The sequence below is a fragment of the Rhea americana genome, unplaced genomic scaffold (genome assembly GCF_003343005.1).
Source record: "Rhea americana isolate MKP2758 unplaced genomic scaffold, rheAme1 scaffold_227, whole genome shotgun sequence".
Lineage (NCBI taxonomy): Eukaryota > Metazoa > Chordata > Aves > Rheiformes > Rheidae > Rhea > Rhea americana.
Genome location: NW_028186343.1, coordinates 1,244,019 through 1,366,237, shown reverse-complemented (window position 1 = coordinate 1,366,237; position 122,219 = coordinate 1,244,019). Strand labels below are relative to the sequence as shown.

Genomic DNA, 122,219 nt, shown 5'->3' with positions numbered 1-122,219 from the left:
GAGGAGCCGGTTTGTCCGGGCGGCTTACTGCAGCGAGCAGCCGGCCCCCGGCCCAGCAAAACACGAGGGGCTTGGGGCTCTCGGGGTTCACCCGAAATCCTCGGCTCCGGCTCGCGCAGAGCTTCCCCGGGGCGTGCGGCGGGCACCCAGGCAGCCGGAGACCACCGAAACGAGCCCGGAGGCGCCAGGGCCCTGGGAGGCCCTGGGGAACGGCAGCGGGGTTCCCACTGAGCTCTCACGGAGAGAGCAGAGCCGCTCGGCTGCCCGCAGCGGCATCGAACGTGTTACAAAACACTCTCTGAAGGGAAGAGCTGATAAAGGTCTAAATAAACCTTCTGGCATCCTTTACTCTTGTGCCCATTATGCTTTCCCGAGCCGTCTGCCATACTCGGCAGTCAGGTCTAACATTACAACCGCCCTGGTTTCAGACAGAGGGATGGGTCTGGTGTTGGGTTTCTGCAGAAGAAGGTTAAACTGTCATCAGATTCTTAATGAGCCCTGAGATTTCTCGTTAAGCCCCCGCGGTTAATGGGAAATGATATCATCGGTGGGGGAGGGAGTCTTTCTCTTTTCCACCACYGCCACTCTGACTGCTGTTTGATGAAGAATAAAACCCAGCTGGAAAACGAGGGGATGGTGAGGTTAAAGCAACATAGTAGGGGAAGGAGAGGAAACGACTACAGACAGGTGGGCACAGAGGAGACCGGGGCGCCGCGGGGCTGAGAGCGCGCTGACCCGACAGCTCTGAGCAGGGGCGACGCCGGGAGGCAGCCTGGGAACGGAGCCGAGGGGGAAACTCGGCCTTTGCGCGGCAGCAACGTTAATAAATGGGTTTGTTGCTACAAGCTTTTGGTGGGAGGTGGGACAGATGTGAGAGCTCTAGCAGGTGAGACTAGCCAAGGTTATGGGCAAAGAAGGTTTTTTATCAGGGCCAGGAGCTCTGCAAAGTGCTGCCTGTATTCATGTGGCTATTTCAGTCCAAAGGTCCTGTGGCTCTTTACCCTTCATCTCAGCTGCCAGCAAAAGGGGAGCTGCAACCAACTCAAAGAAAGGAGAATGCCTAAGTGAGAGATATCCTGCTCCCCTGCATAGGAGACTAGAGATCTCCTATGTTCTTTCACTGTATGCAGGCAAGGGCTGAGTGTGAAGCTGAATTCAAGCACYGTGACTCCTGTGCCCTACCTTGCTTGAACCAAGGCTGGAGATGAACATTTGGAGACTCTYTGCTGGAAAGAAGTCATACTGGATCTCAGTCTAACTAGCTCCACAGAGATGAGAATCCAAAGTGATCAACCCCACTCGCTCCCTGTGCAGGACTATGTCCAAATCAGACTGCATGAAATGTAAAGAAATGTCATCAGTTTACCATTTTTCTTCTTTTCCCTTGTTTGCCAGCCAAAATTAGAGAGATCTACTTCTCCAGGTTTCTGCCTAAGGATTCATGGAGGGGGAAAATGATGAAATCCATCGAGTAGCTCACCATCTAGCACTGGAAGAGGCCAGACAAATCTCAGTGACACTTCCAGTTCCCAGGCCACTTTCTACCCATGATCTCACTCCCTTTGGAGTTCAAGCCAAGCTGACTTCATGCATCACAGTGCACCCAGGGGCAGCTTTTGTCTTTATTACAGTCCTTGCCACATTTTATGGGCTTTGGGAATTATTTCACTTTACATAAGCCTAGTTGCATAGCTGAGTTCTCAGTGCACATTTTTGTAGTGATACAGACATGGTTTCATTTTAAAATCATGGACTCCAACTAAAAGCCTCAGAAAAGCAAACCCAGACTCTTAGTCTCAGCTAATTAAGTCCCATCATTATCTCTCCTTAAGTCAGCCTCAGGAGGAACTGAAACATGATGGTACCAGGGCAACTCTCTCTTCCATGCAGTTTCACATACCAGTTCTGCATCTGCAGGCTTAGCTATAGTAATGTGCTGCACTCAAAACTCTTGCAATTCACAAACCAGTTCAGAAGAAAATGCYCCTGAAAATGAAGAGCTAGTGCATATTGGGCACTTGCTGCTGTGGATTCATTTAGCTTTGATTAAAAAAATACCAATTTCCTGAAAGAGCATGTTTTTATGGATACACAGTGTTAGACCATTACTGGGCTCTCCTATTTTTCTCTGTTTTTGTTTCTTCTGTTTCTGGGTGTCATTTTAAGAAACATGTCAGTATCTTTTTTGGTTTGCAAGTAAGCTTAACCCTGCGACAGAAACTCAACAGCTTCCTGTCTCAGTTTCTGCAAACCTAAACAGCAAAGAGTTAGAAAACAAAGAAAAAAACTCGAGGCACATGAGCATGAGGATAAATGGGTTTTTGCAGAGTTCATCTCTTYTGTTTGTAGTAAATTGTTGTGTGTAATTCATGCTTCCTGTCTATAAATGCCAGAGGAACTCGAAGGCATGGAATTCTCCATTCTAATTTAGTAAAGACAAAAACAACCCCTCTTGAGCCCATCTGGAACTTGTTTTTATCATAAATGTTTTGAGCACAATAACAAGTTCAAGATCTAACTGCCCTCACTAATCTGTTACAAGAATAGGCATTGTCTAGAGGCAGCAGCTCCCATTTTGCCCAGCACAGCATGGCCCRGGATCGCAGGGTGAAAGGAGCTGTGAGCCAGGTCAGCACTGGCCTTTGGAAGCACTCGGCACCCTCTGCCAGGGATGCTCACACCCCTCAGCAGCTGATGGGGCACGAAACCAGCCCCTGGACGCACACTGGAGGAGTGTCCAGCTGGTGACATGTGCTTTCTGCTTTTAAGACCATTGGTATTTTGTAAATCTGTCCAATGACCTTTTGTAGCATGTCCTACTTGAAGACATACATGTACCTCCCTCTAGCTAGGGTACATGGCCCACGAGGGGAAGGAGTTCATTCCCTAGCCCCCTAACCCCAAGCATCTTGCATAGAGGCCTGTTCCATCCCACCCACAACAGCAAAGCCCCAATTCTTTTCTTAATTTGAAAAAAAAAAAAATTGCCTTCCTTACAGCCCCCTGTCAGCCCCCACTGTAGGATGTGAGACTGCGTGAGCTCTGCACAGGATCCGACCCATCCCAGTGCTCCCCAGGACATGGCAGCCCTGAGATCACTGCTGGCCCCGATGTATCAGAGGTCCCTGTATGAYTACAGACGTGGAGACACTAGAAACACATTTGGAAAGAGCAGCATGTTGCTCCCCCATAGGTACATCTCAACAGCCAGAGGACTCTTACTATAAAGGTTGTTTCAGCTCTCCCAGACTCAGTCGTGGTGTGATGGACCACTTCCACCAAGAGCTCCACACTCACCACAAAATAGTCACTAAGTGTTTCTGTTTCAGCTTTGGAAACACAACACCATGAGCTCTCTGTGCACAGATAAGCTCTGTAATCATAACTGATTTAAGCTCTTAAAATATTTACTTTTCAATGTTTAATGGCCACATACGAATTCTTTCTCCTTCATTAAAGGATTTTCTATCAGTTAGCTCTGCAGTTTGGTGGGTGAAGTCAGGGAAAAGTCAATCAAATAGATCTGGATGGGTTTTTTTATTTGTTTGTTTTTTAGAAAGAAGCTAAGAATTATGCTCAGAGCTCAGCCCTCAAAGGCCATACAGTTTGTGCAGCATGAATTGAAGCTTACATAGTTTTATATTTCTTATACCTTGTAGTCCAAAAATATAGTTCATACAACTTTACTTTTGACATATCATGAGAAAGAAGATTTCACCTAAATCTCCTTGATCAGAGCCCAATGACATTTTGAAATAAAGCACCTCTTCCAAAACAGCTTCTGATCATGAGTTGAAGACATCAAGCAAGAGAACCTCTGTCTCTTTGCATGGTTATTTTTTCCAGTGCTTAATCATGCATGTTAAATTCTACTGCCATGTGATCTGTCCTCTGCACCACAGGTCAGCRGAGAATATTCTTCAAGGGCCTTCATTTTGTAACATCCATTTCATAACCATTGTGGTCAAATCAACAACTGACAAGCAGTGCTTGTTTCTTATAAAAAGAGGTCTATGTTCAGCTGCACAATAGCACACAAACAACTGAGCCTGTTGTCAGCTACTGAAGACCCCTGCAAGGACCAAGAATGGGTATCTGTACTTTGGTTTTTACCAGGGCAGGACTATTTGTCCTAATCTAAGTCTCTGCCTTGGAACAACTGTTATGAAAAGGTCTACTTAAAATGAGTTTTAAATATGAAATCAGGATGGGTTAGACACTGACACCTCTGCATATATTTTTCTCTCCTCTGTCAGAAACATTCAGGAACATTTACTGCCACTGGCAGAACGTAAACACTCTTCACTTGCAATCAGGAACAGAAATTTTGTTCATCCAAGCAGTCGTTCTCTCTGGCCTTCAGTTTAAACTACACTTCTGCAACAGTGTACAGTACAAGAGATGAAGAAAAGGGAATAGCTCAACCATTCCGTGACCTACAGTTCACAGTGGTCTAAGAAAACGAGATTTCAATTATTTTTAATATTCTGGGCTTTCTATATTTTCCCAGAGAACCTCCATTCCTTATCAGTGGGACAGAAATGTAGAGTGCTGATTCAACAGACAGAAGATAGTGTCATTCCTCTGATGTCCAAAAATCCTAGCTGGCAAGTGAAAGCAGCTACATTCCCTTGGCAGTATCACCCCTCATGTCCTCAGAGGACTCAGCTCCCAAGCAATATTTCATGCATCTCTTTTCCATGGTCTGGAAACATCCCAATTACTTTGTGTGGTAGCAGAAGCTCTGTCAGTATTGGGTCCCTGCCCTGAGAAACCTCTGCAACGGAACCCACTTCCTGAAGTTCTTACACAGTGTCTTGAACTTACATAAACTGTGGATTTTTTCTAATGAACATTACTGGGCTGCTGAAAGTCAGAATAATGGTGTCACAGCGGGGCTCTCATTTCCTACGAAGAAAATCCCATTTAACGACTAAGTTCCATAAACATTGCTTGCACCATAAGAACAGCAGACTTGCTGGCTGTTTCATGAGAAAGCTGCTTGTTTGTGGATGGTCCTATTTGTCTGCTTCTGCAGTCTGCGTGAGTTCTGCAAGAGTAAGGACAAATAGGCAAAGATAATTTGTGTTTCACTCTGATGGGCTCTTACAGGAAAAAGAGAATGCCTTACAGAAATCACCAGGCTAGGGCTCGGGAGATAGCCAAGAACCAGTCGGAGAGCAGCTCTGAATCTCTCCTGTGATTTACAGCCCAGCGTTCTTAGGGAGAGTTCATCCTGCAGACCCAAGCCACAGAGATGGAAATGGAGCCTCTTTTCTCTTCTTGCAGTGTACCTGCAGTTGGTCCAGGGGATCCTGAGATGAAAACACTCTAAAATGTAGGAACCTTTCAGTGCATGGCAGATCAAAGAGCATGTGTTGTCTTTCCTACTGGCAGAATTACCACTTACTCCTGCAGTCAGWTAATTACAGGCACAGAGACTGCCATCACATCCTCCAGAAAACTAGGTGATTTGATGATGACAAGTTTGAGTTCAATGAAAAAGTATTTGAGGGAAGAGAGTGGAAGGTCCCCAAAGTGGTCATGCTGGATCTCTGCCCATTTAATGTTAAGGCTTCCAAACCCAGGAATCAGAGCAACTGCAATGAGATGGTTATGCCCTGGTGATAGGCTCTGCAGCTGGAGATTTCCCCTCACTTACACAACCTGTGACTCTGAAACTGTGAGGACTTTTCCTAAGGACTGAACACTGGGAATGCTGTTAAAAAAAAAAAAAGTGCAGCAAGAAGACAGTTAGAAACACAAGCAATGTGAATATCTGTCAGCAACAAAGCATGATTCATAAGAGAAAAAGATCTATCCATCCACTCATCAATGCTGTTATCAGAAAAGACAGAGAACAACATCAAGTGACTCCTAAYTCTGGCCAGTCTAGTCTGTGCACACACAGACGTAGCCACAGCTGATTTATGCCCTTTCTGGAGCARCGAGGACTGTGAACAGCCTGTGACACAATCCACAGTATCTCACTGCCCACCAGCGAGATTTCCTCTATCTTCTGGAGCTCACTTTGCAGTCTCCTCTCTCAGCAGAGACTGCCACAGACAGTTGCTTCACTTCATTGCCCAGCTTCCCAGATCTCTGTTTTAACCCCCACATTAAAGCATGAGGGAAACAAAGATGTCAGGAACAACAGTGCCACCCGCCTGCCAAAGAGAGTTCAACCCTTTGGCCCCTCCAGGCATGTCTGAAAGAGCTGGAGATGCCTCTCACAGTGTCTGAAGAAGAATGAGTTTTGGAGAGGCAGGAGGTGGTTCTCCACAGTTCAGGGAAGGTAAAGGTGAAATCAGCAGCAGCCTGAGGAAGGCCCTTTGGAAAGCTCAGCAGAAGCTGTAAACACATCTACTGATAGCATCTGCCCCTGTGCATCAGTGTCCAGTGCCCCTAGGATTGTCTTTGGACCGTAACCCATATTACCTTCATCTTCTGTTAAATAGAAGAATGTGCATGTTTGTCTTGGAAAAACAAGGCAAAGCAATGGTCCAAGCAGGCAGTACTTGACCTGGTCATTGTAGAAATACATATTTCTATGTTTGATCATCAACAGAAATGAGAAAGATGCATTAGATTCATGATGTACAGGCCCATGGAATGGATTGGACCAACTGCCTGGGTGAGCTGCACTCCGTTGCCTCTTATCCAGCAGCTGATGTGCTTCGACAGGTTGGTTTCCATCTAAGGAGCTAGAAATGGAATAATCCTCATCTATCCCAAAGGTGTCCATGACACATCATAGTGACTAAACAGCCAGGGACACTCGACCTGCTAGCCACAGGCTGAAACTCCTGTATGCCATCACCCGTGGGGAGGAAGACTTGCACTTGGTTGCCCTTGCTGCCAGCAGGCAGCAGTCCCTGTTTATATGATGCTAGGAAAATGGAGAAAGCTCTTGCCTAACACAGAATATATGTTTTGCTTCCTGGAAAAGATCTACTCCAAACTAGTTCCATTCAGAATAGGCAGTAGGAAGATACTTTTTCAATGTCTTACAGTTTTTGATATATGGTGCCTAGGATAGGTATCCGTGGTTGTTTTAACTTTTACAGCTAGGTACTCTATTTTCTCAGTTATCTGCTTTTCTAAGTTATCATTTGGGAACTTGTTGGAAGTAGTCCCCTGATCGCTGCCATACATCACAGGCAGCACACCAAAGCTGGTGCTTTGGATTCAGAGCCTAACACAGAAACTTTGTACTTCTCCTGCCGCTTAGTGGCTGCAGCTCATGCAGCACTCTCGAAACACCTCCTCCTTACACATACACACACATTTCCAGGTGAGAGAGTCCTGTGATGCTGAACAGGTTTGTGTTTCTGCTCAGGCGTAATAAAACTTGACTAGAACAGAGGGGCATTTTAACAAAAAAAAAAAAAAAAAGAGAGAGAGAGAGAGAAAGAAAGAAAGCTTATACTTACTTTGAATACTTTGAAATCTGTCACAAATTGCACTCTGCAGGATTAAAAAATGTTAAAATATCATCATTACACTGAAAGGCCAGATATTACCTGAAAGAGCAACTCTGTTTTTACTGCCTGTAATGATATTCCTCTATCCCCCTGGGCCTCATCCCTAGCATTCAGCGGTGTGCACCACTTCTCGCTGCCAGGGATGCCTTTTACAGAAAGAAGCAGCCTACCCATCGCCACTTCTGTAGCGATGAGCAGCTGTCACTTCACCAAACACGCTGTGTAAGGCTTACCAGCTACTCTATCCTGATTAAATGATGATAGTTAAAATGAAAGAGTGTAAAATTTGCACCCTCGTCAAAGATAAGCCAAAAGACACAGATGAAAGGTCGCTGAAGAACCCATTACTGCAGTGGAATGAAACCTTTTCTACTCATTAGAATTTATCTGGAGCCTCTCAGGGCAGTTTCTACTGCATAAAGCTGTTTAATTTTTAACCAGGATTTTGAAACAGAGCAGAGTTTCAAGAAAATTGGCTGTGAACTGCCACAGTGTGACATTAATCCACTGCATGAAGGCTCTTCCAGCAGGCCTCTACAGGCAAAGATAATGGAGCTCAGTTGATCCCTTGATCAGTACTTTCCAGAGTACAGAAACATTTATAGTTGTTGGTAGCACCGGCTTCAGAAAGCAGCTCCTTCTGAGGCTGTAGAGGGAACGATGCTCAAGACAGGCACCGGGTAGGGTAACACTCTGCATGAGGCTGTTTTGACCAGATACTCACTCTTCCCCCAGCAGCCCACCTTCCCATACACACCTCTACACATTAAATGCAGATGCGCTTTAGAAACAAGAAGGTCACACTGCTTGGGTAAAAGCAAAGCCCTCTGCGTCCTGTGGAATTAAAGCCAGAGATGATCATTCAGGGACAAAACAGAGGCCTGTAAGCGGCGCTGGTTGTTCTGTGCCAACGGAGGGGAGAGGGAACAGGATTGCAGTCTTCTGTGTATCACCTTGCCAGCCCAGTTGAGTTGCCTACATGTTACCACGACATGGACAGGGACACAGTGAATAGGTCTGGCATAATGGGCGTTTTGGGCTCACTCCCGTGACTGACAGGGCAGAGGGAAATAATCTGTTTTGTCTTTCAGATCCTAGGTTGAGTTCCCAGACAAAAGGAGTCAGAAAAAGCTTTGGTTTCTTTCTGCTTCRATTGCATTCAATCAGATAAACACTACTGGGGAACAGGGCCAGACACTTTGAGAGGGAATTTACTGCTGTCTGCTACACTGCCCTTCAGGAGGATTTAGGCAACTCTGGATATTGCAGAACCATTTCCCTAAACTGTCATGTACTTAAAACAAAACTGAACTGCCTCTTGCTAATGATCATGAAGCCCTGTTTTGAGAATGTAAATCACTTGGCAGGACACCTGCCAAGTCAAGTGTTTTATCATAACGTAATGGGTGACTAAATGCACATTCCAGTCCTGGAGATTTAAATAATCCTTTAGAGCACTGCTGAAAGTACCAGAGACCTTAGCAAACAGATGAAGACCTACCTAAGGAGATGAACAAGCTACAGAGACTGGTAAAAACCATCTATTTTACTATTATTATTGATGGATAAAATTCTTATTTTAATTTTTAGCAGGTTGTGTGAGTATTAGAAGGTACTTACAGAATTAATTGTCCAAGTCATCAGAGTCCCTGGGATAAAGCAGACAGACTGACGGCTCTCCTAGCAGCTCAATGCCACCACAGTGGCTGGGACAGTAGTGCAGAGTATTAGGGAAGTTTTGGGAAGGTAACACTGTAAATACAGCATGGCTCTAAGCACAGAACTGTTTGGCAGCTGAAGGCAGAAGCAAAGCACCTTCGCTGAGCCCAGAACCACGAAGGAGCTCTGCGATACAGGAGCTGATCGGAGATGTACTCTATAATGAAAGCAGGGAAATGAGCAGGAGTAGGGTTACATCCTAGCTACTGCGATTAGAAGAGAAGCAATGTGCCTGCTATTGCAGAAATCTCTTAGCTGCACACTTGGGGCAACTGTGARTAACAGAGGTCTCAGGAGCACAAGCCTTAGCTCAGTTCTGATTCGTGAGACAGTAAGTGGTGCAGACAGGGGAAGTGGAAGCGAGTGAAACGTAACTGCTTCTAATGGGRACAGCAAAGGGCTCACCTTCTTGCTGCATGGTGGGAGCAGCCTGGCTTCATCTCTGTCCTAGGAAAACATCTTGTCTCAGGCTGTCATAGAAGTTATTTACAAGAAAAGTCCTTGAGGAAACAAAAAATCTTGAGATTATTTGAATTGCTGATTCTAAATCTATTGAAAGAGCWGGGAAACCCTTCTATATTTTGATAGATGGCTATGTAAGAGAAAAATGAGCAAGTAGAGCACAGAGGACTCCCTGGCTTTGAGCTGTCTGTCTTCTTCCCAGGATCAATAGTAGCATTCATGTAGCAAGACAAAATCCAGCCTGAGGTGCCTTGCACTGCTGAGCAGTGGCTCCTCGTACCCCATTGCCCCCGTGGGAGGGTTTTGCAAACAGGGGACTGTTAAGAGCTGTCCTGGGCCTGGACTACCCTTAACACTGTGCAGGAAGTGTCAGGCTAAGACCTGGCTACAGGCAGCCTGGGGGTCCCCAGTGAGCTCAGGGTGGGCTTGAGACATGGGCCAGAGCTCCCAGCCCAGGGAGAGCAGCAGGGCAGAGCTCGCCAGTCACAGCATCTCACATGCASAAGGGGAAAGCAAAGGCACAGGCACAAAACAGGCATGAGTTGACAGGGCCTGGGGGTGACACAGAGACCAGCCAGTGGCACAGTGTGGCAGCCTCAAGGAATGGGTGTTCACCAAGAGTGGGATGCAAACCCCCAGCTGCGCTTCTCTAGGGAAGCAGCAGGTCGGTCTGGAGGCAGAGCCAGACACCCTGCAAAGTGTCGAGGTGACAGTGGCAAGAACGACCTGAGATTTACAAACTTGACAGAGGGGAAAGATCAGCAACACTGTGTTTCGGCAGTTTCCATGCAGTCCCTGACTCTGCACAGTCAGCCCCAGGGTTGTTCTGCAGTGGGACCCACATTTACGCCTGGTACAGTCAGGGCATCGTAGTGCAAGGTGGGGAAGATGTGCGCTTTTCGCTCGCAGACCTGCAGGTGAGCTCTCAGCTTTCAAGCTGCGTCAGCCAGACAATATTCTGGCTGAATAAGAAATTACAAACTGATAAGCACAAGAACTTGCGGGAACAACRGTGTAATGAGAAAGTTCAACAGAGAGGCATTGTTTGCTCTGTATGAAATGTGAAGCAGCATAAGAAAGGGTCTCTACTTTAAACTGAAACGAAAGGACAAAGTAAGTAAAATTTCAAGGAGGAGGTAGAAGAAACAGCATGCTGATGAATCAGAAGCACACAGGATACATATAGCCATGAGAAAATCCCCAGTACTACAGGGAAGCTCTGTCTGCTAGAGCTTAGACAAAAATGAGACAGAAGACATAAAACTTAGGAATGCTTCCTGAATATATCATCATGGGAATCCAGATTTTTGAAATGAACTGAATTAATTGAAGCAATAATACAAGCCTGTACCAGTATTTATTGTTGTTGAGCACTTTTTTAAGCACACATTATTAAATGAAGGACATTGGAGGCCTCAGTCCAAAAGCTATTCCAAATTCTTTGTGAATTGCAATGAATTAAAAATACTATTTTGCAGTAGAGGGGGCCATAARGTTTAAAAATTTGTACTTTTTTTCCATCTTTTTTTCTGTCCTCCCATTTTATGAAGATGTTTGTAGCCTCTTCTAATTTTCACTTCACAYCACTCAAAGTGTGAATGGGCCAAATTCCTGCTGGGCTACTTTATTCTTTGCAAAAAAGCCATCCATTTCTGTCCATCTTCTTCAGCTTCAGAGCAAGATCCTGATCCTGACAATATGTGCCGCTGGGATTGGAGGCACTTTCCAGTATGGTTACAACATCTCCATCATCAATGCTCCGACTTCAGTAAGTACTGCTAGTCTGAGAGCTTCCCCCCGAGACAGGAGCCAAGCTTCCTGCCGGCAGACCCCTAGTGCCTTCAGTCAGGCCGTGAAAAATGGCCTATCACCAAATGTACAGTCTGCTAAAACTAAGGATGAAAAAGAATGGATATGCTGTTCCCTCGGGATAATTCATAGCTTATTTACAGGACCATGGTGTCACCAGCCACCCTTAAGGAATGTCATTTGTCAAAGATGTCACTCGAAAGCCTTGTTTCAATTATTTTAGCAAATATAATTCTAAAAATTTCCAACTTACATAGTCTAAAATGGCGTTTTGCCCCTGAATTCGAAGTTGGACCCATGCAATACATTTTTTAAAAATCCAAGATAGGTAATTAATATATAAACCAGTTTCAGCTTATCAACAGCTAAAGTTTTACTCCCTTAGTGCCTGTTAAAAACATTTCTGAGAACGGAGGTCATTTTCAGCCAAAGGTTTGGAGCCATGGACACAGAATAAATGRATCTCTTAAGAAAAATCCTTTACGTTTCTCAGTGTCCTTAACCTCTACGTTGCAGTTAAGCAGCACTGTCCTTCCCTTGCAGTACATTCAGAGGTTTATGAACGAAACGTGGCTGGAGCGCACAGGCGTTCCCCTTGAGAGCAACRTGATCCTGCTTCTGTGGTCTTTCACTGTCTCCGCGTACCCTCTAGGAGGACTCACTGGGGCTATTGTGGCTGGTCCCATGGCAATCATGTTGGGAAGGTAATACAGCACTGAATTTTGTTTAATGCTTTGTAGCTTCCATTAATCCATGTGGAATTAAGAGCCCTACAGCCAAATATCCACTGTAGTTAAAATCATGAGAAGACTTTTTCCACCACAGATCAGTCTGCCATTAACATTCCGAGCTGGCAGGGAGACACTACCTTGTACGGCAGTATTTCATGTCTCAAAACCCAGCCTGGAACAGCTCTTGCCTCTTGCTGTCATGGGACACATGAAAACTTTTTGATGGAAGTTTCATAAGGCTTTTCCTATTACATGAAACATACCTCTTTCAACAAATTGGTGCTTTTAGACAAAAACACATMTGACTTACTGAAAGAATACCCATCCTATTTAAGAAGGAAACGTGTAAGTGCAAGAGCAATGAACCTGGGTAGGGACCCTGTGATGCCTTCAGTGTGTCGAAAGCTGACCCTGCAGGGATCCCCTTGATCATGCTGGTAGTCGGATGTGGCCCTGTGTGAGCCATGCAGATTAKCTGCCAGTGTTGATTCCTGGTTTTGTAACAAGTCACCAAGTCTGTTCAATGTGCCATGTGCACAAGGTCATCTCAAGTAGCCTTTGGGGTAACCAGGACATTCTGCTGTAGAGCTGAGCAGCCCACCTTGAGCTTTCAGGCAYGTGAAGTTGGATCTGCCACGTGAAATATTTTATCTAATAATTAAACCTCACTCATATCTGACCTCACAGTTGTGTCTATTCTCTCTGAAGGAAGATGTCTCTGCTGTTGAACAATGTGTTTGTGATCATAGCTGCAGTCCTGTCAGGATTCAGTCGAATGGCAAAATCCTTTGAAATGATTATGCTCAGCAGATTCTTTACTGGCCTGAATGCAGGTATGGAAATGTGAGAAACACAACAGAACAAATGTGAGAGGAGTATCAGCTAGAAGAGATTTAAGTAGGAATCATCTAAGCCATTAAAATAATTCATTCAATAATTCAAGTTGCATATACAGATTTTATTTTTTGCTTCTAAGGATCTTTTTAAGCGTACACAAGAAATTGTGCCTGTGTAATACACATGTGAACATCTGTGTGCAGTATGCATGCTGGGAGGGGAGTTCTGGTAGAAACTGGGCTGACAGTTGATTTCTCTCTGCTTGTAAGAATGTTATCAGCCACTTACCAGGGTGAGCACCAACATTAAACTTTTCATAGAAGTTCATCCCAGGGAATGACTGACACAAGTGACTTAAAATATGATTTTCCCCTCAAAACGGGGGACTAGAGTGAGGCATTATGTTTATTCCTGAAGAGACCATGATAGGCCCAGCCAGGTTTCAGTTTTCTTACCTATTTCTTCTTATAACTATCAAAATCTATGTGTAGCAGCTTATGCAATGAATAAGAGGAAAATGAAATGTTTGGGTAAATCCTAAGCACTGACACATCAGTCATCRTGTTGCCTACAGTAGACAAAAGAGTCCAGCTGTTGACCTCGAGAGGTGGTTGGCTGCACTTGTCCCCATCTCCTCTGTCTCCAAGCTGAGGTCAGCGTTTGTCTGCCTTGCCCAGGTGTAAGCATGAACATTCAGCCCATGTATCTGGCAGAAAGTGCCCCAAAGAAGCTCAGAGGAGCTGTGGCCTTGACCTCTGCATCGTTTACAGCCCTGGGGCTGGTGCTGGGGCAGGTTGTTGGACTCAGGTAATGTACAGCTACAAGCCCAGTTTATACTCATTAAATATCTTCTCCTTTTTATGCTTTACCACCCCTCTCTTTTCTTTCTTTTCCAGTGCCCCCACACAGCAGAGGATGCTGGGCTCTTGCCATACTGTAAAATGTATTGTGCAAGTTTATATATATTTTTTTTCTGCAGGGAGCTACTAGGAGAGGAAAAGAGCTGGCCGCTCCTTTTAGCTAGCAATGTGGTGCCTGCCCTGATCCAGCTCATGGCTCTGCCTTGGGTCCCTGAAAGTCCCAGATATCTCTTAATTGACCGAGGAGACAAAGAATCCTGCATCTCTGGTGAGTCCAGGGTAACTCTCAGCCTCTCACTAAGAGCATGAGATCCATTGGCTGGGCAGATAAACAGCAAGAAGTTGGACTGCATAGTCTTAATATACAGTCCAGTTTGTCTAGCTCACAGCAATTTGAAACACAGGCTTCTTTCCAGCACAGATACTCTGTTTGGTAACTCTACTGACCTCAGATGAGCATAAAAGCTTTAAGTCAATACCATGCCTATCACACTGGTCTCATGATATGGCCGAATATCTGGATGATGTTTTTCTAAACCAGAGGACCATATTTGACCTGCACAAAACATGTAGTGCAGGCAATGTCTATAATTGTTTCTACTGCTGTACCCTTATCTCTGCCCRGGTGGTGGTTGGGTATGTATTTGTATAAACAACTACAGTAATTCCAAATGCTGATGGCTTGCCTTTGTGCAGACTTGGGCTCATATCTTTTGAGAACGGTGCCACAATTTTTGTATGTAAGAAGGGTCACATCAAGTTGCAATTGCTTCCTCCTTCCAAACTAAACATGTTATAATCTTACGCATTTTTTTAATGTATTAAGAAAACTGAAAGGCATTTTCTTACAAAAGACTTTTTCCTACAAAGGCAGAGTCAAAAGGTGGAACTTGTGTTCACAATGGAGTATATGTCTTGTAACTATGAAGTGAAATAAATGCTAGYTGAAGAGCTCATGACCAAATCTGAAGCCAGTTCATATTAAGGGATTTGCTTAGATTTGTAGCACACAAATCCCCATATACAGAGACAATAGAATTAGTTTCTAGGAAACATGTGCTATGTACCAAGAACATTTAATTCCCTTAATTTCCCAGGAAAGTTACTTGAGAAGCAAGTCAGAAGCATGGCTGCTGAAATGACAGTGGTTGGAAATACTTCCTTGTCAAACAACAGCGAAGGATTTGCAGTCCCTTTTCMCCAAAATTCTTCAAGTGGCTGCAGCACAACTTGCCCTCTCCATGTATGAACAGAGACTGCTCCACAGCTTTCCGCAGCCACCGCTTGCTGCTTGATCCCTCACCCTGCAGAGGGAGGCAAAAGGAAGATAAAGTGCTTTGAGCTCAGGGGAAAAGAGGTTCCTTTTGTCCTTGCAGCACTGCAGAAGCTCAGAGGCCACTGTGACCTGAACGCAGAGCTGGAAGAGATGCTAGCTGAACAGGCTGCCACTGAAGGTCAGAGAGCGAAAAAGCCTTGGGAGCTGTTCCAGAACCCAGCTGTGCGGTGGCAGCTGATGAGTATCATCGTGCTGAGCAGTGCCATGCAGCTCTGTGGGAATGATTCGGTAAGCAGTGTTGCAGCCACGGCAACCAGCAGCAGCTGTATCAGGAGACATGGGTGCAAGCTCCCAGGTTTAAATTTCCTTCTGCAGCAGAAAGCAAGTTGGCCTGCACTGCCTGCAGAGATCTGCTTGCTGAAGGAGATATGAACAGAGTGATGAAGCAGTCACTTTTCCCAGTAGGAGAAGTTAAATTGGAACATGTAAAATGGTGGCATAAAGAGAGAGCTGAGAACAAATACTAGATCTGTGCTACACTGCCTATTTAGTACACAGAATAAATCCCTTTGGCATCCAGCCCTAGATGAAGTGAGGAAGGTTGGATGGAAAAGCCAATAAATGWTGGAAAACAAGATAAAATCTATGTACACCAACAGTCTTCTGAGAGATCGGGAGACAACAGTCTTTCATTATTGATGAGAGTCTCCTATTCTTACAAGTGCTTCTTCTTGTATCTAGTATACTGGGCATCATGGAAAAGGCCTTTTTTTTCCCTAGGGACCAGTCTGTATTTAGTACCCTTCTAATTGTCCTGCAATATAAAATTCATGCGGGTGTTTGCTTTGCAGACCACCTACTTTGAGAGACTCTTTCATCAGCATCTGAGAGCAATTCTCAGACATTTGGTTTCCAAAGTCCATCTGTGCATTATGGAAACATTCAGAGAGATGCTGTCAAAACTGCCCATATGACATTGGTCATTTCCTGCATGGTCTTCAGGAAAAGCAGTGGGTTGTGTTTTCAGGTATCTTCCCTTACAGTTCTCTCCTCTSTTTTCTCCTCAGATGTATTTTTATGCAGCTTATGTGTTCCAAGAGGCTGGAATTCCACAGGAAAAAATCCCCTATGTTGTAATCGGCACGGGAAGCTGCGAACTGATCACATCCGTTACTTGTGTGAGACTCTTAAAGCCTCCGTAGGCTCTGTCAACCGTCAGGAAGCTGTTAATAACAAATTTCAGATTTACATTGCCCTTCATCCCAAAGCAGCAGTTTATACCCAGCAGTCAGGTAGTCCCTCAGCGTTCATGTCCACATAGGTTAATGTGGAGGTCGTTTGTAAGATATTGTATCTTCATAACCATCTGGAAACTGCTGTTTGAAAGGGTTTAAATGCTTAGCTTTTTGTCCATGCACATTGCCATTTGCCTATATCCTCAACCTTTAAGATGAAACTCTACAATTATAATTTAAAACAGACATTTGCCAAAGTAACCAGAGTGATTATTTATCATCATAATTGTGGGCACAACTCAGAGGCTGGTGAAGAGAACAGTAGCAGAGGGACTTGCACTCAGGCTTGCCAGGGGAGGTCTGTCCAGTTGCCTCCCCCACGACAGAGGCTGACTTTTGTCTCGCAAGCTGTGCCTGGCAGTCTGTGGCCCTGCAGTCTTTCCTAAGCATCCTGAGGGATGCTACACTCTCCAGACCCTGTCTCTTTATGATGAGTTACAGCAATGAGYAAGGACCTCAGCAGCCCCAAGGCACGCTCGATCCAGCCATACTGGACTTTCAGCTTTAGTTGATTTCCTTTTCTCTAAAATAGACATTAGAGAAGTAAACTTAACACAGGTCTGGAGAAACAAACTTTTCAGCTCCTTAGCTTGCCACTTCTCAGCACCAAATTTCCTTAGACTTTTAGTCTTGATTAAAACAAACAAACAAACACACACAGAATAGCTGCTACGTGAATCTCTCTTGGGCCGACCAAGGACCCAGCTYGAGAAGCAGAGGAATTGTCTGCAGAAAATGTAACCCTTTTGCTTCATGTCACTATAGGTAGTGCCAGTTTAGCCTCAGCTGGGACACTCTCATCTCCCCTGAACACCAGCTTGCCTGGCTCTCTGCCTGACATACCTGCTGGGCAGCCAATCTCTTTTTGCTAAGAAGTGCATCCTTGAAGCAGCTATAGAGCAAGTTGTAGAGCAAGCTAGGCACTGAGATCTGAAATGGGACAGAGGAAGCAGGTGGGAAGCATAAACAGCCATTAAATATTTTGTGTTGCTTTGCTGTGTTGCTTTGTGCAGAACATGATCATAGACTATGCTGGTCGGAGGCCGCTGCTGCTGGGGGGGTACAGCTTCATGGCAGGATGGGCCGTTGTCTTCATGGTCGCTCTAAGCCAGCAGGTATCAAACTTCACTTAGTTATTGAGGGGAAAAGGAGTCTGGACTTTGCATCTTGTATGACTGGGGTGTTGAGTGATGGCAAATACTGCAAGTGTCTCAACTGATCTTCCCTTGTTCTCTGTGGCTGTAGACTCAGGTTAGCTGGATGCCCTATCTCAGCATGGTCTGCATTTTTGCCTACATCCTGAGCTTTGGAATTGGACCAGGTCAGTTCCCAGCATGTCTTCCCTGRCCTTTTGGGTACTGCTGGGGTTTGGAGATGTGTATGGGCAGCTTATGGACACTGGCAAGCTCTCTTTAGCCACAGCACACCCAAATAAATCAGGTTTCTGCCAGTGATTTTCAGCAGTTTCCCAGGGGTTTGCATGCCCCTGTAAGGGAGAATTGTACARGGACAGTCTGTGCTGTTCTTTCTGTCTTTTCTTCTTACAAGTCATCTTGGGATGGCATTTTGCAGGTGATGTTTGAAAGGAAACTTGAAAGTAAATCATCAGTCCTGAATGTAATTCTTGTCTTGAAGAGACAGCAAGTTTTTGATGTCATACCCGGTTCACTAGGGCTGGACACCAGTACTTCTAGTGCATCATTTCAGTCCTAAAGGTTGATAACTCTGTCATTAGATTTTTTTTTTTTTGCATACACCATGTCTATTTGTTAGCTTATTAACATGCATTTTCTTGGCAGAATCCATTAGTTTCTGTGACTGTGTGCAGATACACAGGTTTTGTGTGTGTGTGTGTGTGTGTGTGTGTGTACATGCACGCACGTGTTTACTCGGTATGTGTGTAGATGTGAGGCTCTGTTCATCTACATCAGTTTGAAGTAAGGGCAGGTAAGAGAGTAACCAAACTGCAAGTGTCAGATACTGTATGGGTTGGAAATAATTTCTAGACCCAATTTCTACAGCAATGTACGGCTGAATTAATTGTAAGCTATTCTCCCAATCTGATTCTAGTGAGAATAATGTGGATTACAAAACCTTTCCCAGAAGTTCATTCTAATAGGAGAGCCAGCTCCTAAACTTAACTTAAAATTTCCCCACTGCAGTTAAGCTCTGTTACCACTTGTTTTGGCACTGTTGACTAGTGAGACTARCTTACCGAAAATTGGTCCCTGTTCTCATGTTTCATGTTGGTTTTGCTTGTTAGTACTTGTTCTCTTGCTTTAAATATTACATCAACGATATTTTTAATTTTCTTGCCACTTCTTTTSCAGCTGGTGTAACCGGAGTTCTGCCCACAGAAGTTTTTGATCAAATGTCCCGGCCAGCTGCTTACATGATTTGTGGCTCTCTGCTCTGGTTCAATCTGTTCCTGGTCGGAACAGCCTTTCCATTCATCGTGGTGGGTTCTCAAGGAAATRCAGGCACCTGCAGTTCTTGAGCATTTTCTGTGAGAGAGACTATGACACTGCCAAAGAGATGAGACAGGGCCTGGAAACATCACAAGTTGCAGGTGCACAGTAAGATAGCACTGCCATGAAAATTGCCTTTATGAGGAAAGTGGACARGAACTCCTCTAAACCCAACTTCCCATGTGTTCTCTACAGTGATTTCTGATGTGAGTCTGGAATCAGATTAATTTGGGGCTCTTATGGCCAATATTCCTTCTCTGTCCTCAATTGAGAATGGCTGGGACCAGAGTTGTGACATAATTCCTCTTGGTCAGACTCTRGCTCTCTTCCCTAAGGTGTTTCCTGTGGTGAAAGGAAGCAGAACTCCACAATATGCCCCTGTCTTATCCCTCACAGTGAGTCCCCTTTCTGTACAATTATGTAGAGAGAAAGATAGGAACGGGTATTTTGAGATTCTTTCTTTCTTTGTCAAAAGACAAGTTATGCTGGAGAATTGCTGCATCCAGGCTTGTGAGGCCCACACCAGTGAGCATAGAAGTACTCCCCGGGTGAATTTAGTCCATGCAGGAAAGGGGTTTAGTRGCCTGACATTTTGCAGAATGTCTCCAACACTGTCTTGTTTTTCTTCCCCCTCAGAAGAGTCTAGCACATTTCTGCTACGTCCCATTCTTTGTGGTCTGCATCTGCACTGCTCTCTACGTTGGGTTCTTCCTTCCTGAGACAAAGGGAAAATCCTTCCTGGAAATCTCGGAGGAGTTCAAGAAAYGGAACTTCAAAACTCAAACCCATACATTTTTTTATAAAGGCCCTGAGGAGATCAAATCCACCGTGTTGTAGYAGAATACCTGTGAAGAGGAAGAAAGGAGGGTGGTATCCGGAGTGAGTTTAGCAGTGGTTATATTTTCTCTCACGGGCACAAAGAGATGAGTAGGATTAATRAGAATATATTACTTCTAAGTTGTTATATATATTACTCTATATAGTAATATATGTAGTAATATATAGAATACACATATTCTATTTATGTGTCTATAATATATATTACTATATAGTAATATATAGAATACATTACTCTGGCTTCACATTACATGTTTACTTGATTTGTTGAACTTTTCCCAAGCCCCTMCCTGTTCCTCCTGCCTGCCTGAAAGGCTAACACTGACTTGTCCATCCTTTGCCAGCTCCTGGGGATATTTTCAGTGACTTGCTTCCTGACAAATCATTTGGAAGTTTCTTCTAAAAAACAGGTCATGTGYGACACAATGGTCCATTTGAAATAATTTCAAACAGGCAAATCAGGCTACCAGAGAAACACCTGGCGGCAGCATGATACAGACAGGCATGGAAGATGATCATTTTCCACCAAGACATCAGTAGAAGGTATTATAAATGCTTGTGAGCCACTTTTTCATCTGCTGACTTCTGTTACATTTCATAAAGCATTTATTTTCTTGCTACACAGGCTGAGAATTTTCCCACTGCTCAAAAGCAGGATTCAGTGAATTGAAATGTGAAGTGTCTGCCGCTTACCAATCTTGAAAGGCTATGCTGCTGAGTAGCTAAATTCTGATTTAAGATCCTAGATTTAGACATCCAAATTTGAAATTTGCTCCCAAATGCTTAGTTTTTAAGAAGGGCCTTAATTTTAAAAAACTACATGAAAAATCCCTCTTCTCACTCTCAAATTAAAAAGTTGTTATGGATAAATGCATGCAGTCACTATAGGATCCACAGTTAGCAGCCTAAATTTATCAGCCTGTCAGGAGGTCACAGCCCACCAGATCTTTGCACATACAGAACTTTGTGCTGTCACAGTTGTGTTGCTGCTTATGGAAAAGAGATTTGTGATATATTTCAATGGATAAATCCCAACAAAAGTTTAACAATCTGTTTTCAGTTTTTAGAACTAAGTAACATATATATATATATATTAGAATCCTTATTAAAGAGTGACAGACTGATGCCTTCTTGTCTTATCTTTAAATAACATCGTGTATTGCTTTAGCAAATTTCTTCTATATTACTCCTCCATCCAAACAGTAATTCCCACCTCAGAAATCTTTCTTTCTTTGCCCTAAATCTGGACTCTCAAACACTAAAATTAATACGWTTAAGTTGTGTTTTCAGACACCAGATGAAATTCTCAGTAGCTTGTCTCAGTGCTCCTGTTGTTTCTGTTAACAAGTGATTTCAAATAAACTCCTACTTGTTGAGCAATATTGAGYAGTTAATTATTTTCAGCTATAAAAACATGTGACAGAAGGATTAGGAAGAAAAGCTTTTAGTACTTGCTAAGTGGCTTATTATACAACTGACTTTTGGGCATTGTTTTTGGGACTATTTATTCCGGACTGGTTTTCTTCATGGCTTGTTTGTTGCCACCTAGCGCTATGTTGTAAAGCACTCGTAATCCTCTAGTCCTGTTTGTACGGCTTTCATGGACACTGCTGATATATTCTGTAGGGACTGACACCCATGGTGGACCTGGGCTCTGCTAAGGCTAGATGTACAGGGAGGAAGGCTACCAAAAGCCAGTCACGGCTTCTGATCCTCTATCACCTTCACCCTGCRCAAGTGAGGCTGGAACAGGCAGCTTCATCTTACATCACGGACAGAAGGACCTTCAAGGGGCTGTAGCTGAAACTAGCTGCTTTCTGTCCATCTAACTTCTAGCTGCCCCCTGCGCCCTTCTCTACCCCCAACCATCCTGGCACACAAAAGAGCCAGCAGCAGCAGACCACTGTTCATCATTGTTAATTTACAAATTGTCCCAGTTTCAGGTCATTTTCCAGTGACAATCTTTGGCTCTAGGTAAGCTGCACAAAGTGGACTTGTTCGACCAAAGGACTGCTCTTGCAGTCTGTGAGGCTGCCACTGAAATGACCCAAAGTCAGGCTACTTGGCCCATACCACTGAAGCACTGCTCGAGTCCCCCACTGTGACAGGTTCCTTAAAACAGTTTCTACTTTGAAGGCTGAAGTAATGCTGTCTTTCTATCTTCTGTTATCTCTAATGTATCCATCAGGCTGTTGCACACTGATCCATGCCTCAAAAAGCTAAGGAAATGCTTATACTGTATCTTAGGGACATACAAATACACCTGCAGGCAGGCAGCAGATGAGTGTGAACCCACAGCTCTCCTTCCCCCAGGCTGTTTCAGCTAATTACTTAGTGCTTTTGGTGCCAATTTTTACCATTTCATTGCTCCGGGCTATTTGAGGAGAGTGAGGGCTCACAGGGACAGCACACTGCTCCAATTTCAAAAGAATATTTTTTCTGAATGCTGCATGGTTTTCAGCGTGGCTCCTCGTTCCTGCAGTTATGAGTGTGGTCCAACTTTGAATCATTAACTTGTGAGTGCCAAGGTACCAATGCATTGGAATTCCAGATCTGCAGTCTAGGACACGCATGGGCTCCTCCTTCACCTGCCACCGCTGTCTCCTATCTATAACATGGAGCAGAGAACAAAGACACAAAAGCATTTGCTGTGGATTTCTCTTCTTAAGGTGTTTTAAAAGGCTTTTCACAGTAGTTCCTAGGCACGGAATTTCAAATGCTGTGGTCAGAGGTATTCCAAGTAAATCTGTTTTCCTTAAAGTACATAAAGTGTAAACAGCAACGTTCCCAGAAGCATGTCTTGCTGACTGCGTACCAAAACAGTGTATGTCCTTATGCCAGCAGCTTATTTTAGATGTGCAGATTTAGATCACAGTAGAAAGTGCCTCTCTGCAACATGTTCCCAGTTGTCTCCAAAGAGCATATTGCAAAAGATCCAGGTGTGATACCGATTCTTTTTAGCCAATCTAGTACAGAACATTTAATGTTGCCTTTCAGAGACACTGGGCTGACCTGTGAAGTTTCCTSCAGTTTCTTCTCATAACCATAACCAAGACATGTCTTTTCTTTTGATTTTGTTGGTACAAAACTCACAGCACTGCTGAAGGATGTAGCAAAGAAGAACATGGTACACTGGCAAAATAAGTAGTTAAATAAATTTCTTTCTGTATATTTTTAAGTAAATATTTTTTTAAATACAATAATTTTGAATAAAATGAACATAAAGATAACATTTCCAGATTGTATTACTGTCATGCTGTGCATGAGTGGAGAGGCAGATCAGTTTCTCAGAAGAAGAGTCTGCACAAGAACTAGCTTTCACTACTTAAGGTATATAACATAGGAAAAAGAAATCTGAACTTTTGTAAATTTGTGATTGGTGCTATTTTAGAAGCTGTTCACATGCATACATGGGCCACTGTAGGCATCTTTGCTCTTGGACAACTTTGAGACTTTGAGACTACACAATCAAGAGCAAGGCTCCATGGAGCTGGGAACTGTAGAAACACTTGGAGAGAGCAGTAAGGGGCAGATGGAAAGAATAAAACATAGGGCAAAGCAAAAAGTGCCAGTCCCATCACAAGGGTACCAAAAGTATTCTGTAGCTCCTTTGGYGAGGATGGGAGACAGAAGTGAATCGATGAAGACAAGGCAGTAGAGAAGATTCAGGATAGGAAGCAGGGTTGAAGAGATTGTCTGGGTAGAGGGAGAGGGCTGGCACAAGCTGCCAGACAGCACAGAGAAAAGTCAACTGAAGTGGGGAGAAGTTCTCAAACATTCAGAGATCCTTATCTTGGCCGCCTCTGTGGCTGCTCCTGGGAGTCATCATTTTTGTACTTTTCCCAGGGTCCCGGAAGGATGCAGACCTGCTGCAGCTGGCAGCATGAAACTTGCCTGTTCAGAAATCATACACATGTTCAATTCACTTTCTGAGTATCAGACCTGTCCTGCAACTGCATATGTGTCAGAAAACACTAATTCCAGCTTCCAGCATTTTCTCTATGGCCTGAAATCGAGTGTCTTTGGGACTGATTAAACAGAGACAGTGGTTACATTTTAATTGATCTAACCAGTTATATTTTAATTGAAGCATTTAACAAGCTGGTTAATTGTTACAGAATTAAAATATCTTCATAACCCCCCCCCCCCAAAAAAAAAAGTCACTTCTTTATGTCAGTTCTCTTACCATATGAACTATTAGGCACAAAAACAAAAAGAAAGGTGATTTTCAGAGACTCATAGTTCGTATTATTATTTACCAGTCCCTTAAACTAACTACCTAACTTGCACAAGCCACCTCTCACTTCCAGCACAGCTCACCCAATAGCTCAATCCCAGTCTCACCAGCTGGGATTATTCCAGACACTGAAGATGCACAGAATCTAGCCTGGTGAACTACCAAGTACAGCTGCTCACTCAGAGAGCTACTTGTCCCTTAAACTACTTGCCCAACTTGTAAAAGCCTCTTAACAGAAACACCCTGGTGACTGCCAGACAGAGGCCATTTTGAGAATTCTGGATAAAAGTAAAGATACAATTTATTTATTTTACAATCAGGGTGTAACAATGACACTCATCTTCCCCAGCGCCTATCCTATATTATAGGGATGCAGACGTGAGCTTTCAGGCAATGGCCATTACACTTGAAGTGTCCCCTGACCCCRTAACGCGAGAGCCGAATGCACGGGCTCAGCCAGCATTCGCCAGCTTTCTAAGGAAGTTTCAGGCTTCAGAAGGCTTCAGATTTAGGGAGGCAAGAAAGAAGCCAGGAGCCTCCGTGCAGGCAGACCTGAGCACACCAGCTTCTGTGACAAACAAGTTGTGAAATTTTCTTAATGTGGTCATTTATGGTCTTACATCCACAGAGCTTTAGAATAGAGGTCTTCTCACCTTTGAAGCACAGTTTTATTTACTGCTCCATTCTACAACATTTCCATGAATAGTCAGTGTATATTAAATACATTTCTTTGATTTATGTTTAAGGGGAATATCTAATTTTTCTTTTAGTTACAGCCATTTCCTCTGGTGAGCTACTCAGTTGCCAGTTTTTCCTGTTTACCACACAGCCATCTCCCTTTCAGCTATTTCAAGAATACCAGGATATTGTGTGAACAGAATAGCAGTTCTCCAGAAAGAAGTAAGTCTGTAATAACAGTATTTTTTAAGTTGAAGAACATTTCATCATCTCTTGCCTCTCTTATGCTCAGTTTTAGCCATGGGAGCATTTACTGTATTGAGACTCAAAGTTTAACAGTCAGGTACTTTTTTTTTTTTTTTTAATGTGATGACTGATTACCAACTCATGTCGTCTAAGCCAGATCACACTAGTATGCACCAGGCCTTGGACTTCGGYTTCCATCGGGGCCCTTTTTATTGTCCTTTCCTCATTTTCTGCAGCTCTTACTGTCTGTTGGCTGTCTCTAACAACTTCTCTTCCCCAGTGACCTGGCATAAATGTACAACCAACCAAAATCACCCGCAGTTTCATCAGTAACCAACATAATAATGACAAACCGAACAGCAAGAACCTCATGACAAACCAATGAGAGTGTGAACACTGAGAGAAAATAAAATGACGTGTTGAAATATTATCTCAGGCCCCTGTTTCTCTATATATAGAGTGACTTTTTCCAAAGTATCCAAAGAAAGCGTCATGAAAGACCTAGCCTGCAAGCTGAGACGCCTGCCTTTCCGTGCAAGCTGGTATWCATTTCTCTTTTTTCTCCCCCAAATAGAGTTTTTGCAGTACATATTTTTTCTCTTTTCTGATATTCTAAAAGATCTGTTGCATAAATTTGGTAGACAAGGAAAAATCAATCATCTGAATTAAATGTCATTARTAATAATAATAAGAGGTCAAATAGTAAGAGGTGTAAGAAAGATATCAAATATTTCACAGAGAATTATTTTTACAAAGCAGTGAAAATGGACTGAAGGCCACTTTTATATTTAATTTTTGATACACGACGGAGGAAGACAAATCATGGGAGGTCAGAGCAGAGCAAAAAAAAAGGGGGGGTTGCATGATTTGCTAAATGGAGGAAAAGCTAAAAAATAAATTAAAATTAAAAAATTTAGAGGAGTTATGAAGTAGCTGAAAGATGTAAACACCAAAAGATGAAAAATAAGCTTTTCTGCCTAGGGAAGTATAGGGAAAGATACCCAGAAAGAATAAAACAAAGATTTTTTAAAACAAATTTTAAAATGAATATTAAGCAAAAAAATCTTCCTGAATTTAAAATCTATTAGACTGGAAAAGTCACCCAAGAGGTGCAAAAGAAAAATCAATGACAGTATCATAGTAGAGAGTCGTACAGTATAGTACAGATATTCTAGTACAGGGTAAGAAATTTGCTGCAGGTACAAAATAAATTTTGTATTTAGATCGAGGCTTACTCATCTAGTTGCTGATGCTAAGTTTCCTGCTGAAGTGTGCCATCTTTTGTAGCGTAAAGGATAGCAGGGGATAGCTAACAGTAGAGACTGWAAATCTCATTTCTTCCTAGTGCTTTGATGAACAGGAGCTAATCATCATTTACTATATGAATGTACCAAATACCAAATTCATTCAGAGATGACTCTTTTGAGATCAGCAATGTTACAACATGGATGAATTTGGTGCCCATTCAGTTTTCAAACAATAGCATTCATCTGATTAGAAACCAGCTTGTAAATATTTGCCAGTCATTGCTCAGCATTGCTTTGGACAATGTTCTAAAGATAAAAGTGCAGCATCCTGTCATCATTGCAGGATGGAGTATCACTAGGACACTGAGCAACAAGCAARGAGCCCTGGCAATGGGAGGGATGCAGTGTAAATGTCTGGCAGAACTATATTTGGGGTATTTTTTAGTCTCCTGTGAGACACAGCTTCTAAGAAAGGGCGAATGAACTATGAAACCAGGAATGCCCTTCAAATCCCAAATGTTTACCTAGTCTCAGCCAAGTCACAGTGCAAAATACACAGTTAAGTGAGACAACAAATGGGCAAGAAGGAGGAGAAGGATAAACAGATGGGAAAGGCACACATGATGCTTGCACAYTGCACCATGCTCCCAGGGCTAGTGACCTGGTATAGCACATGTTAAGGTGCCCAAAGCCAAAGAAAGAAGCACTGCAGTGTATCACTGGGCTCTGGGAGACAGCAACAAGYTTTGTCTCTCCACTAATCTATTTCTGTTCTGCGCTTTAGCAGCTGCACCTCATGCACTGGCTCCTCAGTCCTGGATGATGCAGATGTGTGGTGTTGCTCAAGTGGTAAGAGCTCCCGCAGGAAAAACAGGACAGTTTGGGACATATTTGAATATCTGCCCTAYCTCTATTTGCTGTTGTTTCTTTCTGACAGAAAATGAGCTACAACCTCTTCCTCCTGGCTTTTGTCCTGGGCATTGGTGGAACTTTCCAATATGGGTTACAGATCTCCATTATCAATTCTCCTGCTGAGGTAAGCGTGGACAGCTCAGAAAACAAGYTCCCAGCATGGATTTCAATGTCTTCCCATATCTCTGCTTCTATTTATACTCAGAAAGCTTTTGGCTTCTGCTCTCAGTACTAACTCTTTGTGCTTTCTTGGTTCTCAGAGTCACTCCTATCACTTTGTGTTTCATTAGTTTTTAACTTCTCTCTGCCTGGTGTCATGAAATTGGGAAAGGGGAGAATGAGGATTATCTAGAAAGTCAGTTACTTTCCCATTACTAAGCTATATTGTTGGCAAGACATCCTCCTCTTTTCCAAACTCAGGGAATCCTTCATACCATGTCCTTGGCTACACACTCTAGGTCTGAGTGACTATCTGCAAGGCAAGAAAGGGCAGCAGTGGGCTACTGCCCTAAAGCTGAGGGCAGCACTGATACCCACAAGAGGAAAAGGAAAATTAAGGGATGTGCCTGCCATTACAGTGGTGACCTGGTGCCACGGACATTAGTGAGCTTATCACAGCTTTTGGGACTGTCATCAAGAATGAGGAGCCCGTGATGTTATGAACAGTAGGTCAGACAGACCCCAGAAYGGTCCACATCAAGGGGCAAATCCTGACCTCACAAAAATCAACTGAAGTTCTGCCCAGGGAAGCCTGCATTTCACCCAAGGCATCAGACAGGATGCAGCAGGTGGGCAAGATAGATGGACAAGTGGGAATGGAGGGGAAGATCAGGTAGCAAAACAATCAGGGTTTCATAGATAAACAGAAGATCAAGTTGCCACTCACTTAATGACACTCAAAATTGATATTTAATATTGACATTTACTGCGGTCTACTGTATCTTGTTATTAAAACATTGACTCCAGGAATGCAAGTGGCAAAATTTCTTTTGATTTCACTGGAGCTAAGATTTCAACGATGGTGTGGATAGAAATGTATTAAATAGGACAAGTAAGTAAGTAAGAAAAGTYTTAAAAGAGTGTAATTATGAGAAAATATGTTGACTGAGTCCATTGGTTTCTGTTTTTCTTTCAAAGTACATCAAAAGTTTCATCCATGAGACCTGGCTGAAAAGATATGGCTCTTCTCCCAGTGAAAAGATAATTACTTTGATGTGGTCCTTTATTGTGTCCGTTCACAGCATCGGTGGGCTTCTGGGATCCATGTTTGCTGGATATTTGTTAATCAGATTTGGAAGGTAGGAATACCCATCACATTAGTCCTTCTGCACCTCCAAAAACAAGTGACCTGTGCCTTGGGAGAAACACTGGTTGTAAAGTCAGTAACCCAGAGCTGCTTCAGGTGAAAGATGAAGAAACAGAAGACTGGCAAAGATCAGAAAGAAAATCATACCCTGATCCTTGTAAATTCCAAAGGGAATACAGTCCAGAGAAACAATTTGATGATTAYATGCATTTTAAAGTGAATTTCACAGACAACAGTTTCCCAAGCTTGTACTTCAGTGTAGTTAACGGTTCCAATAGAGCACATGCGAGTGGTACTGGAGGCATCAAAAGCTCCAACTAGCTTTTCAGTTCACAGCAGACTTTCCCCATTCCCGTTCCCCCTCTGTTTCACTGTGGCTGAACCAAGAACCTGGCACAGACTTCAACTATTGTACGATTCGTGCCTTTTCTGTCAGGAAGTCAATGACACACGGACCGTGTTTACGCTCACATTAATYTAACACGAACTACAGGAAGAAGGCTATGCTGCTCACCAATATCCCTGCTCTGTTGAGCGCAGCTCTGATGGGACTCAGCCGACTGTCCGGATCCTTTGAGATGATCATCATTGGAAGAATGTTTTCTGGAGTCTGCGGAGGTAAATTTGTATACCCCTATATAGTATTATATCCTTGGGAGAGTAGTGACCGAGGTTCATGAGGATTTAACAGACTGAATATATGGATCACAGATTTTTACTAAATCCTGCAGAATGCCTGAAATGTATTGCTGAATGCATTTATAACTAAATGAGAAAACATAAGTATACTTAAATTAATCATGTACGACATCTCCATTTCTTTTTCTTAATCTTTACATACAATTTATACAGAAAGCATTTCCAACTTGTGAAAATTTGAAAACATTCAATTTACAGGGAGTATGCTCACTCAATAGAAAGCTACTTTTGTTGTTTCTGCTGCTGCTGCTCTGACCGATATTACCTTCTTTACAACACACAGGGAATGATTTTCAAACTAAGCAGTTCTAATTTCCTTTCCTCAAAAGGTTATATCCTGACAGCATTTTTGATCTCTGAGCCATTGGCTCAACAAAAACAAAACCAAAAACATTAAGATTTTTTGTGAGGTTAAAAATTGATTAATTCACTGAATGAACAGAATATATAGTGTGACTGTGTTAACTTCGTGTCAAGTACAAAATAGAGCACACAGGATCCTGAGTATAGACTAAAATTTAAAATTTGAGATTTAAGAAAGCAATAGCAATCCTGTATAAGTGGGTATAGATTTTATTTTAAAGAGATGGCCAGCCTGGTGAAGGATAGATTTGCCAGGGGAACATGCTTCACGTCAGACAGCCAAATAATCAGCACTGTTGAAAAAGTACCTTATAGCCTAACCTATATGTTTTGCCCATAATGGTCTCATCCAAAACACTAGCCATGCCTCTTTCTTTCAACCAACATCTGAAGGAACCGCTGCACAGGAGATGGGACCAGCTTTGCCCACATGGACTTGATGGGAGTTAGAACCGCCCTGTCTAATGCTCATTTGTCACTGCAGGTTTAGCTTTAAGTATCCACATCATGTACGCTGGGGAATGTGCCCCACAGAAGCTGCGCGGGGTGATTGCCACAACAGCTTCCACTGCCATCGCCTTTGGAAAGTTTGTAGGATTTACTCTGGGTCTCAGGTAAGAGGTCTGAGACCTAAGTTCTCCTCTTATTAACATACACACCTATGTCAATTCAAGCCTATGGATAGGCAACTCAGCAGCGTTTTTCAGACACGTTTTCAGAGTTCTCTACCACGCAGACTGAATCAGCTAAACCTAAATTCTTGGCTTAGCTGAACGAGAGACAGAAATTATATGAAATCTTTAGTCCTGAAGACCTGTAATCGCTTCCTAGAAAAGGTAGAACAAAATAAAGATAATGAAAATCTTTTCACTAGATTCAATGGGTTTGAAGTCAATCAGCTTTTGTAAGAACTGAATTTTGCTTTTTACTTTTTAGAGGAAATGGAGAATGTCAAATTTATCCAAACTTTCTTGAAAACACAAACTCGCATGCTCACTCATTAAACACACAGGCAAACACAACACCATCTGGTGGATTAATTCCCCTCAGCATACGCTCCTTCTGCCTGCCCTGTGCCAAAGCTCCCCCACTCTACGGTCCCTTCTTTTCCCAGGGGACATTTCATTCCTGCTACAGCGTACATAAAGTTGCAACAGACCTAGCAGCTGCTATTCAGGTCAGTGAGTGCTAGGCTGCTCACCCCTGGATCCTGTGCTCGTTGTAACTTGAGAAGTTTTGGATCAGAAGCAGACATATCAGCCACTTCGGGTTCTTTCTTTAGCACTAGTGTCATGACACTTGTTGTTCTCTGTTGGGCCTTTAGTTATTACTGGAGGATGGAATTAGCTTGCTACATCACAGTGATCTGCACTCATCACTGAGCAGCAGGTGAATACGGTATAAATTCTGTGTTACAGACAACAGCACTCTTTGCTTGTTTTAGCCTCCCTTTGAGATTTTCAACTTCCTGGGCTGAGAAATGCCRGAGACTCACAGGTGACAGCTGCCAGGACACATGCAGCAGGGCTGAAGGACCACCTTGTGTTTGTATGTCCTCACACAGCCAGCGCTTATGGTTTGTCAGCTTCTCCTATCTGCTGGTTTTGTTTCAGAGAAGTTCTTGGAGTAGACGCTCTCTGGCCTATTCTCATGGCAGCCAACGTGGTCCCTGCCCTCATTCAGCTTCTCACCCTCCCGTTCTTCCCAGACTCCCCTCGCTACCTGCTCATTGACAAAAAGGACAAAGAAGGGTGCATCAAAGGTAAGGAAATGGGCCACATAGCWCTCATTTCAGCAGAAACTGGAAAATACAAAGCCCTGCATAAGCCCAGAAGAGATGTACGGTTAGGAAATCCTGGTCTTTTAGCTCTGAACCACCTTCAGCTTTAATTAGAGAAGGCCTCTTCTGTTTCAATATTCATGTTCCTTTGGCACTAGTCTTTCCCTTATCTTCTGCCAGGATCATCTAGGGGACATGATCACGCAGAGCTTGCATTTTTCCTCAGTACAGTTTCTGCCTCGAGCAACTAGGGCATGGATGCAGTATATTCTGCTGTTGSTAAGAAAGGGATGCTCTTTAGGGCCATGCCATATCTGTAAGCATTCCAGTTCTTCAGTAATTCTAATGGCAACCMGTAATATAAACAGAGAAATAGCTCTTGTGGCTTTTTCAAGTATAAAGAGAGAGAACTTTCTGGAAGCAGACCTACTTTTTATTGTAGGAAACACTTTTCCCTGTTTGTATTTTGGCGTGCACACTAGTACTACACCTTTAGCAGCAGAGGACTCGAGGAAGCATTATTAAGAATTTAGATTGGATTTTCATTGAAACACCACAAGGCGCTATTGGCCAATGGTGACGTTGTGATTAAGATTTATGGATACAAATAGACAGGAATGAAGAGGACCAGAGGTCTACATTGAAGCTTATGTTGAACCTCTTGGGAGGAAAAAGGAAGGAGTCTGGACCTCGAATGAGACACATACTCAAGGCAGGAGGTCATCCTCTGAACTAGTGTCTGGGCTAGTATGCTTGGGCTAGAGATCATCTCTCCCTCCCCAACCCCTCTCTCTCTCCTTCAGCTGTGAAGCAGCTCTGGGGAGATGGTGACCATACAGCTGAAATGGATGACATGATGGCAGAGCAAAAAGCCATCAATGGGAAGAAAGCTAAGAGCGTTTGTGATCTTTTTCGGGACAAATCTGTCCGCTGGCAGCTCATCACTCTCTTCCTTATCTGCTCATGTATGCAGTTAATTGGAGTCAACGTGGTACGTGCACGATTTTTCTCTGCTTTCTAGACTGCTTACAGTTTCTTGGCAAAAAGTAAGCTCTGCAATCTCTGTAAAGAACAGCGGAACCTCCTCTGAGACTCCAAACTCCAAAATGCACTGTTTGAGATCAGCTGGCATTTCACTGCAAACTCAGCTACGTTTGCTGTGTATACTGACAGTGCATTTCCATACTCTTACTGCTTTGATTTCTCTAAATATTCTTTAACTTTGCATTTTCTCAGTTTACATTGCCTGGTCTGAAGAGAATTAAAACATCCTAGGAATGCATTTGTCAGTTACTGATATATGATCTCTAGTATACCTTTTTCTCTGGAAAAAACTCCATATATATGTATGTAGACAAACAGTTTGAGCATTGGAATAGTTATTGTATAAAATGAGCTTACACTAAAAGCATAAAAGTTTAAAATTCCAAATTATTGTTACCAATTCAGAAAGATTTGAAGATCTATAAAACTTCTTTCTACCCCTGCTGGTGCAGGAGTATTATGTCAAGAAGGACAAGTAGAAATTTAGCATATTCACAGTGGCATTTCTTATGCTTTAGGAGTACTTATGCCTGGAAAAATAAAGACTATCAAAATCACTGTAAAATTTTAAAGATGATGTAGAAAGATTATTTAAATCATTTGCTTAATAAGTGCTGTCTTATCTCCCTATGCTACTCATCCTAAACAAATATATGAGATGCTAAAACATGTGAAAGAGCATCAGATAAATTTRTAACCTGTAACATAACTCAGAGACTAGTGCTAAAAAAAGGGGGGGCTGTATTTGTTACTGAGCTAAAGAGAAAGCTGCTGGAAAAAGCTCTTTGCATAACTGAGCTTCATGAAGACATTGAGGATTAGCTACTGAGATCAAGGAGATTTTCTCTTTTGTTAAGGCTTCATTAATTATATTCTGGCAACAGAGGGCAAAGCTAGTGTAAAAATGACTACATGAGTGCAACCTTCACACATTCCTGTTCTTTCCAGGTTTACTTTTATGCATACGATGTCTTCATAAAGGCTGGAATCCCCCCAGCTGAAACCCRCTATGTCTCCCTGGGAGTTGGGATCACAGAGATCTTCACCACAGTTCTCTGTGTAAGTGGCTTTTCAGCAGAACTCCTCTCAGCCATAATGCAGGTTTCATCTCAGTCTGTAAAAACTACTGCAAATCAAGCGTCAGGAATCAAACTTATACAACAAAATCACAGCAGTACTTTGCACTGCTCACACAAAAATGTCTCCAGGCACTTTGCAAACATGAGCATTTGTATCCAGTTTATAAAACAGGAAAGCTTTTCCCCCAAAGTCATGCAGCAAATTAATGACACAGCCTGAGACACCCTTGGGAGTCCCCATTCCCTTCTGCACAAACGACAGTGCCCATGTCTGCTTGGCTGTAGGACTCACAGCTGTAGGATTCATGCCAATTAAGAGTGCAAGCACTTCCACCTTGCTCTTCTCCCTCTCCCCGGGCTCCTGACTATTCCTTGCCTACAGAGAGCCATCTCAGGGTGCTTCTGCCCGGGCAGGGCTCCCTGCAGCCCTGCACCTCCCAGCCTCCCTGCAGCTCGTGGCCCTGCTCTGCCTCCCGGATGCCTTTGCTCTCCCTTCCAGCATTATCCCTCCCATGCCCCCAGCTCTCCAGAGATCCCTCTGGTGACAGTAGCTATGGGAGTAGCTCACCAGCATCTTTACGGCCTGTCCTTTGGGGCTGACAGCATGTCCTCCTGGTTTCAGGGTTTCCTAATTGAGCGTGCAGGGAGGAAGATGCTGCTATGGAAAAGCTACGCTGTTATGTCCTTGGCTTTAGGGCTCCTCACTGTCACGCTTTCACTACAGGTAAGACCCCACTTACGCACTTGAGCAGAGTGGCATATCTTTGTGTTTTATTGCATGGCTGATACCACTTCTGTTGCCCCCCTCTCCATATCACCTTTTAGCTGCAACAGAAGTTTTATTTGGCAGGAGTTTGTTTCCAGCCATACACATGCAGATTAAAGCCAAAAGCTTTATATAGCCATGATCATAAGRCCTTATCACCTTGTGAAGCTTTTGGAAATTGATGATACAGATGTATGTTTAGCATTTAAATATTTAGGAGTGATGAAGACTGACCCTCTTTCTAATCAAACTGAATGAGTAACTTTTTAATTTCTGTTTTTATTTGCTTGTGGTTTTCCACCACAGGATTCTTTCTCCTGGGTACCATACTGTTCTGTTGCACTCATCTTCATCTTCATCATGAGCTTTGGCATTGGGCCAGGTTGGTATTTTATACTGGAATGGTTTCATACATCCCTTCCTTCTTCGCAGCAGCTTTTAGGAAAGATCCCAGGCACAGTCATTCCATAGTCAGTGCAAATCCATACTCCTGTATCAGTATGGGGTAGATGTTCCTATTCGTAGACTACCCTAGACTATGGTAGGAAGTAAAACTCCACTTCACATGCATTCCTACATGCCTTCATCCCTCAAACCCAAGCATCACCTCAAACATTTCCAGGGCCGCTAAAACCATCAGCTTTCAAAGAAATATAACACATTCAGTTATAGAAGCATCTTGCAAAATTTCTACATTTTCATTTTTTCTCCACATTTTTTTTCAGCTGGAGTGATGTGCCCCTTGCCCACAGAAATATTTATTCAGTCATACAGACCAGCTGCTTATGTTTTAAATGGTGTTACAAACTGGATCCAACTTTTCTTCCTTGGACTTGTGTTCCCTTTTATTGCGGTAAGCAAAGCAGGGTGTTTTGTTTCAGTCTGGGGAGGGGGTAAGCCCATCTTGAACCCAGAGCCTGCCTCTTTCTCTGTTTCAGCACTTTCTGCAAATTAACTGCACCCAGTTCTGATGCCTTTCCTTCTCTTTACCTAGATTTCTAGCCAAAATGTAGCAAAAACACAAAATGCCACCAACTCTGCACACATTTAGAGAGTGACTGGCAAACACAAAAAGGGTGACTTGAGCTCCAACACACGTAGAAGTCATTTGAACCTCATGAGGGGTTCCCTTCTCTTCTCTCCCTATGTTGTATGTGCATCATTTAGGGATAATGTGAAAAACAGACAAGTCTATACTTCTTCCAGATATCTTACTCAGCTCTAGTAAGCAGCAGGGAAAATTAAGCTCTTTCAGTTTTGGGACTGTGCGAGGGGCAGAGTTAACACACAACATCCCTTCCCCATTCCAGCTTTGACTGAGAAGGACAGAGCAGACAGAGAGAGCAACAGAAACGTAACTCAGAACTTCCCAGAATAGCCAAACACTGACATTCAGTTCTGCTGAGCACACAGATTTCTTGACTAAAACAAGAAAGGAGAATTAGCCCAGTTTAACATTCAGTGCCATTCCCTAGGTGTATCAAGCAAGATTTACATCAGTTGAGTCCTTGGCCAGGTGTTTTAGTAAATACAAAACCAGAAACTTCATATCATAGGAAAAGAAAGAGATGCAGAACAATTTATATGATTTTTTTTTTCTTTCTGTGTCTTCTCCCATAGGAAGGTCTTGGTAGTTTCTCTTTCATCATTTTCTTTGCATACTGTCTATCCATGGCTATCTTTGTCTTCCTGGTGATGCCAGAGACCAAAGGAAAGACTATGCTGGAGATTATGGAGGAGTTCAACCGCCTGAACTACCGTGGAAAGAAGAGGCAGACAGTTCTACAGCAGAATGACAGCTCTGTGATGATCTCTACAAGACTTTAATAACGAACCCTCTGCTCTTGGACTGATACTTTTTTCTTCTATTATGGTAATGCCCAGAAGCCTCATTAAGCAAAAGAGATTCTGTTGGTCCACACATGGCAAAAATACATATTAAAAAAATATTGACTGCTGTGCAGGGCACAGGATGAACTTGGTATCTCTCTCCAACTTCTGAAATTTGAGCCAAGTGAAATCCCTTGCAGAAAAGAAATGATAAACCATGTACAAGATCTTTACCAGCCTCTGCAACTTAGCAGCTGTGTAKACGGAAAATACAGGATATGCTGTTGTTATCAAAGCCAGGACTCTGAAATAATTGGAGAAAGGAGCGTGTAAGGTACAGATATTCAGCCTACTTCTGAAAAGGGGAGAAAAGGAAGACAGAACTTTCATGCTGAAATGACTTGCTGTTATTAATAGGTCAATACTGCTGAGCTTTCCAAGAGAAAGGGCTTCAGTCCAGATGAAAAGAACTGTTTGCTATTTACTCAGGTGCAAGAAGAGCATTGTGCCCGTCAGCAGACATAATTAGTATGCAGTTTTCCCCCCCTCTTTCTATTAGACTTGTGGGCAAGCATGTGGTRTTGGGGAAAGTAGAACTTTCTTAGGTTGCTTGTGATCAAATTTCTGTGAGCTGTAGTGTGGTCTTATCAGGTTGGCATCATTCATCTTTTTGGGGGTGGAAGTCATTGCTAGATCTGAAGAAAAACGATGTAAAGGAGGTATAAAGACCTGGTAGAAAGGAGACATGTAAAGGAGACACTGACAGAAAAGCATCCAAGCACAGTCTGCTGCTTCTAGCCAAATCTCTTGCTTGGTAATCAGGTACATTGCCTAGATTTTTGAGATTCCTYCATTTGGTTAAACAGGGACATGGCAGCACTGAAAGAAAGCATAGCAATGGGGACTGCGTAGCAATATAGAGCTGCGGAAAAGCACAAGTGGGCTAATCCATGGCACATAGTTTCTCCTTCATCATTAATATGACTATGTAGCGTATTTTCTACTATTTGCTATTTGATGTGGGAGAGAAGGAACACCGGGTTTCTGTGGCATTTGGTTCCCCAGACCCACTGGTATTGATGAGACAAAGAAAACTGGTGCCTCTCCTGGGAAATGCAGTCTGTACGCCTGAGTGTTTGCTTGCCCCTCTGGTTTTCCAAATACATGTTTTCGGAGCCTCACATTTTTGTATATATTGCTATACAGTGTGACACTATTTATTGTCATGTTTTGCAATTTACTAAAAAGAAATAAAAAAGCAGTGACTAGGAAAACACATACCATTGATCATGCCTGGGTTTGATACCACTGATCAAAGAACAAGGGATGGAGAAGAGCCCAGTTTCTGGGAGCGTATTGCCAGGCCAAGGAATCCTGCATCTGTCTTGTTCTAGAAATGAGACCTCAGCAACAGACCATTTATTTGAATTAAACGTAGCAGTACGCAGCATAGAGAACTACTCAGCAGAATTAGACACAGGATGGGAAAAAGAAAGAGAGAAATGAGGAGTGTCAGAGATAAGGAATAGAGGACTCTCAGAACTGAAACAGAGGAAGCAACAATTGCAGTAGGAGTAAGGAATGATCTGCTTAACATGGAAGGAGGTGAAAGGATGAAGTTGAATAGGAAGCTCAGAGAAGGGGAGAGGAAGCGCAGGGGACCACGAAGAGGAACAGTAGAAGTAAGTTTGTCTTCTGGCTCTTATGATGCTGGGAACAAAAGTGACTACTGTATCTTCCCTGATGGTGAAGACAACAGGCAGCTTGAGAGGAGTGAGAGCCTGTTTGATAGGTACAATGGCTCTGTTGAGGAAGGCCACTGTTCCTGGTATTAGCTCTTGGCACTGCTACAAACATTGTTAGAGGATGGTGTAAAGATAAAAGAGCAGRAGCCTTAGAGCTGCCAAAGAAACTGCCACTCAACATTCAGAACCTAGAGTTCCTACTGAGGAATTTTTGTGTCCTAAAAGATGCTAAAACACTAAGAATAAACCTTATTTTCTATCAGAGATCAGTGTCTGTCTTTCTAATGCAGTATCATTCCTTGCTGGCTTCCATGAAATGATGCATCAATTTTTATGCTGACTCACATCCGTATGTATGTCTTTCTACAGTGTGATCTTGCTGGGCATGCCTGACTTCCTGCCTTCTCCCCTCCTATAAGTAAACATTGCCTGCAAGAGGGGAAATGTGATAAATTATTAACACTACCACAAACTAGAATGGATTTGGAATACAAGTTAAATAATGATTTGTGAATCTGCAGTGCATCCATTTGCTGTCCCTGATTATACAAGAGCAACACATGGCATCTTCGAAAACATAACGTCTCAATGCTGAGGGCATCAGGTGAGCTATGTATTGGGTCTAGAATAAGTACATTTCTTACAGTGTTCAGACCCTAAGTGGGAAGACTCCTTCTTTCCTTTTCCTTAGGAAAATAATTGAGAACTCTATTAGGCACTTAAGTTCTTGGTTTTTTCATATAAACATTAAAAGCACTGAATAGAAGTTTGGGGAAAGACACAAATGGGAGAGTTGCATGAGTATTTTGAGAGGAAGACAGAGAACAGAACAATGAGGAGCAGGGCTCTAAAATCTGGTCACAGACAGCACGTTTAAACCCCCCTCCAGAAAGATCCAGTCATGTGTGAGCCTCCTTCCAGCAGCCAAACTTCCCATCCTCAACTCAAAGAGCAAATTCCCCTTCCTCCTCTGGTTTATGCAGGCTCACTGGGACCCAGCCCATGGCCACACTCCAAGGTGCCTAAGCCATGCTGTCTGGGCCAACCCCAAAATAGTTTGTTACTAGTCTCACAGAACCCCTTTGAGAGGGAAACGAAATAAAAGAAGATCTGAAAGGGACAGTACAGCATGGAAAGGTCTGGAAGCTGAGATATGACATTCATATTTGATATAGAAATCAAAAAAGTCAAGGGGAAAGTAAATATAAAATGGAGGAAACAGTAGAAGAAGGGGACAATGGTTTCAAAAGCAGCTTTTCATGTGTCCTGACAGAAAATACACTGCATGTTCAAGTATCCCCTTAGAAGTACTTTTTGTCACAGGAGTTAGGGACAATAAAAGTTTAAAACAGTTGAAAAAGGAACTAGATAAATTCATAGAAGGAGTATACATATGGACGTTACCCTGGCCAACAAAGTCCCAGAACTGGGCATCACTGGAGCCTGAGGGAACATACAGGTGAAAGAACTGCTTTCACACTCACCTAGCTGTTATGCTTTTGCCTACAGCAGCTATTCGGGCCTGCTAGATCTGGGATACTCTGTTGGACAGAGCTCTGGCCTGATCCTCCCAACTGAGCCTGGCAGATGAGATCGGCATCCCCTCCAGGGCAGGAGTAAGAGAGGCCAGAGGACAGCAGTACAATCTGGCCGCACTTGTCTGCATTACAGCAAAATCTTTATCTGAGGGGGTATCAGTGGCCAGTGTTGAAGCAATTAGAGACTGGGGCAGAATTTGTAAGAAGCAAGAGAAAATCTAAATAAGGACAGGGAAAATCTAAATAAGGACTACTCTGCAGTAGTACAGAAAGGTGGATCTGGGGGTATTTTAGAAGAGGAAGCGAGAACATTTGAGGAGATGTGCTGAGAGAGGAAGCAATGAAATACACCACTACAGCTGATGCRGAGGTGATGAGGATTTCAGGGAAGATTAAAATACAATAGGTGGAAGGAAGAAAAATTCACCTTTAATATTTGACTGTCCTGCTGCACAACAACATAGCCAGGCAGGGAGTTTGGAGAAAGAGTATTACCGGGACATCCGAGAGGAGAAAGGTCGAGGTGTGACTCAGCACGCTCCCTCCAGCCTGGAAGGGACAGAGCTCAAGGGAGAGCATTGTTTGTGCTGGGTCCACAGCCACTGCCACATGACAAGCGAACACCAGCATGGTATTCCCGAGTACTGCCAGGGAGCTCCTGAGCCAAGCTTGGGCTGACTTCAGAGCTGTAACCCCACCTTCCTACTTCCCCTTCCAGCACTAAACCTAGACAGCTAAATACTTGCAGTATAAAGTGAAATGCCTTGTATCTAATGTAGTACGGAACGTTATATGGCAAAAACATTTCTAAGAAGTAAATATGTAAAATAAAGAAGCCTGAAGGCAGCAAAAATTAATGTACATCCTCTGTACCTAATCAGGTCTTTAGTCGATTCAAAATCAAATTTTAAAGGTGAAAAAAACTTAAACCTCAAGCCAGAATAGAATGAGTTCTCCCCACTGGTGTACACTAGACCATCCCCACTATTATAAATGAGAACAGTGAGGCTTCGGAGCAGTTTAGTAAATAGTGTGACCCCCTATAAAGAACGGAGCATTGCCAAGGACTAGGGTTCCTTCCCCGTGCCAACAGCTCATGTTCTGCAACTTGGGAAATGGATCACATCATTCCAAGCAAAATGAAAATCTTATAGCATTAAATAAACAGGCATTAAAGCGCAACTACGTATTAAGTAGTTTAACTTTGTAGTTGGCTGGACAGGAGGAAAACACCTTCAGCCCAAGATGTTTGTCAGAGAGGTGAAGAACAAGCCTGCTGCCTCAAAGGAAAGACGATGATACCATCTGACTCTCCACTCCTGCTTCTCAGGGTAGGAGCGAACAGTGCAGGGCTTCCTCAGAGACCCCTTCTCCTAAATAAAGATCGACAGATTCTGGTCTGTTGTAAACTTGAATACACAATGCACTCCAAAAATAAGAGAAAATAATCACTATCTGATCATCCAAATATATCCCTGTAACAAGAACTCATACATTTTAGCAGTGCAAATAAGTGCGAACACTCCAGACACACAAAGGATAAACATTTACTAATGTTGTAATAGGCTTGGCAGATCTGGGCCTTAAAATAATTAAACCATCGAGAAAAAACCCTGGTCAGTGCTGGACGAGGACATAATTCACGAAAAGCCAAGTAGTTAGAATTTAACTTCTGTGCTATGATCCCAGCTTCTTATAATCAAAGCTTAAAAAACTGATCATTCACCTGATAGACTTGACAAGGGCTCTCAGAGCAGGCGAGCTTTCAAGAGGAAATGGCTGGTTTCCTCTCAGACGTGGTGAGTATCCATCTTCTTATCTTCTAGCCCTAGTCACTAACAGCAGCATAGGGCACTTAGTCCTCTTYAAAGATTACAGTAAGGGAATCGAGCAGTCTTTCTTTTATCCAGAACGAACAAAAGAGCACCTGCTGGGGACAACATTCATTCAGCAATAAGAGGGGAAAGGCTGRATGAAAAGTGAGCTTATCCCATTCTGGGGACTGGCACAAATGCAGTAAAGAAAAACATGAGAATCGTGTGTGGTGAGATGCCTCTACACCAGCCTGAAAGGACAGACTGACTTCACGCTATCTCTATAAAATGTATCAGAAATACAAAAGAGTGGGAAATGCTTAAGAGGGAACTTAGGAAACCAGGAAAGAAAAGGCATTTTGAGCAGGACAGCGAAAACAATAGCATGAGAAAGATTTAAAAAAAAAAAAAAACTCCCATCCTACAGCCCTGCACTCTCAAGGATATTTGAGGATACTCTTCTCTTTAGCGTATAACTTGACTAAATGCCTGAAAACATACGTGCTTGTGAAGAGTGCTCTATAATTCAGCATACATCATGGGAGTACAGGTGGTCTTCTTTCCAAACAGGAGTCATTTAAACAGGGGTTCTGAATGTACAGTTTCCTGTGCAGATAATAATAGTGAGCCTAAAAAAAAATAATGGTTTTAAGCGGACAGACTTGTTTAATCTCTGAAGACTGGTGAACAAAGTCTCTGAAGAGACAAGATTGAAAGGAAGAAGGGATTCAAGAAAGCCATAGTTTCTTACTAGCACAAAAGCAAACACAAATTATCTGAAAAAGATTTTTATAGTTCTTTTAACTTCTATGGCAAAAGTAACAGAATTAGAGGCTGAATCCTCCCAGTCTGTCAATAACAAGAGGAAGAACACTAAAAACCTACAGATCTGCATCACAACAATTTCCCAGGCAATTTTCCTTAACCACAGAAGTGTAAAGACTTCTGTGTCTCTTTCATTCATTCATACGAGTGTTCTCATATATTAACTTGTTTCTGAAAGCCATGCTACTATCACGAACTGATAGGATGTGTTTCATCACCTTTGGCAGGTTCAATACCGGAAGCTATTACTAATGATTTTGGTGCTAGGAATTGGAGGAACCCACCTATCTGGTTTTCAAATGTCTGTGATGAATTACGCTTCCCCGGTAAGCAAAGCCTTCATAAAATCCTATCTGTAACTGGTCTTCGTGGGACTAGGTCCAACACTTTGAAGACGCTCTAAAAAATCTGTCAGGTGTTACTATGTGAGTTTATTCCCAAATCTTTTCAATCCTATACTGTCCAGTGTCAAAGGGAATCTGTATGAACGTTGGAGCTGTACTCCAAAGACAATATTCCCACAGAGTATCAGAAAGGCTGAGAAAAATGGAAAACCAGTAGTACTCCTATTGTGATCTACAGATGAATGCAGGGACTACAGAAGTCTCGGCTGTCCTTTAAACTATGTTTTTTCTTTTATAAAAAATCTCTAACTTTTTTTGTTAGAGAAGAATGTCTTGTCAAGCAGTTCTGGCAATGTGTGACAACAACATATTGAAGCACACTCCTTAAAGATTATACCATGGAGAAAAAGGTTAAAAACTAGTTGACTGAATCTCAAGCTTCAGTTCAGCCTTTTTCCTCTTTATTTCCGCTACCTGCACTCAAAAACACTTGCACTTCACAAGAATCTATACAATCTAACATTTTGGTGTGAGGTAGCCAGGATTCAACAGATTAAACAATATAATTAATTTTTGCAAGAGCATCTTACGCTGTTTAAGCTGTATGAGAGAAGTTTGGTGACCTAATCTTAACTTCACCTATCTCCACTCAAAAGAAAAGAAACAATAAAAATAAAATAAAATAAAATAATGTATTAATTCTGCTAAATTAATACTATATCTTGTCAAGACTGAGGTACAAACGCAGAGTTCACTGAGAATGTTTGCAATGTTGCGTTTCCTGTTTCCACACGCAATACATTTAGTTGTACACAGCAGTAACAAAAGTGGCAATTGTTTTCCGCTTTATCACCTAAGTAGAGCATACGTAACGCCTTCCCCTCCCTAACAGATTCCACCACTCACCCTACTAGTGACCAGTAGTTGCTCAAAACTGATCTGCTGACATATTAAGTGGTAATAAGCTACATTTTGTGGAATTTGTGGCTAATATCAATCTATCTAATTTGCTAACAAGAGTTCCATAGTCGTGTTTTCAGTAATGATTATTGTTCTCACTTTTTGTTGTAAACATAATGAAGAATTGTTGTGAATAGTGCCTCAGAGTAATGAAAATCTCCTTTTCTGTCCCAGTACATACAAAAGTTTATCAATGAAACCTGGCTGGAGAGATATGGTTCTGTGCTGCACCAGAAGACACTCACATTACTGTGGTCCTTCATTGTGTCTATGTACTGTATAGGTGGAATGATAGGGTGTCTGTGTAGTGGGTACCTGACTGCAAAATATGGAAAGTAAGTATATTTCCCAACAGGTCACTAACCAAGGATGGAACAAGGGAAGCAAWTAAATAAGTTTTGTTTGTCTAGTAGAAGGGATATGCGAATTCTCATTGTCCCCTACTGGTGCAGAATTAATTCTGCTCAGAAAGTGTAATTACATCCAGGTCCATTAGAGAGACCAGAATACGCATGTTTTTGATTCCCTCTTCATAATTTTTGATGCCACCCTATTTTTATACTTTTGCTGTACTTTTAGTTAAGAACCAATCTCTGAAGTTTCTTTATTAGGCAATAGTGCAGCACTGTAGCCATGCAGAAGGTGATAAATATCAATTAAATTTTGCAAGTTCAGTCCTCCGTGGGGACGGTCAGAGTTGCAGTGAAGTTAAGCCCCTCAGGCCCCACTCAGAACCCTTTCTTTGAGGGTGACAATAACAGAACAAATCCAGAACTCTCTAGATTGAGGTGGGCAGTGAACCTAGTTCTCAGTACAGCCATATTTCCCTTGTTCCAGGGACATGTAACATGTACTGTGCTTGGGATGGGAACATGGACTACAAGAAAGACATGAAAAAGATCATTCCTTATTCTGCAAGAATTTCTTTCAGCATTATGGTGTGCTCACAGGGGCTTAGTACAGAAAAAAGGAGCCTAGTTTTCACCTTTCTAATCTTCTGGAAAAGCATCATGACTTTTCACAATCAGAAAACGTTGCCCTATATGCAGTGAATTTAAAGATGGCCATGGCTTGGCCTCTAAATCCAGAGGAGAACAGGCAGATGTTAGATAGAAAGTAAAACCTGAATCATACCCGTATGTTTCCATATGTTGTAGGAAAAAATGTCTGCTGTTCAATGATCTGGTCCTCATAGTAGCCACACTGCACACTGGTTTCAGTAAGACAGCCAAATCTTTTGAGATGATCCTGATCGGGCGCTTCCTCGAGGGCATCTGTGCTGGTAGGACTTCCTGCTACTCCATGTTAATGTGACTTCTTTGGGGTGGATACAGAAATCTTCCTGCTGGGAGTACCCAGGCATGCAGAGTAACCCCATGGAGAAGGAACAGATTGGGAAAAGGTAAGATCATGCCTCACTTTGAGGCAACCGGCCACATAATCCATCGCATGATCTAGTTTGTCCCCTGGGCAGGGACAGTATAATAATAAGCTATCCTTTGCCTTCACTAGGTCTTGCTGAGAGAGATATTTGATGAATTAGCTAAACATATTGCTTGCAGTAAGGCATTCATTTTCAACCTACTTATTTTGGAGGATACATAGCAAACAGTTCAGAGGAAACGGGAGAAGCTACCTTTGGCTGAAGGTGAAATTAAAAGGGGACCCTCTCCCTTGCTTTCTATAGCTTAATGCCCTCCTATGTCTTCTTCCCTTTCAAGGAATACATATGAATGCCCATGTGCAGTATGCAGGAGAGATCTCACCTAAGAAGTTGCGTGGATTTGTAAATGTGACCTCCTCTGTGTTTCTTGCACTAGGAAAAACTGTAGCAAGAATTCTTGGATTGCGGTACTTATATTGCTCCTTCTCACCCGATTTTCTATATAGCTGTCTTCTTTATACTTCTGTGAGAAAAGGGCTGTCCTCCTCATCCTAGAGGTGGAGCAAGGAGACAGACACACTAAGGCTGGGATTTTTACCTTGCTTAACCTCATCTCAAAAAGGAAAGCATCTGCCCCATGCCAGCCACAGAAGTTCTGCTGTTAGTCATAGACCCTTCTCTCGAGAAGGGATGAATCCACCTTTGGAGGTACCCGTCTGCTGAAGTTAGTAATAAATAATTTTATGTAAACATTCTTAGTAAGCCTTTGGGATCTGTTATTGATGATAATTTCTTGATCGCCTCATGCAGAATTGTCTTGCTGATTCAGAGAGCTGCTATGGGACTACACAAACTCCCACGATTTTTAGTAAACTTTCAAATTATGAGAAAAATCTCAGTCGTGCAGTAAAACTAGGGTATTGGCCTATTTCCTCTCCATAGTTAAAAACTTTCTATCTCAGTTCATCCTTTCCAGGTCTATATATGTACTGTTTTTATTTAACTAGACTGAAATCCCCCCCCMAAAAAATTCCCCAAAACTAGTTACAGAATATAATTGTATTGGACTGTAAATACACTCTTATGTCCTTTTCATAGAGATCTTTTAGGAACTGAAGACTTGTGGAATGTGCTATTGTCCTTCTCTGGATTGGTGGCATTGATTCAGCTGCTCTTTTTGCCGTTCTTTCCTGAGTCCCCTCCCTATCTTCTGCTGCAAAAAGGAGACAAGAATGGCTGCTTGAAAGGTAAAATAAGACTTTAGATTCTTGATTTGTTATACTATACTCTGGGAAATTGAACTTAATAGAGAGAATTATGTTTTTTGGTCAGCTAAAATTACAGCAAGTTGAAAACCATTTTCCAGGGCAGTCTCAGCTTGTCCCAGCAAGTGATGTTCTAGTTCTTTTCTCAGTAACGCATGGACTGAATTGCAAAAGATTAATAAGCCATTAAAAGTTAAAAAACACATAACTATGAGTGGATCAGATGATGGAGGAGCATGTTTCATTCTGTCTCRTCTGTAGCCATGAAGCAGCTGTGGGGAGAAGGGAATTACCACACAGAGTTTGATGACATGTTGAAGGAAAGAGCTGCAACAAAAGGCACCAAAATCATGAATGTCCTAGAGGTGCTGAAAGAACCATCCGTGCGTCAGCAGCTGAGCATCGTGCTCTTCCTTTTACTGAGTCTGCAGCTTTGTGGCTTGAGTGCAGTTGAGTATACCTCATTTCTATGCTTAGATCTGCTTAGATCTAGTAACCAAAGGGCCATAATTCCAATTTGCCACTTTCCTCTGGACCTATATTATTCCTTCTCACACAAAACTCACTGTCTGTGAAGCTCAGTGGTAACACCATTAGTAGTCTTCACACCTTTAAGGGAACTTCTGGGCTGGGAAAACAAGAGATACAACACACTGGATGTGTACGTTCCTGCAAGGGTGCTGTTGCTTTCACTCCAGTGGTGGTATTTCTAAATACTGTGTAGGAGAGATCTCTTTATCTCCTCTCCTCAGTCTCCACTTTCTTTGACTTCTATATCCCAGAAGCAGAATGCCAGCTATTGCCATCCAACCTTCATTCCATTTGAAATCAAAGATTTACCTGTTAAGCCATTTCTTTCTGGTGCCTACTGCATTCAAGGTAATAGTGTCCAATATAGCCTAGGTAATATGTATTCCTCTAAATGTCATTTTGTCAGTCGCCTGTGAGCTTATCTCCATAAACCTTGGTTAAGCTTGCAACTCTGCAGGAGCTTACACTCTTCACACTTCCCAGGAACACAGTCAGTGAAGGCAGCTCTGTACGCTGCTATGACAGCGAAATGGTGCCCACTCCATCAGAGGCTTTGTGAACGAGCAGCTTTTGCTTAGTTACTGTAAAAAAGGCTAGAGAATTAACTGCTTGGATAATTGTGCACATTAGTAGCAGATACTGACGAGTTCTCCTTTTTCTTCACTCCCTTTCTTGTCCTTTCCCTATTCCTCTTTGCCATAACTAGATCTSTCTCTCAGGTCCTACTGGCAATATGCTCCTTTCAACTCCTTTCTGTTCCCAGATTTTCAAACCCCTTTTTGTCATCCCAATTAGCCTTTCATTTTTTCACATCTTGAGCAGGTATGCCACCTCCACTAGCTCTAAGTTATGCTGGATAAGCACAAATCACATCTATTGACTATGCTTCATTTTCAAAATGTCTCTTATTTCACAGATCACCTTCTACACCTCTGAAATTTTTCGGACAGCTAACCTTCAGGAAAGCATAATCCCATAYGTATCTCTAGGAGTTGCGATCTCCGAGCTCTTCTCTATCATCTTCTGTGTAAGTCAGACCTTGTCAGGGCTTTAAGGGTTAAAGTAAATGTGATTTGAATTATTCTTTCTTAAAAGAAATGAATATTCTCCATGTGAACCAAAGAGTATTTTCTGTGGCACTGCACAAATCTGTAAAGTGGTTTTTATACTATTCCAATTTTCCTTCTACCTTTTAGAGCTTCACTCTCCACCATTTCTTATAAAAATCTCTCATTTATGCAACTATAAATTCAACGTCATTCAAACATATAGACACAAATATATATCTGTGTAGTTGTTCATAAACATATATATACACACAAATATATGTAAGTATACCTATGTATACCTATGTATATATATGTGTGTGTGTGTGTGTATGTATATATATATTTATGAATGGAATTATACTTCTGTTGATTACAATATTTATGAACAAGTAGCTGCAATGCTTGGGAATAACGGTACTTAATAGTATTAGAGAGGCTGATTGCAAGGAACTCCATATAATAACTGATTTGAGACCAACACTTTATTTGTGYTCTCTAAAGTAAAAAGAACTAAAGAAGAGGCTGATTTGTTGGAAGGCTGACAGCTGGACCTCACCATGCTCCTAGTACTATGCAAATGTTTTCTATTCCTCAGAGCTCCATTATAGATCGTTTTGGACGGCGGATTCTCCTTTGGGGTGGTTATTTGCTGATGGCACTGATACTGGTGTTCTTGGAAACAAGTCTTCTACTGAGTGTAAGCAAATATATCTTTGGGGGTGGCCCTGCATCATAAATCCTTGTGCAGGACAGCAGAATGTCAGCCTTAGCCTTAGACCTTCCACAACTGCAGGCCTGAATGTCTTGTGAATACAAACTCACAACCCTCTCTGTAAGGCCTTTTTCCGTTCTTTGCCCATCCTGCACTTCACCTTTCTTTATCAGGCTTTTAAATAGTCAGTGAAAAATATTTTGTAAAACCATTGGTCTGGCATAGTCTTCCTCAAGCTCTCTGCTTACTTGTCTGACGTCTTCAAACCACACTTGTGTCTTGTTTTACTGTCCTTAAAATCCTTAGATGAGCATCCTTGCTGTCATATTTCCTGTTTACTATCTCATGTCTCCTCCAGTAGGAACCGTGTGCATCGCCCCTTCCCACAACCACCAGTTTCCTCCCTGTCCCAGCCTTTGATACAAGCAATCCAACTGCACACACACACTGTGCATCACAGCTTCCATAGAGCCAGTGATTTATCTTCTATTGCAATCTTTGTCTCAGCYCATAAACTTCTAACTTCTTTCTGTTCCACAGACGTTCTCTGATTCACAAGGGTTTTAAATTTTTCTCTGAAGTTGTCTAATTGAATAATGTAATTAGATTAAATCAGAAACAATTTCCCCCATGCTGTAATTAGCTTGCAGTTTGTTTATCAGACCCAGGTGAAGTTCAGCTGACCTCTGTATATATGACACCGCAGCCAGTTCTGAGCCTGCTTTTGGCCTTCTGCTGTGTACAGTACCGAGAAGTAAATGCTTCTAGTACTTTCATAAATATTGCTTCTCTTATATATTTCGATCAGCTATGGTACCACTATTAAGTTAATTATCGTACTCCTCCCTCCTTTTGCCTTTGTCTAGGATCAGTTCTTTTGGATGCGTTACTGCAGTGTTATTCTCATCTTCTTATTCATCATTGCCTATGGAATAGGACCAGGCAAGTAAAACAACATAAGCAGCAACAGGAAACATTTGGACTATACAGGATAAGCACAGGCGGTGGATGTATGGAAAMATTATTTGACTATATGCGCATATATTGTGATAAATCAGCAGCATAGCTTTGACTGAAATTGAAGCAACCCCAATTATGAAGAGAAACAATTTTTATAAGAAATAACTTCAAACAATTCAGACCGTGATATATCAAGACTGTATTTTGGAGAACACAAGTGTTGTCTGTGAGCACAGACTCAACTGGCCTATCTCCGTCTTTGCCCAAGGGCAGAGATAGCCTCCTAAAACACTGGAGCTTTCTCAATTCACCTATAAAGTTCAGTTCCACTGAAGAATGATATCTGATTGCATGCACAGCTCTGTCTCTTTGCATTGCTTTGTCCTTTCTCTTCTTCTTTTAATGTCACTCTGAATTACATATGGTGGTAATGCCAGAACCAAACTTACGCTCACTATTATGATTTCTCTCGAGATCAGTATTTTACTCTGCTTTTAGTTATTACACTCTCTAACATTAAAAATGTGGCTGTTATTATTGTAAGGGCTTTTATATGAGGACTGTGAACGTCTTGAAAACCTAATAGAATTTCCATGGTACCTGCAGCCAGTCACCTCCTATGGACAACAGAGAGAAACAGACCCTTCAGGCATGATTCATCTCCATATTTTAACTATATATGTTCTACAGCTATATTTTAACTATACATCTTAGGTAACTGCACTTCAGGGATGTCTATCTTTCTCCATGGACCATAGGAGAAATCTGGTAGGCTAATTCAGATGGAGGTGGCTGTGCTGCCGAAAGTTAAATAAAATTAATCCTACCTATTCTGACTTACTGGGGCTATGTTTGACCAATGACATCTGTTTGCTCTTTCACTTTGAGGAAAATGGTTAACTAGAACTCCCCAGGAGACTGCAAAATGCACAACAATGTTTTTTATTATTTTTTATGTTTTTTCTTCAGCTGGAGCCTTCGTAGCTGTCATGAATGAAATCTTCACCCTCTCAGCAAGGTCCTCTGCTTTTGTAATTGGTGGGATCGTCATATGGCTAGGACTCACTTTCACTGGAATGATTTTCCCCTTCGCTGTCGTACGTAATTTGATTCAGATCTTCTCTTTTACTGTCTCAGTTTAAACTGTTTTCTTAAGCTGGCCTAGACAGAAAGATGCAGTGCCTGGTATATTATCAATGCTGTAAATCCCTTATTGCTTCTGGCACATAAAGGACATCTAACTAAAACACTTCCTTAGTCCTCAGACATCCTCTGCTGTCTCATGAGTAGATTGAAAAGATAAATAAATGTTCCTTCTGTAAAATCATCTTGTTCCTCATTTCATAGGGACAACTCAACAACAATCAAGAATCTACAGGGGCAAGTGTCATTAGGGAAATTACTCATCATATTCTATTTTTCTCTACAGATGGCTCTTGGTCCTTTTTGCTTCCTCATCTTTATTGGTGTCCTGATCATTTCATCGATTCTCATATATCTGTTCCTCCCAGAAACAAAAGGAAAGTCAATCATAGAAATCACAGAAGAATTCAAAACATACCATTTTAAGAAGAAACATCATCAGATCGTGGAGAAGAATGCTACTAGGGAAAATATATTATGCACCAAGCTCTGATGGGCCTCCATAGGCAAATTCCACTGACAAAAAGCTCTGTCTCAAGATCAGACTGAAGACTAAACCTTAACATAGACTCTTCTCAATAAAATATAATTCAAAAAGTAATCAACAGCTTGTCATTAATTCAAGTAGTCCTATTTTATACTTCTCTTCGTTTTTTATTTTCACAGGTTCCTTCCTAGAACACCTCTGTAGCAGGAGGACATTAGTAATTACAGACACTTCTCAGAACTGGCATGTAGAAACATCTTCAGGGACAACACATCAATTTTATACTATGTTGTTTTCCTTTGCAGTCATTTTAAAAGAGAAACATTTGACTCTGTGTTTAGTATTTTGTAACAAAACTCTGCTTACGTTTAAGAGCAAGATGAAATGTAAACATAACTCTTGCAAACAATTTTCTTGTCATCTCTTTTTGAAATCACACTGTAGCAGATCTAGAATTGATTATTAAYATTGCAAATGAACAAATGTCATGTACAAAAACACAGAAAACTCAATCTTGTTCTATTTGCTTGAGCTGACATCACGGAGCTGCATTTCCTGATTGTATCAGCAATGACTGTGCGGGGTCAGCCCCGACCCCTGGGCAGTTAGTAGGGATGAACTCTCATCTGCAACCTCTGGAGCAAACTGGCTGCATTCTCCAGGCATATCAGCCAGAGCAAAATCTGGAGCAAATTTCTGTAGTATGCACTATCCCCTCTTCACAGAGAGCACTGTTTAGCCACAAAGGTGAACAAGCACATAGGCCATGCTGACAGAGGCCTGGAGTGAGACAGGGAGTCTCGCTGAGAAAGCAGACACTGCAAAAACTCAGCTTACTTTATAAATAATTAACTGCTCAAGACAAGGAGCAGAAGTTGTGATAGCAAAATGTCTGTTAGCTGTGTACTGCATTAGGACACATTATAATCTACTAGAATACATCAGCATGTAGTACTACACTTTACCACTGCTACGCTCCACAGCATCCATGTACTACTGCTACCCAAGAGCTGTTAATTTTGCTGTCCACTGCAACATCTAATCTCTTCACTCTCCAAACTCTTCTGCCTACTTATATGACTGCCATTTCTTTTTCCGTTTTCTGCCACAGTTACAGATGACACCCTGTTTGGCAGGACCATAAGGCCTACCTCTCCGCAATTTAACTACATTGATATCACTGGGCTGCAGCTCTGAATCAGTATTGAGTTTGAGGGAGCTTTCTTTCCTATTAAAATTTTCCAAATAAATATGTATTTTAAAACATGATATAAAAAGATCAAAATTATCCTCCATTTTTCTGACAAAACTTGAAATTAGATTTTTGCATTTCTGTTGCAACAACTAAGCACCACATAAACTCTTCCACTTAGGTGAAAGAATAGTTAAGTTCACAAGATTTCTGGGAAGCTACTCCTTGAAGAGAAAGCATCTCCAGAACACAATAAAATTGCTCTTACAAACAGACCAAGTCTGTTATCTAAAATCTTCTCCGATGAATGAGAGAATTACATTTCATTTGGTCAGAGACTAGAACATCAGTAACCGAGCTGATAAAGCATATATGTGTTTTTAAATTGCTCAAATGTTAAGTCTTTTAATCAGTTTTAACGGTATAATGTACCTGTTACTTCTAAAGGAATAGTCTATAGAAGGTGTTCTGATACTAAAGCACCAGTGTATGTTCCAGCAACTACAACCTGGTTTAGATTTTATATTAAGTTGGTTTTCACCCCCTGTATCAAAATACAGCGCACTTATACTACAGAATCTTCCCATTCAGAGGGTCCTCTCCTGTTGGGTCACTGAAATATTTAATCCATCAATTCCAAGTTTTGTCCAGCTACTGCCAACTACAAACCATCACTCAACRGATACAAAACGAAAAAAACATTAACCTCAGTCTTGGAGTCAGATGATTACTTAAGCAGTACCATGCAGAAGAGGCATGACAGAAAATACTTCCTAAGTCTCACAGAGCTCTGCCTGCCTGGGAACAGCCACCCTTTYGACAAAGATGGAAAAGCTCCTCTCAGAACTGGTGAGTACTACAGCTGGCAGGATCTCCTGGTAGTATTAAGCTGTCAGAAGCTCTGTAGAAAAAACTGGGAGGTTGTCTTTACAGTCTATTGCAATTACCATTCATAAAGAAAATACAATCTATATATGCCACGCTATTTTCAAATTAATAGTGCAGATAATGGATGTTCTCCAAACATCTTTCAAGTTTTTTTAGTGTAAAATTTAGAGGTATCACTTAAAATGACAAAAAAATCAAAAGACACAAAATGAACTTTCTGAGTTAAAGGAAACTTTGAAGGAAGTTCCAGCTGGGTGAAGAAACTGATTTAAAAAAAAAAAAAAAAGGCAAATAAGCCTTTTGGTATTTAAATAGTGAGGAAGTTTCATACCATTCTCTTCCTCTTCTCACACTTTCCCACATACATCTGTGATACTATTTAACTTTCCCAGTTAGTAGCCTAAAAATGACAAGAAATTATGTATTTGAAAATGAAGCTTTTGTTGATTAATTAATAAAGAGGAAAAATAAAATAGATAATCCAGAATCTTTAGCCAACAGATCTTTCTTGTGTTGACACTTTGCATGTTCTGCTAAGTTTTTTTTTAAAGCATTAATGAACAAAGTGATAGCCTAGAAATACAGAGAACATGGGACTATGATATTATCAGGTTCTTTCATGATGAGCTTGTTCTGTTCTTTGCAGATTCRGTACCAGAGACTGTTTGTAATGCCCTCTGTGTTGGAATTGGTCRATCCCTCACAACTAGCTTTCAAATTTCTAGGATCAACTACTTGTCCATGGAAAGAAAAGCTTTAAGGAGATGCAGTATCTTCAGAGATCATTGCTAGTGGAGTCAAAATGTAAACTGTGCTTCTCAAAATAATTTACTAAATGAGCATTTCCATTGACTTTTCATTCCCAGCTTCTTCCACACCCTTTCTGTGCCGAAGAAAACAGTAAGAGCTAGACTGCGGCTGCCTTTGCGTGAGCATGCCCAGCTAACAAACACAACAACCCCTCCACTTAAAAGATGTTAACATGAGCAGTCAAAATTTTTTCATTCTCCAAACAGTGATGAGCAAGGCCTATCAAGACCTGTCTAGAAATCCCATAGGGGCATGCATAGATGGAGGGATGAATGGATGGAACAGACTCTAGGCTCTGATTCTACCTGCAATGATAGTCAAAAAAGGTGCTTCTAGAAGTTTCAGACGGCTCCCAGTTCACTGTATCACAAGTCTTGGTACACTGCAGCATGGGCATTCATAGGGGTGAAATAGAGAGCTTCCTCCTTCAGAGAACATCTTGGCAGGAATTCACTGTGGCTACAGAACTGGAGGAACAAGATTATTCTTGGTCTTTTCAACTACAGAATCAATCAACTTTGTACAGGATTTTATCTAACTTAAACACTTTCTCCCCTTGCCTTTCTCTAGTGAGGAACAGCTCTGAGCAATACATTGCTTTCACAAGTATTGTCTTTTTCCTTCTTAGCATATTAGAAAATTTATCAGAGAAACTTGGCAGGAACGATACAGTTCTGCCCTGCAGCCCGAGACCCTCAAAGTGCTGTGATCATCCACAGTCTCTGTCTACAACACAGCAGGATTGTTGGGGTGTCTCGGGAGTGGATTTCTAACTACAAAATATGGAAAGTGTATATACTTGAAAATGATTTGCTTATTCCTGTAGGAGAAACATTTGCTAGTAATTTGAATAACAAGTGCACTTTGTGAACATGTCAGTATCTGCCTTACTAATACAAAGCTCAGTAAGCCTGATTTATTTATGTGCATTTTCCTGGTGAAGGGAAGATGTGTATTTTATATAGACAGAAACTGAGCTTTCACCTTGACCCATACCCAGCTAACACACTGGCACCCTCCAATGGCCAGTATCCCTGATGACAGTGAAATCTGAGGCTCCACACTGGTCCATGAGGATGCATAAAATTACATATGCAAACAGGTTGCAGCACTTAGTATGTATACTGCATTACTTCCAAATGAGCTTTAATTAGACCATCTATACAATATTCACAAATAGGTAAGTGAGCATTATTACTTGTCTCCTATTGCATGAATGGGAAAATGAGGCTCAGAAGGAACCAAATAACCTTCCAAAAGCACCAGAGAGAGCGAGTGTTAGTTTAGGGTTAAACATCATTATCTTCTGGGTTTTCTTATGGCTCAGGGCTCTATCAGCACTTCCTATAACACCTCGCTAAACTGACTCCTCTCAAAAGCTTGGTCTCAGTGTGCTCACCTTTGGAGAACTGCCAAGCCCTCTCAGCTGCCAGAAATGCACTCAGCATGCAAGTGTACTCTGCTGTCATGTATGTAACTCTTGGGTGGCAAACACTCTTTCAGCAGATGCTGTTGCACCTACCTTCCCTCTAACTTACTTCTCCCCTCTCACTCTTCCTGGCCTTGGTTGCCTCTTTTGCCTTAATTCATTGGTGCTTCATACCTTTTTGCATTTGTGCACTTCATATTTTGCTTCTTGTAACTTTGTTTTATATTTTCAGCTGTGATTCTACTTGTGCTTACATTGTTCCATGCAGGTTCTCCATCTGACCTTCCCATACCAGAGTACTTAAATCTCCAACTCTATTTCTACTCCAACACATCCTTCCTCAGTTAATTTTCCCCGATTTTCCTAACTCTTTAGCATCTCCCTAACTCTATCTCCCCACCACCCACACTGCTAACCAACACCAGATAGAGCCTGAAGTTAGATTTGTTGTGTCCCTCTCTTATAAATACAGTGATCACTCATCTCCCTAAACCACAGCTGTCCCTATAATCTGATGGACACACATGCTAGAAGCTTCATAGTAAAGTGAAGTGTTTCATTACATCGTTATGCCAAAATCCTGTGGGCCCCAGTACAAAATATTCTCCCTCTAAAGGGAGAGTTAGCATTGGCTAAGATTTCTTTCTAAATCAGTATTGAAAAAGCACCTAAATGCAGAGTGTGCAGCACTAGGTGATGTTTAGGTGATAAAATAKAAAAATAGAAACATGATGCTTTTATTAAAGATCTCATTGTAGTTCTCACGACAGTACAGATTTTTGGTCTCTGACCTCATGCCCAATTTGGRCCCAAGAGTAAGCAAGCCTTATAACTAGCCTAAGGGAATAGAGCACTTCTGGGCTGGATGACATGGTAATCCTAGAAATACAGCACAGAGTTACCAGGGAAGATATTTGCAAATGGAGTAAAAAAGCATTTTGTATTGATTACTATTTCCATTGAAGTTTCTTGTGCACCATTACAGAAAGAAGCACCTACTATATAACAATCTTATCATAGTAGTTGCATTTCTCTTGGGCTTCTGTAAGCTGTTCAAATCCTTTGATATGATTACAATTAGACACCTTCTCTGTGGCATCAGCGCAGGTGGGACCTCACACAACTCAAGGATGATGGTCTGCTCACAAAATATGATGCTGCTAGCATGCACACTAGGGGACCAGGTTGACCATTTTACTTTTTTTTTTTTGCTTATAATTTCTAGTGAACTCCTGGGAACTGATTCGTTGTGGCTGCTGTTGTTGGCCTGTGTTGGCACTGCAGCACTGATTCAGCTGGTCACTCTGCCATCCTTTGTTTTTGTTTTAGCTCAGTTAGAGTCAGATAGGACAGTATTGATACAAGTGACACCAGCTGTGACTACCACAATTCAGATGTCTGCAAAGGAAGCCATATGTCTCAAAAAAATCCTCTAAAAAATTACCTATTCAGTAGCTACGACAGCTAGGTTGTAGAGCAACAGTGGAAAACCTAGCCAATAGCTAGTGACATTGAGACATAAGACTGAGCTTTCCATGGGTCCCTGATGGTCTAGACAGGAGAGGGCCTATATTAAGGAGTTCTCTTCTGTGAGTTACAGGTGGCCATTGGAGACTTCACAACCCTCAAATGTGCAGATGTTATGTAACATAATTTTAAATAAGCTAATTTGGGTACCACAACCATCTAACTGGAACAGCAGAAAGCCTTCCATGAGCTATCTTACCTTGTCAGCAAACTGAGTAAATTAGATCAATCTTCAGTTTACTTTCTTTCCAGTAAATCCATCAGGATACAGAGGGTGTATGCAATTCTAGCTGAATACATACATGCACACAAATAAAAAGCCATTTAAATAACCAAGATGCTTTACAATCAGTGTAAAGAGCTGCCAGAGATTGTCATCCTAGGTTCTAGATTCAGATTCAAGGAAGACACTTCTAAGGTGCTGCAACAAGGACCATGTGATTAGACACTGAAAGAAAGAGCAGAGCATTCTCTGCTCTCAGGTACCAATGTTTTGACAATGGCACAGGGTTAAGTATTAAATACTAACTGTTAAGTGTTAAATACTAATGACTATGAGATAGGGCATGATTTTCTACAAGACTATGAATACAGTTTTCATGCATATAAACTTACATCACTGGTATTCTCACCCCATACTCACTAATAATCACCATGCGTGAAACCTTAGGGGTCTAATTAATTAGCAATCTAAATAAATGTACAGCTACCAACAGGATGATTACTGAATTATATCAAGCCTTCCTATTTGTTCTGTACATCCATGAATAAATTGTGGGGTGAGAGAGATCATCAGGTAGAACTGGATGATCTGCAAAAAGAAAAAGCAGCAATGAAAAACATCAAAATCTTGAGTGCTGGAAGCGATGAAAGACCAAACTCTCCTCTGGCCGCTGTACATTTTGATTATTGTTACCGTAACTCTGCAATTCTCTAGTATTATCGCAGTTGAGTATCTTCCCCCCTCATGCCTTAAAGCAACTCCTGCATATCAATGAGAAAATTCTGCAGTTTAAGCTTGTAGCCACAGAAAAAGAAGTTTTATGTTGGTGGGAGTAAAGTAGTCCTGAAATTTATTCCAGGACATCAACTGGCTTCCGCCTGGCTTTGGATGTTTTCTTCCCTCCATCTACCTCTCTTTAGGTGGAAAATGAGCATTCACTATCCACCTACCCAAAAGAGAAAGAAGYAGCTTCACTGAGCTAGCAATATGCTATATAAATGCAATGTATTATTTAAGAAAAGGAATTATGCACATTTATTCTGCAATAATGCTGGGGGCAGACCGTTGGGTGCCAACACAGTGCTATGTCAGATTTAGAAGCATTAATCTTGGATTCCTCTGTCTCTCTGTTATGAAATCCAGGCAAGCTCACTCTGATTTAACTCCAGAGTCTCCTGCAGGAAGTCACTCCATCATGAGTAGCCTTGCTAGGCACCTTCACTAATTTACTGCTTCAGAAACCTTCCATCTCAAGCATTCATTCTCCTAGATTCCACAAATCCTATGTGCCAAACCTGAGGAGGTCTTTCCCAAGCCTGTTCTTCCAAATGCTTGCTATTACTGCATCTATTGCAGTTAATGATAAACCAGATAGTATACAATTAACTCCGCAATATTAATGTTTGCTTGTTGCTTTAACCTCATGCCAAGGTCTCCTTATTTCTCCTACTTCTGCAAGCAACTTCTTAAATCATTTTTAACTTTTCACCCTGCCTATATTTTTCTCAAAAGGAGAGAGACTAAGTGACTAAAGTAGGCTTTCTTCTTTCAACTTTCTCCTCTCTGTACTATTGCTTCAGATTCACTGCTGTGACTGTCACCTCCAAAAAGTTGGCAATTTAAGTTATTTATTTCAGTACAAACCCACACTTCAGAGCCAAAATCACTGTTAAGAGCCTGCAGTTGCCAGCCAACAAAACAGAGTACTAGAACTGGCATCATAACTATCACGGCTGGAACAGCTGTAGCAACAGTGAAAAGAGACAAAAAAGCTTCATATGAATTCCCTCATCTTCCCCAGGGAATTCATCCATCCATCATTAAGATCCCTATTTCACTTCTGTAGGTCCAACATCACCTATTGGTTTTCCTGCACCACAGCAGACTTGAAACAGATGATGATCAGGATTGACACTTTCTAGTTACAGCAGCTTCTTTATGTCAAATGCATGTGAAAAGCTTTAAAAAGACACGTTCCACTCCTAACCCATTCTTGAAATGAAGTATACTCTCAACAACCGGCAACAAGAACAGGTCACTGATGCAAAATTACCTCATTTGCTTGCCTCCAGGTCCTTATGTTAAATGTGATGTCACACATGCAATCTGTTGCTTTCAGTGACAGTTTCTTCTCCTGTTGTGTTTTCTAGGTCTATGCTGCGCACAGCTGAGTTTGGAGAAGGTCTTATTCCATATATATCCCTAGAGGTTGGCCTCTGCGAATTCTTCTCCACTTTAGTCTGTGTAAGCTGTACTGTATCAGTTTGTTACCTGAGCTGTAGCCATGTCTACAGTGAAGCGTGTGTTTTTCCTGCTCTCCCAGACCTTTACTATTGAGTGGTTTGGCAGGAAAACACTGTTATGGAAGGGCTACGCTAAGATGGCTTTTGTGCTTGCTGTCCTCATAGTCACTCTCTCCCTTCAGGTAAGCAAGAGGTTTTTTAAGTATTTCGTTCCCGTTGTTTCTCACCTGAAGTCTCGCAGGTTTCATATCACAGGGACAAAACAAACTGGATTTAACTGCCAAAAAGCAAAAATATTGTCATCATTGTAGCAAACCGTCGAGTCTCTCACCTTGGCCCCAGCAAGCCTCATGTGCCAACGCAGACTATTGTCGGACTGACGCTCAGGATYCTCTCCCAAAGGTCCTACTTTATTCTCTCCCTAAGTCATCACTTCCACTTTGCTAGAACTTCTTCTACAGAAGCTAAGCTGTCCTGCTAATGCCCTGGTCGCACACCATAGCCTTCTCCCAAATGCTTTTGCAAAGGTCTTTGCTTTATGTTAGATGCTCTGATACTCTTGAAGATTTACTTAGATACAGAACAGTTTCTCTTGCATTCCAGACCACAAACTCTGTCCAGAAACAAGTCTCCAACCTCTCTGCAGTGTTTCGTATCTACATCCAGCTGTAGAAACTCTCCTGCTTCCCCCACATGGACAAATATCTGTGACTGATCTGTGGTCTCTCAAATTTCAACATTTGCAACCTGAGATTTTGAGGATGATTCCAGACGCCACATGACAATGTACTTAACTACACACACTCTTTCTTCTGTATTGTAGTGGTTACATTACTAGTTCATGAAATCATGTTCAAGATGCTAAAAAGGGTGAATCAAACCAAAATAGGCTTATTTCTCTTTCTATGGTTTATTTCCAGGAAAACCTTGGCTCTTTCTTCTTATCTTTATGGGCATCCTCATCAGCTCAGGGATTTTCATCTATCTCTTCCTTCCCAAAACGAAAGGGAAGTCAGTTATGGAACTAACAGAAGACTGCAAGCTTACACTTTAGGAAGAGACTGAATTCTGTTATAATAAATACTTTTCTTGAGTAACACATCATCTACATCAGCTTCTAGCTGGTTACCAGAAGGGCCCTTTGTTAATTAAGCTCACAGAGAACTCTGACACTTGCAGACTCCAAAACAAAACAAAGGCAAATTATTCATTTTTAACTAGTGGAAAGGATATGAATGTTCATTCATAGACAAAACTGGCATCTTCTTGAATGGAGGCCACCTTCATATCCCCTCAAAAACTTAACAGCAATCAATAACCAACAAGCCATCATGATGAACAATATGTGCTCTGCTRAATTTTAGATTTAGGCCCCAAAAAACTGCAGATGGCTTCAGTCATCCACAATCAGATCTGCAGTCTAGATCTCTTTAAATGTACTTTCAAATTATTTTATAATCATGACATATAGCCAATTTCTATTCCTTTTACTGCCCCTGTTTTAATAACCCTTATTTATGTGGTTTCCACTTAGGCAGACCCTTGCCTCTGTAATTATACTGCATTTTTAGTATTTCTTGTCCACGTCTGAGCAAATTGCTGTGAGAATTAGCATGTCATCACTCTGGTAGTGCACTGAGATTATGTAAGTAAGATGAGAGGATGAGAGTAGCAATAGAGTCCAAAAAAAAAAAGAGAAAGAAAATATATTAAAAAAAAAAAAAAAAAAAAAAAAAAAAAAAAAAAAAAAAAAAAAAAAGATTTATTTTGAATGGAAAAAAGAAAAACAGGTCTGATTATTTAAGGGAAAGTAGAAATAAGGAACAAATTGAGTGTCTCATTTTTGCCAGTCAGTTAGCTTTGCATTCTGGAAGCAACAGAGGTGTTTTCCTTGCATCACGAGGTATATGATTTGTTACAGTCTCAGTTACTTATTTGGTGTTCTTAACTTTTAACCTATTTCCTACCATTACGAACTGTGCCAGGAATTGGGGAAATGCTCAGCGCAACATAATCACCACACTAAAGAGAACATATTGAGGGAGCAAGAGGCAGGAAATGGCAGAATGTTGTGCCCATTTATCAGTTCTTTAAAATTTGCTGATTTCTATTTACTAATAATTCCTTTACAAGAACTGCAATACGGGCAAGCTATAGGGAAGTATGAATACAGAGGACTACAGCAGAGTCCAAAAAAGGTGATATATGATGGCTGGCTTTTGAATCAGTGCACAGGTCAGAAGAAAAAGCCATGAGCCAGCTCTCACTGCACCTGAATGTTTAGAGAGAAAGGAACAGTGAAAGTCTCTGAGCAAAATTTCTCCTAAAATTGCTGATAAGGTGAAACAGTRCCACGCTATACTGTCAACTGCAGCTCAGAATCACACAAGAAAGCCCCCAAAATACATCAGAAATTACACTGAAAGCTGGTGGAATTTGTGTTATTTGAGACCCTCAGCAATTATTTTGCAAGGAGTGCAACAATCATTATCACACAAAAATCCCCTAAACTCATACATTTAAAAAAATCATTATATAATACGAAAGAAACATTAAAATTTTAAACCGATAGAAGAATGAGCTAATAGCTACACAACCTGAACTTTTGTATAGCCAAAATGTTATAATTGTTTGTGTTTAAGAGAAAACAGAAAAATGCTGAATCACTCCAAAAGCCATTGCAAGCCAGAAAAAACAGCATTTGCTATGCTGTTATATAGGCAATAGTTGGCATTATGCAAGTAGCCAAGGTTTTGTTATTAACAAAATATTTCTCCTCATTTCTTTAGACTCAAAGTATTTGCAATAAACCCCTCTGTAAATAATTGCATTATATGTTTCATTGACTGAAAGTACAAGTCCCAAGGGTGAGCCTGGCCATGTACTGAGGATTCCAGTACATCCCCACTCCAAGCCTTGGAGGTGGGGAAAAATCTCTTGGCCTACGAACATCCCACTGATGCCCAGACATGAAATACTCCTCTCTAGTACCTACCTGACACATAAACGCGGAACAGCTGAATTAAATTGGAAATTTTCTACTTGTACTTCAAGCCCAACAGAACTGTGGGCCTGTTTTTCAGATAAATGGTATTTACTGTACCAGCCAATCTAAAACACAATACATTTTTACTTCATAATAAACACCAGTGTCTAAACCTGATGACAGGTGCTTTTTCCTCTGTGGAGATTGCAGTAGAGATACTGCTCAGCTGATATCAGAGAAGTATTTTACTGTAGCTGGAAAACTGATTTTTTGCCTTAACTATTCTCTCTCCTTTCCCTTTCCAAATCCTGACTACTCCATAGATGCAATCTTCCTCTGCTTTGAAACCTCTCTGTTTGCAGACTGGACTAGATGCAATAATTCCCTAAATATTTAATCCAGCAGTGTTAACTTTGTCCAGTTGCAGTAAACATAAGTCAGTGAAGACAAAATAGTAAAAATTTAACTCTCATCCCTGGAGCTAGCTGCCCATTGCCACACCAGCAGGTAGGAGACAGAGACACAGAAACCTGTGATGACAACGACACATCACGCGCTGGAAAATCAGCCCCTTAGCCAGAGATGGCCAGCTTCCTCGCAGACCTGGTAAGTACCTGGCGGGTTATTACAGCGGTGGTATTTCTGCACACCAGCAGTGCTTCAAAGAAAACAAAATCAGTATCTTAGTAAAAATAACAAGCTTCCTATTCACTAAAAGCCCCTCAGAGTGATCCTGCACACTGTTTTGAGGTATTACAAATGCCTCTCATTCATTTTTGTCATATTTTTACCAATACTTCAACATTTCTGAAATGTTTTCCTTTACAGAAAAACATAGATTTGCTTGGCTTATCTGCTGTAAAAATAGTTTTGTTAAATATTTCAATAATTATTTAGTGCCAGAGATGCTAGGCAGAGAAGGCAAGGAACAGGGCTGGCCACTAGGAGCCGTGGCATCTTGAGAGGGATGTTTGTGGTGCCTGCAGCACCTAGGTCCTTGCTATGGCTGAGGTCAGCTGAGACTCTGAGCTCAATGCAGAGGTGCTGCCTTACACGTGAGCAAGACACCTCCTGTTAGGACAGCATCTCTTTGAGAAAATGCATCTCCCTGCTTTTCCTGAGCATACTTAATCTCTAATCTAGGGAAGAGGAATATGGCAAGGCACCTTTGAAAAGCTGCTAATTCTTTCATTCATTCACATTATATTCAGTGTGTCTTGCTGAAAAGGCTGCTGTAGTGTAGTAAGGCTTAAGAACAGTTTTAGCTTTTTTGGATCTGTAATCAAYCAGAAAAAAATCACAGTGTGTGATGCCTACTCTCAAAGTTCCCAAGAGATTAAGATGTCATGTTGCTTGAGACAGACAGGAGAGGCAAAAGTTCAGAACTGCCTATGGCAATAAAAGGCAGATCTGTCAGAAAAGACACCTTTCTGCTACAGCAGAAATGGAGCAAAACTGGTGCAGAATGGAGCTTCCGTCCCAGAACTGTTCTGTTTACTGTTCCCTCCTTTCCATCTAGGTAAAAAACACAGACTTCTAAGGGCTACCACATGACAGCAAGCCAAGGGGGAAAATATGCTTCAGGTTTCAGATTTCTTTTTGAATTTTCAGTTGTTATGAGCAATTTCCAGAGGCTTTGCCACAAAACTTTAGTTGACAGATCACTGCTACTACTCAAGGCAATGATGGGTAGCCAGCACAGCACTGCTCTTTCAGTTAAGACAGGAAAAGTCTTCCAGATACAGATGGCCTGGTCACTATTTTTGCCACAGGTCTGAGTTGCAGATAGCATGGCCACTACGCAGATCACAGAAAGGAAAGTAAGATCTCCCTCTCCAAAACACTCTCACATGTATTGGTCCCGGAGTGCATAATGATCTTCACTTTACTACTCTGCCGACTGATGGCCAAAAAGGGGAGGGAAATGTAACCGTTTCCAAATAGAAGCTTGCATTTCCTTGAGCTGCAGGTAGGGAAATTGCAGGAGGATGTACTCCTCACACTGTGGCAAGCAGAGGGAACACACCTATCCGAAAATTACTTGAACAAATGAGATGTGTCTGGAGAGTGCAAGACACATTTAAGGAAAGCCTGATGTGGCTGCAAGCTTCAAGAGATTTTGTTCTACCTCTGCAGGTACAGTACCAGGGWCTCTTTCAAATGATCCCTGTCCTGGGGATTGGTGGAACATTCCAAATAGGCTTTCAAATTTCTACAGTCACCTACATGTCTCAGGTAGGCAAAGACTCACATGGCACATTGGTTATGAGTGGCACTGAGCCTACATCCTTGCTTGAGGATGCTCCTCTCTGGCAGTTGGCAAAGGTTTAATCACGGTACTCTCCTCTTATGATTCTTTCCCCTTATGACAGTGTGGAAAATAGAAGAGAAGAGAAAGACCTGCAACTTAATGTTTACAGAACTGTTCCTCAGAAAGATAATGACTGAGGTAGAATCTGTCTCCCCTGAAATAAGATGACATTACATGTCATCTTCTACTTCAGTGGTATCATTTAATAGTCTTGTAGTCTACCTATCTCCACATAAGGTAGACAAATAAAACAAGCTAGGCAAACCAAGCTCTATGAAAATGTATATTTCCCCCCAATCACAGATAAAAATCCTAATATATTTCGACTGAAGAAGCTGGGGTTTTGTGAGAAGACACTGTTATTAAGTAGAAATCCCACTATGGCAAGAGTGATATTTTCAGTCTCCAGAGCATTAAGTTCTGAGCAAGGAAGTATCCAGGGACTGACACTGAACAGCCACTGTGTAATCTGGCATTATTGGCATGTTTCCAAGAGAAAAATTTCAGAGAGAATAAACAAAACACATTTGTGGAACTCCATAGGGAAGTTCGTGCTGTTCTTCACTACTTCCATAAGTCCATAGTTCAATTTCTCATATTTAAAGAACAATAAAACAAAGAATGAACTGCTTTTAATGGCAAAATGAAAATGCTACATTCTATTACACTATGTTTATGAACAAATGCTCACTTCTAGTTTCTTTCTAAAGTAGTAACTTTGGCTGAAGTAATGAAACTATGTTCTAAATATAATAAAATGCATGCACTGGAGTCACAGTTATTCTTAATAAAGATTCTTTCCTCTTTCTCAGCATGTTAAGGCTTTCATTAATGAAACTTGGTTGGAGCGATATGGCTACCCCATCCATCGGGATAACCTTTTGTTTCTGTGGTCTTTTATTGTGTCCATCAATGGTATAGGAGGTCTCCTGGGTTCTTCAGGAAGTAGATACTTGACTGTCAAATATGGCAAGTATGTATGTTTAAAGACAATGTGTCAATCAAATCTTGACTTAAGGAAATGACTGTTGAGATTTTTGAATGTGAGGCAGACTTTTAGGATTCCAAAATATAAACCGTATAGCTCTGTGAAAGTACTGATCAGTCTTCAGCCAGATATGACATACTAAGAAATGAGAAAATAGCCACCTTTATAATAAAGAAATATGGTACTACTTCCTTCAGACCATCTCACTTCTCTTCTATGAGAGCTTACACCTATATAGTGTAGAAAGCAAATAACAGTACCTACGTCCACAGCTTGGTCATGGCTGTAATATAGCCAGCTCAACAGCGGTGTTAACAGATTTTGATGCGTCTTCCTCTTGTCCTGTGGCACTGGCTAATCAGTTGTGCTGCCAGCCTGTCATACTAGGTGCGGTTACTGAGGTTGGGCTACTATCAGAGAGGAGGAAAGGCAGCCTTCTGGCTGGAGACAGAATGGGTTCTTCGGAGGTGCTACTCACAATTTAGCAGCACTGAGAAGTTTCTAAGCACTAAATCAATGTGCTACATGCACAGATTTTCAAGTGCAGAAAAGCTTGAAGCCTTTTCTCATCTACAGAGCCCAGAAGTGTTCCCAAACTCCCAGGTCTAGCCGTGTGCCAAGCCACACCCTAAGTCTCTGTACACACTATTTCCCTTTCTTATCCCACTCTCCCTGGTTTACATGGGAAAGAAATTGGCATATGAACTGGAAGGGAGGTGGCATGGTCTGGCAGGTCCTGTCCTAGAAATCAAGGGACTGGCACATACTTACCACAGAACCTACAAGTAGCCTCAACATTTGCAAGGGCCTTTCTCTGCTGACCACATAATAGTATCTTTGGCTCTAGTGGATTCTTCCTATTCCAGTCAGCCCAGCTGAGCTAGCTGACTGAAAATAGTATTATTCTGTGTTATGAAGGAGACAAAGAGCCAATAGTATAAGAAGGGTATAGCAGAGCTTATTTTGCCCTGGATCACATATGTATAATTTGACAAAACTAGTAAGATAATTCCACCAGCATCCAACAAGCCAGGAGTTTAAGTACTATTTCTTTCCTGATTTACAAAAATTCCTCTTACTTTCTTACACTTACAGAAGGAAATGTCTCCTGTGCAATAACCTGCTGATGATAGCAGCAGCATTTATCATGGGCTGCAGTAAAATAGCCCGATCCTTTGAGATGATTCTAATTGGACGCTTCATGAGTGGCATAAGCGCAGGTGAGTGATTTCTCCCAGAAGCCAGTAGGAATTTCCTTTACTTTCCCATAGTGCTGTGTCTCTATTCAAAGTAAAATAACCCTTTACTAAGAAAATAAAATCTTAAAATTGGTGATCCACTCTCAGATGATCTTTTTAAAAACACAGCAATAAATTTTATTCTGACTCTGTAGGTACCTCACAAATGTTCTACAGGGGTATTCAACCTGCTTCAAGTACCAATCATTGGGGATAACACAAATAGCTAGGCATAATCAAGCAAAATCACTCCTGGCAGGTAGTACAGATGGCAGAGAAAACACGCTGTGCAAGTATCACTGTGTCTTTTATTTATTTCTTACAAGAACAAGAAAGGTTGCGTTTCCACTCAGTTTTGGATGGAGAGTCACAAGGCTGACTACTTTAATTTATTTCATTAGAAATTATGTCTGCTTTTCAAATAATCAGATTTTGTACATTGTTTCTCTGACATACAGTTATATTGAAGAACAACATTCTTTTGAGAACTACTCACCCACAGGGGCCCTGTGATGTCTTAGAACCTGTGTCCTTCCTCATGCAAAGATCTAATTTTTGTTAATGAGATGACTGGTTATCTCCATCACTTGGCCTTCACATAAAGCCATATGAAGAACATGTTGCTTTCAAATCAGATAAAAGGGGCTGCGACCACAATATGAAAGAAAAGTTCTTGTTCCTGAACTAGTTTTCAGAGAGTCTGGGTTACGAAGTATTTCACTAATAGATGTAAATACTGACTCTGCCTGAAATGATCAAAATTGTTGCTGGAAAGTGGAAAAGAAATATTGTGCCCCCCTCAAATCATGTAGAATCCAACTTTAACTCCCTGGAAGTAGACATACAATCTACTATGGATGTTTCATACCAGCTTTTCTGTAACATTATGTCATGTTTGTAACTACAAACAAAATAGATATACTCCTTCTCTGCTACTCTCTTTCCTTTAAAATATGTTCAGGCTCACAAGAGATGCAATGATGAGGCTGTACCCCACAGGGAAAACTCTACATTTCTTAAGAACGGGAAACCACACTGTGGAAAGAGGACAGGAACCAAACAGTTTTGTAGAAAATCTGATACTGAAGAACTTCATACCTGGGTTTACATATGAGAAACCATTCAGTGCATGAGGCAGCTATATTCTGTACTGCTTAACTAGTTATATGCAATTTTATTTCAAATGGTTATAAATATCTTCTTTCTTCTCTCCCATAATTCACTCCTCACCTCAAGGTCTGTGTGTTCCTCTGCATCATCAATACGTTGGGGAAATTTCCCCTAAGAAGCTACGTGGATTTGCAAACTCTACTGCCTCTTTCTTTTGGTCACTGGGAAAAGCCATAGGGCAAATTGTAGGACAAAGGTATAATACAATTGATTTCCCACCCAATTCATTTCTGGATTCCCTCTACCTTTTGCTTCATCTTCTGCTTCTCTATCTACTCATTTCTGTCCTCAAAAACCAACCCAAAGAACTTTTATTCTACACACATTTTTTCTCTACTCCAGGGAACTGTTGGGCAGTCAGTCCCTGTGGCCCATCCTGATGGCCTCCTGTGGAGTTCCAGCATTGGTCCAGCTGGTCACTCTGCCCTTCTTTCCTGAGTCCCCACCATACCTCCTCATGCAAAAAGGAGACCAGGAAGGCTGCAAAAAAGGTAACAGAGYGCTCCAGGTTCCTGTTCCTCACTTGGTGTTTGATTGTTATGTGACATTTACTCTCCCTACGTGAAAACAAGTAGATGGGATAAAGTTTTCTCCCTGCTCACTTCTAAGATAATTCTGTGAACACCTACTAAATCTATTTTGCTATAGTCTCCAGGTAGAATATAAAACTATTTCTTGCTACAGTACTGTACTACAAAACCATCTGTTTTCAGCTGACACAACAAGAACAGTCAGTTTGATGGAGTAATGGCAAATGCAGACAGGTAGGTCTCTGTGGGGAACCACTGAGCTCTGGTTGTTGGCTGTGCACCCTGCTCACAGCCTGATAGGAGGAGGAAGGGAGGAAAGTGGGCCCATGGGCAGGGATGGAGTCATCATGCATATCACTAGGCCCCTCTGTCTGAATAGGCTGTGCAAGAGGGGGCTAGGGCTCTGGAATACACCACAGGACACCGCTGCCTTACAGCACAGACACAGCCCATGGATGTCTGTGCTGACAGATTCATGCATCAGCTACTCAATAAACTCCTTAGTCAACAAACAATAGAGATGAATTAACATGGCAAGTCTCGCTCTCCTTCTCCACAGCCATAAGGCAGCTTTGGGGTGAAGGCCATCACCAAGCAGAGATTGATGACATCATGAAAGAGAAGGCAACAATGAAAAACACCAAGATCTTGAGTGTCCTGGAGCTAATAAAAGAACCATCTTTCCGTTGGCAGCTGTGCATGTTAGCTACCGTGACCGCCACAGTTCAGCTATGTGGCATCAATGCAGTTGAGTGTATTTCCCCCTTAAAGCCTCAAAATACTTCTTGACAATCTTAAATGAGATGTCATGGCTCCCAGGAGCCCCCTCATTTTCTTCAGGGCTCTTCCAGCTACCATTTTCTGTCAGCCAATTCTCCTTCAGCGCAGCAGCAGCAGTCTGCAGGCCTTGGCTGGGCTCTCCAAGTGACATACCTTTTGCCCTGCTCTTGGTCCTTGCTGGTCTACCTTCCTCAGTAGTTAGGCTTATGTAACAGCCAATTTTGGTAGCTGCATTAATGCAAAAGGAGCAGAACCTGCTCCTACAGACGAGCCCTGCCTACACTGGGAAAATCTACAGTACAGTTTGTTACAGCTCCCTGCAACTACTGCCATTTGGCCCATGTCTTTTAGCATCCCAAGGCACACACTTCGGCTGGGATGGCCAGATGCTCACTCTACCTTTAAAGCCAATCAAGGAGCATGCTTACTGTTCTGGCAGCTTCTGCAATTCTCTGCATCTTCCTCACATCAGCACTTCTCTAGCATTTTTTTGCAGCCACAGCTTTATGATTGTGTGTATGATTCTTCCCTCTCTAACATCATGGTGAAGCGACATCTGTAAATAAAATACAGAGCTGAGTGTAACACAGTTTGAACTGGAATCTTTACCATCTCAGCAATCTCCAGAGAGTAGCAAGTATACTTGAAAAAGAAAGGATGCTTGTTTTACCCTCACATGACTCCACAAGCCATGCTCTTCTGTCTTGGGAAAGAAGAGTATATCTTACAGTGATTTTTTTGGATGTGCTCCAGAAGTGATAATATACTTTACCATTTCTAAAAGCACCTAAATCAAGTCTCTGCAGACCTAATGACATTACAGCAGCTGGAGGTCCTCTTATCACAGCATTTCATCTTTTATCAAACTAATTAAATAATAATATTTTACAATTTTGGGAGGCTGCCAATAAAGTTAATACTACAAAAAGAGTGCAGAAGTCTAGCTCACTCTGAAGCTGAGCAGCATGCTCCTTGATTAGTAGCTCCTATCCAGGGCAGTATCACACAGGTATAGGTAAGGGATCATTTACTGTCTTCTCTTACTGTTTTTTTCTTCCCTCAGATCTATTTTTATACTTTTGAAGTCCTCCAGGCAGCTGGGTTTGATGAAAGAATGATCTATTACATGTCCCTCTCTGTTGGACTCTCTGAACTTTTAGCTACTGTAGTCTGTGTAAGTCACATTTCAATGGAAGTGGGTCAGATTTTGCTCTTCTGGTTCCAGTCTGTGAATCTGATTGGTGTCACTGTGATTTATGTCCCTCAGAGCTCCATCATTGAGCGAATGGGCAGGAAAACGCTCATATCAGGAGGTTACTGGATCATGAGTTTACTTCTAGCTGGTATCACAGTGACTCTCTCCCTACAGGTAAGGAAGCTCTTCTTATGGCAGATCTCTTTATTCTATTTCTAGTCTCTGCTCACAGATAGGACCATGCTACTAAGGAAAGAAAGTGAGGCTTAGAAGTTCCAGAATAACTTTGGTGTTAACAGCTTACCATCTGGACAAACAGAGAGAAATACTACGAAGAGCAAATTTGTCTGTACATAGGCCTAAATCTCTCTCACCAAGTACTCTCTGCACTTCCGCCCCCCTTCTGACATGACCCAGTGAGCTCAGCAAAGAGTACATAAAGCACTGGGAGTTGAGCACTGATTCCTGATTTTATCAGGCAGTAAGAACAGAATGCTGGTCAGCACAGGTCAAAAGACAGTCAAAAGAAAACTTTTTCATTTATGCAGTTCTTAGCATGACAAGTAACACAATAAAGACAGCRGACTCCTTGCATTGGTTAATTTGAAATTCAATTTTAAATTGAATGTGCACTGAGAATGCACATACCTGTTCACAGACTGGAGACAGTCTGCCAGTTCTTTGCTGTGCCATACTTCTGTAGCTTCTTCCGAAGCAAGTTCTTTTGGTTACTAACATTCATCCAAGAGCTGCTCTATAGACACTACTGCAAAATTATCCTGTAAGCAAGGTGGCAGCAGACTTTCATTGTTGTTTCATTTACAAAAGATCTCAAACAAAGGGTATGAAAGAGAAATCCTTTCCTAAGGAATCAAGTCTTACATGTTTTTGATTAAGGTTGAGGGAAGTTCCTTCTCAAGAGGAGTTATCTAAGACATTGCCTAACAAAAGCAAAGAAAGATATGATTTGGCCTCTCATATTTCTAAGGGTTGGGGGAAGCACTGGCACAAAAGAGGAGGATGGATGGTGGAAAAGTACTATTCAGGCACCTGTTAACTGAAGGCTTCCAAGCTTGACAGTTGCTCTGCACTAGCAGATCTGCTTCTCTGCTCACCTAGCAAAAACTTCACTGCTCATCCACAGGAAAAAGTACTCACATTTTCCTGCTAGTTCCTACACACTAGATTTTTTCTTGAGGTGATAATGCTCAAAACCAAGAAATATTTCTATCTACAGTCACTAACAGATATCATCTCCAGAAATTTGTATTTTTTTCCCAGGATTGGTATTTCTGGATGCCATACTGCAGCCTTTGTTTCATTATCTTGTTTGTAGTTGTCTTTGGAGTTGGGCCAGGTGAGTATTTCATTCAGAAGAACTAAAGGAATCAAGTCAAGTGAGTTTATTAATATGGTGGGAAAATACTGCAAAACATTGCATAAACATTTAGCATAAACAAATTCATTTAATCTAATCTTGTAGCCATTTAAACATCATGGGTCCAGTCATCAGCCAGAAACTTCAATGTCATAAGGTTTGGGTTCTGCTAACAAGAGAGTGAAAGACTGAAGAAGGAAGATAGCAAAAAGTACTCACTGAAAAAAGTACAGAAAAAATAGAACAAAAGTAAATAGGTAAAATATTTTTTAGAAATACTATGAAAAAAGAAAGAGGGAAAGAAAAGTGAGAATTRTTTTAAATTCAGTATTGTATAACTTTACATCTTATCCCACATGGGCAGTAGTGCAGAGGGCCTCGTTTGAAGTGGTTCTTCTTCTAATATAGACTACCTGCTTCTCTTTAGCCTAAAAAAACCTATTTGTTTTAAACTGTTTCCTTTCCCATATGGCAAGGTCAGATTGCTTTCCTAACACAAAGTCCTGGGACTTTGAAACACAACTGAAATGCCCAGGAAGTGAATTCAGGAAGATCTTTCACTGATGATCTAACAGTATCACACAGGAAAATCTTACTATTAATCAGATTTGTTATTCCATCCTTATGCAGCAATTTTCATGACAAGATGTCAGACTTTCACAAGTGTTAACTACTTAATACTTGAACTGCCTCAATAAATTTATTTGAATAAATTACCATTTTAAGAAACTGCTGTCTAGCAGTTTAGAAGATGCCACGGATATATCCTCTTTTTTAAAAAAGCAACATATTCAAGTCTTTTGAATGTCAGTAATATAGTAGTGTCTATCTGTTGACTGTGTAAATGTAAAACTCAATTCAAATGTTCAAATCAAACATCAAGAAGTAATATTTCTTATTCCTATTTCCTTTCAGCTGGTGCCACAGTTTCCATCAGGGTTGAAATTTTCAAGCTGTCCTGCAGACCAGCTGCCTTTGTGATCAGTGCAGCTCTCAACTGGGTGGGAGTCTTTGTGATTGGCACAGCCTTCCCATTCATTGTGGTGAGTGACTTTACCTGGGACAATCCCTGCTGCCCTAAGCTCCAGAGCTGGTGACAGGAGCAGGAACAGCCTGAGACGGCAATGCCATGTTAGCCTAGAGTGCTCTTGGCACCTGCTCTCCTGAGTCCTCTTGCACAACTGAAGGGCAAGATTTGCACAACAAACTGATTCAGACTCAAATATTTGTCCAAGTTCAAAATGCAAAAAGCTCTTATCAAGTTCAAAATACTTACAGATGCAAAATACAAAACTTCCCTAAAAAAAGTGACAAATCAAAACACACGCTCATCTCACTCTCTTATTTTGTTCTTCCCTGCAGGAGAGACTCAAGCAGTTCTGCTTCCTCATCTTTATGGTGGTACTTTTCACTTCAGGGATAATAATCTACCTGTTCCTTCCAGAAACAAAAGGAAAGTCAATCATGGAAATTACAGAAGAATTCGATAGATTAAACTTTAAGAAGAAGCATGTTCCAGCAACTCCAAATCATGCCACTGAGGATTATACCTTCTGCACCAGGCTTTGACTGGCCATTAGGGGGAGTCTGGCTTTCTTAAAAGGAAGAAAAAAAAAGACATCCATCATTTTCTGACTAACAAGTCAGCCCAAATGGACTGTCAGTTTTCATATCTGTCGCTTAAACGCTTTTCATTTTGCCAAAATAGCGTATGTTTCTCAAGCACTCCGCTCAGGACAATAGGGAAGAAGGATGATGTCTGATATTAGAAGGATAGATTTTTGAATGGGAAGCATTTTGGCTTAACTTGTTAAGTGTGAATTTCTTTTATAACAGGGCAATTCATACACATTGAAACCATGTTTAGAATTTATAAACACTCTGATGGCCACAGAAGGGAATACTTGTGATCCCCTTTCTTTCTGTGATTTCTGTGTGTTTTTAGAACACAGAGATGGGAATACTGGGGTTCTTGGCTTGCTGTCTATGACTAGGAGTCAATTCATGACAGACTGCAGAAAAAATTCAGTGGAATAGGAGAGAAATTCTTTGCTTCTTTAGACTCAACTCAATGGTCAAAGCTTGCCAGGTTTCCCCGCATAAAGTCTTGTTTTCTTTCTGTCGTTTCTAGTTTGTCAGACTTCAATCCTTTGGGATTGAAGTTTTTCATGTTAGCAGCCCTCCTTAGTACGATTTTATTCTTTAAATTAAATTTTTGATAAAACAGTTCAGCATTTTGGTTCTAAGCCCAGACTTGTTAGTGAAAAAGTATGGGTAAAAACTTCCTACACAACTCTTCTGAAAGGCTTGTTTCAGTGGCAATACAGCTAGAGGACTCATGSGTGAAATCCAGGTGCCAAGAAATACAGAGACTTACAGCTATTTTCAAATCTCTTTGTTATCTTGCCCATCACCAACTTCAGCCTGTGTCTTCCTCTCAGTTTCAGGGTTTCCACAACTATCTTATGGGCTTTCAATGCCATTAGCGATTTAGCTGCTTCTTTCTGCTATTGCTTTGTGTGATTTGGGCTATCCAGACTCAGGTTAACCCAGAACTGCCCCAGACTGGAACTCCTGACTGTAACAGGATGCCGGTTGCTTTTCAGTCTGCACAGTATCTTCATGTAGCAGACTACCAGCAAAAGCTAAGTCAYGTTCTCTGGTGCTTGGTACACGCAGGCCCTCTCTTTGGGGTGTATTGCTCTGTCATGACTATGAAGTGATCCCATATCCTCATATTTCAGGGAGGTACAATCAGTACAGACTGTTCAGTCAGTGTTCAGTGCAGCATAGAGATGACTGCAAGTATTTTATACCCTGAATACATTGTCAAATCCATACAGCTAGAGATTTACAGTGAAAGTGGGAATAACACTCGAACACAAGGGACTTCTAAGGCATTAATTTTAGCACTTCCAACAACAATTTATAGTATAACCAACAGTCTATCATAGGACTTCTGCCAAATTTTGCAAATGTCTAGTGTGCATGAAGGTATGGAAGTAAAGTGAGAGAATATGTTAAATATATCATAGGCATGTTTTCTAACTTCCCAGTTTAGCACCATATACTATTCCCAATGACTGCAGTTGTAGGAATGGATGTAACACAATATTCCATGCTGAACTATTATCAATATCTGTGCCTGAGTTCACATCCTTCAAACTGCACATGATCTTCAAGGCAATCTGAAATTCAGTTCCTAATTCTCCTCTTCCTGCTATATACAGTTAAAGGTAAAAATTGTTTGTGAGCCTTAAAGGATAGCATGAGCTTATAAAGTATCGCAGAGATTAATTTCACCAGAGACTTCTTCTGCAATACACAATCTCACAGGACATTGCCTTTCTTTAGAAAGTGTCCAAWTTTCTGCATATTTCCCTCTGTTAATGGGAGGTTCATATGGTTCTAATAGCAAAGTGGTACTTGTATTAACAAGAGCAGAGAAGATACTAAGGCTTACAGTGGAGCTCAACACACAAATTAAAAACTAAGCACTAGACTTTCCTAGTAAAATAAGTGTTTTTATCTCTGATATTATTTTGATTGGTACACTTACTTCAATTCATATGAGGCTATTCAAAGTATGAATTCAACTGCTCATCTTAACTGTTGCTTTTTTTTTAATTGGAAATATTAAACATAATAAAAATGGCAGATTAACTCATTATAAAACTTCCGGCTTCCACAAATGTTTCTTTCCCTACATCAAAATCTTCCTCAGGGACACCTGGCTAGGAAAAATTGCTCCCTCTTTGGTGTGTACACCCTTCCATTACTGGGGTTTTTCATTATTCCTGACTTCAGGATTGAGGGACATTTAAGACTCACAAGTGAAAAACAATCTACAAAACATGAAGAGTCTGTAAAGTCAAAAAAGGTCAATTTTTTGAAGTGCTTCATATAACAATATGGTCAAAAATTGCTGGTGATTTGGAGACAACTGCCAATATAGAAAGGAAATCTTATCATACAGAAAAGAAATCTCGACTTTTGCAAAGCAGAATTCTCTTTCCCCAGCCAACCATTGCAAAAAAAAAAAAAAATCCCTAATTCCACTGCAACAATACCTAGAGTCTGGGAAATAGAAAGAGAATGGCATCATGTATCATTGCTTGAGTGACTCATTTCTTTCATCTCAGTTATTCATTAGATGTTACTAGGAAAGCCTTCCTGGTAAGACCCTCACCAGGAAATGAGCAGCTGCCCTGTGGAACATTAATGGGATACAATGAAGTGGAACAGCTATTTGGAACACAGGTCAACCTTTGCCTGTGCTCAGTAGAGCAAGGCTGTGCTGTGGTAACAGCCTGTTAAAGGATGAAACAGCAAAAAAGATAGCATCACATATACACAGCAAGATTATCTGCAGTATCTGGTATCACATGACACASGGGCTAGATATATTGACATTTCTGCTCATACATTTAAATCATAGCGATCCAGGCCTCCATTCCTATTTTTGGGTCACAAGGAATGAAAGTTGTCAAAAGCCACTTAAAAATATCCCAGAGTCTTTTGAAMAGGAGTAAAAATGATCATGGCATATCACTGATACTTCAGTGTATGGTGTATGGCCAGTCCAGGGAGTCAAAAGTCCTGCATGCACTCTGGGAGGTGACAGCAATGAAGACAGTCATTCAGAAGCTATGGGAATAGTAGGTATACATTTTCTTTCAGAGACATCAACTGATAGGTAAGATAGGTATTTCAAATGCTAACTCTAACTGAGACATAAACCCTTAAAAACTGGATTAGTGAACTGCTGTCAGCTAGACACAAAACACACAGCTCCGGGCTAGCTGGCCTGTGTTAAAGAAGGCATAGCCTAGCCTTTCATATTTGGTCACACGTGACTATTTGCTGGAGAACCTAATCTGGGAAAAGCAATACCATGAACTCTCAGCTCATAYCAACATTCAACTCCATTTTGAAGACCTCATGGCACAAAGGGCAGGGCAGCACAATATGCTATATTTCAGACACTAGCTGGAGCACCCGTGAATAGCCTTTGCATGTGATGTATGCTGTAGTAAATATGGCTATTTGCATCCATCAAGACCTTTATGATTTCTTYGTCTTCATCTTCTTTAATTAATGTGTAAAGGACAAGTGGTATCTAAGCCATTTAGCAACCTAATACCTACAAAACCCCTTAATTATGAAGTAAATCAAATCAGAGACTAAGAATTTCTTTCCTATTGAAGGAGCACACAGCACTCCACCTGTGGAGGTTACAAGATTATTTCAAAGCAATCACTTTTTTCTCCCAGATAGGAAAAGAAATAGATAGACTAGTGACAAATGCTAGAGAAAACTATGTTGAATCTTACTTGCCCAGTAAAGGAAAAACAGTTAGTATTAAATATTTATCTGAGTAAAGCCTAGTGTGCTGCAGTAGAATAGCTAAGTTTATACTCAATTTCAAAATGATGTAGCATTTCAATTCCTTTAAGTAATGATTAAGTTCTGATGTGCTCCAGTTGCCATCACATGAAAAGAGAATAACTCTTTCCCATTATATGTCAAAGTCCCATAGTTCACTGTCCAAACCCTATCTAAGACTCCCACAAAATAACATCATCTCGTCATTTCTCAGCTCATGTTGAAAACCAGGCAAGCTATAGTTATTGGAATCCTGTTTAAAATTGCTATCTCCCTAGCACAAGACAGAATTCATGAAGTGTAGAGGTTCCCCCCAAAGGAGACCATCYTGTTTACTTGGGCTAGACATAACTGTTGGTTGAAATATTTAATCCAACAATTCTAAACTTTGTACAACAGCTGAAATAGGTGTAATTAACTCAAAAACCTTTGAAGTAAAATTTAACTTCAGTAACATGGAACTAGCTCACAGACACTGCYATTGCATAATGTGAGCATTTGGTTCTTTTGGCAGGGGCTAGCCAGTAAGCAACAGGAATCAGCTCTTTTGTAGGAGATGGCCACCTTCTTCTCTGACCTGGTGAGTATCTGGTCACTTTTTCTTGTGGCCCTAACTTATAAAAGACAAAGCTAGCATAATAACAAAGATCCAGAATCCTTAAAGATTGTAAGCTGTTCTGGGACAGAGGCCATTTTCTCCTCTGCATTTAAACATCACTAAGAACAATGAGGCCTAGTGGTGGACTATCATTCTTATATTAGCATKTAGTCTTGTTTTTGGTACTATGGCCAACGATTTTGGCACCTGGACAGAGAGCTTTTGGAAAAATGTTTACGTYCAAGAGGATTTAAAGTGAAAAATGTAGATTTCCAGAAGGGACAGGCAAGTGTGGCTAAAAAGACTCAGAGCCCTGTGTGAACCTAGATCTATGAGGAGCTAATGGACCACTGTGTTTTCTCTTTGAAGGTTCAGTTCCGAGGACTATTTCAAATGATCTTAGTGCTGGGAATTGGTGGTAGTTTCCCATATGGATTCCATATTTCTGTGATCAACTATCCTTCTATGGTAAGTAGCTGTCTCCCTGGGGCTGAAAGCACAAAATGGAGAGCCTGAGCTAAAGATAAATCTCACACTTACTGAACTGAAATACCTATGYGTTTTCTTCATGCAGCAGTAACATCAGATGAGTAGAGCACTCTCTCTCTTCTGAAGAATAGGATGTTACTTTCTGTTTTAAATAAATTGTTACCACACAGCACCTAAGCTTTCAACAGAAGGCAGCTCCTAAACGGAGCTTTCAACCTTTCCAAATAGATTTGCCCCCCCCCCCAAAAAAAAGAAGGAAAGAAAAGTAAAAGCATAGGAGGGATTGGGAGCCTGCACCTTAATTTAATGCCAAAATCACCCATCCCATTGCCACTTTTAGAAAGTGATATGGAATCCAGCTTCTAAAGCAAGACAGGACTGTGTATCTACATCATGTCATACAGGTATTCAGTACTACTATATCCCATGATTTGACATATGAATCATACATGGTCTTTTTCTAAAATGGTCTCCTCTGAAAACATTTCATTTTATTGAAGTTTCAGCATCTGTTACAGAGGTTCTTACCCTCATACTCATGGCGAATTCTAAATTCAAATCTTTAAAAGGGATCATAATTAGAAGAAAACTACTCCAAACTGCAAATGTATTTTCTTTAGAATATCATGATTTTTAAGCCAATCTTAAGGTTCAGGAGTCTTGATTTCTGGTTTATTACAGGCAACACATGGCCACTGACATCAAAGTCACTATCAACACTATCTACTATATATAAAGAAAAGATTCTTCTCATTGCTAGAGCCCATTGTGAGAGATACAGTCTCCCACTAAACTCTTCCTGAAYTGGATTTGTGATTTTACTTCTTCTTCCTCCGTGTTTTTTTTTTCTTATTTCATTATGAAAGCTTAGCCATTCTGCTAATGTGTGACTCAAGCCTTCCTACAGTTCCTGAATTTTAGCATATACAACTTTCTAAAAGAGGAATAAACATCCTAAGAGCACATTTTCTGTCTTTAGAACTTACTGACTGACATAAATTTGAAGATTTTGAAATGTGATCTCAACTAACCTGTCTGACCAAGGGCAGCTAGTCTCTAAAGAATCCGAATATACAGTAACCACATAATACCAAAGAAGCTGATACCTTTATCCAGTCAAATCTCATTTTATTTTTCAGCACATCAGGAAGTTTATTAATGAAACATGGATAGAGCGAAACGGCGCTCCCCTCCACCCTGAGACAATCATGCTGCTGTGGTCCTTCATCGTGTCTGTTTACGGGATAGGAGGACTCCTGGGCAGCCTCTGCTGTGGCTACTTGACTACAAAATACAGGAAGTAAGTGTTTCTTGTAATAACTCGATAATCACAGTATATAAAGAACAAGGAAATAGCCAGGTGAATGATAAACCTTTTCTTCTTGGTTGAAGCATTCTGACTGAAGACTAAACTGATTTTGTTTGCCATCACATCCACTTCTTCAAAGTAGCAAGCAGTCTTTTATCTTGTTTACCTGAGCGCTCCCCTAGCGAACTACATTTCCATAAAGGATGGATGCACCAACACTGGATCAGTGCCTCTGGAACTAACAGGATAGTGTAACAGTGTAACTACCTCTCATTCTGTTCAAGATCCCACATGACTCCCATAAAGATCTTCSAAGCTCTACAAACCCCAAAAAAGGAGCTGAGTCTTGTGCTGTAACATGTCGTATGCAGTCTCTTTAACCACTGGGAATAGAATGTGTAGAAGACTTCCTTAAGTGCCAAACAAGAGTCAGATTTCCACTTAAATACACWCATTCTGGGGTGATGAGCTTGTATTAAATATTCATACTTAATCTAATAAAAATGTGAACAAACAGAAAAATTAATTTGCATATAACTGTTCCGCAAAGATACAACCTGCACAAACCCAATTCTCAAAGAGACAACTCTCTTGGCTATTCATTTTACTGAACATCAGTCCCAAACTTTCTTTCCCTCTGGATGGAGAAAGGATTCCTCACCAGTCTGGTCTGCTCTCAGTGCCTTGTGTGTAACACCACTAATTTCATTTGCAGAGAAATTGGCAGACAGATCTACTTGGTGTGACCCACTTAAAGATCTGCTCCACCACCCACTGATCCAGAGGCCCCTCATATGGGTCTCAACAAACCACCTTAGCCTGCCTGCAATTGTGTTCTTTCCTATCAGGTAAGTGCCCCCAAGAAATTTCTTGTGGGACACTGCCTCATCCCACACTCAGAGGGTCTCCTGAGACTGGCTGGAAACAAGATCATACTCATCTCTTGTGGGTTATTTAATACATGATAACCTAGYTGCTGAATCATGGTTTTGCAAACAGAGGATCTCTGTGAGTTCTTAATGTGTGCAAGAAGGCTCTYGACTAGCAAGCATCAGGGCAAAACAACGGTGCAAGAGACTATTTGATTTGAGCCTGAGACATCAGGGTCATGAAAGCAATCAGYCCACAGTTCATACAGAGTGCTTTTCAAGACATGCCTGCGGAAAATGCTTTCTGCCATCTCCCAACACTTCAGATTATATCCATTTGGCAAGAGTAGCTTTAATACAAGCCATTCTAAAAYGGGAGCCAGGGAGTAGGATTATTTCTGGGGAACAACCTCACACTTCACGAGGAGTTCTACCCATTTAAATATTTTGGCAATAACATGGGCCAGTGATCTCTTTCCCCACTTGGACTGTGTAGAAATGTGAATAAAGTGTTTCAAATGTTCAAATTCTAAGCTAAGATATATTAATGAATTCAAACCTGAAGAATTCTGAAATTTTAAATAACTACTTTGACTATCCAAAGTCAAAATTCTTTCAGCCATTCCTCAAAATATCTGGAATGGTTGTACCATGCTTCCTGCCACAGCAGGATTAGTCAAGAGTACAAGACATTCTCATTTCATACTGATTTCTCATGKTTTTTTTCCAGAAAAAAGTGCCAAATGTGCACCAACTTGATCATGCTGGTAGCTGCACTTTTCATGGCCTTCAGTAAAACAGCCAAATCYTTTGAGATGATTCTGGTTGGACGTTTTCTCTATGGCATTGGTACAGGTATGCACTCAGCCTGCTGTGGATAGCCAGCACCCTTGCTGTCTCAGCACTGTCTCCACAGTTATCATTGTTCTTGAAGAATGATTTTTAAAGTACACAGTGAATATACTAAACACTTAACAAATTTGAAAGATATCATCCCTGTTGCAAGAGATTATAATCCAAATACTAGGCAGAGTGAATAGAAACAGCGTAAGAGAGGATGGAGTGAGAAAGTTAATCTTTCCTCAGTATTCTGACAGTCATTTATCCTCTTCTCTGTTTAAGGGTTTTCTCTCAATATACATCCTCARTATGTAGGAGAGATTTCACCCAAGAAGCTGCGTGGATTTACCAACTCCACAGTTGCTGTTTTTCTGACACTAGGAAAACTCACAGGACAGGTTATTGGACTACGGTAAATTCTGCAGTCTTTCTAACAGCTTATACTACAAAGTAGCACAAATCTTTTTACAAGTCTATCTTCTCACSAAATCAGTAAGAAATCCTTTCATCTTCCCCAAAACAGGCCTTAGTTTATTCTATAAGAAAAAAAGAAAAAAAAAGCTATTTTGAAGAGAACAAATGATTTTAAAAGTAGTAGAAAGAAAAATGAATTACTCATAATTGGATTTCCTTTTATTTTCACACTCTTTCTATTATGGGACTTCCCTTAGAAATTTACTACATTTACATGAAAGCTCTTAGCAAGATGTTCCAGTACAGTAGTCAAATAGGAGTGAGATCACTCTCATCAGCTCTCTAAAATTCATAACAGACCCTAATGACATTAGAATGTTTTTCAAGATGCCAAACAATTTCATAAAAGTTGTTACCACTAAAAACAGCCAAATTTGTAAAATTTCCCAAATAATCAATTCAGGCATTTGCTCCACTGCATCCAAGAATGGAACTGAGCAAATCCTCATCATTCATAAAAACTTCTTGAACATTCATTCATACCATTATTTTAGCATAATTTTATTTTGCATATGCTTTGCAGGGAGATTTTAGGAAGCGAAGCTTTGTGGCCATGGCTGTTAGCATCTAGTGGACTTTCAGCRTTGGTTCAACTGGTTACTCTCCCATTTTTCCCTGATTCTCCATCCTACCTCCTGATACAGAAAAGTAATGAGGAAGCTTTCAGGAAAGGTAGCGTATCTACTTTCCTCACTTACTTCACTTCATTGGTAAGTTACACTGGAAGCCTTTGCAGGCTGACAAGAAAACAGGGCAGACCTGCAGAGCACACTGCAGTACCACATAGTAATACCAGAGGCAGTTCTAAATAAAACAGCTGAGGTACCTAAAGCAATACATCTGCATTCACCTGCAACTTCACTCAGGCTAATTTAATCAGTTAAGAAGAGAAAGATACATATCAGCATGGCTAATATTTCACACTACTTTATTTCCTTAAAATAAATGGTTTAGGCAGTTTGTTTATTATTATGTGAAATGCACTTAAATGTTTATTTTGTTTAAAAGTAAGTCAAATCAACATTAGGCAGATGTTATACTGACAGCTGTAGAGACAAAACCCTTTCAATTGCCCATTGACCCAGGATCAGCCAGGTGACAGAAGCAGACAACACCACATAACTCTGCCAATGTGTATGCWGACTAAAGGATTTAATATAACCACTCATGACAGAGCTATACTGCTAGAATAATCCACTCCATTCTTTCTCCTGAACAGCTGTTAAAAAGCTCTGGGGGGAAGGAGACCATCAAGCAGAAATCGATGACATCATGAAGGAGAAGGCTGCAATGGCAAGCACTAAAAGCTTGCGTGTCCTCGAAGTAATAAAAGAACGATCTTTGCGTTGGCAACTTTACATATTGATGACTGTCATAACCACCTTGCAGCTCTGCGGAATCAATGCAGTTGAGTGCCTTCTTTATCTCCAGAACAAGAGACAACACTGAACAGCACCATAAAATCCTTTAAGTTAGTGTTTGTTCCATCAATCTAGAATCAGAGACTTATACAATAATTTACATTGGAAGGAGGTCATTTAGTTAATCCCCCCCCCTTCGAAGCACTGCTACCTTTAAAGTTTGATCAAGTTGYTCAGGATTTTRTCCAGCTGAGTTTTRAGTATCTCTGGGTATGGAGATTCCATGACCTCTCTAGGCCCCTCTTCCAGTCCTTTACCATTCTCACTGGAAGAATTTTTTTTCCTTATGCGCAGTCAGAACCTCCTTTGMTGCAACTTAGCTCTACCGTCTCTCATCCTTTCACTGTGCACCTCATAGAAGAGTCTGGCTCTATCTTCTCTATAGCCATCTGCAATTGGGTCCCACCTTTGCCTTTTCTTCTCCAGGACAAACAAACCCAGCTCTCTCAGCCTCTCCTCCAGCATTATGTGCTCCTGACCCTTATTTTGGTGGTTCTCAGTCAAACTTGATCCAGTTTTTTGGTGCGTTTCCTGTACTGCAGGGCCCGAAACTGGACATAGTCCTCCAACTGTAATTTCACAACTGTCACATAGAGGAGAATAATCACTTTCCTCAAGCGCTTGGTCATGCTCTTACTAACAAAGCCCAATATGCAATTATCCTTCATTGCTGAAAGGGCACACTGCACTTTCATATTAATATGTCAACTTCACCGAGAGAGATGGACAGTGATATGCATCAGGACTGCAACATGTTTTTTTCACAGGTGCATTTTCTCTCTGCATTTTCCAGATATACTTCTATTCTTTTGAAGTATTCCACACAGCCARGTTTGATGAATACCTTATCCCATAYGTGTCCCTAGGAGTTGGGTTATGTGAATGCTTATCTTCTATACTGTGTGTAAGTCTCTTCCGATGGAGTTTGAAGGAAAAAAATTAACATAGTTAATAATTGTACTTTTTCTTTTTTATAACTGTGATCAGGGAAAACTGCTTTTTTTGCATAATCGAAGATATCTCTTCTTGACTCTGTAAAACCTTATGCATGATGCAAGGCAACTGTTTTCTCATATTATTTTGCATGACTGGATGATTTTAGATTAATTTTTATTCCATAAAATTATTTTCTCTCTCTGTTACAAACAATTCCTAGAGCAACTGCTCTGTGAGAAGACATGAGCAGATCAAGAGAATCAGGGGCACAGCTCCAAAGGAACATGAGTCTTGATTAGGTGTATCAACTGATGTTTCCTAACTAGATGTGTATGTGTGTGTGTGTACAATTTGATGTACATATGCATGCAAGCAAGGGAATCGTCTGAGAATAGAAAAGGAATGATTAGTAAATACAGCTTTGAAGAAGCTAATAAAATCCCTTAGGAGTTTAGAGACTTTCAAATAACATTGATTTCTGACCATGTTATTCAGATAAAATTTCTGATAGAAAAACAGGGAGAGGGAAGGAATTATTTTGTTTGAGAACTACGATTTATGACGTGTGAAGGTCTCTGTATTTTCTGCTTTTCAGAGCACCCTTATAGAGCGATTTGGAAGGAAGGTGCTGCTATGGGGAGGATATACATTGATGTGTTTTGTACTAGCACTCCTTACCATGACCCTCTCACTGCAGGTAAAGACAGAGCCTTCTGGCTACTCATCCAGCATCAGCCAGCCTTTCTGGTCTTGCCTCACAGGCAGGACTTTTTCCTTCAAGATAAGCACAAAAACTTTAGTCAATAGCAGAAAATCCAGAACACTGCTATGTCATTTACCTAATTGTTTGATACCACTTTGGTTTTTTGCTTTAGCACCAGTTCTTCTGGATGCACTACTTCAGTGTTATCTTGATCTTCCTATTTGTCACCTTCTATGGAAGTGGACCGTGTAAGTACATCAGTGGTAATGCTGGGAGGAAGTTTTATATCATACTGGTTGGTTACACAACGAACAGAGGAAGAATATACTGGTCCCATTGTAAAAAGGTTCCAGAAAGCAAGRAGAAAAAGGTCTCAGTCCTGGGAACTCAATAATATCGGCAGACATGTACAAGTGAGAGAAAGGAAATGGATATAGACAAAAGGAAAACAATACAGACACCTTCAATTTTATGGCTGATCACAGGATCTGAATAATTCAGAATAGAGTATCATCTTCTCCGGAGGGTTTGAAAAAGAAATTTCAGAAGAATTTTTAAAATACTCAGCTTAAAAAAAAAAACAATTCCAGACACTGCTAGGTACAYCACATTAATCTTGTCCTTCCTTAACTTAGTGAATACAACTTTATACCTACTAAAATGCTTCAGGTGGAACTGACCACAGAGCCAGTAGTGGGTATGGTTTTATAAACTACTGCCTCAATAATGGATGCACAGATGCACTGGCACGAAGAAAAGGATTTCAGTATGTGCATTTGAAACCTGAAGTCTTAAATTTTAACAGCTGTAGTCCCTTTCTAGAATCATGGTCTTTTAGCCTCATGGCAGAGGCCATGTGCCAGCAAGCCATCCACTCTGCCTTTCCATCATCTTCTACCATTGCTATTTTGAGGATCTTTGGCAGGAGCAAGGTGCACTGAAGAACTAAGGAAACAAGTTTATCTTGCTCGTGTTACGCTTTTCTTTTTCAGCTGGAGCCACAATATCCATCATGGTTGAAATCTTCAGCCAGTCATTCAGAGCATCTGCCTTTCTGATTGTTGGCTGCATCAATTGGATGGGGCTGTTTGTACTTGGGATGATTTTTCCACTGATTGTTGTAAGTGATTCTTTGGTCACTCCCTCCAGTCTAATCCATTTTTRAAGGAACAAAACAGGACAGGGAACAAAACAAAAGCAACACCATGCAAAGCTTAGGGCCCTGTCCAACTACCCAGCCCTGCTCAGGGGTCCCCCAAGTCTCTGCCAAAAGCCGAATCAGGCTATATGTGGCCAGTGGAAATTCCTGGTTTGATAGCTTTCCTGATCTGCTTCGTGAGCACATGCTGGAATTTTAATTACTAAGATACAGACTTGCAGCGATAGTCAGGAAAACAAAATGAGACTCTTACTTTCCTTACAGTGTCTCTCATTTCTGTTTGTAGGATAACCTTGGACCCTTCTGCTTCCTTATCTTCTTGGGAATCCTTGCTTTATCAGCAAYTTTCATCTACCTGTACCTCCCTGAGACCAAGGGAAAGTCGATCATGGAAATAAAAGCAGAGTTCAACAAGTTAAATTTCAGAAAAAAAGAAATCTCAGTCACAGAAAATAATTTTCCTAAGGAACAGCTGTTCTGCACCAAACTCTGAATGTTCAGAGAAGTTTGCATCTCTTAGAAAAGACAGGAAACACTGTTGCAATAGAACTAAAAAGAAAAATTAAAAACAGACTTCAAGCTATCCTGTGTCTCTTTCCTATTGTTTTTTAAATTATACAGATATGAAATTCCTCTTGCTAGATTTTTATTTCTTCCTGACAGCTAAACATTTTCCCAGAAAATTCCACCATTCAGTTTTAAAATCTACTAGATATAAAGAGATTTTTTTTCTAAAAAATATTTTAATGCTAATGTACTTTATGAAGYTTTAAAACATTTTATGCACAATCCATAAGGCCCAATCCCCCTTCAAGAACTTTTGTACAGGCTGTTCTTAGTCCTCACAGCTCTTGACTAGTAGGCTGATAGAATAAAAGCTAGCTAAATGGTTTAGAGTGACCCCAGGAAATACTGATAGAAAAGCTAGCAAAAGAAATCAGGAGAAACAGTTCCAGCCACAATACCAGGGGAAAGGAAAAAAAAGGAAAGAAAAAGAAAAAAACATTGAAAGTGACATCTGTTGGACTGTGCAATAGCCTAGAAATGTAATGGAAATCTYAATAGTGAACACCCTAGTAACCCTCAGCAGGAGAATGACCTACTGAACAGAATCATTGCCATATTCAAAAGAAGTAAAATGGCTCCTAWAAAATCAAGCACTCCCAAGAGCCTCTGTGGTGTCTGAGATCTGATTTCCTAGCTGGTACCTCAGCTTCTGGGAATTGCATCAGATGTTTTGGGAGAAGAGGGAAGTTTGTGTTGGAAACCCATTTTATATAAGTAAGTTGCAAATTACCAGGAATTACTGCATGCAGTAGAAAAAAAGGTTGTGAAGTTGATTGTAAATATGGTCTCAATTTTCCCATGTGGCAACTAGTAACTATGCTATAATTTGTGACTCAGTGTTTTGGATCATGTCACTTGCTTTCGGTAAGGCACTGAAGGAGAAGCTTATCAATATTACAAACAGCAATTCCTATCATTATCATTATCATTATGGATGGAGCGTTCACTTGAGTTTACTTGTTTCTAATTGACATAGGAAACATGTCTTACAACCTTTTCTTAAGGGAAATATTTTCCTTAAATTGTTATTGAATASTTATATTGATTGGATTGTTATTTTGGGAAGTATTTCAATTATTTTTGCTTCTAATATTGGAGAGTCAAGCTATTAAACCACTAAAATTATGTTGTTGTAGTACAAGCATTTAGTTGAAGCTGTTCTCGCTCCAAGAAAGTTCTCACTCCTTTTTAGACACCATTTTTTTATGCCCATCAGCACATTCACCCTGTTTGCCCTCACACATCTTACAGCAAATACTCCATACCAAATGTCACATCAGCCCTTTGAATCATCCACCAGTCTTATAGGACTAGTAAAGTCACGTAAGTGTCTACTAGTCAGCAAACTACAAAGAGAACTGATCCCAGTTCTGCYTCCTACTCAGAAATCCTGTTGATTTCCCATGTCCCAGGAAATCCTTGTTGACTGTTATGGGACTACAAGCAGCACAAAACAGGAGCAAGCTGAAAACAAGGCTCTTCTAAATACACAAAGTGCCCAGCACAGTGGGAAAWCAGTAACCTGATTTTAAGGCATCTTTCTACTGACTTCATCACAACTGAGCATMCACTGCACATGCTACTGATGCTTTTTATTATGATCTATTCCACAGAAAGAGCCTCAAACTTTTAGAATTGAAGAGTCCATCCACACTTTTTACATAATCATAAGTTGCAAAAAAAAAGCCACGTTATAGCTCTCCCATTCTCAAACTCAGTCTCTGAAATACATGCTCTTTCACTGGTTTCCATGATTGGACTGTATCCAAAAATGAAGTATCATTGTTGGAAGTTTCAAYTTCCAGAGAGTAAAAAGCCTACATTTCCTCCTATGAAAGCCTTTGAGTGACAATCTGCATTAGCAGCCAGCAGCCTGCAGATGGCACATGCAGCCTCTTTTCTCATGTGGCATTCTCACTCCTCCAGGTGCAGCTGGAGCAGGTAAGACAACATTGGCTATTTAAGGCTTCTGAGACGCTTTCTCTCACATTGGTGAGAAACTGAACAAGTGAGTTAGAAATGGGGCTGTGATTAAGTTGAGATGAAAGATTAAAGAATGCTTCAAAATCCAAAGATGCCTAAATTCATTGTTAACATAAATCTAAGCAAGGGTAGAGTTCCAAAATCTTTCACAGGAGAGCTCACTCAGCAGCCATCACAAACAGTGGGCAAGCCAGCACAGGTAAGTCTGGATGCTTGAATATTTTCTGTATTAACAGTCAGCTGGGGCTGTGAGCTTTTTTTCTGTGTTATCCAATCTAAATTAATGCACCTAATGACTCACTAGTACTTAAAATCTTCTCTTTCTACAAATACATCRGACACCTCCTTTTGTAAATTAGTTGTGTTGTGATCTTAAATCACTTAAAGTATTTGAAATAGTATACGATTGTATTTCATGTAAGCTTGTGTCAAGAAACGAGGTATAAAAGCGTATTAGTACACCTCTCAAGAATCCAGCTGCCTGAAAAACAATCTTCACTCTGTAGCTTACCTGTCTGCTGAATACACATTCGTTATCTCCTACCACCTTATCTGTAGCCCAGTGATTACAGCTGAAGAAGAGCTTATTTCAGATTTAGCAAAAATACCTTTGTGCAATGTCCTATTAGTCATGATTAAAATACCACAGTAAAAAGTACCTGCTGGTTTCATTACTGAACTGTAGGGACTCTTACCTGCTAAAATCCATGACTGTATACTTCTAAGGTAAAGTGCTGAAATACCACTCTGAAATAACCATCATTCTCAAGTATCTTGTAAAAGTTCTATTAATTAATCCTGAAAGGCCTCTAGGAATTACATCAGTTGCTTACTGAAAGCTGTTGATATATATTTAAAAAAAAAAATAGGGTAAAAACTTCTCTACAAAGCTCTAAGTTCTGTAATGTAAGCTATTCCTCAGTCACTATAGCAGCAATAACTTAGATGAATCAGATTATTACTAGCCTGGTGAAGTAACATTTCTATGTATTCACTAGTCAAGAAGCRCTTCAAGAAAAAGTTTCTTATCCTACTTCAGGAGTGATATTTTCACGTTACAGGAAGAATGTTACACTTTGGTATCTACAGGAAGATCTATTGAGGAGTCTTGAGAATCTTTTCTCTGCCCACTGAGTTACCTGAATTTTCTGAGTAGATCTTTCTTCATGGAAACAAAGAATCCTCAAATGACAGCTGCCCTAGACTACTTCAGATAGCAACACAAGTCTCTGGACTCTTAGTGAATGTCTGATAACTGCTATATGTTGAAGTGTTCTGAGGTGTGAAGAAGGGCAAAAACAGATTCAACATTAAAAATCTAGTGGGATAACTAGGAGATACTAGAACAAACTTCTGAATGTCTTATAAATGGTAAGAGGAAAATAGCAATGAAACCACTAGTGTGGTTTTATCAAAATTGAGTTTTGAACAGTCCCATAGGAAYTTCTTATATTCAGATCTAGCCAATATTTGGGCTAATGACTTGGCCAATGGACTGAAACATGCACAGGACAATAGCTTGTCTGTACAGGGCAGGGTTAGAATTCAAGAAAATAGCTGGAGTTATCTTTTCAAGTCAGGAAGTTCTAATTCAGTTGCTGATTCTTAAATATTACACTTAAGGAGAAAAATCAAACTGCTCTAATGACAAAAGGATTAAAGAGCAAAGGAGAGCTTTTATAGATTATAACATGGATGAAAGTTAACACAGTGCTCAGGAGTAGGGGAATTTATCCTGTGTTGTGCAGAAGTAGAACAGGAGGCCTCAGCAGACGTATTCCAGTCATCCTCAGGCACTCTGCTCTAAGTAGGCAGACTAGAGACGCACCTAAGGAAAAACACTCTAGAGAAGTTAATGTAACACGTAAGGCTCAAGGAATGTTTTTCTCTAGTCTAGAAAAGAAGACTCAGAGGAGATACCCAAGAAGCCGTTATGGAGAAGCCAGGATTTTTTTTTTCCCCTTCATCACTGCAGTGAGAAGCAGACAGCTCAATTTAAAGCAGTATTTCAGTTAGATCTTGGAGGGAAGCTTTAAAAACTTCAGTCACCTCCAGTCAGGTTCTGTGTTACAAGCTTGTGCTATAGATACCAGCTTGGGGACAGCCGTCCCAACACTACTGCATTCAGTGACTCAGTTCTCAGTTATTTGCATTCACTATTGTGGAACAGCCTCACCCAYTCCTAGCTTGATAGTGTGTCACTTCACAGGAGTTTCTTCTCCTGGCCACTAYGCTCTCTTCACCAAGTTTTATGTCTGCTCACTCTACTCCTGTATGGGCAGAGGGGAAATATCTTCTTCCTTGTAATTTCTTTTAAGCAATAAATCCTACCATAACAGCCATGTAACTTTAGTAATATGCTGTGTCTTTCCTTAGCTCTAAGCAGAGCATCCCCAGCTCATCTGTTGATGTATAAGCATTTTACTAACTGCTAAGGAAAGTCTTGTCCAAGAAAATGACATGCAAGAAAACAGTATTAGATGGAAAACGCTCAGTTTCTGAAATAYCAACAAAAAAAARSMMMAAAAACAAGGTCTCTACTGCTGAGATAAATGCCTAGAGCACTTGGAGGCGAATATGCTTCAATCTAGCCATCAGTCCCTTACATAACACCATCCTAGTTATGTCATTCTTTGTGAGTGCCCAAGATGCTCCCTGAGTATCTGCTTGCAGGAAGGTAGTCACCTGGCATTAACTTCTCTTGCTTGAGATCAGCAGAGATGGTCGTCTTCAGAAACATCTGGCTGGCCAGTAATGGCTAGAGGGCTGATGGTTAATACACAATACTGGCATTCTTTTGACCGGTAAAAACTTCCAGTTTAGTGCTCTGATTTGACAYTTCTATTTGCACAGCTGAGAGTCAAAAAGACATCTTTACATGGCTAGATGTTCTCATCAAGTTGACTTGTTTACATAACTGTTGGCTTTTTAACTGTGAATAACAGACCTGAAGAAGCCTGGTTTTTACTATGATTCTTCCAGGCAGATTCTTTGTCTAAAGAAGAGACTTTCTTTCTCTGGGGACAGCAAAAGAATTCTATGCAATTATTCATGTTATGTATAGGAAATTAATATCTCTACCAAATTTGATTGAGATTAGTCGGCTTTAAATATTCAGAAGCATGATTTAGACTTGCATAAGCTTGTCTCCACAGAAAACAGGCTAAACTGTAAACGGAAGTGTTTTTTTCTTTTTTTTTTTTCCCAGCACAGAGAAATGTAATTAAACTCTTATGTGRAACAGTGATATGTCTTACCTTCTTAAAAAAAAAAATCAAAGGTTTTTACTGATCTAGCCAACAAGTACTTGGTGACTGGGGGGGGAGGTACTGGAGGACAGTGTTGGGGCGGGGGGGAAGGTTTGTCAGTTGGTGATTCTTGCCTAACAACCCCCTGAATAGGAAGCTAAAGGCCAGGGTTGGGATGCAGCTGGAACAGGTTTGTGCAGCAGTGTGGAAGGGATATGTAATGGGACTTGGAGATATACAGGGGACAACAAAGGGATTTTTGGAGAGGACATGCAAGCTGTTCGTGACAAAGGAGGTAATGGGAGAGTCTCTTGGTTATAACACAAAGAGAAAGGATTAGAGTGGACTGGAATGCAGAGCTTTCCTTTCACAGGAAATGGTACTGTTTGGAAAAATCCTGTGCTTTTTTTATCAAATAGCTTTTTCTAATATAAAAAGCTTTGGTAAACTTTCAGACTGCACTAAGGAGAAGAGAGTGGTGATTAATATTTCAGCTTGATTTTATTTTTTAATTAAATAGCCTGCTTCTGGAGTAGATGTTTAAAGACCTACATTTGGCCTAAAGCTAGCTGAGAACACAGGGTGTCCTGCCAGAGAACAGGACTGAGTAAGCGGTACCTCAGCATGATCTTTGTTCGTCCAGTGTTGCTGTGGTCAGTTGCACCCTGCACCCAAACAAGCTGTAAATGATGGCCAAGATTAATTACTCAGACAACCCCTGGTACTCAGGCTAGCTTGCTTTAGCAAAAGGGTTAAYTGCTGCTGAGTTCTAATGATGCGCTGCTAATAAACGTGGGTAAGAACAGAACAGAAGTCAGATGAATGCCAAAGGAACTGATCCTCATATTCTCCTGTGTGTGGATCTGACACTATGTATTAGTAGCAAGGAAAACTGCAGGCTGTTCATTAATATTAACATAGATACATTCTCCTATTTTTCCTGCCATCAGGGACAAAAGTGGGATTAGGCTGTATTTTGTTTAATGAGAGGGATGTTGATCTAGACCTCAGCTGTGTCAGCTCACATTTACCTCAGCAGGGAAGACTGCAGCCAGAGCCAGTGAGGTGCAAAATCTCTGTGGAATGCAGGGTGGGAGCTGTGTGACTACAAATGGCTGCTGGCACTTGCTCTTCTCACAGAGCCAGGGAGCCCTATGGCTTGGAGAAGGTCCCCAGTGCACAGCAGGGTAGTGAGCTCTGGGAGCACTTGAGCTCACTATCCAAAATTCTTCTTCAGTGAAGAATACCGCAGGGATCCTCCTTCCAGCAGTGCACCTGGGCAGGACATCCAGACTGCTCACTTTTTTCTTTTTCTTTTTTCTTTTTTTTTTTTCCTACCTGTAATCTGCTAGCTTACACCCTCATCTATAGTGCTTAGTCTCTGCTGGAAGATCAGCGATATTTGGCAAGCAGTAAGCATTTGTTTCCCTCTGGAGCAGATCTCTGCGTGTGCCTCCTGCCCTACGTGGAATGTTTCAGCAGGGTCTACTTAAATAGAGAACTCAAGACTGTGCATCAATTTTGTCCTAGGTTTAATGTATGTTTGGGATACCCTCTTCTCCTTTTGTATCTGCTGCCCACCAGCCAGAGAGGTTCACTCAAGCCTAGGCTTGGAATATTGTGGAAATGTCTGGTGGTGTATTATACCTTCTCATCTCAATGACTTGCAGAAAAATGTTTAGCAGGTATGGGAATGCAATGAAGTACATACAGGAGAGAATTTCAAAAGCCTAAATGATAGGTATATATCTATTCTCACTGCAGTTCTGGGACTTTCATAAGTTCTTAGCATGACAACTAAAGATAAATTTTTCCCTCTTTCTTTTTAACATTACATAGCAATACAGATCTCTCCTGATCAGGTAATRTCATCTGGAGGCTCCACAGAGCCCTGTGCTATGTGCTTTCTCTACAGCATTGGCAAGATAGGACACCAGGAGAACAAGGTCTATTCCAAGGTGCTATGTGACCTGATGAACAAACAGCTGAAAATACCAGCTGACAGGTAAACTCATGCAGCAATTTGTCTGACATAGCTTTCAAAAGATGCTGAAATTATTAATGTCAAACTTGTCCTTTGGTGGTGTTCTATTAATAATCTGCTTGAAAAGGCTAAATGCAAATCAATAGAGTAACTTTCAAAATAAAAATAAAAAATGAATAATTAGCTTCAATACTGAAAAAGCTTTATCTTGATTAAAATGCTGAAGGATTTGGGCACTCTGTATACCCACAGATCTTGCACATACATGGGTAGCCTGTGCAAACCCAAGTACAGACACAATTTGACTTTATTAAATTTAATGTGAGTTTCACATATCAACACTCGCACGCTGTCTCGTGAGTGTGGGTGGAGTTTTAGTAAGAAATTCCCACTTAAATGGGAGCATTTCTATGGCACATTGCTGAATGTATGCCAATCTGGACAGAAGTGACTTTGTCACTTTAAAATACAAGATTCTGAGATCTTAAAGAGGGAGAAAAATAATGCTAAGAACTCCAGAACTCAAGTAGACAAGGTATTAAAGGAGGGGGAGGAGAATGAAACACTAGCAAACATCTGCCAGATTTGAAAAAGGAAACCTGTAACTCACAGAGGCACAGCGCAATCCAGGGAAGCATAAAGTTCTGGGGGACGGTCTACAGCATAACTGTGAGTGTTCTGCAGCAGGAACCCTGGCAAGGCTGCAGCACTCTGTTCTCAGCAGCGTGCAGCTAACAGTGTCTGTCTTCCCTTTCAGAATTTGTCAGCTTCTTTGAGATCAGTGCTGGCAACACAGGCTGCAACACCACTACCTTTGCTTGAGGTATCCTGAGGTGGTAACGGCTTATTTTTCTGAACCTTCACCATGGTTTTTGAACACTGCAGTTCTAGTCATATTATCCGAATCTGGTACAGATGTAAGAGCTAGTGGTGCCTTAGTAGCTGCCACCTACTGCTGTTTTAATGTCCTATCTACTGCCTAAATAAAACTTAAAATCCTGCAGAAGCCTTATGACTGAGACCCTCTTTTTCTTCTATAAAGGCCTGTGTTTGCTTTCTCAAAATAATCTTAACAGACTTTTTTAATGGTTTAGTCTTCTGTGTGAAGATTAGTGCTCCATTTTAGTTATGCTTTTTTTCCTGTTGATGCTAGGAAGCCTGGTCAAGTTTAAACAGAATATCTTGACCTGATTTCAGGGTTCATTTTACATCTGATTCAATAGATATGATTAGCAGATATAGTGTATGGGTCCTTCTTTCAAAAGAGGAAGGACAGGATTGCCCTTTAAATAAAAGAGCAGGATTGTGGTGCAGATTCTCCCTAGATCTGGAGTGTCCCTGGACACTTAGCTGCTTAGTGGAAAACTTCACTTCTACTGAAAGAGTCTGCCAGGGCTCAATGGGGAAAGACTAAATGGAAAAACCCACTATTCTGCCCTCCCCTTTTCAGCTATTGAACAACTCACAGTGACAATGAATGCTAGAGCATGGCTCAAAATGAGGGACAGGTGCAGTGAGCCACACTCAGATGTTAGTGATTAATTAAGAAAGRAAGATTTCCATATAAACATGTATCATTAGAGCCCTGGGCCATATAAGATCATTTGTCTCTAAAGCTTTAAAAAAAAATCTGTTTCCTGCATCTCTGAAAATAAGGCCTATCATAAACCCAATCTTGCCTCTATTCTGAGCTCTATTATAAACATTTTATTTTGTTGCAAACRTATCTTTGGTTTGCAGCCAGTGTTTAAATACCAAGCCTGCATCTCAACCTGCAAAAACACATGTTAGGGTAATAGCTCAGAGCTGTTTTGGTGACTCAAAACAGCACAAAGTGATACTGTATTTATAACTTAATTAGCATTAATCTTACTAAATATTGTTCACTACCACTTAAAGCCTTAGATGCCTCCATTGAGGAAGGAAAGTGTAACACAAGGTAGGTATTGTTTTGGCAGAATCACCCATGGAGAATGGCTACAAAGCTCCTAAACACAGCAGGATATCACCAGAAGGAGGCACTTCCCTGGCACAGAAATCAGTCTCTCTTCTTAATAGAGCCATCTCTAAATCTTCTACCTGTGTTTCATCTTGGACCCACATTATGAGTATTTCTTGTGACATTCTCCTGGCCCTTCCTATCCTGTCCAGTTGCTCTCTGCTCTGTTTTTGACTGGGATATACTCAAGTAAGTAGAACTGTAACAAATGARAGCTCTAGCCCTGCTATTTGCAATCAGTCTGCAAGAAAGGCTTCAGAAAAGGTTCAGGATAAGCAGAAGACTTTCCATGATAGATGCCTTTAAAGTTATCCTCAGAGCATCCAAATCTTGAAATGTATGAGTTCCTAAGGTACTCTAGGGCACAAGCGCAATTAAAAGCTCCTGCAGATGCTAGGAGTCCTGCCTTATGCTTGCTAACAGGATGTATAAAAGTTCCATCTGCCTTTGGCTCTCACACATCATTAGCATACAGGTTGTGAGGCATTTCTGTAAAACATCTGACCTTTTAGGAACTCTTAAGGCAAAGTAGCTATTTTAATTGTAACCAATTGTGCTCTAAAACAGATGCTGTGCATCCAGAAAAATATTACAAATATGGCATGTGAGTGTGCAGCAACCACTCCATGAAGAGATATACACATGTATATCTGTACTTGGTTAATTTGTAAAAATCTGTGGAAGCTATGAAAATACATTCACTGCTTCTCCTTTAGTCTAAGAGTAGTATAAGGAAAAGAAATTGCAGATGTCTCCATCATGTGAACAGCACAACCAGGGTCTGCCACTTTGGGACTGGCAGGCTGCAGAGTAAACACATGTGCCACTGTGTTCCAGCGTTACCTCCTGTGCTGCCTGAGTTCCCACATCACCTCCATGTTACGTATCTAGGAGGCAGAAAGGAGAAAGGTGGGAGGAAGAAATGATGTTATGCAATGGCAGGGGGCTGAGGACATCAGAGGAAGGAAATGTTCTCAGTTAAGGTTACTGTTAATCATTTAGAAAATAAGTGTTTCACTCCTATCAATTCTCACTGTTATAGCCTGTGCCACCCTGAGCATTGTCATATGCTACCACTCTATTCTTTTGTTCAAGAGTATGTGTTTTCAAGTTTTCCAGCAGCAGCAGCACAACAYTGAGACTTTGCTAAAAATTACCATGTGCTTGATTCATGCGTCTAAAAATGTCTGTGTGGAGACAGCTCTGGGCCTGATTCTCTTTCACCTTCCTGTGAGTCATTCCAAGCAACACAGCACAGAAAGCTACTGCTGTAGTCATGGCAGTGTAACAGGCGGAGCGGGCAGTAGCGCTGTCTGCAGCCTACGTGCATCAGATCACACAACCCAGCAGAAGGCTCATCTCTCAGATCACACAACCCAGCAGAAGGCTCATCTCTCAAGCCGCCTTTCACCTCTGAATGGGCTCGCACCATTTTACCTCTAAGCAAAAAAAGATCACTTCTGATTTTTTTTTCAGTAAAAAAGCATGGTATGAAAACCAGGGCACGGAGGAGAAATAAATCACTTTCAATGTCATTGAAAAGCACTAGAGAATAATTAAAATGCTATTAAGTCAGACAAATTTCCACTAATGTGGCAAAGACATGCACACTGCTAAAACACACAAATGTACCCTTATTTTGCAAAAGAACAAATTTCCCTTCCAAGCCGGGGACTGTATCCCTTTTTGGTCCTGATCCTGCAAGAGTCCGTGGGAGCGTTTACCCGGCTAATACCACGTGCGCGCATGCCAGGTGGAGCACGTTATGCATGAATTGCCCAGCACATCAAGGACTCAATTTGCCCCCCTCCCCCCCCCAAAAAAAATGCTCAACAGCAGTAACAAATCAAACGAATAAAGGCGGAGAGGGGGGAAGAGCCCTGGTTAGGGCCCGTGCGCGGGTGGAAACTGCAAGATGCAGTCAGGGTAGCAGATTTGCCGGGGAGGCGGCCGGCCGCCTTCCCCCCCCCCCGTCTCCCTGCCGGGGGCGGCCCCTGTAAGGCCGGCCCCGCGCGCACTGAAAGGCGCCTGCTGCCGCCGCCGCGCTGCACTGCGCCGCTGCCGCCCTCGCCGCCGCCACCATGCCGATGTTCGCCATCTACACCAACGTCTGCAGGGACGCCGTGCCCGAGAGCCTGCTGGGCGAGCTCACCCAGCAGCTGGCCAAGGCCACGGGCAAGCCCGCGCAGGTGAGGGAGGGCCGGGCTGGGGCCGGGCCGGGCGCCCCGCGGGAGCGCGGCGAGCCGCGGCCCTTTCGCCGCGCCGAAAGCCGCTCCCCCCCCTCCCCCGCGGCCGCCCCGCGGCGAGGCCGGCCGTGTGCGAGTCGCCGTGCGCAGAAGCCCGGCGCGCCCAGGGCCTGGCTGCTGAAATGGCTAAAGCGGCCGAGGTCTGCCTGGGCCTCCGGGATTTTAGCCCCACGGGACGCGAGGGAAGCGACTAGCAGCCGCAGAGCCAGCGAGTCGCTGGCGAAGTAACAGATACCGGAGCTCTGTGGGCTGCCTCCTCCCTCCGAGCTGYGCTGCCTTATCCTGGGCTCGCGTACACCAGCTCGCCGGCCAGATTGCTGCTGCCTAAGAAATCAAAGACTGATGTGGCTGAATTCTAGATAGGTTTTAGACAGGGCCAGCAGCTAAATCAGGGATGCTTGAGGTGGATMCTGGGTGCAAAGGCCACCTTCTCCAGCTGCATGGTCACTGCCCCACGCAGGAGCTGCACTACAGCAGGCAGCAGTACGGTGCTGCTCGTAGCTTAATGCAAACGCAGCCTTGGTTCCCGAGGCGCGGAGCCAGGCTCTGGRGGGTGCCTGCAGGATGCACTGCCATGTGGCCCATGTGGGCTGTGCTGACCGTAACTCTGACATGGCTTTGTAGCAGGCAGCTGGGGGGATGTGCAGTTAGCCTTTAGGATCTAGTATTCTCAGCAGTTACGCTTTGGAGTCTCGAGAAGGAGATGGGGTGGCGCCTTGCTAGGTGCTTGGCCTCAGTCCTGTGCTACTAGAACGGTACTCAAGTGTGCCACGCATAACACCGTTACAGTACCTAAAGCAAATGAGCATTACAGAAGTGAGTTGTCCTCTAACTCTTTGTTCCCTTGTCACAGTATATAGCTGTGCACATCATACCTGACCAAATGATGTCCTTTGGGGGCTCCACTGATCCCTGCGCTCTCTGCAGTCTTTACAGCATTGGCAAAATAGGAGGGCAGCAAAACAAGACTTACACCAAGCTCCTGTGTGATCTGATTTCCAAGCACTTGCATGTATCTGCAGACAGGTAAGGCTGGAAGATGATGCTATCCTTGTTTTCAAAGCAGGTCCAGAGAGGCAGATAGACTTTGTTTAAAAAGAATAAAAAGCCTGCATGAGTCTGWGTTTGGAAAAATACATAGTGATCATGTAGTTTTTTCATGTCCAGTTAAGAGTCTGCCTACATCTTTCCCTTGAGAGTTCTCTATTAAATGCTTTCCTGATATTGAAGTAGGGAGAAATAGCAGAAAACTGACAAGTGATACAACACGTTTTTTTGCCTTTGAGGTATGATGTCTTGTCCTCTCATGATGAGAGACTAAAAGCAGAAGGGAGGMGAGGTAACAGACTGGAGACAAAAGAAACTAACTAGCAGCTTGTGAACAGCTTCTTCAGTGACAGGCAGAGCCATAGGAGAGTGTCTGCGTGCTGTGGTGAAGGACAGGAAGAACCTGCTACCACTTATRTTCTGGGATTGGACGGAAGAACTGTAGAGCCAGCCCTGAGGGTCTGCTTGACGTTTGTGACAAACTGCCCATCTGTTTGACACTTGTGAAAGATTGCAGCACTCTGAAGCCAAAAGTTTTGATCTCCTAAAATTCATGACTACTAACCAGTCTGGTGTCTGAATAATCTCTGACTGAAGAAGAAAGTTTATATTTCAAAAACAAAGTGCAGTTTCAGGCACTCCAAAGAACCTTGACTTTTGGAGGCTGTCAGAAAAGTTAGCTAGATTCAAGCTTTCATTTTGGCTAGCAGTTTTACTGGAAGTTGCTTCTTCTCAAGCATTGTCCCTTGCCTCAATTATCTTAAACCATTTATTTTAAATAGTCATTGGTATAACTTCACTGTTTTTTATATTATTATGCCTCTTCTGCAGGGTKTACATCAACTACTTTGACATGAACGCTGCCAATGTGGGCTGGAATGGTTCCACCTTTGCGTAGAGCTCTCTCATCTGACCAAAGAGGATATTCCTGGACCTGCCCTTCTCCTGCCAGTTAGCAGAGCCCTCTGCACAAATGGCCCCGTGTTACATTTTGTGCACTGTCACAGATTGATGGCTCCTTGCTAGTGTGTTCACATATTACTGCTTCAACATTCCTCTGTTTTCTCTATGTAGAAAACAAATAAAGATTTAGAAGGAGGCTGGCTGGTGTGAGCTTTCCTGGTCAGGTAGGGGATGTAGTTGGGTGATATCAGACATTTGTTTCATTCTGGTTGGTGAAACAATAGGGAGCTGGGGTGTTTTTGTTCTTCRTTTCTCAGATGTGGTATTTCACCATACAGTCTGAGTGGCAGGTACCTGACAGTGCTCTGTGGTGACTTCCCTGCTGCAGGGATCCAGGTGATAGGTGCCTTCAGGGTTTTTGTTGCTCCGGCTGGCTTTGTGCATCCTTTGTGTCTTCCATCTCTACAGCAGTAACAGTCCTGGGGCCAGCCCTGTGCCTGCTGYCTCAGGGAGGCCTTCCTCTAACTCTTTGCCTGGGGTGGACCAGGGCAAGGAGGGAGCGACCTGCTGCCATTCAGGGAGCAGAAATGCTGCCAGCTGTGCTGAGTTCCTTCAGGTGGGCAGTGCAGCAGGCGAAGAGGCTGTGTGGCAGCCCCCAGGGCTGAGGGGGCTGTGCTATGCTAAGGCCTGCTGGAGCCAGTGGGGCCCTCCGCAGCTTTGGGGCCCCAGGGCTGCCCTCTGCTCTCCCAGCTGGGCACGCCTGSGGCACGGGGTGACTGCCGCGGCCTCAAGGCCCGGCGGGTGGGCAATTCTTCCCGCCTCACGTCTTCCCAACTCGCCATCTTCTCGGCCGCTGCCCGTTCCCGCCGCTAGCCGCTTCCCCCCTCATGCGCATGCGCGCCCCCCCCCCCCCCGCCAGCAGGCGGCGCGCGCCTCCCTCGGCGCCTTCTGGATCCTTCCGCCGCGGCGCCCGCGGGCTGGTGACGCCATCTCAGCGCGCCCGGGCGGCCTGGGGCTGGTGACGCCATCTCAGCGCGCCCGGGCGGCCTGGGGCTGGTGACGCCATCTCAGCGCGCCCGGGCGGCGCGGCGCGGCCATGGCGCTGTTCTGCATCAACAGGTACCGGCAAGGGGCCGACCATGGCGGGGGGGGGGGGGGGGGGGGGTGGGCGGGGGGGGGGGGGGGGGGGGGGGGGATGAATGCGGCCCGGCTGTGCTTGAGGAGGTTTTTCTCCTTGAATTTTGCAGATACGCCGGTGAGGAAGAGAGCGAGAGGGAGGATCGGTCCCGGGTGCTGCTGGAGCGGCTGCGAGAGCAGGCGAGAGCCCGGCAGCTGAAGAAGCAACAGCAGCAGGAAGCGCTTCTGCCTCCCGAAGGGTTAAAGCAGGAAGGAAGAGAAAATAAACTCGGTGAAAATGTCAGAGCGAGGGACTCGGGGTTYAATTCTGAGAATGAATCTAGGGGAGCAAAAAGAAAGAGGAAAGGGGAGAGTGAAGAGGATTCCTGTGCCGAAGGACAAAAGCTAAAGAGACACCAGAGTTGCAGCCCTTCTGGAGAAAGGGTGGATACTGGGGAGGCAGCAGGTGGCTGTACTCCATCGAAGAAGAAGAGAAAAAAGAATAGRAAAAAAGCAAACGTGTCGCAAGAGAGGACTGAAGCAGGTAAGAGGAATGAAGCAGGTAATGATAAACTGAAACTATAGGATCCCAGTGCTTTGTGGTGGATACTTCTGAACAGAGAAGTAGAGGCAAGTTGCCTTTTGAGTAATTAGCTAAATTTAGCTGAGGATAAATTTTGTTCTCATCAGTTTAATAGGTTCCCAAAGCAGTTCTTGTTATAGTAGAAAGCCCCATATTATGAACTTTTGGAACCAGCTTAGTGTAAGGGAAGGAGGGAATTTTGTCAGTTCTATCTTCAGTTGTGCTAATGCCACCAAAGTACCATTTAGCTCTTGTGCATGGATTTAAGGAGCAGGATGATCTCACAAATGGTTAAGTTCTACATTGTAACATGTTCCCTGTGACCCTTTTCTGTAATACATTCTGATCTTTAGCTTTATGTTACCATTACCCAAATTCCAGATTCTCAAGAAGTCACTGTGCAGCCAAAGAACAGAAGTAACCTTAGAAATAAATTGGATAAAAGAAAGAAGAAGGATGAGGAAACTGAAGGAGTTGAAACAAGGAGAAAAGAGAACAGTGAAAAAGTTGAAGAAAATCAAAGCAGAAAGGAGGAGCTGTCTATAGCAGCCTTCAAGGAAGAGACAAATCTACCACCATCTAGTTTGGTAGTTCTTGGAGACTATGACAGAAAGCCAGGGCAGAAGGTAACTAGCTTCACTGAACTTTGATGATGACTAGGAAGGAAGGGGCATCTTATCAGCTTATTTTACATACAGTATTGCCTGTTTGATGGCAAAAGCATTTTGTTGCTTCATTTCCTCCCACCTCAGGTTCAGCCCTTCTTACCACAGTGGCTTGCTCAACCCAAACTTGTGCAAAAACGTATCAAAGAAAATCTAGTTCCAATCAGAGATGTCCCAGGAATTCATCCCAAGCTGTTGAAGAAGCTACAAAAGAATGGAATAGAGTCTTTTTTTCCAGGTACCCTAATCGTACCCTTGTCTCTTYCTAAATTGACTTACATTAATCCTGYAGTCTGTGTATCTCTTCCTATGCCATGTGTATTAAATGTAGTTAACAAAGTAAAACRTAGGTCAAAAGCAGGTTTGATGCTYTAACCTGATCATACATGTTCTRATCCTTCTCTTTCAAAGCCTTGCCTGGGCTGAGTGATTRAAATCACTTAACTAATCTTAAATGCAGCTCGTAGGTGCCAAAAGAGGGAGGTCTTACTCATGGTCTCTGATTTCTTCCCCCCTTTGCTCCCAGGCATGTTCCTTATTTCCTTACTGTGCACCATCTCTGCTGCTAATTGGACCACAGTTGGAATCCACTTAACTCATTGAAGCAGCAGAAAACTATCCAAGAAAATAAACAAACAAACAAACAAAAAAATGATTTTCTGCGATGTTACCTGTTTTGGAGATAGGTACAGTAAGTGTCAGCACCTAAATATGTAGAAAACAGTGTTGGAAGCAGTAGGACAGAAGTGGGGGGAAGTGGGATCTCCTGCCTTCAGCTTCTGTAAGTTACTAYGTCAGATTGGCAGCACTGAGCCCACAGCCTTAGACCGTATTGGATTCATCAAGGCTACATCAGCAAGCCAGCACGTCTTTTTAAATATGTTATTACATAATGTATTGTTAATGCTACTGTTAATTTAGTCCTGGGATATCTTGGTAGCTTCTCACGTTTCCTCATAAATCAAGTTCATCTTACAGCCTTCAGTTACAGAATGCTAAGCAGCATTGTGCTCCCTGGTGAAGATGGTGTCTGCTGGACTCGTGTGTCGTATGCTTYGCTGAGCGTGGCCTTGGCACTGAGCTAGGTCCCCTGACTGCTCACAGATAACCAAGGTTGTCCAGTCTGTCAGGGCTTGTCCCAGGACAGGGGAGAGAGTTCGTGGGAGACTGTCGAAGCTGTTGTCCTTAGTGGACTGTGCTTGTTTCACTCCTAGTAAACTCTCCTACAGGGAAGTGAATGACACCAAAGCTCACAGGAATTGTGCATTGAGTTTTCTGGCAGATGAGGCTGCATTACCATGTTGCATAKTCCATATTTAAATATGGGACAGTACTCCAGGGAAAGGATGATTACAGACAAATACTCTTGTTTTAAATCTGTCCAATGCCATCCTAACATGAGGACAAGAAGACAATTATGAATATAAAAATATTTAACATGGTAACATACAAGTTAAACACTAGAAATGACTGAATTATAGAAGAGGGAAGTCTCTTATATTAAGTGGTAGGTTCACATGAGTGAAAAAGAAACAAGTAAAACCAGATAGCCTCTCCTCTATTTTGATTTCCTTTTCTCTTATGTTCCTAGCTGTAACAGCAGACAAGGAAACATTAATTGCATACAACACTGCTTTTCCAGATAGACCGATTTTTAGTTCAGTTCGTTAACTTCTACAGTTAATGTTTATTTCCTGTTTATTTATTTATTTATTTTATTTTTTCCCCATCCAGTTCAGGCAGAGGTGATCCCTGCTATTCTACAGAGTGCATCCAATGGGTATTTGATGGGGCAGGGAGGATACCGCCCCAAAGACATTTGCGTGTCAGCACCTACTGGCAGTGGTAAAACCCTGTCTTTTGTCATACCTATAGTACAGGTGAGTTTATCTACAGTAAATATCTTTAGGTAAAAAGACCAGCGCTGTGTTTGTTTTACAGCAAAATTTGGGAAGCCTTTAGAGGTAGTTTAAAAAGTCAAGGAATTTGTGGACATAATAAAACACCAGATTTTAGCTCAGAGCTGTCTGAGGAAGCTGTACAAGTCCCTTTTGYCTCTGCATCCCACTCATTTTCCCAGATGAAAGGCACAGTGTGAAGAGTTGGGAGTACGGAGGGGAATAAAATGGAAATGGTTCTGGGAGGATGCATCAAGCCCATTGTCTCAGTGACTTGCCTATGAGAATCCTCTTCCCCCTGCTTTCAGGGGCTTATTTGGCCTTTGTTTTGGCAGGCTCTGCTAGATCGAGTAGTTTGCCAAGTACGAGCTCTGGTTGTTCTGCCCACAAAAGAATTGGCACAACAGGTATGTGGCTGTTCCCCCTTTCTCCGAGCAGAACTGGGCTAAGGGAAAGGCTGGTGCAATAAATGCTTTTTCTGGCTGTTCTGTGACGCAGGCACAGAATTGTGCCTGAATTGACAACCCTATCAATGGACTTGATGCATTAGCGTTACTTTAACTGATTTCATTGTGGCTAAGAAACTCCATCTCTTCTTTGCAGGTGAGTAAAGTATTCAACATTTACACTGACGGTACAGGTCTGAAGGTCGTTTCGATTACTGGCCAGAAATCTTTTGCAAAGGAGCAGGAAATGCTTGTCCAGAAAAAGTAAGTACAATGGTCTTTAGATAAGGTTTATAGAGTTTGTGTATTAACTATTTAATCTCAGTAAACAGATCAAAGTAGGCTATTGCATCACACTGTCACACAGTAATGATTTTAGATAGTGCATTTATGCTAAGCACTCGTTGTTTTCTCTTTGTCAGAATGCACGCTACTACCCATTTTTGTGATTGTTGTGTTTTATTAGATTTTGAGGGTATTCTACCAGCTGCAAACATTAACCTTATGATTGCAGGTGCAAATGATGGCCATCTTAGTAACTATTGTATAAGCAACAGGCTTGTAGAGGGAAAGAAATACCTGTTAGAAGCGTCCACTCTGTTCACCAGTCAAATAAAATACTTTATAAGTAGAACAGCCCTTGTCATGAGATTCTTTTTATTGGCTTGGTTTTGTAAGGTGCTAACAGGCTTTTAACCTTTATGCCAGCAAACTGTTCTATCAGAGGACAGAGCTGAAACTTAGATATTATTGAGTAAAATTTATCCATAAAAATCCCCTGCTTCAAGGAGCGCTCTGTTACCATCTGCTTGGTAATATTTGGTAAAATTAGTTTTTGCTGCAGTTAAACTGTTTTATTGTGATGAGAAGTATTCCTTTCTGCTTCAAATGAAGTAGTGTAACAGAGAACAGGGTTTAGTCTCCAGTACTGCCTTTGCATGCTCTTCAAGGTAAATTGCATATTTGAATTTTATTATTTCTTAGTTAAGAGAATAGGAGAAATCTTAAAGTCTGCTGACCAAGGATCTCTGTTACATGGCTTACATTGCAGAGAGGAAGTTACTGATGGGTTGTTTGTTCTTTCAGAGTAACAGGCTACTGCAGCCTGGCTGATATTATTGTGGCTACACCTGGGCGCCTTGCAGATCACATTAGCCAGACCCCAGGGTTCAGCCTGACACAGCTTCGCTTCCTGGTGAGTCAGCCCCACAGGTCTCCCATCTCAGTGCAAGGTCTGTGTTGGAGCTGCTGCGTGATCTTGGTGCACATTCCGGATTTTTCAGGCAGCTGTCTCCTGTCTCGAGATGAAGTGTTTTATTCCAACTCCTGACATTCAAATGGCTTCCTGCTTCCCCTTTTCTCTTTCCTCTTGCAAACGCAAACCCACAGTAAAATCTTATCAGTCAAAACCCAGAGTTTCAGGGTAAATTACCAAACTGTAGTAGTTTGAGTACACACATAGTTGCTATTCAGGATTTGGAGATTTTTCTCTTATTCAAAGGCAAGAATTGGATTTAAGTGCGAAGGAATTTGTGTGTAGTTTGAATGCCAGGTTGGCTACTGAGCAACCATAACAAAAGCAAAATTCAGTTTAGGGTAGAAAATGAGACATCTGTCCTTATTTGAGGAAGGAGGGGGAAAGAATTCTGTCCTTATGGGAGGAAGGAGGGGGAAAGAATTCTGTTAACTACAAGCTTCCATAAAGCATAAAGATTACAGTTGTTTTATACAAATTTGTTTCTGTATCCTGTATTTCAGGTAACAGTATCTTACATTATGGTTAATTTGTTATAGAAATAGAAGGAAAATAAAAGCTGTGTAGTGTCAGACAGTATTTAACAAGTCATGTGTTTTGTCTTTGTGAATTCCAGATCATAGATGAAGCTGACCGTATGATTGATGACATGCACCAGAACTGGCTGAACCAAGTTGTCAAAGCTGCATTCCAAGCAGAAGATGGTTCTGGCTCCAATATGCTTTTTCAGAGGACCAAGCCAGGGCCTATAACAGCAGCCAAGTAAGTTGCAAAATGCACTTCTTTGAACTGGTAAAACAGGCATCAGCATCTAGATACCATAGTACAACAACAGCACACTGCTGCAGACCTTCTCAAAGCCTGCTTCCTCAGTGAAATGTCTGCCAAAGTAAGGTAGCTACTTTACCATAGCTTGAAAAAGTGGCAGTGAACAGCTGATACTAAAGGATGTCTTTTAGAGTGAAATCCAAGTGTTATACTCTCTGACTTTTCTTTAGCTAGATTAGAGCAGCATGAGAAGAACACAAAAATATTGCTAGTTTCTGACTCATTTGCACAGTAACTGTAGCAGTTCCTCTCTGACAAGCTGACTAATTGATCTGAAGGAACCCTGTTCATCTCTCTACAGCTGCTGTTTCCATACAGCATGGCAGAGACGTGTGGCACTTGGCAGGATATATACAGCTAGATCATCCAGAGTAGGAAGCTGGGAGCTGAGGCAGACTAAGGAGAGGGTTAGGATGGGGCAGGGGTGGCTAGGAGACAAAGATATGGGTTGTGACAACAAATGCAGCTGGGTTCAGAGTGCTGATCAGATCTGTCTGTGAACTACATCATAAAACAAGGGTGGGAAGGAAGCTACAGGAAAGGCCCCCTTTCCACTAGGAAAAGAGCTTCAAATAGAGATACTTACTTATGTCGTAACACCATCTGAAAGGACTTCTGAAGGAATTCCTTTGCTCTGTCCTCAAAGCTCAGTTTCTGTGCTTTGTTTATTTCAGCTCCTGCCATCCACAGATACCCTTACAGAAGCTGCTATTTTCAGCCACACTAACCCAGGACCCAGAGAAATTGCAGCAGCTGGGCTTATTCCAGCCTCGCCTCTTCACATCTGTCTATTCTGAGAAAAAATTGCTCAGAGATGGAGCAGAGACTGAACAGGATACTGTTGAGAAATACACACTCCCTGAGGAGCTGTCGGTATGACATTGATTCTCTTGCAACCATGAAAGTGACTCCACTTCATGACTGCTTAAAAAAAAAATCCTTGAATCTCGCAAACAAAAATATCTTCCATGTGATGCCTTGTATTACAGAGTAGCTGGAGGAAAAGTGGTTTTGGGGAGCAAGTATGACACATAAAGCTCTAACTTTGCTCATCTGCTGCCTCATTAGTCAGTATTCATACAATTAGGACCAGAATTTTCTTTTTAAACCCTGTTCATGAAGAATTAGATTCAATAGCAATAGGGAACAGAGATGTGAAGTAAAAATAACTTACTGTCACTTCCCAGAGCAAAAAGCATCTCAAAGCATCTGTGCAACATGCTTCTCAAAGCCTGTGGATAAAGGTCACATTCGCTTTTGAAGACAAGAAGGCAGCGCATGTTGTTACCTGCCGTAGGCAACAGCGAGAACATTAGAGCGCAGGTCTCTTGCTCCAACTGGTGTCTTCACAGGCCCTAGATATGATTTATTCTGAAGGAAGTGACATTGTGGGGTCTAGTTTTGTTGCTGTTAGTCAACAGCAAAATCTCCAAGCCTGTCTAGGTCTTGGACAGGTAGGAGGTTTTTGAGGAGATAGCCTTGGCAAGAAGTGGATTTGTATTTGAATTTCTTCCCTGTCCATTGCAGCAATGTTATGTGCCTTGTGACCTGAATTCCAAGCCTCTGCTCCTTTTGCACTTCATGCTGAAAATGAAATTTACCCGGGTGTTGTGTTTTACCAACTCCAAGGAGGCTTCTCATAGGTGACTATGTTAGTGAAATGGCTACAGTACTAATTCATCAGATAATGTTGCTAAGCTGGATAACAATTGGTGACAATTTCTCTCACTTACCTACAGATTGTTCCTGCTGATTCAAGCCTTTGGTGGAGTCACTGTGGCTGAATTTTCTTCCCGGTTGCCTCCAAATGAGAGACATAGAACCATGAAGGAATTTGAACAAGGAAAAATACAACTGTGAGCATCTTAAATGAGTTTTTTGCATGTCTTCGGACATATGCTATTGCCAGTGTGAAAAGCATGTTAGAACCAAGAACGCAGTTAAACAGGGTCCTCTGTGAAACGGAGCACACAGCAACTGAATTACGAAATAGGTGGGAGACTTGAGCTTGCAACCTCTGAGTTATGTTGATGCCTACATATAATCTGGCTTGTTTTAATCTAGCTGCATTATTTTATAATGAGCAGTAAAAGTAACTGCCTATGCATATTGCTGCCCAAAACGCATGCGGTTCTGAAAATCTTAGCTTTAGTGTATCTGATTGGGATCTGGTATTTACTGGAATGAAAATGGAATTACTGCCAGAACTATATGTAGCATCAGTGTTCTCTACCAAAGAAATCCCTGATCGAACTGGCAGTCAAGATTCAGCTTTCATCCATGTACCTGATTGGCTTTGTAAATTGGATAACTGTATGGGATTCCAGCTATGGAATGTCTTTGAGAAGAAAGTAAATTTTTTGTTTTTTAAAATATTTCATTTTTTGTTCAAAAGCTATGTTTAAATTCTTCAGCTGCTGGGATTTTACACCTTGGTGTCTGTGATCAGTGACTTAAAGGAGTGTTTGGATGGTTTATGGGTTTGTAACCTCCTAAACGGTGGGAGCTCTCAGGATCAGCATTCCATACTCAGAGAACCTGGAAACAGCCAGTAGTTTTCCATGTCAACAGTAGATGAGTAGCCTAGAGTGGTGCTCAGAGATCTGCAGGTGGCTAATGCCCTCAGTGACACTGAGGAGTGACTTGCAACGTTACTGCTGTGCTCAGCGGTCAGTTTGGCTAGTTTGAACAGAGATAGGCGACATTAGCGCTGTATTCACTTGTATTTACAATCTGTAGTGCAAAGGTGTTACTTGAGAATAACTAGGTATATATCGAAAACCAGGTTAATCAGCACAGATGCCACTGCTCGAGGAATCGACATCAAAGGAGTAAATTGTGTGATAAACTATGATACGCCTCAGTTCATCAGGACATATATTCACCGGTAAGATAGCAATGAAAGGAGTAAGTGTGAACTTGGTATACTGCTTTGAACTATATGGCATAGGTAATATGAACTTAAAGGAATTTTAGCTTTTTTTTTTTTTTAATTTCAATATGCAAATAGCTTTCCAATCAAAATTAAACATATCACATTGGCAGAGTAATACAATACTGGAATAGAGGACCAGCATCCTGTCCTATTTATGCAAAATACATAAAGTGTATTTTACAGGAGCTAGAAATATTTTCCTGGACAATGTCAAGAATTGGATTTTCAAATGCTCAGAAAATTGTAAAGGCTTAGCAGCCAAGAATGAGTCCTAGAAAATTTCATCCTTTGTAATATATGGCTAGTGCTGCTGTACTAACTGCAGAAACTCAGAACCAGAGTTCTCTAAATCTGCAGAATTTAGGGGCTCTTAGGGCTGATAACGGGAGTGACTAGATGGCTAAACTGACTTGACGCTCATTTTTCTGATTTCAGAGTTGGAAGAACAGCTCGTGCAGGAAAAGCAGGCTTAGCTTTCAACATGGTCCTTAGGATTCAGGTATGTAATTGGTCAGGGTTTAGTTCTGAAAGAAAGCAGGAAAGAGTATGAGAAAGATAGAATTCGTACTCCTTTCCATCTTCTCCAGTCAGCTGAGCTTTGTGTTTGGTTGTAACTTTCTGTTCAGTTATTTCCCAGCTGGACAGTGACTGTCCTTCACAGGAGATGAGACTCGGTCCTTACCTCACCCCCTCTGTCTGTTTTGTTGCACAGGAACGTAGGTTTCTGCAGATGTTGAAGGATGCTGGCATCACAGACATAAAGCAGTACTTGGTGAAGGGCAAGTTATTAAAGCCGTTGGTGCCCCAATATGAGGAAGCTCTGTCTAAGCTTGAGAAAATGGTCAAGGTAATTGCAACAGGGAAGAAAGCAGAAAATCAAATTACAGCTTATACTGTTCACTGCAACCCATGACCAATACAAATGTTAGCGTCCAGGATCCTTTTCTTTAACTGAGATAGTTCCATTTCAGTGCAAAGACAGTATTTCTGGGTGCATTATTATGAAATACTTGAAGAAGGTAGGGAAGAGAGAAAGACGTCCTCCAAATAAAAGGAAAGCAGAGAGTATTTATGTTCCCTTTTCTCTTCAGCTTGTTCTCGTTATCTCTAGAGCTAAGATTTTGGCAGCTAGCTGGAGGAACACAGATAAATACAGAGATTAAGCCTTTTGCCATTACAGAGTTTTAACACTAATTCACAACCGTGCTAACTAGAAGTTGAGTTTTCTAAAACAGGAAAGCATTTTCTGCTGACCCTCCCTTGAACACCAGTGGGATGGTGAAAAGCTTTCAGGCAGAAGCAAGGTGTCATTTAACTTGTCTAATGCRTAGACTAGGGATCCATGATAGATTTTGTGCTCCATGAATTAGGTCAGTGTTCTGCTCTCTATTTTGGTGAYTCAAATCAAAAGCTAAGCTTAAAGGTCTGTCCCTGAAAAATCTGATGATTTTGAGTTGTGGATTAAGAGTGTTAGAGAACTGGGGCAGGGCAGAAATGATTATTAAATTGTCCCATTGCTGTCCGAACTCCCTCTGTGTGACCTTGAGACAGCATCTTCAGTCACGTTCTTGACTTTCATTTTGAACAGGATGAACGAGCACAGAGACGAGCCTGACTGAATGCAAGCAGAGGAGGTCATGTTCCGTAGCACTGAAGCTCAGCTGGATAGGTCATGGACTGTACTACACAGCACCATACCAATGAACCTAGGTCCTCAGCTGGATAGTTGGCTCCTCAACTTTATCACATACTAAGTCTGCTGTTGAGGGCTTCATTCTGTTTCAAGGTCAGGAGGAACAGAGTTCAATTACTGGTTTTCAAAAAAAAAAAAACAATTTGCCTTGAGGAGACCTCGATATTGTATCCTACTGGCATCTGTAAAACTTCCATCGGTGAACGGAAGAGCCTTCTACAGTTCTTGAGCATGGGCCTGATGGAACTGCTGCTCTCCAACCATGAGGACTGTGCCCTTCCTGCCTCTAAAGTGGGACAACTAATGTTTTTGCCTTGCTGCACAAGCAGCTGTATCTGCAAATGCAGAAAACCTATACTGTACCTATAGCAGACTACTATTTGGAGAGCTTTTGTAGGCTGAAGTGACTGCAACTTTTAAATAAATGCTATATATAATTTTTTAAAACATTCAGTGTCTATTAAGGATTTCTGGGTACAGGGGTTGAGATAGTGGTGAGGGGAGTTTCAGTACTAGTCCTGTGCTCTTCTGTGTCCTTACCCTTTCTACATTAGGTACTAGTGGTAAGAGCAGGTATTAAGTGTTAATGCAGACTAAAATGGCCTGGGTCACATATAAGATGAATATTATTGGACTCTAGCAGTGTCAGTGCAAGCCCTAAATATCTGTCTGACACATGCTACTGGTATTTTTAGCTGCCCCTGGCACAAGGGTCGGAGCTGTTAGTGTCTTGCTACTGTGTAGCTGCAGCCTCCAAATACCTGGATGAGATACTCAACAGGAAGTGCCCAGGGGCACGCTTGCTAGTGTGCATTTATTTTCTTTACAAAACAAGTATCTGTATAGATACAAATATATTTTTTTTATTAGCAATACAGGACTGGAGCAGAATGAGGTAAGGAGGGGGGTGGAAGGAGGACTGGAAAGCTGCTGGAGGAGATGGATGTTTGGAAGGGTAGCCTAGAGAGASGAGTGACTTTGGATTGTTTTCTAGCAGCGAAGCAAGCGTTCGTCTTGCTGATGACTGGAATCACAGTAACCGGAATGAAAAATTATGCCACAGGTGTGAGCCCCCATGAACCAGGCAAGGATAAGGATACTCAGCCTCTTGTGCACTGTTCTTCTTTGCAGCCAGGTGAAGCATCACGCTGGCTTTGCTTTTTTCTTATCACTGAGCAATTAAGGGGTTAGAGTATAATAAACTCCGGGTTAGAGTTTGCCCTGGAAAACTGCACCGTCACCCGAGTCCTTTGAAACTCCCYGGCGCAACCTGGAGAACGCGTTCAGGGCCTGAACACCAGCTGCCTTGGGGCCTGTCTGCTCCGGGGTTAAAACGCGGGGCGGGGACAGGGACTTCCGCGGCCTCGCCGGGGCCGCCCCGCTGCCCGCCCCGCTCCCGGCGCGGCGCGGCACGGCACGGCACGGCACGGCACGGCCGGGGCGGGCGGCAGCAGCAGCAGCAGCAGCAACATGGGGCTGGAGCTCTACCTGGACCTGCTCTCGCAGCCCTGCCGGGCGCTCTACATCTTCGCCAAGTACAACAACATCCCCTTCGAGTTCAAGCACGTGGAGCTGATGAAGGGTGAGTGGGGCCGAGCCGCGCCCGGGGCGGGCAGGGCGCTGCGCAGCCGCCCCCGGGGCCGGTGCCGGTCCCGGTGCCGGTGCCGGCTCGGCGGGGCCCGGGCCGGGGGATGCGCCCAGCCCGCAGCGGCACCCGGGCTCTCCCGGCCGCCAGGAAAGGCCGTAGATAGCAGCCTGGCAGCGCTCGCCGCAGCGGGACGGGGTGGGACGGGGTTACTCAGAAACTCCGAAAAGTGCTGGTGGAGCAGGAGGGTGGAGTGTCCCTCCTGCAGCTGGGGGCTGCCTGGTGTCACCACAGCAACACGACCCGATTTTCTAAAGAAATAAGAGCTGGGAAGTTCACGTATGTGAGACGACAACCAAGACGTGAGGGGTCTTGAATTCAGCCTGCTGGGGAAAGGCCGTGCTCTAGCAAGCAGCAGGCAGCTGATACGGCAGCAGCTTTTCTCCTCTTAACGCAGAGTTAACGGCCACTCGGGAGAGGTCCCCGGGGGGAGCAGAGCTCACCGACGGCCGCCCGCGTAGGGCCGGACCGTGGGCCACCTGCTGACCCCCTGAGCGGGTCGAGCGGCTCGTGGCGAAGCCGTTTGACGGGGTCCAGAGAAGGCGAAGGCAGCAGAGCGYGACGGCGCAGCAGCCAGGAACCTGAAAGCTGCGAGAGCGGGAAGGGGAAAGCGTTTCGGTTTGTTGCAAAGCCAACCGCCAACGGGTAGGGGTCTGCCTGAGAGGTATCCTGTGTTCCCACCTAAAGGACACCCTTGTTAAAAATCCCCATCTCCTTTATTTGCGACTAAAGGTGGTAAAAACTACTCTCTGACCTTTCCAGGGCTCTGCAGGATTTTGCATTAAGATAATGCAGGGGACTKAGAAACACCTGAGCAACTAAAGCTTAAAACAGTGAAAGATGAGAAGGCTTCTGGGGCTCAAACAAATAGAAGAACAAAAGAGGCTCCAGCTTGCTACTTAAAAACCTCGGATGTGTTGTGGTTTAGGCTCTGGGTGTTCATCTTGGTGCCTGAGCTGTTCATTGATTGCACATTATTGGTTTTCCTCTTACTGACCTATGTTTTGGTAGGAATAAACGTTTGCTATCAGGTGTATTGCACCAGGAGAGCGAGTTAGGGGTAAGCCCTCTTAGGGTCCTCTCCCTTCTTTTCCGGGAAACAGTTGCRATGATGAGACTGGTAACGTGCAGGAGAGGTGGGTAGGCAAACAAGGGGAGCCTCAAAGAGAAGGGGAAAATGAGATGAGTCGCGGAGAGCAGATGAAAGGGAAGTGAATTCGATCACAGTTCCCAGTGCTTTATGCTCCGCAGCAGCAGCGGCGCTTGCTTTTACCAGCGCACCACGATTTGGTCGGTGGATTTAAGACAAGTAATTTGGCTCACAGGGTGCTAACGGTGCACCTAGGCCTGCACTGTGTGTACACCTCCTAGTGCCTGGGAGCTAGACAGACAGACAGACAGACAGGCGCACACGCACCCACRGACTGGCGCTTACCGGGCCCTTGGGCACAACGGCGCGGGTGGCCTTGCTGCACTAGTACGTGTCACCGCGCTCTTGRGTCCCCAGCAGCGTAGTCCTCAAGGAAGTGCAGCAGAAAGGATGAGGGGGGACAGAAAGCGCACGGCCTCCGGAGACCCCCGAGGGCTGGGAGCCCTGCAAGCTGCACGAGGAAAYGGCAGCGCCTGTTTGGGAGGAGGAGGGCGAGGAGGGCGGGTTGTGAGTCAAATGTCAAAGGGAGTAGTTACAGATCAGGTTTGCCAAGTACTTGCAAAAAAACCCAGTTCTAGAGTCTTTCCTCTACATAAAGATTCCCGGGTGACTCATGTAGCACGGCCCGGCCCAGGGCTGGGTGTCGGGAAGCCCGAGGCAGAGCGTCCCCGAAGGCAGCGGCTGGGGAAGGCCAGCACCAGCTGCTCACGCGAATCGGGGTCGTGAGGCTGAGCTCGGAGATACTGGAGCACGCTGAGGCTTCGCATGCCTTCTCCTCTCCAGCTGGCTCTCCGCCTCCCAGGGTTTGGGGGCCTAAAAGCTAGCTTGAAAGCAAGTTCAGATCCGTATCTGCTCCAATATACAGTGTGTGCATGCAAAACTTGCACGTAGAGCTAGATTCTTAGGTTTGTACTAACCTACCCACTATGGAATCATTGAATTCTATGTTCATGTAGGGACTAAAAAGAAAATTGAATATAAATTGCCTTATTTCCCACCAAAAAAAAAAAAAATCTCTTGTTTTCTTACTGTCCTTGTGGTTAACCCACCTTGTTTGGATATCAATATCACGCCTCCAAGGAGCTTGGCGCTCGCTCTAGGTTCGTGTAGTGCCTTGTACAAGTGCCCTGACAGGTTCCTCCCAGCACAAGCTCGGTGCTGTTACGGCCCCGAGCCGACAAGCACGGTCGGTACGAACGAACGGAGCCTCAGCCCAGTCTGACCTTTGCGAGCGCAGGCAGCAAGCAAGGAAAGTTTGCCACCCCCGGGCAAACCCAGCTCTCACCCCGGGGCACCCTTCGATTGCCTCTGAATTTGAACAGGACGGTGTTCGTGCAATCAAAGCGGGGAGCTTGCGTGTCGCCGGCTCCTGGAGCGTTTCCGGACGGGTGCTGAGCAGCGCTGCCTCGTTTCCCTCCTCAGGGCAGCACAGGACGGAGGATTTCCAGAAGGTGAACGTCCTGATGAAAGTGCCAGCGCTACGCGACGGTTCTTTTACCTTGGCGGAGAGGTGAGGCTCAAATAAGCTCAGCCCCTTGTTGAGGTATTTTTTATCCTCGTGCCAGGGTACTGTTGCGTATCCTTACCGGGACTCCCACCGAGTTAGTTTTTTGCCTCTTTTTCAATCTCTCTGTTTCATGTTACAAGAGAAGCTTATAAGCAATTCAAGCAGCATTGGCCATGAAAACTGCGAGCTGCTGCTTGGAGCTAGCTTGCACGTGGGCAGAGTTTCAGCAGTCAGGGCAGCACAAACTCGTGCGCTGTAACCAGCGGACAGTTGTGCWGCCTGAGCTGGATCGGGTGTTTGTGCTGCTGCTGGTCCAGCAATGCCAGATTTGGGTGGACGGAGAAAGGACAAAGTGCTTCAACCTCATCAGCTAACTGGTCTCTTGCTCTTGGGTAGCATTGCAATCCTCCTCTACCTGACCCGGAAATTCAAGACACCTGATCACTGGTACCCATCTGACCTGCAAAAACGAGCCAAGGTTGATGAGTACCTGTCATGGCAGCATGTCAACATCCGTGGGAAGGGGAGCAAGCTGTTCTTAACTAAGGTAAGACTCTTTCACACCAAAAACTAAGCGCTAACAGCTGTGAGTTCTATGGCCCAAGAAGAAGTCTCCTGTTTGCAGGACCTTTCTAAGTGAATCAGCAAGGCAGCTGACGGAAAGGAACAACACTGGGCCTAGAAATGACTCTGCTGATCAGCAAAGCCAGTTCTCTGCCTAACTGAAATGGCGCTGAGACCCCGGGGGTTGCTGTCGTCCCTTGCAGAYGCAGTCCAGATGCGCTTTGGCCTGGGTGGGCAGTGAGCAGCTGGCACTGCTCGCTCTGCCTTCTGCGTGGGAAGAAAGCAGCTCCCACGAGAAACGAAATGCAGCTCCTTGGAGGTGATGCGTGTTTGCCTTGACAGGAGACTCTGTCGATTGAAATTCCAGACTTTCAAGGGAGGAGAAGAGGACACAGAGGGTATAATGACTGACATCAACGTTAACCTCTCAAAGAAGATTAGTGGCACCAGTTATTCTCATGCATGGCTAGTGAGGGATCCTTAGAAGAAGGCAGTAGGAGAGCTGAACTAGGTTTGGAGTGAAACAGATAAAAAGCTGTATTTTTTTTCTCTCCCTGGTAGGTGCTGCTGCCTCTTGTTACGGGCCAGCCCATTCCTCCAGAGAAACTGGAAGGAGTTACTGAAGAGCTGAATGTTGTTCTGAAGCAGTTTGAGGAGAAGTTCTTGCAGGACAAGCCCTTCATCGCAGGCAGTGAGGTCTCCCTGGCAGACCTTGTAGCACTGGTGGAGCTCATGCAGGTGAGCACTGACCCAGCGCGAGCTGGGGCGGGCGCAGGCCTGGCCGAGGGGTAGCTGCAGCACTGCCGCTTCCTAAATGACAARTCTTTCCCTCTGCAGTTTATTGGAGTTTAAGCTTGTTCCTTTTTGACTCTGACCATAACTGAGTTTGTTTGCCAGGGAACTTCTACTCTGATGAGACATTTCTTTTTACAGAATTACGGACAGAATTGCTGGTTTGGGCATTTCTTCTAGAAAAAAAGATAAATGACAAACTAAGTAAGGGGAGGGGAAGGAGAGGCTGGGAGAACAGCGCTCTCCCTTAGAGCAGGAATTTGGGAGGGAACCTCAACTCTGCATGTGTCCAGGGGGCTGATATACGGTCCTCGTTTAACCACTTTGTCGTTYGAGTGGCAGAGTAGGGTCCCATTCCCGGACTGAAGCACTGATGCAGTGCCGTGGCTGTCTAGGAATAGAGTCCTCTCGTATTTTAGGTGGGAATAAACCTATYTGATTACCTCAAGCTCCCCCATGATCGGTTTCACAGAATGAACTACTGGACGTACAGACGTTTGGAAGAGACGGATTGGTGCGCGCGGACCTCTGTGTTCCGCATTAGGACGCTCCGCGGCTTAGCCACAGGAGTACTCCTTTGCTGCGAGTCCCAGGGGACGGCAGCTGCTGAGGATGACAGCACTTGCTTCCTCTTCCTACCGGCTAAAAGCCAGAGGCGAGCTCTACCTAACGTGATGACGCTCTCCTGGCTTGAACCAGAAACGTGTCCATGCTTCATTCTCGTTCCATCTTGCAGAGGGTTTGTCTGACTGTTGGTGTGGAAACCTCGCTCTCAGGGCCTGTTGCTCTCTCTTTGCAGCCTGTAGGCGCTGGCTACGACCTCTTTGAGGAGAGGCCAAAATTAGCAGAGTGGCGCAGTCGGGTGGAAGAAGCAGTGGGGAAGAAGCTCTTCCAGGAAGCACATGAGGGGATTTTGAAAGCCAAGACTTTGACCACTGATAAAATTGCACCTGAACTGATGGAGCATTTCAAGCAGAACCTCCTGAAGCAGGCTGGCCAGAATTAGAGGGTTACGCTCTAAGTAAAATAGGTTATTTTGTGCTTTCTGTCATATTTCAGCATTTCTTCTAAAATCATATAAAACCACCATTCTGCAAAATGCATTTCTATCACAGCCTTTCTGCAACTTAGAAGGAAAGGAAACTACATCTTAACCAAAGACCACAGGTACTTGCTTCCTCTCTTGTCCACTGCAGGTCTGTTGACTGCAGCTCTGTAGGCTTTTCTTTTTTGCTCCAGCAGAAGTGGATCTGCTTGAGGACCAAAGTAATTCAGCCCATGAGGAGGGTACTGGAGCTGGTCAGAAGTGCCCCCCCCCCCGCTTTTTTTTGTCCCTGTTTTGAGTTTTCCARGTCTCAGCAACAAAGAAGGGGCAAAGGTTTCCTGAAAGTAGGACAGAGCAGATCCTTCTGAACCCGAATGAAGAAGGGGGATAGACAATGGCTTTTGCACTGCAACAGGCCCACTAGAAAGTTTTTTGCTCTTGCAGTAAAGAGTCAAAAATTGGCTCTTGAATGGGGGACCCTGCCCAGGAATGTATTAGAGCACCTGGCCACTAGAGGTTGCTCTTGGAGCAAAGGGAGACTGCGTGGGTAATCAAGTGTGGTCTCCTAGCTGCTGGGAAGGATGTGGTTAGCCCCACGAATAAAGGTCCTCAAGCAACCGTAGACTCAGGCCATGATCTGCAAAGAATAGCCTACACAGCAGAGAAAAGGCRCTTTCTTAGCTGAAACTTCTGTGCTTCCCCATCCTCAATAAATATTGGTGCTCTGGCCCCTCTTGGAGCTTCTTTGGGACCTCGGTGGAAGGCGTTTAAGCGAGGCGCTCTTCTTTGCCGAACTGCTGCGGCAGCGGCAGGAGGAGCCGGGCTGGCCAGCCCTGGGGTAACTGGACTGCATGATAGATGAACTGACTGTTGCCTTAAATACAGTTAATGTTCTACCACTCTTTTGTCACGGCTGAGTCTCTACTAAAGTTAATGGTTACAGCTGCCGCGTGTTGCAGCTGTGCGAGGAGCCYGTCTAACGCCGAAGATTCCTAGGTCCGCAGCGTGTAAACAGGATTTGGAAGGAAGTGGTGTTGACTGATGATACGGGCCTGTGCAGCACCTTTCATAACCCTCCTGTCCGTGTCCTTTTGTCCCCTTCCTGTCCCTGCAGCGTTCCAGTGCCAGGCAAGAGGGAGGAGGAGGGCTCCCGGCTGTTTTTTTCCGGTTGCACTGGAAGCCCCTTTGCGCTGTGGTCCGCAGGATGGTTTCACCATCCACAGAGATGGCTGCAGTGGGTGTCAGACAGCCGTCATCTTCATACTGGTCGTGAAGAGTCAGGTTACTGGAGCACTCAAAAAAGGTGAAAGTAGCTGCTCAAACCGCTCTGGCACGTCCCTTGGGCAGGACGGGCTGGTCGGGGGAACACGCCAGCCCCTCTCCGGAGTAAACCTGCCTGCTGGTGCCAAAGGGCACCGTGGACCAGAGCCTGCAGCGCGGGTGCCCCCAGGCCGAGCCAGCCCCTTCTCCCTTCCRTTCTTCCGACCTGCAGGAAATCCTACGTGTCAGCAGTGGAAAAGCAAGGCTGCCCCAAAACTCTTGCAGTTGCTGCGCTGACGCAGGCAAAGGCCATCTGTCTTCTCACCTGGTTTTTATCGGGTAGGCCCGTCGAAGAGAGCCTTGCGCGCTCCCGTCGGCGAGCGCGGTGCCCGCTGCCCTCCCCTCGCCCGCTGCGGAGCTGCTGCCCGCCCGGTAACCCCTGCGGCGGCTGCACTGGCCTCTCCCCGCTGCAGCAGTTCGCTGGCAGCGTTAAGCCTGAAGGAAAGGGCCCGTTTACACGTTACTGCCAACCACTTCCTTTCCTCTATAAACTGCAGCTCACCGCATCCACCCAGCCGGGCTTGCGCGCGCCACCGGGCTAAAACAGGTCCCCTTCGCTACCTCCCCAAAGCGGCCTGAGCTCGCCGCAGGCTCTCCCGGTAACGCTACGTTTTTGCCCACCTTCCACATTCCTCACCTCCACCGTCTCCCTCTTCTGCAAAGGGCAAACCTCTCGCTGCCAGCACGGTAAATTCCTCACATTGCTTCTGTTCAAGTAGAAACAGAGCAAAGAGACTATCCGTAACCAGGAGCCAAATCTACAGAGCAGTCGTCTCGACAGAGAGACCTGGAACCGGGGTTGGGACGGGGGCCCTTCTTGGTACGCGCCTCCCTGGCAGAATCTCGCGGCAGGGCTGCTGCGCGTGAGCCAAGGCAAATTAAGGTTGAGGTTTGGGTTGTTGTTGTTGTTTCTTTTTTTGTCTATGATGTTTGCAGCTCAAGAGCTCCACATAAGGGAGTCTCAAGCCAATTCTCTGCTTGTTTGAGTAAGGCACTGGTTCCGTACAGGTCACCCTGCGTGTGTTCTTGCAAGGACACCTCCACAAGGGTGTTGGGACGACGTGTAGAGCCCCCGTCTTGTGCTCCCGTGTAGCTGGGGTCACAAATGAGAGAGAAATAGGCAGGTCAGCTGCTGCTGGTGTCCCACAGAAGTCCCAGTACAGCAGGGATGACAGCCAGGATTTCACAGTGTGGTCATGGGGAAAGGAAGATTTCTTTGTCACTCCCACCACCACCACCAAAGTCTTCTCTGTCTGTTTTAAAGCCCACCTGGATGCTAGGTTCACCCTCTCCCTGAAGCCGTGCGCAGGGACCACTGGCACTTTGGGCCCTTCTAAACCTGCAGGACAAACCACCTCCCCCAGTAACTCCTTGGATGGCAAGAGTTACACGAGAGAGAAATCTGCCTTGCTGCTTTTGTGCCCTAAAATCACGGCAAACTCGTCCTTGTACTTTGCCGCCTTCTGTCCTTCCGGCTCCCCCGTTTTGCTCACCTGTGTCACGTGAGCTTGGCTGGTGCCGGGGCCTGGGCCGCGAGCCCCAGGAGCGGCCCGTTCCACCTGCCAAAAGCCAGCTGGTTGTGCAAGAGCTTTGCCACAACGGCTGTGCAGCATCTAGCCCCTTTCAGCTGAGCACGGAGGAGGTTTAAGCTCCAGGTGACAGTTTAACTGCTGTCCTGATTCAGTTCCTCAAGGCTTGCCAGGGGCTATTTGGAAACACAAAGGGTAAGAGCCTGTGATTTCTAGCATAAACTGAAGCTGGGATACGCAACATGGGAGAAATGCTTAAAAACAGATACATGTTCTGAGATTAAATGATTAAGCAACAAAATGTAAAACTTACTGCATTTTTCTACATTTCCTACAAGAAGCTGATAATGTATCAGTATGGAGAGAAAAAACTTCCTTTGGGGCGATGGAAACAAATGAAAATGCTGGGCTGGCCGCACTAGCCTAGAGCCAGGACTGATGCAAGTAAACACTGTGCAACATGACTACATATAAATATTCCTTTGGCCATGTGGACTGAGCAGTGCAGTCAGCAAAGCGGAGAAAACCCTAAAGAAGGAACTTTTCCAGGGAGCGTACACGAAGGTCCAGATAGGGCTAATGGATCAACGGAACCATAAATGAAGGAGCAAAGTGGAATTACACTGCTAATCTTGCTATCCACCACTGAGGTCACCGAACCTCTCGCAGTGGTATCTCAGGACTGGGGACGTGCGATCGTTTTAAAGTACAAAGGCTTTTCTGACTGTATGACCCGTGCAGAGTCAGGTTCGCGTTCCTCTCCCCCACTCCCTTAGCACTCAAGATTCCCGTGCAGTGAAGATTCCCGTGCAGTGACGGCAAGCACCTGCGAGCCTCTGCCGCCCGGCGTGCCGGTGCTGCACGCCGGACAGCGAGAGGGCAAACCGGCAGCTCCCTGAAAGGCCTTGAATTCACTCTAAACTTCTTCCGTTCCTMTCTGCTTGCGTGGAAATCTTAAATGACAAATGACAGGGAGAAAAGTCGTTCAGCTGCAGATACGTGGCGGCGACATCCTCCGGGAACTCCTTGCCGCCTCCCTGCCGTTTCCCAGGGCATCACCTTGCAGCGCGGGGCAGGCAGCGGGTTGCTGCAGGATCCCCTTCCGAAATGAGCTGGCAGCGCGAGGTGAACGCCGGCTCGGGGCCCCCGTCGTGCCGGGCCACGCTGCGAACGCGAGAGCGGGGGCCGGGGCTGGGGTGCGCGGTGCCCCCAGGCCCCGCGCTGCGCCGGCCTCCCGGTCCCGCAGCAGCACCAAGCGCTCTCGCACGTTCATTTACCGCGACTCGCGCGTGACCTGCGGACCCTGAAGCAGGCCAAGGGCTGCCGGCCGCCTTTCCCCCCCTTTCTTTCCCCCTGCGACCAGGGCTGCTAGATTTTGTGGGAACAACACAACGGCCTCGGCAGAGCCCCCGCAGCTGCCACGGCGGAGCCTCCTGCGCGGCCTTGTGCCGGGGGGGGACACTCCGAGCTGGGGGGAG

General features: G+C 42.7%; 10 protein-coding genes across 12 annotated transcripts in view; 9 read left to right on the top strand and 1 right to left on the bottom strand.

Annotated features, from left to right (window-relative positions):
* The window catches only part of LOC146595400 (derlin-2-like), a 7,382-nt gene extending 7,106 nt beyond the window's left edge, over positions 1-276 (bottom strand). The window contains exon 1 of the mRNA XM_085305849.1: positions 240-276. Coding sequence (XP_085161975.1) covers positions 240-276 — 37 coding nt within the window. The remainder of the gene's footprint in view (positions 1-239) is intronic.
* Positions 277-8,993: 8,717 nt separating this feature from the next.
* LOC146595399 (solute carrier family 2, facilitated glucose transporter member 11-like) lies at positions 8,994-19,778 on the top strand. The gene is made up of 12 exons (XM_085305863.1): positions 8,994-9,014; positions 11,335-11,433; positions 12,018-12,178; positions 12,914-13,038; positions 13,720-13,849; positions 14,022-14,170; positions 15,279-15,466; positions 16,246-16,356; positions 17,487-17,588; positions 17,719-17,794; positions 18,804-18,931; positions 19,578-19,778. Exons 1-12 carry the CDS (start codon positions 8,994-8,996, stop codon positions 19,776-19,778), a joined length of 1,491 nt encoding a protein of 496 aa, XP_085161989.1.
* Positions 19,779-27,126: 7,348 nt separating this feature from the next.
* On the top strand, positions 27,127-35,962 carry LOC146595398 (solute carrier family 2, facilitated glucose transporter member 11-like). The gene is made up of 11 exons (XM_085305864.1): positions 27,127-27,222; positions 28,236-28,396; positions 28,898-29,022; positions 29,951-30,080; positions 31,080-31,228; positions 32,050-32,237; positions 33,239-33,349; positions 33,992-34,093; positions 34,442-34,517; positions 34,861-34,988; positions 35,756-35,962. The coding sequence occupies exons 1-11, from the start codon at positions 27,127-27,129 to the stop codon at positions 35,960-35,962; spliced, it is 1,473 nt and encodes a 490-aa protein (XP_085161990.1).
* Positions 35,963-41,023: 5,061 nt separating this feature from the next.
* On the top strand, positions 41,024-50,836 carry LOC146595397 (solute carrier family 2, facilitated glucose transporter member 11-like). Its single transcript, XM_085305861.1, has 12 exons — positions 41,024-41,047; positions 42,115-42,213; positions 43,366-43,526; positions 44,349-44,473; positions 44,913-45,042; positions 45,674-45,822; positions 46,102-46,289; positions 47,288-47,398; positions 48,016-48,117; positions 48,999-49,074; positions 50,062-50,189; positions 50,522-50,836. The coding sequence occupies exons 1-12, from the start codon at positions 41,024-41,026 to the stop codon at positions 50,726-50,728; spliced, it is 1,500 nt and encodes a 499-aa protein (XP_085161987.1). The 3' UTR covers positions 50,729-50,836.
* Positions 50,837-62,602: 11,766 nt separating this feature from the next.
* On the top strand, positions 62,603-73,179 carry LOC146595396 (solute carrier family 2, facilitated glucose transporter member 11-like). The gene is made up of 12 exons (XM_085305862.1): positions 62,603-62,626; positions 64,157-64,255; positions 65,144-65,304; positions 66,415-66,539; positions 67,794-67,923; positions 68,070-68,218; positions 68,817-69,004; positions 70,101-70,211; positions 70,305-70,406; positions 71,514-71,589; positions 72,526-72,653; positions 72,973-73,179. The coding sequence occupies exons 1-12, from the start codon at positions 62,603-62,605 to the stop codon at positions 73,177-73,179; spliced, it is 1,500 nt and encodes a 499-aa protein (XP_085161988.1).
* Positions 73,180-77,551: 4,372 nt separating this feature from the next.
* On the top strand, positions 77,552-86,286 carry LOC146595395 (solute carrier family 2, facilitated glucose transporter member 11-like). 2 transcript variants are annotated; one of them, XM_085305860.1, is made up of 12 exons: positions 77,552-77,575; positions 77,963-78,061; positions 79,222-79,382; positions 80,991-81,115; positions 81,383-81,512; positions 82,098-82,246; positions 82,794-82,981; positions 83,789-83,899; positions 84,527-84,628; positions 84,807-84,882; positions 85,627-85,754; positions 86,080-86,286. In XM_085305860.1, the coding sequence occupies exons 1-12, from the start codon at positions 77,552-77,554 to the stop codon at positions 86,284-86,286; spliced, it is 1,500 nt and encodes a 499-aa protein (XP_085161986.1). The 2 variants fall into 2 exon arrangements, with proteins under 2 accessions (XP_085161986.1, XP_085161985.1); XM_085305859.1 differs by lacking the exon at positions 77,552-77,575 and having other exon boundaries at positions 77,936-78,061.
* Positions 86,287-88,434: 2,148 nt separating this feature from the next.
* LOC146595394 (macrophage migration inhibitory factor-like) lies at positions 88,435-94,474 on the top strand. Its single transcript, XM_085305848.1, has 5 exons — positions 88,435-88,542; positions 92,235-92,241; positions 93,431-93,596; positions 93,828-93,844; positions 94,333-94,474. The coding sequence occupies exons 1-5, from the start codon at positions 88,435-88,437 to the stop codon at positions 94,395-94,397; spliced, it is 363 nt and encodes a 120-aa protein (XP_085161974.1). The 3' UTR covers positions 94,398-94,474.
* Positions 94,475-97,573: 3,099 nt separating this feature from the next.
* Positions 97,574-99,965, top strand: LOC146595393 (macrophage migration inhibitory factor). Its single transcript, XM_085305838.1, has 3 exons — positions 97,574-97,763; positions 98,674-98,846; positions 99,699-99,965. The coding sequence occupies exons 1-3, from the start codon at positions 97,656-97,658 to the stop codon at positions 99,763-99,765; spliced, it is 348 nt and encodes a 115-aa protein (XP_085161964.1). The 5' UTR covers positions 97,574-97,655; the 3' UTR covers positions 99,766-99,965.
* An 858-nt stretch (positions 99,966-100,823) lies between these two features.
* DDX51 (DEAD-box helicase 51) lies at positions 100,824-111,638 on the top strand. Its single transcript, XM_085305837.1, has 16 exons — positions 100,824-100,889; positions 101,018-101,430; positions 101,851-102,095; positions 102,222-102,372; positions 103,869-104,014; positions 104,368-104,439; positions 104,636-104,742; positions 105,565-105,673; positions 106,350-106,495; positions 107,236-107,434; positions 108,089-108,204; positions 108,301-108,417; positions 109,347-109,448; positions 109,932-109,995; positions 110,209-110,343; positions 111,085-111,638. Exons 1-16 carry the CDS (start codon positions 100,867-100,869, stop codon positions 111,109-111,111), a joined length of 2,172 nt encoding a protein of 723 aa, XP_085161963.1. The 5' UTR covers positions 100,824-100,866; the 3' UTR covers positions 111,112-111,638.
* Positions 111,639-112,590: 952 nt separating this feature from the next.
* The window catches only part of LOC146595391 (glutathione S-transferase theta-1), a 20,119-nt gene continuing 10,490 nt past the window's right edge, over positions 112,591-122,219 (top strand). The window contains exons 1-5 of one of the 2 annotated variants that reach the window (XM_085305835.1): positions 112,591-112,771; positions 115,407-115,494; positions 115,888-116,038; positions 116,617-116,793; positions 117,647-117,946. In XM_085305835.1, coding sequence (XP_085161961.1) covers positions 112,660-112,771; positions 115,407-115,494; positions 115,888-116,038; positions 116,617-116,793; positions 117,647-117,853 — 735 coding nt within the window. In that variant the 5' untranslated portion in view covers positions 112,591-112,659 and the 3' untranslated portion in view covers positions 117,854-117,946. Of the gene's footprint in view, positions 112,772-115,406; positions 115,495-115,887; positions 116,039-116,616; positions 116,794-117,646; positions 117,947-122,219 lie in introns of those variants that run through there. The other variant, XM_085305836.1, reaches the window with a different exon arrangement.